Raw genomic sequence first — 121,896 nt, 5'->3', positions numbered from 1 at the left:
CTGGACTTACAGTATTACTTTCCAAAACAGATTCCCTCACAGTTACATGTTTCCAACAAAATTGGTTTGTGCATTGCTGGAAAAAGATTTTGTGATCATGTTTTGCTTGTATTGTTCTGCTTTGTCAGTGTGGTTTAGAACACAAAGGCTATTGTTTAAAAAAACCATGAATGTTAATTTGCATTGCATTGCTGGGTTATTTTACAGAGTGTGGAAAGAAAAAACAAGCTCTGATTAAAAAAAAAAAAAAGACATTGTTTCCTTTTCCCTTTCTTCTTCCTTGTGACTGGTTCTTCTTTATTTTAATGTTTCTAGCCCATACTATGCTCTTAGAGACAGTGAGTGTCTTCTGGCCCTTGTAGGCAAATATAAGTAGATCCACAGCTGTGTCTATGGAATAGAATATTTTAACCATCAAGTCCAGCTGCATACAGATCACCTAGTAGAGCTATATAAATTTAAAAATTAATTCTGTAATGATGTTTGTGAGAAGTGACACTTGCAATACACCTGCTCTTTATTAGGAGGTAATTGCAGTCTGAAAATGCATATTGATACTATTTCAGAAGACTCTGAGTGTAGTTTTACAAGTGGAACTGACCCCACTTAGACCACACTGCCAGATCTACCACCGCCTATTGATTCTCAACCCTGAACCACATGCTCCAGCCACTTCCATTGCACCAGTTCTAGGGTTCATATAGCAGTGTGGGGAAATAACCTTACCAAGAGAGGATTGGTTTTCTATTGGGCTGGTCTGACTCCACATGCAGCCTCATAAGCACTAAGGCTAGAATAAGGAGGGTGGGAGGAACACAAGGAAGGACACAAGGAAGAGGAAAGAGTAGGATTGTTGGGACCCTGATGATACCAGTAAGCCTTTATTGGCCTCCCCCACAGCCCAACCCATGGGCCCAGAGGCTCTCTTTAAGGTCAGATGTACCTATTTCTACCACAGCCATACCTGTGTCTGTATGCAGGTCCTGTTGATCTGGACATTGTGGACTGTTCTGACCTCAGACCTATGGACTGACTTCCCAGCCTGACCTTGGCTCTCTCCTGTCACTGTTGTCCTGCCTGAGGATCACTAGGCTGGGCCACTTCCTGGCTTGACCTCAACCCTGCTCTGGCATCACAGACCTGCCTGTCAGTCACAGGGCTCTGTCTGACCCTCACCTGCAGACAGACTTCTCAGCCTGACCTTGGACCTGCCTCATTGTCATGAACTTGCCTGATGACCTGATTTGACCCTGACTACTACCCCTAGCCTGCCCTGCTCCCTTAATTCAGCACAGGAGGATGGCATCTGGTGAGCCACCTGCTCTACTTGCTGCCATCTATCTTCCTGGCCCTAGGGAGCAGCCAGCTTTGACAAGGACCATGCACTGGGAGCACTAAGGTCTCCTGCCTGGTTAGTTTGAACTAATTACAAGGCTGTGTTAAGAGGTGGCAGGTACAATGAAGGTGGTGTCAGTTCTTTCAGGAGCTGCTTCCCAAAAGAGGCAGTCACGCCACTTCCCCAGCAACAGGTATTTGTTCCCACCCCTCTTCCTTGTGCCAGCACAAGTGTTTGCTCAGCAAGGCAGTGAACCAGGACAAACAAAAATGATGCTGTTGGTTCTTGAAGGAATGGGTTTAACCCTTTACCTGGGTCAAGAACAAGCACCTCATATTGGGAAGAGTGGCTGACACAGCTTCAGCCTCAAGTGTTCATGGATCTTCATGGATATTAATGATGAAAAGTTAAGGACTGTTAAGGACTTAATTAAAATTAAAATCAAAATTATTTGTTTGGGGACTAGCAAGATACATTTGCATAAAGATTGTGATATTCTAGAAATTTCTAAAGTTCCAAAATTTTTCAAATATCACAGACGTGCTAGGAATAATTGAAAAGGCAGTCTAAGGAGTAGTAAAATCAAGCAGGCACACGAAACAAACTACCAGTGTTAAGTAAGGAGCAAATGATGAATGGTACAAAGGGTGGAAGAAAGGCTAATGATTATTTTTGTCTGAAATAGAGTCCCTGATGCTTATTAAAGATGGAACTGGTTTGCCTCTTGCGAGCTACATTAAGACTAAGATTAATGAGTGCAAGATTAAGTGTTTTCCAGGATATTCAATAGGAAAAGGAGGTCAAAACAGCTTTTAAATGTTTGGTTTCATTTGTTTGGTTTTTTCCCAAGAGCTGAAAATATTGAAGGAGATTGGAATGGTACTTGGAGAGACACTTTATTATTTTAACACTTTATATCTAGTGTTATGTTTTAAAGAAAGTGGATACAGTCATGCTGTCCTCTTCTTTGAAGTCATAATTTATGTGAATAACACAGATGACTGATTCAGGCCTCCTGGCCATTATTTAAAATATCCTCTGACTTTTACATACGTATCTGAGTAAATCAGCATAACCAATAAAAAATTCTTGGTGCTTATGAATGATCTTGTAAAGGTCCAGTGAGAATTTCAAAGTAAAAGAAAAATTTAAATAAATTTACCTGCTGTAAGGCCACAGCAACACTATTTCCTTGCTGATGAGCACTTCCTCAGAGCAATCATGTAATGATTTTGGAAATATTTTATAATGTTTGTGTCTGACATCCCACTTGCATTTGTCTGTCAACAATTCTTGGTTGGGATAACCCCCTTGTGCACATGGTGCCGGGTTCTGTTCCTGAGTGAATCACTTAACCTCTCTGTCTTTTTTTCTTTCCATCCATAAAATTAGCATAATAATGCTAATTCATCACAGGCTATAGTTAGGCTCAATTAATGTTTGTAATGATCTCTGAGATTGTTGGATAAAACATGCTGTAAAAGTGTATTATTATTGTTAATAGAGCCTTTTGTATTTCGGCACTCTAACAAAGCACTACCATTGCTCACCAGCTCCTAAAATTTCATTGAAACTCCTAAGGACTTAATGGGATAAAACTTTCTATGAGTGTGTCCATTTATCTTCCTGACTCATTCAAACCATCAGAACAGTTCTCCAAATGGAAGAGCTGTGGAGTTTGTGCGGAGAGAAATTATGTAATTTTGTAAGCGATCTAGGACTGAAAGCTTTTTAAACAGGCCCTCATTTACACTGACCTCAGTTTTGGCTGAACTAGTTCAGGCTGCAGAGAGCTGTGATTTGTAGAACAACATTCTTAAAATGAGGTACCTGTCTGATCAGGACAATAAATAGTCATAGCTGGGGACATGATGGCAGCGGAAGAGAGTGGAGTAGACAAATCTCAATCTATACCACTGAAGAAAAAGATCAGTAGTCTGGGGTCCATGGTTAATGCTCTTGGGTCTTGGTTACACATACCAGGTTAATGGTTGGAAGACAAAGGCTTAAAACTCCCCTCCCATTTGTTAGGAGCAGAGAAGAAATGAAGGAACAAGGTTCTCAACTGGACTAGTTGGGAGAAATGGTTTGAGATCTACTGGCCTCAAAGAGCAGCCCACGTTTAGCAGCATAATGGACAGCTGAGCTTGAGCATGTGAGCCTGAAATGGATTTGTTGGTTGCATTGGTTCCACATTTGTAAGATTATTTGAAGCTGAGAGACAGTCATTTATACACATGGGTTTTAAGAAGGGAGAGAACTCTGTCCTGTCATGTGACATTTTATTTTACCAAATGCTAAACAGCTTTTGTGGGACTTTAAATATTTTCTCTTCTGCTGACATACTTCAGCTTCCTACCCCTGCTTGTTCCAGTACTTGTATTATTCACATTTGATTACCTACTATTTTTAATAATGAGAAATGTGTGTTATTCTCATCTTGTCTGCTCTTCAAAATAGCTGGACAGTCCCCACTAAAGCTTTATGGAAAAAAAAAAAAACCACAATAATTGAGAGAGATCGTATTCCCAGACTGATACCTCTAAAAGGCATACGTTTCAGAAGTGTCTTTAATCATGTGTTTGTAAAAGAAATTTTTTTTCTGATTTGAAAATATAAAATGGCTGAATAGATTTTATGTTGACTACTTCGAGAAACTTCCTTTTTTTCCGCCTAATTTTTACTGCCCTTCTTGTCTACTGTTTGGTGTTACTAAGGATGATTCAGATAAAATGACTGTAATCTCTCTGCAGGATTTTATGTGACTCAGTGAAGCCTCTTTCCACTTTGAGTCTGTTACTCTCTAAAATAAATGTTTGCCCCTTAAAACTGGAAGAGAAGAGGTAGGTGATATGAACATGGATAAGTGTATCAACACAAGCAAGTTGAGCTATTTTGTACAGAGAAAAGTAAAATTGGTAAGAAATAGTAAATTTGATAAAAATACAATACCTACATTCACTAATCATGTGAATTAGCCAGGAGTGATGACAGAAGTCTGAAACCTTTGTCATAGCGTCTGGCAGCAGTTTAGAAAGCAAGTAGGGCCTTAAGAGGTAGAATCAGATGGAGGGACCATGCTTATCAGTAATTAAAGCACTATGCACAGAAAAAGCAAAACAAAGCCACTTGTTATTGCTAATTACTGTGTGTGTCACGTTACACAGAAATACAGAAATATAACCTATAAAGAAATAAAGCCTTTAAATGACTGCAAATATCTGTAAAGGTATCACTTTCTTCAGATTACATGGATGTTTTTAATTTTTTAAGACATTGTTTCTGCCATTTGTTGACAGTGAATCTCAGGTGTTTCAATTGTTAAAGCTTTTATAGTTTATAGAGTACTAGACTATAAGTGGCTGTTGGAAGTATTTCACAAAAAAAACATACAGCACCTCATATTATCTTAATTCATGACTTGTCTGCGATCCTTCAGTGTAGGCAAGCCTATGCTTTTTCTTAATGCATATTCATAACACATTGATACAATGGAGTATCTCTGAATACATTTCATAATATTCAGATAATCACTATTTTTCTGGAGTCTCAGTGCTTGCCTTTTTAAAAAAGAATTGCCTTTAAATGTTGCTCTGCTTTAAATTCAGTAGTGGTGGAAAATCCTCGTCTAACAGGAACAGCAGGAGTCTAAACTTGCATCTTAGACCACTTAGATATTATTTTGATGGCCTGTTTATGTGAGTGTGACAGTTGAAAATGAAGGTGTGTAAATCATTCATAGGAATAACAAAGAACAACTGTTTTCTGTCCCAGCAAATAATGGAAGACTTTGGAACCATACAGAGACACAGGGATTGTGGGAAAGTCTGGGAAAACTGTCAGCACTCAACTACATTAGTCTGTATCCTTGGGGCAATTTAAGCTAGCTGTGTACACAAAAGGAGGTCCAGGGCTGGATCAGGCATAAATGTACTTTACTTTGGCTCTGGAAGGGCAAACTGTGGAGATTCTACCATCAGTCCTTTTTTCCTCCCCCCCACCTTGTTTTCCAGAGCCCAGCAACTAGTGAAGGTTTCAGTACTGGAAAAGGCAGCTTCTTCATGTAGGATGTAGCGGTAGGAGTTTGGATGGAAGGCATTTGAGCAGCAAGTTAATTACTAGGCTCAGTGTCTGGGTATATGAATGCTTTCTTGAGTGTGTTTGGTCAGAGGACTTCAGTTCATTATAAAGGGTGTGGGTTTTTTCTTTTCCAAAATAATTCTTAATTTCAAACTGAGCACTCATCAACAATGTGTTTTATGCAATGGCACTAATGGAATGAAGAGACAAACTTAATAGATGCAGCTAAATTCAGAAGCTGAAGGAGTCATTCCAAGAGCAGGTTTGCTGAAAGGCTGTAGCCAGTTCTGGAATGCCCTTTTAGAAACACCCACCCTGGATTCCCAGCTGTGCTTCATGTCCCCTTGTCTTTGCTTTGCAGGGATGGTGTCACCAAACAGTTCACTCCAGTTTCTTGAGGGTTGGGATTGATTCTATCCTTTGATTTCTGTATGCTGCTCATTTATTTGACAAACAATTTTAAAAACAAAAGAAACAAAAAAGTAACTACTAAGGTATGAATGAACTGTTTGTTTGTTCATTTATTAAGCATGCTCATTACTATTAAGCAGAAGTCCTACATCCAGCATTTCTTCTGTATATCTGGAGGCACAGTTTAGTCCCTTGGTCCAGCTTGGGCCTGTGTCAAACAAAAACACAAGTGAGCTGATCCATATAAAATTAAAAGTGTTTGTTACTTTTTTCTCAAAGTCTCCCAGTCTTCCTCCAGATATTTACTGCTACAAGGTTGGTGCTTGGCAGAGTTCCCAGACTATCAGAGCGTCAGTAGAATTTCCTTCTTAGGAAGACAAGGTGTGGCGATACTTTGAGACAAAAGTCAGTACAGTTTTAGGGACTTTATGGGAGTCTTTCTTTCCACCCTCTACCTCCTTTTGCCAAATGATCAACGCGGAGGACTAGGACTTTTCCTCTAAGAAACTATATACCACAAGGAGGCTGCTCAATATAAAGTGATGTTGGAACTCTTCATTCCTCACCAATTTTGATAAGCTATGGTATGTGAGATGTTGTTGCACCCGAGTGGTGATAAATAAAGGAAGAGAAAGCATGTTTACTAGTAGGATGCTTGAAAGTGGCAAAAGGCTGCAACACAAATGGCCTGTGAGATCCAGTGTGGATACTTGAAATAGGCTCATTTTAAGCTGATTGAATAAAGAACCAACACAAGCTTATAGCATGGACAGAGATAGTCCTGACCCAGAAGAGGCAGGGAATTTTGAAGTAAGGAATCAAGTGAGACAGTGCCTTGGGATTGTGACAGTTTTGGTACAAATCATGTTAAACTTAAATCCAAGTTTCTGACCGAGAAATAACATACAATATGGACGTATGTCTACCTTGAAAAATTGAACCTACTTTGTGCAACATACAAGCGCAATTTTGAAAATGTATTTATTTACTATGGCATGTATTGTGCAGCTGTAGAAGGACCTAGAAACTGATTTCTGAGCTGAGATGTTGAGTCTGAAGCAAAATAATTGCAAATATAAGCCTGAAAAATTATTACTAAGCACTGAAAATGGCCCATTAAAGCAAGAGGTACGCATAAAGATTTGGACAAGCTCACTTCCCTGTTCACTGTGAGATGTTTACTCCTCTGCTCTGTTCAATTCCAGCAGATTTTTAATGTTTCCTTTATCACACAACCCAAATCGCCTTCCTGTGTCTATCCCAGAGCAGTACTTCTCTGGGTGAATGCAAACCTGACTTCAGGAATGCAGGAACAGATACATTTATTGTGGCACTCTGCTGAAATTGGTCTTTTTCTGGAAATCATTTCTTTATAACCATAACTACCACTTGCTTCTGAAATAATAATATCATACTTTAACAAACTGTTCCATACAGCCTAAATATTCCCTTCTAGAAATCTGTAGGAGCTTTGCCGTGGTTTTAAACAGGGCATGACTAATGTGACAATATACATTTGACTATGAGATGAACATAAATAAACTTCAAAACTAATCCATATTTAACATTCTTAAATTTGATATATGGTAGCATGTATATAATCAGATAGCTCATACTTTAAAAAGCTCAAAACAAACAAAAATCTAAATAAAGGCTTGCTAAAATCCTAACTTATTTCGTAATCATGCATTGGAATAGCAGTTGTTTTTGCTGGTCTGATCTGCCTTTCTGTTGGCTGGGTTCCCTTTCTGTGACAGATGTGCTATTTATGGAAGGGGATTCTGAATATTTTAAAGCACTGACTGTTAGGAACATCTCATTCCTAGCCTTTAAAATGAAAGAGAACAAAATGCCAAAAAACTTCCCAAAGAAAAATCTCCAAATTAAACAGACACCTGTTTAATCATTGAAAAAGAAAAAAGGGAAAAAAAGGCAAAATCAGATTGTCTGTTTCTTTACAGGAAGTGAATACACACGTATGGCAGCCTAGTTTTTGCTGTGCAACATTTTCTAATTTAACAGAATACTTGGTATTAGTCTTCACTTTTAAAAAGGGGTGCTCTTTTGGAGAAAAAAAATCATCAGGTACACAGGTTCCTAGGGAAAGAATATGTGTTTGAAATTTTGGCTGCTTTCTTCCTCAGCCATATTGGCAGGTCAAAATAGTCAGGTCAATTTGACCTGACTATTGGCAGGTCAAATGCTTCTCTGGACAAATCCAGCCTCACAAGGAACTGTTTATTTCTGCAGTTGGCCAGAAACCATTTATATTCATGCATACAATATATAATTGTATAATTCACTTATACAATATATTGCTAAACAATAGCTACCTAAAGAAATCTTTCAGTGAAATATTTTGAGAGCTAACACGTTAATCTTCTCAGTTCTGTTCTTGTGCTGGGTGTCAGCTTGTGGTATTTGCAGGTAGAGAGATAAGGAACTGAGAGAAGTCACTGACATAATGGGGTGGGGGGGATTCTGGTCTCTAAACAGGTAGATCTCACCGTTTGTTTTACCTTATCTGGCGGTTTAGCCTTCTGGGGAGGTAATTCAGGTTGTAAACTGCAGCATGGTTCTCTCATTCTCCCTTTGGAGACAGAGTGACAATGAAAATAGAACCAGTTTTGCTTATTAGGCATTTTTTTTTAAAAATCAGACAAGCAGTTTTTAATGCTTTTTGGTTTGCATATTTTTCATTATACATGCAAAATATTTTATTGTATTTTTAAGTTTTTCCAGATGATAAGCCTTTTTTGACATTTATAAAAATCTAATTTCTACAATTACTCTTGCAGTCTCTGCAGAGGGTGATACCAATTTAACGTATGCGGCTGAACAACGTGCATGCTATTAATCTCAGAAGGTAACAGAAAGATGTTAAGTAGGTGATGTGAAATTTTTAATTATCATTATTATTATTATTACCACTATTTTTACAGCTCTGGTTTTATATTTCAAAATTATTTTTTTCTTAAAGACGACAGCACTTTAGTATCTGCATTGACCTCCATGATGTCAGAATGTCATTGTGCACCCGTAGCTAAGAAAAGCTGCCGAGAAAAAAAAAAAAACAAAGGAGCTTTGCGTCTTCCAATAACATGAGATGTGCATATACAGTACGTAGCATTTTGGAATTTATACTGTGGTAGTGAGTTGTTGCTTTCAGTTTGATTAGACAATCATTGTTTCGTTTTCCTTGCTTTGACAGTGAGTATGCTTGCACGCTGCTTAAGTCTTCTTAGTGTTATCTAGGTCAGTGTACTTAGGATAGCTTTTATGTTCTGTAAGTCTGACAGATACCATGCTTGGCAGAGATCAGCAGTAAATTTTGTTTTATTTGTTGTATCTGAGGATAGAAAAATATCTTAAAACTAATCAGAATTGTATGCCACATAGCACCTACTGTTTCTGCATTGCAGATATATTTAGCTCTAACACTGCTTGTGGTTAACAGGGTGTAGCGTAGACACAGACAGCTGATCATGCAGTCAGACCCGGTGCTCGTGTGGTTTGTCAATACTGCTCAGGATTTTGATGTACTGTAAAAGAGAGAAAACAGAAAGGAAAGAAAAAGAAATGTTTTATTTGTCTAAACATTAGACCTTTAACTATGTTATTTTTGCTATCACTGGATTTTTATTTTATTTTTTAATTCTGAAACTTAAAAATTAAGAATGCACAGCAAATGCATCCAGGATTTAATATGTGCGACGTGAAATCTTTCTGCATCAAGAGGATGTTGCTGTAGTGGATGCAGTGTTTCTCCAATAAGCAAGAAGACTGTTTTGTTTTCCTCGGCAGGCGACTCAGCCATTGCACAAGCAGATTTTGATAAGAGTTTGAAATGCCTACTACTGTATCATTGTAGAATTTGGAGTTTGCTAACAATGTTAGTGACTGGAGCTCATCCTGCATCACCAGTTGATGACAATTTTCTTTGTTCCCTCCCACCCAGTTGAACCAAGACTCTGTAGCTGATACGCAATGTCACTTACAACATTAATCAGATACTGCATTTAAGGTGAGCTGTCCCTTGCCTCCTCCCTTACTAGAGCTGTGCTGCAGTATGTATCTTACTCCTGCAAGCCTAAAATGGCAGGCAGGATTAACGTTGCTTGTGCTGTGTGCATGCTGTGTATTGAATTCATTATACTGTGCCTAGTATCTCAAATGTGAGTATGTAAATGGTCTGTGTGCCATGTCATGTAGTAGTGAAGACTGGTTTGTGCTTCATTACAGGCTTAGATATTTGAGCATCACCTTAAGAATTCTTTTTTCATTTGCAATGTGGTGAGCTGTTAGCTTGTCATCACATTCAAACTACATTATTAGCCCTTGGAAAGGAAAAAAAAAAGCAAACTGTGCTTCCAGATGGTGTCACCCTTTTTCTTCTTGCATTTACTGTAGTTTAAATAATGTATATTGTATTGTTAATTAATGTGAATATCGAATTAAAGCACTTGAAACTTACATATTTATTATGCAGGTAGGAGGCACGTCGAATCTATTTTTAACTCTTACGCAGTCCACGTTGTGCAATGGGCTTTGGTTGTCGAGTTTATATTTTCAGCTGTGATATCAATAGGTTGATTTTCACTAAATGTGACAAGTGGCCTTTGCAGTGGTCAGCTTCAAGCTTTGAACCCTCTGAGGAGAAAAATAAAGCCAACCTTGTTTTGCAGTTTCCGAAAACCTTGGATGAGGATGGTTTTTTTTCCCCACTCCTGCTTTCCCTGTTGATAAACTCGGTTCTCCTGCTCACGGTTTATTCAAGCTGCTTCCCATCTGAATTTTGACAACTGCTTCCAAAAAATTATCAAGAAGAACAAGAACAGAACTTATCTCCATCGCTTTACATAAAAATGGCTGAGTGCATTGCCATGCTAACACTGCTCTAAGTGGTACATGCAGGTAGGTTGAGATTTGCATGTTTTACTGTTTTCTTGGTCAGTGTTGCAAGAACATGAAATGGGCTTTGAAATGCAGCTTTCATTTTAAAAATGTACTAAACTGTTTATGAAAACAACCTATATTAAATTGTTGGCTTCACATATTGGCATGACAATTACTCTAATCTGGTTTTTTTAGATCTATTGTGAAAGTGGAGCAATCATGTCTGTTAAAATAATCATATGTACTAAGGGCGTGGCAACGCTTATGCAACAAAAGAATTTTTGAAAACCCTATTGATTCCATTACATTTTAAAGCTGACTATAAGCATTACTAAGCTTGCAGCTAAAAGGCAGAAATAAAAATTGAGGGAGATTAGAAAAAAGAAAAATATTTAAATTCCGTCGTAAGCGGTTTTGTGTTTTGTGCGAAATATTAAATAAAGAATAGTATGCTTTAATGCTTATATTTCCAGTATTGACTACAAACATAAAACTGCAGTATTTCTTTTATTTAAAGGTAGGAGAACTTTAAAGAGAGAGAATTATATAGGTGGCTCTGTCAGCTTAAACAGTATCAGTTCACTGAAATATGTTTTACTTCACACAAAAAAAATTATGAAATAAAAACTTAACAGCTTTAAGTACAAAACCCTGAATTTCAGCATTAAGAAAAAAAAATTATGAGTACTGTATTACTTACACCAACTTTCATAATATATTTGTTTCAGATTAATACTGGGCCAGAACCAGTTTCCTTGGCAACCAAATCCTTTTAAAAGGTTCAATAGTAGAGATGTAGAAAGATGTTATTCTCTTTAATAGCAATATCACAATGCAAATGGAAATGTCGCAGTTGTTTCCTCTTAGTTCTAACTGAGAATGTGATCTCACTTTATGTTTCCATGCGGCTATCAGTTCTTAAACGACACCAGGTTTATAGAGCTGCACACACAAAAACCTGTTTTATTCCTGGTTTGCATTGGTTGTTCCCAGAAACATACCCTGGATTCTTTTTTTAATTTAGCCTAGTCTTGCATGTAGGTCAAGGTTTGTATTGTGTGTATATAAAGTAATAGTTTTATTATCACAAGTATAAAAATATCACTAAAACATTTAGCATCTGACAAATGTAGAGAATCAGAAGTATGTTTAAACCTTCTTTCACCTTTGCTGAATTCAGCCACACTAATGCTAATATGCATTTCTTTAAATAGTGGACCCATTCTTAAGTTCAGGTAAAGAACTGTGTTTAAGCATACTGCAAAAGAACTCCTGTCAAACCTTGAACAAGCCTTTAGAGCATAAGCTCCCTTGTGGTCTGCGGTAATTTGCAGACCTTCTAGATTTTGAAAAATTTAAGTATTATGATTCTTTATTTCTATTTTTAGCTAACATTTTTTAAAGTGCCAGTAAAGTTAAATCTTTATACCACAGGTATACATTGTGCCTATATAGAATCAGATGTCACTGAATGTCTCCACTGAGCTTATAACGTAGTGTATCTCCTTGTTGATCGCCTTTGTACGTGACTTGAGAAATTCTCACTACTGCAATGAGACTTTTGCAGCAGGGAAGCCATTTTCCTTTCATGTCCTTGACTTTAAAATGAGTGAGTATATTTTGTGTGGAAGAAGACTCAGCACTGAAAGTGAATGCAGAGGAGGTATTTAGAAGCACAGCCAATTATCAGTAATAGCCTTGACAGTATCAGTAATATTAAACTACTTCTCATTTACTTCTAAATATACCAGTTCAGTGCATTCCAAATGAAGAGAGTATAACTGTTCAGGAATATGACTTGTCATGTGTTGTAACAGGCAAATCCTTAATGATGACAATAAAACCATTTGATTCATAATGATAAGATTAATTTAATGCAGTACAGTATTCCTCTGTTCCACCTAAAGAAGCAGAACTGAAAACATAACAGACAGCATCTCTCAAGTGACGTATTAAAGTCTGCATTTTTTGTAATTTGATTTACCTCCAGTAGCTTGCTTCTGCTGATTATATTCCTGTCTAAAATGTTAATATGGAAGGCACCATTAAATGTAGTAAGAAAGTGCATTTCTTTGCTTATTTCTTGTGTGGTTATTTTTAAAGGAAATGCTGAGCAAATGCTATGTCAAATCTATTTATTGCTTCTGATACTTATCTTCAGAAAAGATGGGGCACTTAGCAATAAACTGTTTTTATCATATCTTTGTGTTTAAACATACCCACTCAAGGCATTTTTTCAAAGTAGCTCCATTACATGAGCACATTTCCCTATGGTTGTTTTAAATCCATTTGCAAATTTGCTCTTTGTTAAGGGGTGCAAGTCCTCTTGTAATGAATGTAACTGAACTCAAGTGCTTTCGTGAGTCTGGAAAAAACTCATTGGCAGCTTGCGAACAGTAATTTCTTCTAGCTAAAGAAGCTGATTTCTTTATTAAGGAGGAGTCTAGTAATTAGCAAGCTGTTTCCAGTTTGACTGTTATACGTGGGTTGCTGTATGTATTTCAGTGGCACTTACATCCAGCTAATGCTGAATGTCAGAATGTTGCAGCCAGAGGTGCCATAAGAAATCTTCTGTAAACTTCATCCATTTTATTCTTTGGCTGAGGGAGCTAACCAGGGCATGGAGGAGCAGGTGCAGTTTTTCCCACCTCCAGCACGGCTTGAAAATGTTATTGTCGGGGAGGCTTGTTGGGTTTTTTGGGTTTATTTTGTTGTGGTTAGAGGATTTTTCAGTTTTATCATAGAAGTCTAATTTTGATACTGAGCCTCCCTTTTTTTAATTCGAATTTGTTCTTTTATCCATGCAAATTTCATTTCTGCCTCACAGAAAATCTAAAGCATGAGTAAAAATGAAATCAAACCAAAAAATTATTCACTTGGACACTATCCTACCTGTATTTCTAATTAAGGTTACTTCTGCCTCTAAACTTCATTTTTATTTGAAACTGCAGGTCTCTCAGTGGGAAACTATCTGTGTTCAGATAATATTTGTCAGACTATTAAACAGATTCTGGTAGTAACAAATAGGTACCAAGTAACCCCTTTGTGGTATCTAGTGTTTGTTGTACCTTATCACATTAATTGCTTTCCTATGTATTGAAACGGCTTTATTATGTATAATATTGTATTTTAATTTCAGTATTACCAAATTTGGGAAATCTTTAGCTTTGGTAAGACCTTTTACTGTTGGATTCCTCCAAATATGATGTTTGAGCTTCCCATTTACCGTATTTTGGTCATTTATGAATATGCCTTTATTGGAATTTGAGGTAATAATAATTAATGCAATTTTTTCATCCTGGCCTTTGTTACGGGCAGATGTGAGCAACAGAATTCTTATTCAAATTAACATATACTAAAATTGTACAAGGCTAAACCAACAAAACAAATTAGGTCACTTTCCTACCTTTTAAAGCCAAAGTAATGGATCCTGTATTTCCTGTACAATGTTATTGATAAGAGTATACGGTGTATTTGCAAATGGAGGATGGAGCTATGTATTCTTAATTGCTGCTCCATACTTGCTGCTCTGTGAATGCCTATCAGCTGAGTCATAAAGCCTTATCTGCATGATTTTGCAGTTTCTCTATAGAACAATTTAATTTTGTTCAGTTCCTTTGAAACAAAACTGTGTTCCGCATGATTTTTATACTGTTACAGGAGAACCTTTTTAGGATGTTTGATACATAATAATAAAATCAGAATGTTTAACAATGATGAATAATCATTTAAGCAGAGAAATACAGGAAGTGTATTCCAGAGAACAAGAGCTGCCTAGAAATGTCATTATCACAGATACTGTGGTGATAGCTGTGACAAAAGAGATCAAAAGAAAAGTGGTGGAAGAGAATGAAGAGAAAGAAAACATCTTTCAAAATAATTACTTTATACTTGAAAACATCCTTACAGTTCTGTCTAGAACATATCATTATGTCCAGTCTGCACTACACAGGTTAAATCGTAATAAAACAATGCAGCAGAAGCTTGGTTAATGGTACTGGTTTATTGCTGGTTTGTTCTAAAACTCCCAGATGTAAATTTGGAGTCCTACAGCACCCCAGGAAAAATTCAGATGGATTACACAATGTATGAAGAAATTAGTACTTGTCTAATACTTCAGTCATTAAATTTGGATTTTTCCCTTTGCAGGCTGATACACTGTAGCCACACAGTTCACAAAATTACTGAGATGGTTTTGCTGAAAATACCTGTCAATACGACTTGTAAAAGACTCTAACAGAAGAACAACCTGATTTTAGGTGGGTAAGTTTATTGGGTAATCTCACATAGAAATAGAGCTAAATTATTTACCACCATTACCACTGCATTACATGGGTATATTTTCTGTTAATTTGTAATTTATTACAACAATTTAAGATTTGTTTTCACTATGGTATCACACTGCTCTATTCTCATGTCAATATTGTTGAATTTTTCCACTTCCTGCTGGGTTTCTATTGCCATAGAAGTTGGACAAACAAAATCAGACAGAATAGTTTTTAAAACAGGTTGTTACAGCCTCCAGTGATGTGTACAAACCAAACACACTGGTAGGCACACAAACCTCCTGAGCTTGCCAGAATGTCAGCTCTGGATCCCAGTCACGAGTGTTCATTGCAAACCTGTGCCACGCAGTAAAGGCAGAGGAATTCTCAGTGCCAGTGCCCATTTCTGAGCCACTTGTGTTGGTTAAGCTGGGTATAGCTCATAGAATCTCTACTTTTATACAAGACTGTAATCAGGGACAGTAAAAAGCCTCTTGATTCACGAGCTGGAAAGAGCAGTTTGTAGATTCAGGTATAGTATTGTGATAAATAATCACAAAGGATATTTCAAAATAACAGTTCACCTTTTGCACGGCTTTTTCAAATATTAGCAATTTCCTTTTTTCAGTGAATTTTCTGTGAATTGTGAATGTCCAACAATAATCTTGGTTAGAATAAATATGTCTGGTATCTGTGCTTTAGATTTAAGATATGTATGTATTGAATGAAAGAATCAGTGAAATCCTGATTAATTAATCAATTTTTTATGTGGTCCTTCCTTTGTACCAAAGAGTATAATTCAAGTCGTGGAAAGGGAGAAATCCCATTGATTTCAGTGGCACTATTTGCACAAATTTTGGTAGGAAATGGTTTGTCGCATCAGAGTCATCCTCGCTGTGGTATCTCTAAGTTCAAATAAATAATTAAGGTCACCAGGCAGAATGTATGGTAAGGAATCAAATTAAACAAAAACAACAACAAAACCAAAAAACCAACAAGCAAACAAAAAAACAAACCAAAACAAAAAACAAACAAACAACAAAAAAACCCAACCAAATCCAAAAACCACAAGCAAAAAAACCTGTTCAATTCCTAGAATATCTCAAAAGGTTTTCTGTAATTAAATTTACTTTTAATACACAATGTTGTGTGGCATAGAATATGGTAATGGATTTTCAGATACAATAAAATGGCATTGGTGGTTTAAACTAATCAGTGAAACATTACAATTAGATAAATTCAGGTTACCTGCACCTACAGAAGCAACGAGCTATAAAACCTAAGTTGTACCTATTTTAAGTAAATTATCATAGAACACTTGCTCAGTACATTTTAGACAGAATACTAGGCCATAACCTGTTTCCTTGACAACCACATAGGAATAAAAGGTACATTAGCAAAGCTGCAGATGTGTGTCAGTGAATGCTTATTAAGCAGCCCAATGCATTTACATACCATGTGCTCACAATAATGCATGCATCTTGAAAATCACCATATAAAAAGATTTCTGGGCATGGCCCAATGTGGATTCCTAATACTCAAAGGTTTTAACCAAAACGCCTCATGTTTTCAATGGAAATATCTCTTGTCATTTTTATTTTTGCACTTTACATTGGGCTTGCAATAACTGGACAAAATTAGCATGGGAGGCTTGGTCTGCACAAAATGGAGCATAAGAATATTTAAAAGCGTACAAAGTTCTTGTGTGTCCGATAAGTTGTCAAAATATTAGCCACGCTGAAGTAATGTCTCAGAGCAATAGCCATCATTTGTATGTTGGTTTTGGTTTTGGTTCACCAAAACAACAGCAAAGACAAAAATATTTTGCAACATTTTAAGGAATACTGGAGACCAGTGGGGGCCAGTTAACGGCTTCAAGACCAATGCTATTTGCCAAAATGGCTGTGTCCAGCCATTTAGCAGATCAACTGAATGAGGTGTTTGCAGGGGCTGGATTGAGCTCTTTTTTCCAATCTATCATGATTTGCTACATCAGCTGTAGTAAAGGGCAAGAACAGCTGCGTTGGCCTGGCCCCCAGCACACCTCACTCAGAAGAACAGCAGCCCTGAGCCTGCATTGTGGATGCTGTTTCCCATTCTCAAATGATGCTTCCTCTGAAAATTGGAAAATGGAGGCTGAGTTCAACTACTTTTATCTTTCTGATAACCGAACAGGCAACAGAATATACCATAGTAATTGTTCTGAATGAACAAAAACTAAGTGTTTCATTTGCTCCTTTTGTTTAAAGCTATTCAGATATATTAATCACTACATTTGACAACAGTCAGCAGCAGAAGAATGTCTGTTGTTGTCACTCTGTCTGTAAACATAGCTTCATGTTTGCAACTGATCTCTGCTAGCTAAGGACTGATATGTCCTACAAGTGTAGGCAGCTAGAAAATGGCTTGTCAGCAGCACATAGAAAAAGAAAGACTTAAATGGAAAATAATACTAAGATTGTTCAGAGATAGCAAGATGTAAAGTCAGCTGATTCTTAGCAGCAGTACAACATAAGCTTTTCTATTTTGTGCAAGAGAAGAATTTTGATTTATGTTAGTTATTGTTGTTGCTCCATTATCTTTTTAGCCTGGTGGAAAAGAAAAAGATGTAGTTACACCTTTAAAAATTGTTTGTATGTGTCCTGTTTAGTGTTCATGGAACTCTGATTAGGCCATTCCTAAATTTTAAAAAGACAGCATTTCTTGGAGAAAGACTTGGTTTGGCGTATGTGCATGGCTCACACAGTTTGAGAGCCAAGTGAGTTGTCACAGTGTTCTCTCCACCAGACTTGGAGGAGCAGGGGGCTGCTGCAGGTGCTGTAACTGGGCTCCTTCTCCCTCCACTTGATGCTGAATAAGAGGAGGAGGGCTATAAATGGAACTCTTTCCCTTGCTCATGGACCACAAAGGGGAGCTGAAGCCACTCTGGGCTGCTGGGTCTTCACTGTGTCCCACTCCTGAGTGAAGGGTTGGCCCGCCTGTGACTGCAGAGGAGCTGTGTTTCCTTCTCAGCAGCACCACTGGCTGCTCTCACCTCCACAGGGAGAGCAATGAAGACAACAGTCTATCCAAACATTTTTCTCATGGATAGACTGGTCTAGGCACTGAGTCAGAAATCAGTCAAATCCTGGCCAAACTCCTGTTCCTCTTGAGGAATTTGCAAGACTGAGTAATGCTCGATATGTTGTTTTCTGCCATTGCTTAAGAATTGAAACTGCTTGACTAGAGAGGAATATTGGCACATTTTTTCTGAGACAGTATGAAATACTCTTAAGGAAAGAATAACATGTGCCACGAGTTGCAAAACTGAGATTCAGACTACAGCAAAGCATCCAAACACCACCATTTCAGTAACCTTGGAACTGTTTTATACATTTTAAAGAGACTTGCTGAAAATTTTCTCTATATCTTGCAATTCTACCATATAAGAAATAATCCAGTGCTAATCTACTTGGACTTCCTTCTACAAGGAACACAGTATTTGTGTGCTGTGATGTGCAATAATTTATTTGTTTAATAGGCATTGTTACATATACTCTAGCAAGCTCACTATTTCTGAAGTGTATCATTTGTATTGGGGCTTACAGCCTGGAATCAGGACTGCAGAGCAAATGGATCTTGTCCTACTTCCCCCAGATATCACTGTAGTGCATTCACAGGGTCCAATTGCAGCACCAGCACCTCCTTTCTTTGCATGCACTTGGTTTTACGTGAAACCTTACAAGAATAATGTAAAATCTTGGGTGAGGCCAAGATAGCCTTAGTATTAAAAATATTCTTTTATTTTTAATACGCAAGGAGCTGATGGGACTGTGAATTCCCAATAGCTCAAATTATACATTCATACATATGTGTATATATATATGGAAATTAGTACCTTCAATTACACTACTAGTCACACAAAAGGTGATTCTTTTTTTAGTGGATGAGCTGAAGTTGCGTTAAGAAAACACCCTGTTTAAAAAGAGAGAAAACCTCTTCTTTTAGTTTTCCATATCTGTTATATTGTCTATAGGTATTAAGACTGCTAGAGCATCCAATGTCCAAGTACAAATAAATTATTGCCTCTAAGTTGGATATATCAGATATACAAATGATAGTTATGCATCTGATTTTCAAAACAATTTAAAATAATCAATTTTAATTAAGATTTAGGGGGAACTAATAACCTAATCTTCTTTAAATTTGTTTCAAGATGCTTGTTCAATAAGGCATTTATTTCTTTTAAGGGATTACAACAGGTTTAATTTAATCCCTTTTATTGTATTGTTACTAACAATGTATTTGTCACAAATACTTTTTATGGCACTTGTGTCAAAAATCTTCATTAATACATATGATTTTGAATATACATAGCTAAAACAGTAATAAAGGAACATTAGCAAATGAGCAATAGGCAAAGTCTATTCAAAATTAAATCAAAGATTAAAAGTAACCTACATGTGAGTAGGAAACTTTGCTTATCTGTTTTGTAGGTTGGAATAAAAATGAAAGTTGGGAAAATGTTGGGAGGCACTCTGCCTTTGCAATCAAAACCACTGTGTTCTTCAATTATTTGTTTACCCTCCCACAGCTGTTGGCAAACAGCTACTGGTCATCTCATGACTCAATCTGCCATGAGATTAAAGAAATCATTTTTTGGTGGCAAAGAGCCCTAAGCTAAAAACATACTCATCGCTTCAGTAGGTGAACTTACAGGTAAGAATCCAAATGATCCAGAATTAACAAAGAAACTTTTCTCAGAGATGTTCAGTGTTTCTAAGAAGAATTTCCAATGTGGATTGTATAAATTAGTGAAAGATGCATGTATAGATAAGTCACTGAAATTGTCACAATTGCCTGACATGAAAAGATTTCTTTCTGTAGCCTTCAACCAACCAGGAAAACATTGATAGTTCCAAGACAGAATTCTAGGGAAAAATAAAGACCTCCTCTCTTTATAATAGATTTTATATGTTATGTTGATATTAAGCAGTTTCCTGAGAGGGTACACAGCATTTATCATGAAGAGGCTCTAGCAAAGTTCCAACTTCCAGGCCCATCAAGTGTGACAATGATGACATAGTTCATGATTCTGGATTTTTTTTTTTCTAAAATGAATCAGTTCCTACTATTCAGTGCTTTTAATATGTAGATCTAAGATTTGAAAATAAAGTTACTGTCCAGTGAAGTCTTATACACAATACCTTGTAAAAATAAACATAGGTTAGCCTCGGGCAAAAGCAAGCTTTAAGACAAAAACCAAACTGTTCATTTATCTAACAGTATTTTTCACCTGTCTCTCAAAGCCCAGTTTTTCTCTAAGCTTTATGATTCCAACTCCTGAGAAAACAGACTTTGCTGACTTTGATTTGAAGTGAGAGGCTGAGAGAGCCAGTATCTGGGAGGACTGTACAAAATGTGTAGGAGTATGTGGCCAGATGGAATCAAGCTTGGTCCTTCTTTATCTGCGGGAGCGTCTGTTACTGTTTATGAAGCACTAATGGTAGCAGTGTACTTGTTTCCTGAGGCAGGGAAAAATAACAAGAAACCTGAATTATGAGTAAGAATACTGCAGAAAACAAATTTCCTCATACTATTTGAGTTTCTATATATGCTTTAGAAAAAGATACTATCATGAGATAAGGAAAAGGGTAAATGTGACTGTAATTCAGTGATCAAGTGTAACTTATTTCAGGGGGGTTTTTTCAAGGTAATGATTGATCTCTGCTTTCTGGAGGCAAGTGGCAGAAGGTAGCACAGAGCTATCTATCCCCAGAAATCCTTTCTCGTTCTTTCTGGCAAAGGCCTAGAAGGACAGTCAGGCATTGCAATCCTGTGTCAGGTCCAAGAGGATTCTCAGGGCCGTGCACAGCGCTGCACGATGGCCGTGGAGCAGGCGCCGGGTGCCGTGAGCGCCGCGTTTCCTCATCGCTCTACATTTGCAGTGGTTGCCTACGAACAGCTTGGCGGAGAGGCCCAGGCTCCCGCCGGCCGCGTTAGCTGAGCACGAGGCGCTAGCTGTGGAGCAGGGACAGAGAATACGCGCGGCGGCGGAGGGCGCGGGCCCGGCCCTGCCCGGCAGACCTCGGGCAATCCCATCGCCGGGATCGGCACAGCAAAATGGCGCCCGCGCCGTCCGGCCGCCGCCGCGCTGGGAACGCGGTCCCGGCCGCAGCCACCGCCCGCCTGCTGCCCGCGGAGAGCCCGCGGGCCCGGTGCTAAAAGCGCGGGGACGGGGCCTTGCTGCGCGCGGGCCGAGGCTGCGCCGGCGGGGACGGAGCGGCGGCAGGTCAGTGGCGGCTCCCGCGGGAGGGGCACCGCGGCTCCGCCATGAGCGGGGCGCGATGCGGGCCCGCGCGGGGGGGGCCGCTCGCAGAACGCACGAACGGCGCCAGGCCGCCGCGCCGCGCCGCACCGGGGCCGGCGTGCGCGCAGCTGGCGCGGGACGGGGAGGCGACGGGAGGCGACGGCAGCCGCCGCCTGCGGGCCCCGCGTCCCTGCGGCTGTGCAGGGCTCCATCCCGCACCGCGCTGCGCGGGACCGCACGGGACGGGACGGGACGGGACGGTAGGCGGCTGTCACTGCGCGGGGGCAGCGCCCCCCCGCGGGCGGCAGCGGCCGGGCAGGGCCGGGCTGGGCCGGGGGCGGGAGGGGAAGGGGAAGGGAAGCCCCGGGGCCGGGGAGCCCACCCGCGGCGGGAAGGGCCGTGCTGGGGGAGCGGAGTACCGCACAGCGCGGGCACAGGCTCGTCCTGCGTGCTGCTGTGCCGTGCCGTGCCGTGCCGTGCCGTGCGGTGGGAGAGCTCATGGGAAGTGGAAAGCAGGGAGTGGGAGAATTGAGGTCGCGATGCTAATAGTGAGAAAGAGTCCCAACTCTGAAAGAATGGTTCGTCGCGGGGCTTGAGAGCTCTGTTAACACTGACATACTCTTAGGCTAAATTCCATCACCCCACCCCAGCCCCCCAGCTGTCTGAATTAAAAGACGAAAGCGCGAGGCAGAACAAAACATTTGAAGTCTGTAATGCAGTTTTACAGCAACAGGGAAGGATGTGAGCAGCGAGAGTCCAAAGGAGAAAATCTCTCAATGCACTTGAAGAAGTAATGTGTAGTTGTGTAGAGTGAGCGTTAACCTACACGCTCCTGCGAGCTATTGAAAGTCATTAGACGTCATTAACATCATTAGACACCACGAACACGGCCCTGCAAGCCCGAGGGTGCAGGGAGGCTGCAGCACCCTGATCGAGGCAGCCCTGCTGCCTGCATGGGACTGGTGAAGTGATTCCATAAAAAACTGGGCAGTCACCGTAGCAGTGATGGTTGCACTGTAGGTTTCCAGGTAAGCAAGGATCAGAGCTGGGGGGATGTGTGGGGTGTGTGTGCTTGTTTGAGGGTTTTTGCTTGTCGGTGGTGCCTGCTCCATTTTGGCTCTAGAACAAAACAGCATTCTTTAGGAGAGTTAGGTACAGGTGAATGTTCCTCCTCAACTGGGGAAGCACGCTGGAAACAAAACAGTCTTCGGAGTACCTTTACAGAGTGGGGTGAAACTGATGCTAAAGAAGTTATGGAATTAACGTATTTATATAGTGTCGTGTTGGTAAGTAGCAGAAAATATTAGCACTTCAACATGCAATAGAAATCTGTGGAGTATGAAAACAAGGAGATTTCCTACTATGGTTCATCACTTATCTTGCTGGTTTTGATTTTCCTGGATACTAGCAGCTGGCCCTAGTGCTTTGGAGTTTATTTGTTATGCCACTAGCTTGTCTTTCAAATTTAGCTGACTGAAGTGAAATAAAAGAATCTCATCTCACATGTAATGGGGTACACTTGCCTGGCAGAAGATTTCAAAATATTAGCAGAAGTTAAAAAGATATTCCTAGATTGTAATAGTTCTTTTTGGTAGTGGAAAAATTTATGTTTCATATTCATTGGCCAGTAAAATGCATTGTGAACTCTTTGTTGACTTCAAAGTAATATTAATATAAAAATTAACAGTAACTTCTACTCTTAGCTGTGTCCATGTAGAGCTGGCTGCTCTATTTATAATTTGCAGTGTCATCTGTGAGGCAAAAGTAGTCAAATTTGTGTTTGGATGCATCAATCTCTGATCTTGACATTAACTTTTAATATTACTTATTTTCATTTATGACTGTTGTCCCGGAGTGGTGTTCTGTTGAAGTCAGAAAAGGTACTGTTATAATTTAATAAACCTACTGAGCATTACACTTAAGTTTCAGATGAATACCTAAATCTTACTTCTCCAAGTGATACAAGAACTTTCAATGACAGTTTAAGTCTGTTACTGTTTTTGCAGAAAATCTGCAAATAGTACTGTAATTGCCAATCAAAAATTCTTCTGTTCTGAACCTGAAGTTATTTGTAGGTGTACCAAAGACTATTAGATTATGCTACAAAGCTACTCTTCAGATTCCTAAGAAATTATTTATGTCTATATTGAGAGTAAAAAGTGAAAATAATGGACATCTTTGTGTCAAAAAAAGTGGGCTTAGTTGGCTTAGGAATTTTGTTCACTTTAATAGGGCAAATGGTATTAATATATGTTTTGGGCAACATATACAAAAAAACCTAAAATTTCTTCCATAGTTCTGTAATAAAAACCATACAGAAGAGTAGTTACACTCCAAATGGACTTCACAGAGTTTTAATGAAAAATATTTAATAATAATATATGTGAAAAATTCGATCTTTGTGTATCTTGGTTCTTGGTAGTGCTCCCTTGGAAACTGAAGAGCAGGTTTTCATTTTATAGCATGAACTGCAAATGGAATGTAAAATATTCCTAAAATGTTCAATTTATGTGTGTGCTTGGTAGGGCATTTTGATTTCACAGCATTTCAGGTGTGTTTTTACAAATGCAAGAAGCAAGACAGGTGAAATAGAAGGCAGTAGAGAATCATTAGACATGAATAAATGGACTATTTGAGGCATGCGTAGGTTAAGATGAAGAAGCAAAAAGTCTTGGCTCTGAAAACTGATTTGGTCTGGAATTTTTCTGTATAACTTTCCAATGACATCTAGCTTATGGTTTAGCACACAGCAGAAAAAAAAATAAATAAGAAAAAAAAATCATTTCTGCAATGTTGACACAAGGAACCTAGTTTGGTATTTTACTGAGCATACCAAATTATCCAGGACTGCAAAAGCTGGCAATCTATGTACATGGTGTGTAGAAATTTAAAATACTCACTTTTGTCCTTAGGAGGATAAATTTTGAAATAATTACTTGAATAATAAGACTTGTACTAAATCCACTTGGGTTTGTATGCCTCTCAGCGTGACGGTAGCAGTCTGATACACTTAGCAAACAGGCTGTCAGATGATGTGTCTTTGAACTAAAACCAGCTGTCTCCAATAAAGAAACAGAAAAAACACAGGCGAGTTCCTGTGGGGCAGTTCACTTGGAGGTAGAGTTGACATCATTTATTTCCTATACTCAGGAAATAAGCCTATCAATAGCTCCTGTTGTGAAATGTTTTTGATGTCTGACAGTTCATTTCTAATACCACATCACATGAGCAAGTCAGATGTAATCTCAGACATTGTCAATGAGAAAAAGGAATCAGTTATGGAATAGTGGCTGCTTGCTGGAAGAAAAGTGTTGTCAGTATTCTTTCTGTGGACTCAGTATGCCAGAAACTATCTACAGCTATATCTGTGTTTTTAGATACCGAACCAAAGTAGATAACTTTATCAAACCATTGTGAATTTCAAGTTGCCATTCTAAATGAGTAAATATCCCTTATTTTAAACCAAATTAGTGTCATAAACCCATCATAAACTATGATTTTAAGATTTAAAGACATAGAACAATGCATCTAGATTTACAGATGCTGTGAGTGATCAAAATATCAATGTTCATGCACATTTCTATCACCATTATACTGGTGAATTCATTTCTTGACATCCATGGCGTATCATGGGAAACATCAGAGGTATTTTTTGTGAATCACAATTTTGTTTGGAATTCTGTGCATTGAAAATTCTCCTCCATCAAAGTCTATTAGAAGTTTTGACTATTTGCACAGACAATACCTTTCGTGATAGAAGCAGTGGCTATGCTGCAAGGTACAAATTTTACTTCCAAGATTCATCCGTAATATAGCATGGTCTTGTTCATAGTATATTGGGTTTGTCTTCACAGTAAGGTTGTTGCCACTTTTCTGTGTAATTTGATTTGCAGGGAAGTAGTTTGTGGCTTTGTGATAAAAGTGTCCTAAGTGTAATTAGATTAGTTAGAGCAGGGGTGTATGATCTGTATTACTTAACTTCATGATAAAGACCCTATTTTCCAGAAAGGAGTACTTCCCAATATTTTGGGTGAGAGAGCCAGTGTGTTCTAAATGGCCATTGCTGTTTGCTTAGTGAATATGGGTCAATATGGCACTCCTAATGTAAAGTATTTGAGGGTAAGGGTCATAGTAAAATTTTTCAAGCTGAAAATTAAAGTTTGAAGCAGCAGATGGAATGGTTAGAAGGTAATTCCTAACTTGGAATTACAGTGTTGTAGTATTTTAGCCTGTCTTATAAATTATCTGTTATTGGTAATATTCTTTAAGGTGCATTTTGCTTTCACAAGTTTAAAGAAAAGGGTCTTTAAGAAGTGTGATTTTTCTATGGTAGTGATTGGTAAGTGCCAGTAGCACAACTATTTCTTTATGACTTGAAGTCAGAAATGGACAGTAGTAGTTGAAAACACTACTCAGAGTTGGGGAAAAAAGGAACAAAGTTCATTATATGATACAGATCTGAATTTGAGAAAAATCATCTGGTGAAGGCAGAGATTTTCACTAGATACAAAATTCAGTTGTCAAAAATTGTCAAAAGTCAAATTCAACTGGCAAATTATTCCATTTTTTTCAGAATATTTTTCATTCATAGTTTGCATATTTTGAATGGACCATATATTGATATAGTAACAGCCTGGCTAATCTAAATAGTTTTGGTAGCATTAAACCTCATTATTATATATTAGCAGGTATCTAACGGTACTTATTATTGCAGTTAAATGTTATTATATGAAAGAAATTAAGAACACACTCATTACAAAGTGTGAACACTAAAGCTAAATTGTAACTGAAGAAAAAAGTGATACTATTTTCTATTTGTTTTTCTATTACTTTCTACTTGTTTTACTCACAAATTTTCAGTAATTTTAAAGCCGTGTAAGCTATTTAATAAATTTAATCACTATTAAAAATATTCTGTCCACATAAATAGTGCTATTGTTTACCAAATTGTGTTCCTTGTGTATTCATTTGCTTATAAAGCCTTATGTATAGCCTCCTGTAACTGAGATTCTCTTGCTGTGATTTAAATACGAGCTTAGTAAGGAGATCATCTTCAGTTGTGTTGTGAAGTCAGTGTCTGCCAAACAGCCCCAGAAAGCAAAGTCCTTGCTCTGCACAGGACCACAGCAATCCAGCCTTGCCCTTCATGTGTGCCAGGGCCCTCCATAGCATGCTGGGGAATTCCATCCAGGCTTCGAGGAGTCCTTCGGAGTGACCCTGAGCAGGCACACCCACTGACGCAGCAAAAGCCATTGGCTGCATTCCCAGTGAAAGGCACAGGATGGGCAGCGGCTCCACGCTGGGACAGAGGGGAGGGATCCTCTACCTCGGGCTGAGGAGAGGCTGGTGCTCCTGCCTCCTTGATCTGGGCAGACATTTCCTGCAGTAGTGTCGGCACCAGTGAATATAAGATGACTTAAACCTGAAATACTATGACAAAATTTTACTCATTCTTAAACTTTAAAAGTTAATAAGCTAAAAAAATATATGTATAAAGTAATATAGAACTATAAACTTAAGCTGTAATTGGAATGGATGAAAAATGCCTTCTTAAATACAATTACTTTTTTTTCTTATAGATGACAGTCATGTCCCATTCAAAGGATCTCAAGGACGACTTCCACAGTGACACAGTACTTTCCATTTTAAACGAACAGCGCATTCGGGGTATTTTGTGCGATGTCACCATAATTGTGGAGGACACCAAATTTAAAGCCCATAGTAATGTGCTGGCAGCTTCAAGCCTTTACTTTAAAAACATCTTTTGGAGTCGTACTATCTGTATTTCAGGTCATGTACTGGAGTTAGATGATCTCAAAGCTGAAGTGTTTACAGAGATACTGAATTACATCTACAGTTCCACAGTAGTTGTTAAGAGGCAGGAGACTGTAACAGACCTTGCAGCTGCAGGGAAGAAACTGGGAATATCATTTCTGGAAGATCTTACCGATGTAAATTTTTCAAGTTCCCCCTGCCCCTATGCATACTGTGTTAATGAAAAAGGGACTGTCAAAGAGGAAAAACATGACAAGCGACATGAAGACTCGGCTGTGACAAATGGACCACGAATTACAAATGCATTCTCAATTTTTGAAACAGAAAACAATTTGTTTTCTCCCCTTGATTTGAGGGCCAGCTTTAAAAAGGTATCTGAGACAATACAAGCTCCCAACATCAGCCTTGACAGAAGTGATGTTTGCAAAGATGCTGAGCCAGCCAGTACCTTGGCTGAACACTCTTATGCAGTTTCTTCTGGGGCAGATACTTCACAAGGAACACCTTTTGTTGAACAGGACAGCAGCCCTTCATACCAGGTGGGTGAGGACCGCTATGAAAATCACCAAGCCACCCCAGTCATTCAGCAGGGAAAACAAGCAGGTAGTACTCCTAAGTCAGCCTTTAAGCCCCAGGGTACTGGTTTGGCTACAGCAAAAGTACCAACCTCTACAGTAACCACTGCAGAAGCCCAGCATGAAGCTGTTACTGATCAGACAATTACTTCCTTTCCAAAATCTCAAAACAAAGCAGGAGATTTGCATGTATCCAGAGAAGAGGAAACCACTTCTGCTAATGTCTCTGCATCTGAGGCGACTGTCGCTCCACCTGTTTACAGCTGTAACTGTTGTGCAAAATCATTCAATGACCGGGCATTACTCACTGCTCACCTTCAGCTCCATTCAGAGCATCAGGAAAATTTCATATGCAAATACTGCAGCAAACAATTTGCAAATCTAAATATACTGGAAAGTCATGAACAAGTCTGCATGAGATCAAGTAACTTGTCGCCTCACAACAGAAATGAACAAAATTTTGCAGATAACTATACTGCTACAGAGGGACGGAATGGAAGTTCATTTGCAAACACAGAGCCTCTGTTGTCTGAAAACAGCATCACTGATTGTTCTAATGCAAACTGCACTTTACCAGAAACAGATCATTTGGTTAAAGTCGTCGATGGGCAGATACTATACACTTGCGTCGTTTGCAAGCGTAGTTATGTCACATTATCCAGCCTTCGAAGACATGCAAATGTGCATTCCTGGAGAAGAACATACCCTTGTCACTACTGCAATAAAGTCTTTGCATTAGCTGAGTACCGCACCCGACATGAGATCTGGCACACTGGAGAGAGGCGCTACCAGTGCATTTTCTGTCTGGAGACCTTCATGACTTACTATATCCTGAAAAACCATCAGAAGTCTTTCCATGCAATTGACCATCGCCTCTCAGTAAACAAAAAGACAGCCAATGGGGGTTTAAAACCAAGTATGTACCCATACAAACTGTATCGACTCTTACCTATGAAATGCAGGCGACTGCCTTACAAATCCTACCGAAATTCTTCTTATGAAAATGTTCCAACAAGTACCCAGGCTAATGAAACTGCTTCTACTAACTGTTTCATTCCGAGTTCTCTTAGTTCTGAGCTACCACCACTGAATTTTCAACATAGTATAATGTCAAACAACAGAACTCTGGCCTTGGATACATCTTCATGTAATGATACAGCATCTTCCACAAATACTCATAATTCTTCCTCTTGGGGAGTAGGTATCTTAAATTCTGACGTGCAGAGGGACTTTTTCCCAGCTGAAAAAAGAGTTTCCACTGCTGTGAATGACTCTGGTTCACAGGAGTGTGATTCCTCAGTTGTGTCTTTAGCTAACGTGAATGAAAATTCAACCTCTGTCATCAGTTACAGCAGTTCTGCACCATCTGTTATAATGCACAGTAGCAGAGTTTCATCAGTAATAATGCACAGTAAAACAGTCACTTCCATAGAAAACAGTAAGACAGAATCTTCAAATAACCAACCTGGTCAGTCAGTAAGTGATGACTGTAAGTATGGGTCAGATAATTACGGGAAGTGCATTACAAAATCAAAAACTATTAAAGAGAAAAAGAAAACACTGCTGCATAACAGAGCAGAAGCAACTGAGGATACACAGCATGTCACAGGATCTGGAGGTTCATGTAGCAAAACAACAAATGCTGTCCAAGAGTCCAGTAAAACTGAAACATATATTGCAAAGCCTGCCTTACCTGGAACATCTGCTGACAGCAATGTTGCACCTCTTTGTCAGATAACGGTAAAAATCGGTAATGAAGCCATTGTAAAAAGACATATATTGGGATCAAAGCTGTTTTGTAAAAGGGGCAGAAAATCCAAACATGAGTCCAAACAGGACAATCTCATTGAGGAGCCAGAAATGGAGGTGAAAGAAAGAAGCCCATCTAGACCCTATAGCTCAGAATGCGTGGAGCTAACAGAAATGTGTGATGATGTAAGTGACCAGGACTCCAGTGATAAACCCTGGAGACCTTACTATAATTACAAACCAAAAAAGAAATCCAAACAGCTAAGAAAAATGAAAAAGACCAAGTGGAGGAAAAAACACGGAAGCAAGAGCACCAGTGTGGAAAGCCAGAACACATGCAATCGAGAGTATGCACTCCGGAATGCTGCTGAGGAAAAGGCGGTCAGCCAGGAAGACAACTCAGAAATGCCTAATCTTCATTGTGAGCTCTGTGAAAGAGACCAGTCTTCCACAGCAGAAGCTCATGAACATGTACACTGGCATGCAGCTGCTTCAAAGCCTTACACTTGTGAGTTATGCCAAAAACAATTTCAAAGTCCATCCACTTTAAAAATGCATATGAGGTGTCACACTGGGGAGAAGCCCTACACTTGCAAAACCTGTGGTAAATGTTTCTCTGTTCCTGGAAATCTACAGAAACACGAACGTATTCACCTGGGTGTCAAAGATTTTGTCTGCCAATACTGTAATAAGGCATTCACTTTAAATGAAACACTCAAAATACATGAAAGAATTCATACTGGAGAAAAACGCTACCACTGTCAGTTCTGCTTTCAGAGCTTCTTGTACCTTTCTACCAAAAGGAACCACGAGCAAAGGCACATACGTGAACATAATGGAAAAGGATTTGCTTGCTTTCAGTGCCCCAAAATTTGCAAGACTGCAGCTGCTCTGGGAATGCACCAGAAGAAACATCTATTCAAAAGTCCAGGCACACAAGATAGAAAAGAACAGTTTTGCAATGAAAGCACTAAACTTTTGGAAAACCCACATTTCCTTGGCTCAGAAGGAAGCGAAGTGAAAAATACACAAAATGTCACTTCAGAAGTTATACTCTGAGTGACAATTGTGCAAAAGAGAAGAAAAATCCAAAACTATATATTGGAGAAGATACAGATATATTGAATGGGGAAATGTATCATTTACTAAGGTCAAATTTCTTCATCTAAATGTGTGTCAATATATGCAAAAGAGAGAAAACACAGAAAAAACAGTATTTGCAATAATACAAATTTCATGTGAAACACCCAAAATACTTTTGCCACAATAGACTCTTAACACAGAGAGAAAGAAAAGTGACCAACCCTAACTCTTCTACTTAACATCACAAGAAACTAGTCACTGAACTATTTTACACTTCTGGTTTTGAGTCAGAATCATTCTAGGCAAAAGAAATCAGTAGGTTCATGGTGTATTCTGTAGAAGGAATTTTTGCTGCAGAAACCATATATTGCATTTTTTTTTTACAAAAGTAACGTGTTTATAAAGGAAATAATTGTAATCTTGTGTATTCTAAAGTGAAGGTGGGAAGTGTTTCATGGGCTTGAGTGTGCCGAAGTACATTTGAGTTCTGCCATGCTTTTCTGCAGCTCAGCCTTTACAAAACATATTCAGGAGTTTAAATTACTCTTTTCCTTTCCATATTCAGTTTTGTAGTTACCATAATAACTGTTAAGTCTGAGTGCTGGTGTGAGAAGTATTCCAGATTTATATATCTCTGAGACATTTAATAAAGGTTCAGTGGAACTCACTATAGCCAGTCTTCCAAACTGCATAAATCCCCATGTCAATGGCCTGGTGAGCTCTTCAGGTGCATTGGTCTAAAGAAAATTGTTCTACTGAAACAGAAATCCTGTATAGAAATGTCTGCAGTTCTTGCTTTTTGAAATGACATTCTTGTCAACAGAAAGAGATGTAGACAGAGTTTTCCTCCTCATGCTGGAGTAATGCCTGGACAGAAACAACAGAGCAACTCCCCATAAATACTTTAATTTTGAGAGCAGGTAAATAAGATTCCTGCCTCCATGTATATCCCTGAGGCAGTCCCTGTGTATAAACAGGTATAAGGCCAGTTTGTGGTGTTCCCTGTCATCTCCATGCCTTAAATGCAACATTAAACCTTCAGATGTCCCTTCTTAGTGATCCCACCAACCATTCCAGCAATGTCCTGTGGCCACAGCACACAGGGGCCGGGAGCGGGCTGCTGGAGGAAGGAGTGTTGACATTCCTGTGTCCCTTATCCTGCCACACCAAAGGGTTATGGAGAGCCTTATGGCTGCACAGTTCACTAAGAACTGGGAGAACGGCTTCTGAAAGACAGCACCAAAATATTCCAGTTAATATCATTTTGTGGAAATGGGATTCATTTCAACTGAGATGCATAAAAAAGTCCAAGCAGGTGTATGTCTGCAAGTTGCATTTTATATGATAGAGCTCTGTTGTACTGTTTCTGCATTTCCAATAGTCATGTTTGTTCATCCCTGTGAAGTGTTAAAAAATTAAGTCACGGTGAGGGTTAGTGCTCCTCAATTTCATTCAGCGTGATGGTTCACAGTTTGTTACTTAACTTCGTCTTCTTGAATATTTTAAAAGAAACTATAGCTTGGGTACAATAAAACTACAATTGAAATTATAATACAGTATTGATTGAAGTAATAATATAGTCCACTTAATTATTCTATCACTGGTGAATGCTATGAACCCTTTGAGAAATTCTGGTTTCATGGCAGCTTTGGTTCCATTTAAATAAGGATAATAGATTAATAAACACAGGAAAGTATAATGACGTTTCAAAGAAAGTACACAAAGATATCTTCTAAGTGGACTTGTATGATGATAAATATAGACCAAAGCAAATAAGGTAGAATATTTATAAATACAAAGATAATTTTACAGATATTTTATATAACTGTATAGTTCATAAGAAGAATATTGTTAGCTTGTGTTAGGTTGGGGGGGTTTGTATATTTTGATAAAAACACAATGACTTTGTAACTCTGTATATTCTCTACAGTTTATAGCAAAGCAGTTTTAAGATGGCAATGTCATGTTTATAGTTCAATTGTGGCACTTTTACTACAAGTAACATGTTGCAGTAATGAATCAAGTATTAATGACCAAATTAGAATTAAAGTAAGTGTAAGAGAAGGTAAATACTATACGTTGTCAAAGACTGTAATTTGCTACATAATCGCATCTGTATTTTTGTTTAGAAGAAAATATTAAATGCAGATGTTAAGGATTAAAGAGTCTAATTTTATTTTTAGAAAGAGTGATTATAACTCTGTTTTTGCTTAATTAAAATAACATATTCCTATTTTTCTATAAGTCTCTCCATTTTTTAAATTATTTTAATGCTTACATAATCTTCATGATCTACCGATACATATCTTCTAATAGTTATTTCATTGGAAGATTAAGCAACACAGTTACCAAGTATTTCCTTCATTAAGGTCAGAACAGTGAATTGAGAACATGCCAGAGCTCAAGGGAAGTGATTTCTTGGCATCATACAGGGGAATGCAATGCAGAACAGAATCTGCCTGCTCAGTATCTCAGAGGGCTGGGGACACAGGTGAACTGTGTTTAATGCTTTGCAACGTCTTAAATGTGTTCATGAGGACCTGAAACTTGAAAAATTCTTTTAGATTCTGGTAGTATCTTGCAGTATAGAATGTGTAGTTTACACACTGTACTTTTTTTGGCTGCTGTCAAGAAATATAGTTCAAAATGCAAATATCTAATTGCATATGAAAATATGAGCATACATACAAAACAGAAGCGTATGCATATTCAAAGTACTTCCTCCTTCACCATCACCTTGAGTGACGAGGTGTCACTCATCTGTAACTTGCATTAAAAATGAAACTTTAGCTAAATTATACAGATCATTTTGGGATGGTTGTCAGGAGAGATGTGTAACTAAAAAAAATTAGAAGTTTGGTAATTGTAATAAATACTTTTTTCCCCTCTATTTAAAATGCTAATTAAAAAAAGACAAATGGATCATCATGGAGTTTGTGCATCTAAACAAAATGTTAGTCAGTCCTTATTTATGACATACCCAAAGTTAGGACAAATGTAAATGATACTGCTGTCTGCTGTGAAATGAGATTGCATGACAGCTAAATGACAGGGAGAAGCATTTGAAGTAAGCCACTATGTGTCATCATCACTATTACTTGTTCTAAACTTCCTTAAAACAGCAGTTATCACTGACAGTTCAGCACCTTGGCACTGAGGTTCTCTCATAAGAAGCAAAGATCTGCCGCGATACCTCCCCATTTTTATAAGAAATTTTTCCCCTAAGTTCGCAAGTCAGCACACCAGTGTTTGTTTTAACCGTGTCCTTAGCTGCACAGACCTACCTGTCATGCAGATGCTCCTAAAATGTAACTTTAAAAGAGGCCAAAAATGAACGTTGTGAAATTGAAACAGTGTTCTGAATATGGTATGTTAGATTAAAGTAAGATTTTTTTAAAAATAAAACAGCATCAGGAATCACACAGTGGCAAAACTCAATGTCTATAGGTCAAAGAAAGTTAATGCTAAGTTAAAATAGTCAACCCCAACTGTAGTCATAACTTTTGAGAGAGTATGGAGGCAGTAGTCACGCACTCTTCTTCCAAAGTGTGGCAATGGACAGTTCAAGCACAAATCTCCTTTCTCAGGGTGCTGCCCTGCTGCTTTCCCAGATCAAAGTTTCGACTCTACCCAGGTGAGCCTCAGTTCACCAGCCACCAGCCAGACAGGGCAGCCAGCCTAGACAGCCAACTGTAGATAATCAAATCCTCAATTTGTACTGTAGAGGAACCTCTCATTTCCAACAGGTTAAAATTCAGCTTATGCAAACTCAGGTCTTTGTGCAGGTTTAAGTTTTGCATTTGTACAAATCCACCCGTTACTGGTGTGATGAAGCAGTTTATTGCCTACCACACCCCTGCTTGCTACCTTGAAACACATCTGTCCTTCCCCAGCCACGATGTGGAGTGTGGGGATGAGGAAGGAATGTCACCACTGCCGAAGGAGCAGCAGAGGAGAAGATGGATGCAGGAAAAGCCATCAAGAAATGAGGTGCAGCAGCACCTGACAGATTACATGGCTTAATGCCAGATCATAGTGATAATGGCAGGATTTGTGCAGGGGAAATAAAACATGGCCAGAGCACCACAGCAGGGGACTTCAGTTAGAGACAACGACACATGCTGGCCTGCAACTTTCCAAACTTCCCTTTAACAGCAGGACAGACTGAAGAGGGCTTTGACGCGTTTAGTGAAGAACCCTAGTCCTATACTGCTTTCTGAAACAGATTTAGCCTGCTGAATGAACTACCTGTGTTTTAGGGTATGTCAGTCATTAAAGGCTTTCACCAGTCTCTGTGTCTACAGGGTCTGTAGGAAGGTGTACCCTCAGCCTGACCCTGAGTGACACCAAAGCAGACATGTCACCTGCCGCTGATGGCTGGGTGGATTGTGCAGGCCCAAGAGAGCCACCCACCACCAGTGCAGGACTGGAGTGAACTCCGGGTGTAAGCTAGATCACAGAGTTTCACATTAGGGTCGGTGTCTTCAAGAATTTGTGGTAGAAAACGTGGTGCAAAGGCCGTTCAGTTCTTGATGGAGGTGAGCTGCTGCAGCCTGCGAACGCCTCAGGGCGCTGTGTGACTCCTGAGGGAAGCACTGCCTGTGGCACTGTGCAGGCACCGTGACACCTGCTCCTGGGGCAGCGCTGGCAGCCGAGCCGTTTCCTACTTGTGTCACGGCATTTCTCACATGGCCGAACAGGTGAACATGGACTAGTGACAGCAGAGATCCAATGGAGCTCATGGCGTGCTTTGAACAAGGACAGGCGCTTGGCACACCACAGCCCACAGCGGCCGGACCTGCCGCTCGTCCCGCTTAATGTGTCCACCTGCCATTTATTGTGACCAGTCTTGGCACACTCAACACAGCGTTCAACGCGCCGGGCTGCCGAGCCCTCTGCCCGGTGGGAGGCACGGAACCTATTAGGTTGGAAAAGTCCTCTGAGATCATCGAGTCCAGCCTATAGCCCAACACCACCTTGTCAGCCAGACCCTGGCACTGAGTGCCACGGCCAGTCCTTCCTTAAACACTTCCAGGGACGGTGACTCCACCACCTCAGCGGGCAGCCCATTCCACTGTCTGATCACGCTTTCTGTGGAGAATTTCATGCTAATGTCTGACCTAAACCTCCCCTGGCGCAGCTTGCGACTATGTCCTGTCTTCCTGACTATACAGCAGAGGAAGGGGCGATCAGCGTAAGCTGCAGAACCGGCCGAGCCCCTCGAGCGCCCAGCGCTAGGCAGCGGCGGCCCGGCGGGAGCGCGGGAGAGCAGGACCGGGCGGAGCCGCCTCACGGCGCGGCGGGACAAGCCGCCACAGCGCAGGCGCCGCGCCCCCCGCCCGCCCCGGCCGGTGGTGCCCGCGGGAGGCGGGGGCGGGGCGGGAGCCGGGGCCGGGCCTCTCCCTCCCTCCCTCCGTTCCCCCGCGGCGCTGCACTGCGCAGGCGGCCGCGGCGCTGGCGCGATGGCGGCGGGAGACGGCGCCGACGAGGTGCGGGTGCTGCAGAACCTGCGGGGGAAGATATGTAAGTGCAGCGCTGCGCTGGGGCCGAGCGCCGGGGCCGCCGTGCTCGGGTGTCGCTCCTGCCCCGGCTCCCGCCCTGGCTCCGCCGCTGCCGCTCCCTCCCTGCGGCGGGACGGGCGGGCGCTGGCGCGGCGGCCCTGGAGGCGGCGGGGCGGGGGCGGAGGGCGCGGAGGGGCCGCGGGTCGGGCGGCGCTGCGGCGGCCCGCGGAGGGGCTTTGTGGCGGAGCGGCGACACGTGCGGGGCCGGGCCGGGGTCTGCGCGCTCCCGGAGGGCGGGGGGCGGGATGGGTGGGTGACCGGATGAATGGACAGATGGATGGATGGACGCGGCGGGGCCGCTGGAGGCCCGGAACGGCTGGGAAGCATCCGTGGCTCCGAGGGTTCCCTTGAGTCACCGGGCGAGCAGAAATGCCCCCTCCCGCCCGGACCTCGGGCATCCGAGTCTGTTTGTTAGGCTGAAATTGCGAAATTAGCGATGTGCAGGAAGTTGGTGGTGGAGGGCTGTTCTGGAAGCGGTCATCACTACTCCCGTGCCTCTGTGCAGCGTGTGTGCGAGCGGGAGGAGGCGGAGAGAGGCCGGTGGCCTTGTTTTGGTGGCTGGGAAGTGCTGACTGCGAGCAGCGATGCCCTCGGTAACGTGGGAAGCCGGCGGATGGGCTGGAGGAGGGCCGGGGAGAGCAGATAGTGCGGTGCGGCTGGGGAGCACTTCAAAGCGAGCAGGAGAAACAGGATGTGGGGCAGCTTCCTGACGGTATCGGAATACATTCATAGCGCTCGGACGCGGCCCGTTTGTTTCCTTTCTCACGCAGCCCATCGACTTTTTTGAGAATGAAGCGAAACGAGTTGAATCGGGCATGGCGCTGGGGTTGAGAACCGGTTGTGAAAACATGTTGAAGGATTAGGTTTGGTGGAGGAGTGGAGTCGTGTTTACTTAAATACCGTCATGCAGCCTAGATGTATTTACCGTGTCTTCAGTAAATAGAAGACTGGGTCATGGGAACGGGAGACGGCCTGGAGTGGAGCTGGAGGTGCTCTTACTGCGGGGTGTGAGCGATAGGACGTGCTTGGGTAGGCAAGGCTAAAGACACGCTGAGATCTGCTGCTGTTAGAGTTGGCACAGGAATCATACAGCACAGCTAGCTTTTCGAAAAGAATTCTGCTCGTTTTGAGGTTAAAGTGTGAATTCATAGAATCATAGGGTTATGAAATTGTTTGGTTTGGAAAGGACCTTAAATATCTCTTTCCAGTGCTGCTGCCATGGAGCAGGGACACTTCCACACCTCAGAGCTCCATCCAGCCTGGCCTTGAACACTTCAGGGGTGGGGTATCCACAGCTTCTCTGGGCAGCCTGTGCCAGCACCTCACCACCCTCACAGCAAAGAATTTCTTCCATATATTTAACCTAAATTTCCCCTCTCTCGGTTTGTACCTATTACTCCTCATCCTGTCACTACAGTTCCTGATGAAGAGTCCCTCTTCAGCTTGCCCCCATCAAATACTGGAATGTTGCTGTGAGGTTTCCACACAACCTTCTGCAGGCTGAGCAGCCCCAACTTTCTTAGCCTGTCTTCAGTAATCTCTAGCAACCAACTTTTTATGTATTCTCTAGGAAGCAGGTCATAGTTCTCTGCTTACCACTGCTTTTGTCAGGTAACTGAATGTTTAAAGCTATGACACAACCACAGGCTCAACCCAGAACACACAAGTGGGACAATAAAACTGGTTTCAACACAAGTCGCAAGACATTTTGGTTTGTTCTTTAATGCTTAGTGGAAAAACTTTTATCAGGTTCAAGTATCACAAAATGTAGAACTCACTGAATGTTGTGTAGTCCAGTGCTGACAAAACCTTGTGACCAAAGATATGAAGCAGAATGGTATCAATAAATAAGGCAGCTTCAATAACCTTTAGCAACCAACTTTCATGCATCCCTAGGAAGCAGGTCATAGTCCTTCTTCCCAGGGAGTACTATGACCTGCTTCCTGGGGAATATATGAAAAGTTGATTGCCAAAGATGGACCTGTAAGAACCCATTTGAAAAATGAGTGGAAGTAACAGCTGCAGTGAAAGACGTGTCTTGAAACAGTGTGAAAATTACTTTATAAACTTACTTGTTTCTTCTAAGAAAAAATAAACTGTTTAAAAATTAGGTGAGTTAAATATGCTGTGGAAGCTAGGGAACCCTCTGATTCCTGGATGCTCTTTTGGCTTCTTTACACATCAAGTACTGTGTTATTTTCACTTCTTGCTTGTATTTCAATACTGTGTTTTGTAGGGGAAAACCCTCTGAATGAACAATAATAAACAAATGTAATAATGTAATCCTCCTTGATCTGGAGGGATTAGCAATAGCAGACCTCTCTTTGTAAAGCTGATCATAGTCTGAAGGAATTCCTTATAGCATGTTTCTTACAAGGAGAAAATACTTTATTGCCTGAACTTCCCTGGCAATTAAGACTTGACACTGACTCATTTTATGTGTGTTGCATGGGAGAGCATGGTAGTTTTAATGAGATGTTGTCAATTCTGTGTAATTCTGCATGGATAGAAAATGCCATCTGCAGAAAGTTGTTATTTATACTGTTGTTTTGCAATGCACAAATCGGTGGCAAAATCTGAATTTAATGATGTTATACAAATCATCACATATTAGAACTGAGACATGTTCTTAAAGGTGGCTTAAGCAGCCACTGCATACCTAGCAGTGAAGAACCTGAGAATGGACACATTTGCAGTCCCTTTTTTTGTGGGCTGTCAAGTGTTTGCAACCAGTCTCCTGCTTCCAGTTCTCAAGTAAGAGATGATATGAACTGATCTTACCTGTTTAAGACCCTGTAATGTTTTTGGAAAATGTAGTATTATGCTTAAGCAGGTTTTCACCAAAAATCCGCTGAAAGTCTGTCTTTTATTTTTGACAATGCTTTTGTATTGGTGGCTCTATTTTATGTGCCATAGCAATGACAAAAGTGCTTTACAAAGGTATGTGGTGTAGTGTTTCAAGCTGTGGCTTCTGTTTTTGTTTTATGCCGTACAGAAGTGCAGTAAGTGATTTTAGTTGCCTTGAATTTTGGAGTGTTTACTGAAACCTGTATTAGTGGCACACTTGGAAAAATGTCCCTGCTGTCTCCTAGAGCTCATATGACAAAATTCAGGAGGCATTCTGTTTCAAACTTCCTCTGTGTTTTTAATACTGTGTGGTTATCTTGGATTATGCTGCACTCCTGGAGTGGAATTTATTGTTGCTATATTATATGTTTAGTCCTGTGAAGCAAATACTTCAGAGTGTGTGCATAAATGTCTTCTGGCAGGGACCCAGAACAAAGAAATTTAGAAGATGAACACTAATTGCACACTTTCACTCGACAGAGGATATTACATATATGCACTGAAAATGTAAACATTCAAGCACATATCTGATGTTGTTAATACTTGATTTTTATCCAACCATTGTAGCCTTGGCTTTCTTAGAAAAAGGAAGACGTAGTGTAATTGAAGACTTGAGCCTTTTTTTTTTAAAGGAAATAAGCTTCTTGGAAGAGTTGGATCTCTGCATGGGTGAAAAGTCTCCCACAGTCACAGATACTGAAAGGTGTTAGAAGGATGTGAGATCTCATGCTCTGTGCTTCACCTGACAATTGCTCTGAGGTTATTTTTGACTCAGGACTGAGGATGATCCTCTTCCTACTGAAAGTTTGTGCTTTAAAGCCAGACACTCGGGCTACAAAATAAAGGCTTTTATCTCATTAGAAAATCAGATCACAGAATATTCTGAGTTGAAAGGGACCCACCCACAAGGATCATCAATTTCAGCTCTCGAGTCAGTGGCTCATGTGGGGATTGAACCCACAACCGTGGTGTTAGTAGCACCATGCTCTAACCAACTGAAATCAAAACTTGTATTTTGTGTCTTCCTCTGGGTGGAAAGTTTCTTTTAAAACTGAAAAGCTGCGCTATAGTATACATAAAAATAATGAATTATTCAGAAATATTTAATTTTTACTCCTTTTAAGAAAATATGAAACTATAATAATTGCAATTTGCTTTCAAAGTCCACTGTACTGTGCCTTTACAGTGATGATTATGTTATATTTTAAATGTTTTATGGGAAGATAGGACAGTGCCAAGTATTAACCAAAAAATAAAGATTCTTCTCAGGAGCAGCTGACACATCCAAATGGTGCTTATTAATTACAAACTTACAGTATCAGGAGCTCTCATGGGATTGCATCCAGATTGATGAATTGCTTTTTATATGTCATATGTTTTATTAAAATACCTCTTCTAAAGAGAAAAATAAGGCACTGGTAATGTGACACTTTTCTTGGTTCTGCAGTACGTCACTTAAGGGTAACTTTGAGTTTAGTCCCTTTTTGGAGTCTAAAGCCATTAAAACCAGCTTCTGTTCATGTCTCTCAAGCTGTCAACATGAAGTGTGGTGTTTAAAAATAATGTGTATACTTCCTCCTCTCCCGCACCCAAGTTGATGAAAAGCTTGTTGATGCTTTTGAGAGCACAAGTTTTAACTGTGGAAGTTCCTTAAGTGTCTGTTCATGCTTTCCATCAGTGTACATATCCCTGACCTGGAAAATGTCATGATTGAAGTTCAGTCTGTGTTCCTGTTAAACTGTCACGTTCTCCGCTCAGAGACAGCTGGGGCAGCCTTTGCAATACTGGGCATTACTTACTTAACTTTAAAGACTGTAATAAGTTAACTTGAATTAACCATCTAACACAAAAAGAGTGTGGGGGAGAGAGAGAAAACATTTTACATCTTACCAGCACAGAGAATAGAGCTTACTCCACTGTGCTTCATATCTCCATTTTTAAAAAAATAAACATATATGCAATTTCAAATATAGTTTCACACTGTGATCTCTGAAAGGTCTTGTGCTATTCAGACATAAAAGTAATTAAAACTCAATACTTTAATGTACTTTTCAGCCTATTTTTAATATCTTATATAAATACATAATGTTTAGATATGCTGATTCCACATGTCATTGGGAGTGGTATTTCCAGCAGCAGACAAGGATGAACACTGCTGTGAAAGGTCCTTGCTAAGATCTAGTGCAGAGTAATTCTGGTTGCAATGGTTGCAATGGGCAACAATTCTGGTTGCCCATGGTTTGGAGAACCAGGTGGAACAGGGACAAGAGAGCACCTGGCTCTGATTAGGAGCCTCTCACAGCAGAGAGTACCAAAAAAGCTTGAAGTTTCTTTTAACAGAATAAAAGGTGAAAAGGGTCTGTTGTCCGTCTTCAGACATTCACAGGAGGAGGAAACATCTGTGCAGAAAGTCACTGTTTAATCTAGAGGACAGTGTTGCTATAAATTAATGTAGATGTAGATGTAATTTGGATTTGGGAAGAGCTTTCCAATTTCAGCTGGTTTTAGCTGTGACTGCTTAGAGGCAACCATGTCCTAAAAGAGCTACCTTATGTCCAGCATGTTATTGCAGTGGCCTAGGTTCAATACCCAGCAAATTTTTGTATTCTTGTGCTGCCAATCTTTCTTTCTTATTAGAAACTTCCTTTTCTTCTTTTCCATATTGCATTGAATCAGGAGATGATTATTCTCTCCTGCTACTAGTAAGGAAAAAATAAACAGTACTCGTGATGGATATATTTTCAAAGGCTCAGCCAACTCAAAATCTGCTGTTCATTGTGGAAAATGAAATAAAGATTTGATGGGCAAGTTGTTATTCATCAGCTTCCTTTAGCCAAAGTATTAGCGGAGAAAATACCAAGTGAACAATGGCTCAGCCAGATCATGTCTCGGTGTTATGACCTAATGGCATATGACCTCAGGCTGTGAGCTTCTCAGATTTAGCAAGTTGTGCAGGGTCAAGCCCGAGATGAGACCTTTCAAGGGAAAGTGCAGGTGCTGCAGGAAGTGGTGTTCATGAGTCAGTGTGTGTCTCTTCCTGTCGACTCTTACTCCACGTGAAGCTGGATGTAGCAACTTCTCTGCCCTCTTAAAGCTTATGAATTGAAAATGAATTTAGAAATGCATGCCAACAGAATGGAAAAGTAATTTTTTTTGACACAATAAAACTGTAACATTCTTGTACCCAATATTTTGTACGTTTTCCCCCTTCAATATTTACTGTAATTTTTTTTTTACTTACAGATGACGCCAAACACTTAGTACCCAACAAAATGAGAGACTTTTTCTGTACCATAAACTTGGACCAAGAAGAAGTTTTTCGTACACAGGTAGTTGAAAAATCTTCAAGGTAAGCTCAGTTTTTAAATGGATATGATAAGCAAGACTGACCAATACCAGTGTATATATGGTTTTTGCTTGTACCACTTTAAAATGAGAACTGACTTGTGGCAGCTACTCAGATGTTACAGCAATGTGTAAATTGTGAGAGTGTTGCAAGAAGACAGACTTGAGTCTTGTGAGTAGAACAGTGCTTTCAAAATGAAATGTGCTAGAAGATACTTCACTATTACTCTATTCTGTTCCATTGGGCGGCATTACATTCTTTACCTTGCTACATTGTTTTCAAGGGAAAGAAATCTACTTGATACTTGCTCCCCATGTCATTTCCTACTTCTGACAAGCAGTTGAACTGTAGTGGTGGATTTCTGCTCTTACTGTGTATCTGGTAAAACCTGTTTCTAGAATGAAGGAACCGGAACTTTGCCATGTATGTGAGTCTCCTGTGCTGTGGGGTGTTCCTGAACAGGCCTTGTTGTCTGCTGTAGTTCTTGTTCTGGGAGCTGTAACAGTACCCACACAGAACTGAGCAGCCTTTGCTGTAGGTTCTGTTACTGTCTTACAGCCTTGAAAAGAATCGAACAAAAAGCCAGGATAACATCGCTGCAGTAGTGTAGGTGCTTTCATGTCAGAAAACTCTGAAGTTCACTGAGGACCCAAACAAGCATCACTGCAGCTTCCTTGTTCCGAATATCTGAGTGACAGTTTCAGTTATGTGGAGGTGACATTAAACCTTCTCCTTAAAACCCAGTCTGTTCAAATTCTTGAAAGTTTTCCTAATTCCTTTTTCCAGTGGTTTTGTTGTTAGTGTTGGTTCTTAGAGCTCTCTTCCCAGATGTTTACAGGTGAGGAACAGCTCATATGGCACACTTAAATAGGGAATTTTTTTTTTGCAAAGCATCGTTTCAGAGCCTCCTTATGCTTCTGCATTAAATGCAAGTGCCACATATGTACAATCAGGAGCAAATATTTTGCTTGTATTCCTAATCTGTAACTGCTGTTGTCAGATCCATAAAATTTTCAGAATTTTACTGGCTGCAGTTGAGATTTATTGATTACCAAAACTCAATTGAGTAATCCTGCAGAGAAGAATTTTAAAGAGACTGTATTGATAGAGCAGAAATCTAACATTTCCTCTTCAAATAGACAGTAGTTTGTTGAGCAAAAATCCCCAATCCAACATATCTCTGAAAAAGAAAGACTTTGCTGTCCAATTCTGATGTTAATAATGGAAACCATGGAAGTTACTACCATGCTTAGAAACAAGACCTGTTAGATATGTTGTTTACACAGACATTTTTATTATGTTCTATTTAAGAATTACTAAATTTATGTATTTCCAACACCTGATAATGAAAGAAGTATTAGTGGCCTAACAAAACATTTGATAAAATAAAACACTTTAGATCCCTCAAAAAATTTTAATAGGACTGAAGTTTTAACTGAAATTTTATTACAATATCATTAACACTTTACAGAGGAACTGAAGTAAAGAATCTCATTATAACAAAACAATAGTTAGGGAGAGAGGAGTCTTGAATTATACACCTCAAATAGTGAATTTTTCAGGTGATATGAAATTAATATTTCTAGGATGACAACATTGTATTAGAAGTTAGAACCCAGTGTTTTGAATCACTCTTTGCCCATTGGCACCTTTCTGTCTCCACTGACTTCATAGGTGACTCCTTCATCCTCTGAATTAGGGGAAGATTCCATACAAACTGGTGAAATGTAATAAAATAACTTATCCTCTATTAGCAGCAACCAGAGTTGGGTGCTTACACTTGATTGCTGCTCTATATGCAATTACGAAGGCTGACTCTCATTCCAGAAACTTAATTACACCATCTTGTTGCTTATTGCTGTGTTAAACTAGAAACCGTACTAACTTAGAGGTATTGGGACAGGAGATGAAAGCTCCAATCTCTTATTAATTTTGAAACTTCATAAATTGCTTTTCAGTAAGGTGTAGTACAGTATAATTTTAGTCATAGATACAACTTTGAATTTCATTGTTTTGTTTTATATTATTTGCTTGCTTTTTCTTACACACATAATTCACAGTCTGTTTTTGTCACTGTATTATGGGCTGCAAATTTATACAAGCTGTAATCTAAATTTTAGTCTGTGAATATCCGCTAGTTAAATGTCTGTGGAAGTAATTATCACTAGAATTAAAATTAGTTTTGACTACAGTGATTGAAAACTGTTAAGAAGTATATTTTTTAAATGTGCAAATGGGTTTGGCCTTCCACCAGCACTGGGAGAGTTGTTGGAGTGCGGATGTAAAACAAATGACTTTCCAAAGTTAAAAAACCATGAATTAATACTGGAAGTGAAAGAAGGATATTTTGGCTAATGACTCAAGAAATATTTCCTGACATGGTGTGGGATTTCTGTGGGTTTGAATAAAGAATTTTTTATTCCCTTGGAAAGTTCAAAGAATATCCGTGAGCCTCCTCAAATGTCTGTGGTCAAGTAGGACAAATGGGCAGGGGGGGATTGTGGTATGTTTGTGTCTTTTTTTAAATTTAAAGTAAATTCAGTTTCTCTTTTTTTTTTAACTGAACTTCGTGGTAGTGCAAGGTAATTAATTCCCTTGTTGATGTAACCATTGCTTTTATTAACTGACAAACTGGGGCATTGGTCAGTGTCCACACAGAACTGCCAGGTTCCTGCACCAAGGAAGGGAAGAGCAGAGGAGTGTGTTACACAGTGAAATTTAATCTCCTGTATTACTGTAATCCAGTTCTTCCTGTATGACAGTCTGGTCGCCCTTTGAATTAGTGCTATCTTCTAATTTTGTATCTGTCACAGTCTTTAAAGTTCTTGCATCAAAGTAATAAATGAAAATACTAAACTGACTGAATTCTTGAGGAACAGGATGAGTGAGTTCTCCATTTTAATTATTCCTCATTGGTATAAACTATTGTACCACATCAGCCAGGTCTGTATCCACCTAAGAATTTGTTTACTAATACATTTATTCCTTACCTTAAATTTTCTCTCTCTGCCTCATATTTTGCTGAAAATTAAGCAACAACTGATAACCATTATTAATTTAGATAAAGAAATATGTATCAACATGGATAAAACAGTGCATTACCTTCATTTGTGCTCATATTACTGACTTGTTCTTTCTTGCCAAATGTGAGACTTGATGTAGTGTTGAAGTCAAAATAATAATAAAGATTGTAATTGGCTGTTCATCCTTTGGAGGCTGGGGGTGGGGGATATATGTAGCTGCAAAGTTTGCTCTCTCTAACTGTAAGATATAAGTGCTAAATAGATATTTGAAAGTCTCTGCTAATAGTCTTCATCCCACCCTAAGTATAATTGGAAGTATAGAATCCCATAGATCCATCAAGAATAGGAGCTTAACCCTAGGCAGTTGTTGGGCACTTGTTGGTGTGCATTGCAGTCTGGTGTTTCCTTAGGATGTCTGTCTGAAGCTGAACTATAGCAGAATTTCCCTTGACACCAGTGCCAGGTCATTCTCTCACTGTTTACTCTTTCTCCTGTAGTATCTCTTTGCTTGTACTCCTGCAACTTTATTTGTATAGCTGTTAGGGAAACCAGGTCATGGAATTGATCTAAGGTAAAAATAAGCCTTTGTTTCATCCTTGTTTTTGGTCTGAGTTGTTGTGTCAATACAATTAAAAGGAGCAGTGATGGTGATAAGGAAGTTGAGGCTGTTCAGGGCTGCACTGCTGCTGAAGGTAATGCTTGTTAGTTTATACCTCCAGTCATGGTGCTGACAAGAAGAACCCAGCCCTTGTAATCAAAGCAGAGTTTGTTGGCTTTGAAATTATTAAAAAAAAGAGGAGGGGGAAAAAGTGGGGAGCTGAAAAACCACAATTGAATTTTTCAACTGAGAACTCTTAGATTACTTCTCAGTGTAGTGCGAAGGCTAATACTGATTTGTCTGCTTTGAAGCCTGTGGTAAAATGACTGTGTTTTAAAAAAGAACATTTTCACTTGTGGAATTCTTTATAATTAATTCCTGCCCTTAAAGCTCTTGTTTCAAATGTCAAGAATAGATTTTTAGAAATACTAGATTTTTCAGCTGTTTCCTACTTTTCAATTTAGTTATCAGCTCTTTTTAATTTATTTAATGAGCCATTGTCCTTAAGCATTGGGTGGTGTTTGCTTCTTCCGTGATTATTTTGGAGGGAAGAGAGTAGGGATGGTGACCTATTCTTTCTGGTATCCTTTGGGTAGGCAGTAACATGAACTGCTTGTTCCAAACATAAGCATATTTGTCAAATTTGTTTTAGTTGAAGAAAGTATTATAACAGTAGTATCAGAATGATAATTCGCTGGGAAACAAAAAAACCCCAACATTTCTTTCAGGGTTCAGTATAACTGTCATCACAGTACTTTTCTGCATAAAATTGGTTTTATGAACCTCAAAACCTTTCCCTGGTGAAATTACTACATTGTAATTGAAACTATTTAAAGTCTTTCAAGAATCCAGTTGTTCCAAAATAGCACAGTTTTTCTGTGGATGCACTTGACTTTCAGAATTCACCACTTGCAGTAACACAAGCAACATTGTGGTTTTGTTCAGTGTTGAAATGCAATTTTCTGACTGCTGGCTCTGGTAATGTCAATAAGTACTCCTTTAGTTTAATGAGAGAATAAATTCTGAGAGTGAAGATACCAACACATTGCATGAAATATGTAGGAACCCAGAGTCTTTTTCTGTAGAGGGCCTGTGCAAATGGCAGTTAAATAGGGTGAACTGTAAACGTGATACTGGATTTCTTTAGATGGAGAAATGTGGTGACCATTTTGGCATGAGGGAGAACATGTGTATTTGAGATTAATATTTTTTCACTGTTCTATTTTATAGTTTCGAATGATACTGGATTTTCACAGGTCTGAATCTTAGAGCAGTAATTTTGACATGGAAGTTAGAGCTAAACAAGTGTCAGTTAAGTAAATAATAAATTGTGTTTAAATGTAGTTTAATCATGTACTGAATAAGAAAATGAAACAAAATATATGCTTGTCTCAGGAACTCTAGAGAACCAGCTAGAATAATTTCAAGAGAGAAAAATAGAATTGAAATTGCAGAGGAGACACTGCTTTCTGTGTGAGATCTGATTCTTACCTTTTGTTAAACAAACAGAAAGCATTGCTGTGTTATTGTCTGTTCCTGTATAGAAATGGTTGGGGGTGGCTTTGATGACAAGTCAGTGTAGTGCTAAGGGCCATGGGCTGGGACAGCAGTAAAAATGCAGCTTTTTAATGTTCATAAATTGCTTAAAGTGTTTCTTTGTATTAACTTTCAGTATTTCTTTTCAGCCCTTATTTTGGAGAGGAGTTTTACTTTGAGATTCCAAGAACATTCCAGTGGTTGTCCTTCTACATTTATGATAAAAGTGTTTTACAAAAAGACCTGCGTATAGGTAAGTGTCTGTGGTATGTTGTCTGCATCTTGCATAACACTTGCTTGTTGTCAGTAGCAATATCTGTAGGATTAGGGATACAATTATTGGTGCATTTTTTCAAAACACTGGGTATAGTGCATTTAAATGCTTCTTTAAAGTTTGAAAAGTATTTAATTTCTTTGTTTTATTCTATTATGCTAAAATATGTTTATTTTTTAGGCTAGTAGGACATTTTGTAGTCTTATTATGGCCTGAATACATTTTTAAAATTCTATTTGCTTCTTCACTTCATTGGAATATTTGAATAATTGTCGCTACTTGTAGATCTTTACAGAAGGAATTGTGGAATAATTCCACAATAATTACAATTGTGGAATAATTCTTAAACCTGTTTATAGATAACTTTTTCCCTGTCAGTGCAACCTGTAACTTAGTGACTTACAAAGCATTTGGCAGCAACTTGTGTAGCTTAAGTGAAAAATCACAGGAGGTGGATTTCTATTTCTCTCCCCTCTGCATAATGGCTTTATTGCAGCTGCTTTTTGGATACAGTTGCTACAAAGCTCTAACAGTCTGCTGTGGAAGAAGCCTTCACTTTACTTGAATTGAGGAAGGAAATAATTTGCACCAGCATGTCAGATAATTTGATATAATAACAGCTTTCCAAATAGCAATCAGAAGAGTAAAAGGCATCTACTTCAGTTTCCTGTTTAAACATTCTTCAACACCGTTTCTGTTCTCTCAAATCTATTATGTTATTTCCAGCCTCAAGTGTGCTCTTTATTTTACCTTCTTATTAGTGATATCCAGGATAACAAATCATAATTAACGTCATCAGGCTTTATAAAAACTATTTTCTGCTTTACTTACCCATAACATTCCTTATTTTATGTTCTTTATATGGCATCATAAACTTAAAAAAAAGCAAACTAAAAGAGAGTTTAGAAAAAATCAAATTTCAAACATATTTAAATATTTGTTCTATTCAGATGAAGGTGATATTTATGCTTCTCTCCCCCTGCCACCCTCCCTCAGGAAAGGTGTCAATCAAAAAAGAAGATTTATGCAACTACACAGGAAAAGAGAACTGGTTTATGCTTCAACCTGTTGATTCTAATTCAGAGGTTCAGGTAACTATTAAATTGCACATTTACATTTTGAAAGTGAAATACAGATACAGGAACGTGATGGTAGAAGGTAACATTGAGCTGTAGGAGATAGGGCTAAGCACCTGTATTTCTTGTGAGGCAATTGTGTCTTCAGTTTGGTTAGAGAATAATGCAAACTCTACACTTCTAAGCTGGCTGTGTTATTTGTCTAGCAGTATTTTGATGTCTAAAATGCTTGTAAGAAGAGCCATACACTTGAGGCACATGAATGGATCCTGTAACTCTTGAATTGTTATTTTTCAGTCATTTTTGATGTTAACTGAAATAATGGCTGATTCTGTGACATTGAAATGGTTAGTCTCCAAAACTTGGAGGTACATGTGCTGTGTTCATTAGTCTTATATTGAAATATTTTCTATGTTCAGTGTCTAATAACTTGCACTTCGCAGTTGTATTTCAGCCCATGGTTCCGGTTCTTCAAACAGGATTGTTCTAGTAATAGGTAAAAATTAGATAGCTCTAGAAGTTGTAGCAATTCTCATTTTGGTTTCAAGAACAAAATAGAATTCTTGAGAATCTCTTAGCCTTGTTGCTGTAATTAATATTAGATTTTAATAGGGTTTTTTCCAGATTTGCCTGAGGACAAAAGTCTTAGACTTGACAGTGTTTATTTTTTTAGTAACCTGAAAGTCCCTTTGGGTAGGGAGAATCCTGTCTATTTTTGGAAGAAGGGAATGCACAGAATTCTCATATTATTTTCACAGATTAATCATCTATGAGCCAAGTTCAGAGTAAAATACAATTTGTGGGTTTTGGTTTTAAAAACAAAAGGAAGATGTTTAGGCCATTCACAGTGTCTGTTTTCTAAAACAAGTTAAGTTATTATAATAAATACTAATAATGTTGTCTTTTCATTTGTCATTCAAAAACTTTGCCTTGTAAAGCTGTTGGCATGCTTCTCAGTATCCTGCTTTTATCCTGTAAATCTGTTTTTGTAATGGAGTTTCTCTGCTTGACAAATACTTTCTTAATGTACCTGTGTTCCAGTCCCTGTAGGAACAGTTTGCAAAACACTTGGCAGGCATCCCAAAACAGTTACGTTTGGAACTGTCTTGTAAAAGAAGCTCCATTTCTCCTCCCATATGACGTACAGAGAGGGAAACGCAGCCTTTGCCCCAGGGGATTTACAATAAAAACATTGCAGTGTAATGTCAAAACATAACTGCTATAGAAATGTCTGCAAGGTCAGCTAAGGGTTTTACTTCCATTTTAGTGGAAAGGCAAAGCTGTAGTTCAGATTATGGCTTGCTTCCTTTGCCACTCTTGAAAATCACCTTCCTGGACCCTTCACTGAGTATTTTGATTGTGGACAGAGCATTATCATCTGATGTTCCATTCAGCAAATAGACAAGTTCTAAGAATGCCAAAGAGAGCACTGTTAGAGGAAGACTCCATCAGTGTCTGATTATCTCAGATATGAAAGCAGCAAAACCAGCCAGGCACTTAAAGGAGTAACAGGAATTGCTCAGGTGGTTGCTGTTTGGAGCAAGGCTAAAGTACTAAATTTTGGTCATCCCAAGCAAGTTGCATATCATGGTTTGAAGTTTTTGAAGCCTTTTATTCAGAGGGTACAGTAGGTTGGCCTTTGTTGAGTTCTGAAGTTAATCCATGCTGTGGCATAATTTATGGATTCTTTTTCTTAAATATATCCTGCCATATCAGAAAAAGAAAAGGAGGAAGCTGGGTTTAGCAATTGTTGCCGCCTGTTCTTCTCTTTTGTATTTACTGTTCCTTGAGTACATCAGCAGTCTTCATGAGATAATTGAAAACTGCCCTGGGATGGAGAGTACATTTCTAAATGATCTTCAGTCTGGTGTGATGGACAGGATTTGACAGTGGATATTAAATGCTGCTGGTAATGGCTACTGCATACTGTTCTACTTTTGTGGATTTACCTGCCTGCCTTCAGAGCCAAGGTCATTTTAGAGCTTTCTCCTGAAGTGTTCATAAATTCATGTATGTGCAAGTGTTCATCCCATGCTTAGGACAAAATAGTTCAGACTCTTTTCTTGATAATTGGTCATGCTGGAAGAAATACCTGTGTGTGTTAAATCTGCAGAGGCTTGACTGGTTCTTGTGCTGTCTGCAGATGGTGATAATGCTTCTCTATAGAAATACATCTATCATTCTCTACTTGCAGGATATGTGCTTTGGATGAGGTATTTTCTTTAAGTGGTTATATTGGAATTACATTAAGTAACTTCTAACTGTAAACTATATTACTGTTCTAATTGCTACTTTTAAAAGAAATGCTTTTTAAACTATTTTTGTTTCTCTCCTGGTTTCTTTCAGGGAAAAGTTCACCTTGAATTAAAACTGAATGAACTGATAACAGACAATGGATCTGTGTGCCAGCAACTAGTAGTACAGTAAGGAAATACATTAATCCTTTAATATTTGGTTGTTTGTTAGAACATTATGTGATTTGTCTCTCTTGATTCTGGATGTCTGCACATCTTGATAGCAATAGCATTTTTCTCTTTGTGTGACTTTCCTTGGAATCTACCTTATGAGGAAATGAGTAAATGCCTCGGGGGAACTCCTGCAGAAGTTTTTCATAGCTGCTCATCTCTACTGCCAAAGCACTCACTTTTATTGAGACTATTAGGATTAGTGTCTTGTAATTCCAGTTGAATTGGGTCTGGTGAGAAAGCTAGGAATGTGCAGTGCCAGTGACAGCCAGAACTTGCTGTATTGCTGTTACTGACAGAATTACTGCTGCTGGTGGTATTTGGAACGGTGTGAAACTTTCAGTAGGAATATTTTGGGTTGTTACATGAAAATTCAGTGCTAGTTTTGCTTCAGAATTATTTTCTTGTGGTTAACCATGATAAGAAATGCTCACAGAAAAAAAAAAAGTATAGGAATTGTGGTTCTGGAGCAGCATGTTTGCCACATTTCAGTAGAACTTCTTAGCAACAACTTACGGTGCTTTCATTACCAAACTTAATTTTGGCTCTGAAGTGTAAAAATGCAACAGCATGTCAAAGAGCATTATAGAAACAGTAAATTTTTTGTATATTTGCTAATATAATTTTCATTATGAAATTTAGGTGATGTTCCTTCTGTCTTGGTCAACTGTCTAAACCCAGATGAGTAGTTGGGTTGGAGTAGGACCCAGCAAAGTGACTGGTCTGTTTGCTCTTCTCAAATTTGGTATGAAGGGGGAATCTATTCTGTGATGGAGCTAAGCTAGTAAAACTGGTAATGCTTTAGTGGCTGTTGTAGGCTGATAATTCAGGTAAGATGGAAACTTACTGGACACCAAGCTATCTTTATTACTTAAAAATAATTCAGAATGTGTCTGCTTGTATGGTGGGTAGCAGCATGGTTCATCGGGAGTCCTGCTACTCTTATTTTTGTATCCCACTTGCGGCACAAAGCAGAATTAGAATAGCTTTTTTCCCCATGGACTATTCACCACCAAAAGCTGGCTAGAGCTTTATGATGTGGTGTTTTATTCCTAACTTACTTAATTTTCTGAAAGTTTTAATTTTCTTTTTATATGTTCATGCACTTGAAGTTAGTGTTGTGGTGTTTTATTTTTAGAAAAACCTTGCCTGGATTTTTCATCTGGTGAAGAAAAGTTACTTTGGAAAGTTACTGTTGCAAATTGCAGTTTTGAGTAGGAAGTGGTTTACTCACCATGCCCTCTCTTAGGATCTCTTTATGACGGAGATAATTGATCAAAAGGAAGCCAGGGTTCTCTTTTGGCTGCTGCACTCACCCACTCACTGACATGTGGGAGAGGATTGTGCGTTAAACACTGCAGTATTACATCAGTGCTTTTGTCTGAGGTTATGAAATGCACTAGAGTTCCTTAAACTAAAAATGTTTAGTAGAGTTTTACCACACGTGCTGATACCCTTGAAATAGTTTACTGCGTTAGTAATACATTGTACATATACATAAATATATTTTGGATGTACATGTGAGAGTATGAGAAATAAATCTCTCACTAAATGTGGTATTATAGAAATGGATGTGAGGGCATTTTTGAGATTCATTTGTTCTTAAAGCATGAGGAACTTGCAGAAAATACATGAGGTAGTATTAAAGAGAAAATTTAAACTCTTTAAAATTCTGCCTGTTTTGTAAATTTCCCATGACAATTAGTAAGTGATGCACTTGCTGCTATATTTTACTAGTCACCAGGAACTGAGAAGACATTGAATTAGTAAGTCCTTTAACAAAGCTGAAAGATAGAAAGGAGAAGAACTGTAATAGAGTAAAAGGAGTGGGCACAAATGCATATATGTTTTTGTCCCTGACTCCTCTTCATCCGTTCTAAACTGGAAAGTACTGGCAAAAGGAAAAAAATCACTGAAAAAAATAATTCTTGAAATACAGGCTATGATATTTGCCTTTCAGGAGTGATGTTTTACTTCATGTTCAAATTAATGGTGTTTCAATGTAATGAGAATGAGATGCTTTTGAACCTTCACCAGTTAATTTTTTGTAGGATAAGAGAATTCTAGATAGTTGTGTTGGCTCCTCTGCATGGGCAAATTGCTAATGGATTTCCAGTGTGTATTTCCTGGGAGTCCACAAGTTCTACAAAGATGAAAAATAGTAGCTTCAACTTTCATGGCACAAGATTAAACATGGTGTTAAGTGCACACACAATAGCAAGTAATTCAAGGGCTGTGGTTCTGAGCATTACCTGGAGTCCCCTGTCACCTTGTGGCTGAACCAAAATGATGATTGGCTAGGGAATGGATTCCTGTTGTTTTGAGTCTGTAAACATGGTTGTAGAAGTTTTTTTTGCTGCTGTTCTAGATGGGTTTTATGATGAGGATTGATTTAAAAACTCAATTCCAGTCACTTCTTTTGACATAAAGCATAGTTAATCTTCCTTTGGTGAAGGACTGTTTTAGAGTTCATGTAGAGCAGGCTGAGTCCTGATTTTACACATAACTTTTGTATTAATTGCAAACATGCTGTTAAGTTTCATGCAGATATGCTCACAGACTGTTTGTGAATTAAAGCTTTGTTTTGTCTCTGATACTAATTGTTTCCTTTTCTAACGTGTGAATGAGGAGGGGAAAAAGATAATGCAAGAGATTACCTGCTGACTCAGTGTGAGCTGTGTTTTTTGAAACCACAATGCTGTGTATAGTAGCACATTTCACAAATACGTGCTTGCAGCCCTTCCTGGGAGTCCCTAAGAGCAAGTTTGCATGACCATTGTTTGCATATTTGCTGCTGCTGAAATAGGTGATGCTTGAACACTTTTGTGCCAAATTAGGCAGTTGGGTGGTAGCACCTGCTTTCTCTGTGATCAACAGCCCTTCTGCTCTGAAAGAAGATTTTGTGTATTTATAGTGTGAATACTTCAAAGCCCAGAAGTGGTTTATTACAGCCACATTTTGGTTTCATTGCATACACTTTTCTAAATAAATTATACACCATGCTCTCTTAAATGGATCTGTCAGTTTGTTACTGTCCTGTTTATACTTCATCTGCTTGCATGAGGTTGTTCTAGGAAGCATAGCAGTTTTTCTGAAGTGTCCATACAAATGTTAATAGCTGCAGTTAGGGACTGTCTATCCTTGGAGAATTTCAGTTGATTTGGATGGTGGAGGTAGTCACACAGTCATTAAGGGGGTTTATTGTGGGCTTTGTCTTTTTAAGGACTTATTTTCATCTTACAAGCTGAATATATGCTGGTTTTATCTGAAAGTTTGTCATTTCCTATGTGAAACTCGTCTTGCACAACAAAGTACTGAGATGTAGAGCAAGAATTAATGTAAACTGAAACATATCTTATGCTACTGAGCAGTAGTTGGAGAAAAGAACAAAAGTCTGTTACCTGTTGCTTAGATTTAACATAAAGATACAGTAGTCTAAAATATAGAATAAAAGGCTTCTAATTTCCTCTCTACTTCTTCAAACTCTATGCATTTATGCCCTTTGAATGACAACTGCCTAGCTAGGTAGATGAAATGATTTGTCAAAGCTGAAATATTAACTGTATGTTCGAAGTGTATTTATTATGGTTGTTAGAATAGGAGTGTATATTTAGTGGTATTTTCCTGTTTTGTTTGGTCAAAATGTTTGGCATTTTGTTGTTGGTGGTTTTCATGGGATTTCTTGGTGATTTTCCAGTTTAAGAAGATTACAGTTCTAGCACTTTCCCTAATTCCTTGAGGAAAGGCAGTATTCCTGTGAAATTTTCTGACTGGCAAACTTAGTGAGGTTTCTTCCATTCCATTAATTTCCATTCCAACTTTTCATTTCTCTTAAGTCTATTCTAGTTTAGCCATTTCAAACATCTTCATAATTTTTAAGCATGTTGAGTGGAGGCTGTTTAGTAGCATGAAAGTATCAGTAATGATTCAGTGTCGTGTGCTCAGTCCCTGGGGAGGAAATATCTGGCTCGGTAGTGCCAAGTTGATCTAATGGCTTCCTATTCCTAATGGCTGCTTGCCTTTGGAGCTTGGGAGGGCTCCTGCATGGCCAGGGGGATTCAGTTCACCAAACTGACAACTGGCTTGAAACCTAAAATCTTCCCAGGAGGGTGGTAAACAGAAGAAGCAGTTCAGCTGACTTGGCTGTGCTGTCACACACAGTGTCTAGAGCAGACTCCAGGCAGTACCTGCAGACTGCAGGGGTGGATATGACAGGCTAGCTTGGAGTGAAGGATGGAAGGGGAAGAGGTGAGGTAAATTTGGAACAAATTTTTGTGCCTGATAGGTGTGGAAGAGAAAGATTTGGGGGTTTTAGGATTTGATGGTCAGGGGAGGGGTTGGACCAGGGTGGGCTGTCTAAACCAGGCAGACCATACTTGCTGGTAGCAGAACTGGGACTTAGGCAGGAGGTGAAAAGGGAAAGCTCAAGCTGCCTCCACAGGGAGACTTGAGTGGAGCATGAAATCAGCTTGAAGTGACAGATCCAATGAATCCAGAGATTCTAGTTCTGCTGCAAGGCTGTGGAGTTGTCAGTAAAATGTTTTTCAACTCATAGGAAGTCACAAACAAGCCTTTCTTTAGTTTGTGCATGTTGTGGTCAAGAGAACAGAGCAAGCTGTTTGTGTAACCAAAAGTCCCACAGACTGGTATGTTTGCTAGAGAAATCCAGGAGCCTGGTGAACGTGTCAAAGACTGTAAGAAGAGAAATGGTGATAATCTTGTTAAAACAGTTGAATTCTCTTCAGATATGGTTGACTGATGTATCTGCTGTGAATTTCCTATGAGGTTCAAGGTTAGGCCGATTTATAGGTGCACTCAACCTTCACACCTGAAACTGCAAAGCCTGAGGAGCTGCAGAGAGTGTTCTGTGCCACAAGAACGCCCATCAGTCTGAAAGCATCAAGTCCTAGCTGCCTCAGATCAGATACCCCAAATGACTGAAAAGTCTAGACAGTTTAATTTTGTTGCCACTCTTCTGTGCCACGTGTGTGTTGGAGGAGGAATCAATTAATGCTTATGAAACAACTGGATGTTTCAAGAGCCCATTTAAATGGTGGGTTTGAAATCACTGTAGGGTTCATTGTGATTCAAAAATTATTGAAATGCTGAAGGCCATGTGCTTGATAACTGGAAGAAAAATAACAAATGATTGTGCAGTGGTTCAGCACTAAATGTTCCCTGAACTGGCTAAGACAAAGAGACTTTTTTGGGGGAAAATACCATCTGGTTTATAATTGTGCATACTCCAAAGAGGGTGGAGTTTTGAGGCAGCACAGGAGTGTTAGTGTCTGTTGTTTCCACACTTGTGTTTGAATTTGCCACTCCTGTTATTCTTTTAACACCATTTTTTTCTACAGTACATCAAACATTTATTTAAAAATGTGTTCAGCTACATAATTTTAACTTGTTCTGCACCACTTACTATTCCACATTATGATATTAGAACATTTACTTAATTGTTCATTTGAATTTAGAGAAGTGTATTTCCTCCTTAAGTTGCCTAGGTTTTGGATTTTATTCAAACTAGAAAATTATGACAGTTGAAACTTTCTAGCATTAATTTAGTTCAATTCCTGCAATACAGCTAAAAACCAAATTATTTTAAAGAGAACAGGAATATGACAGGATATTCAGATCTCATTTCTGTTTTGTTTATGAAGTTTTGTAATCTGAATGTTTCCAGACTTAAACTACAGTGTGCATGGTTACATTAGAGCATCATTTTGCTATAAAGTCTGGTTTATGCTATACATTTACAAACTCTTCTGCTTTACTTTTGTTGTTCCAGCTGTTTTTAGTTAATGCTCACATGTGGGCAGCATCTGAAGGTTAGGCAGCTTGCTGATGCAGCTCTGTGTTGCTGCTGTGGTGATTCAAAGATGGCAAGACTTCAGAAAAGGTCCAGAAAAGCTTTCTCTGTCTCATCGAACATTAGGTGCAAACCATGCTGTCCCTTTTGCATCAGGGCTGGTGAACAGTGTGCCTGTGTACCTGCTGAACACCAGCTTACCACTTACTATATGAATTGTGGAAGAAAACAGTATTTTTAAAAGGGCAATTTAACCCTGAACATGGGCTGTTGTGAAAAGAGTTTGAAAATAAACCTTAAGCACTGTTTCAAAGGTAGAGCTAGAACTATATACTAATTGTTTTGGATGTTTAAATATAATTTCAGGATTTCACTTTGCATTTCTTAGCACAACTCAGAAGGTCGTTTATCCAAAATAAAATATATCAATCCATTTAAATGCCTTCCAGATGTAGTTGCTGCCATTGGATGAGGCTGGATAGCTTTTTGTGGGCCTTGAGAAATCAAATTTAAAAGTTAATGAAATCTGCAATTTCTTCTAACATACGGCAATTCATTTTACTTAGGATTTTGTCATTCATGTGAGGTAGTAGAATGTCTTTTATCAAAGCAGTTTCAAGAATTTTGTTCTCACAGAGCCCCTTAAGTCTGACTGTATACTTGAGTATTATTTTGTATTACCATCTAGAGATCTACTTCAGGCACATACATTATGTTGGATCAGTGTATAGCTATATCTGTGTGTAACAAAGCAGGGCTTAAAAAAGTTTTCAAAAAGACAGCATTGTTTGGGGTTTATTTTTTTAAGCCAAATAATTGCTTCACTGATCTATTGTTTACCTTTTCCTTGTAGCATAAAGGAGTGCCATGGGCTGCCTCTTATAAACGGACAGAATTGTGATCCTTATGCAACAGTCTCTCTTGTGGGGCCTTCCAGGTAACATTTTAGGATGAAATGAATAACTCAAAAAATGCTGTGATGTTGAATTGGAAAAGAAAGTCATAGGTTTTGAGCAAAATCTTTAAAACACAGGAAAACCTTGCAGTGCTTTCATGTGTACATCACATCTCCATGGATGCTGTTCTCTCCCCTTCCCTGCTGTACTCTCAAGACTGGGATGGTGTTTGGTCTGTCTGAATTGTCTGCCCTAGTCAAGAACCACTTGTGACTCAGTTCTTTCTTACGTTTTGTTGATTTCTGCCCTGTACTTCCTGTTAATTTATATGGAATTCCTGTATGTGATGATACAGCCAGTTGCTCACTCACCTTCCTCTCTTTGTTTTTCCTAATGTGTGAGTTTCTTTCCAGCAAATGTGTAGCAATTGGGAAGAGATGAGAGAGTAGAGGTTTTAGAACACCTTCAGGATGCTACATTCAAAGTCCCCACAGTTCAAATGTCTCCCTGTTTTGGATCAGTAATCCACAATAACTGTTGGAGTTTTTCTTCTAAGAAAAATCCCACATCCCACACATTTGCTATCTGCAAGTCCCTGCCCAATAAGCAACCTGAGTTTCAGTTGCTTCTTTTTTGCAACATCAAACCCTCTTTTTGAGGTGCTGAGGAATTGCCTTTGTGGGCATAGTACCAGGATGTCTTGTACCAAACTTGCTTGGCTTCTACACTTCAGAAGGATTGTCCCTGAGTAAGCTCTACATGAGGTATTTTTTTCCCTCCTTGGTAGTAAATAATAATTTGGGTTTTTTATGTTTGGCTTAGAATTTTTTGTTTTGTTTGTTTGGGTTTTTCCTAAGAGGACTAGGGAGTCTCAACCATTATACCTAGAAATCACAGGGCTGATTGCCAAAGAAGGTAAATTGATGTACATTTTCTCCTTGAGTCCTGCGATATGGATGGAAGTGGGAGGATGTTAGTGTGGGAATATATGTGCAAATGTGACAGAAATTCCTGGTTAAGATTTTCCAATCATATGCATGTGTGACTCATGAATCATAACTGGAATATTTATATGGCCAGTGCCTGAAAATAGGTAGTTGACACTTAGGACAATTTACCTTCTTCCTTGTCTGTTTTTCCCACGCATTTTATGTTTCTTTCTTTTAGCAAGTCTTTTTATACTATGACAGCCCTTTGCTAAATAAATAAGTAAAACTGTATTCCTTTCTAAAACTTGTAAAATTAAAAAAAATAAAACCAAAACCAACCCACATGGAAGGGAGGGCAGTTGTTTTGTTTGACCTTTTGTTGCTTAATATCTAACAGTAGCAGCAGTTGCCTTCAGAGAAAACTTCAGTGTCTTGAGTGTCAGCCTCTGTAAAGAAGTAGTATGTATTTCCTCAACAAAAGAGGGTTGGAAAAACAGAAATTGCAGGTGAACAAGATGAGGAAAAGTGTGTTCGTTACCTGCAGGCAGTAGTAAAGAAATTTAAATGCATCAGAAATTGTTGATAATATTTTAATTGATATGTCTAAGTTTTACCTGCTTGTGAAATTAAATACAAACTTTGAGCTGGATAGATGCACGGTTAACTAGATACAGCATTTAAAAATTTAGCTCTTCAAACTATGTTGTGAAGATGAATTACTTTTATTTTAAGATTTTCTGCATTGATCAAAATGATTTCTAAAATAACAAAATGTTCTAACTTAAATGCATGGGTCCTTCTTGACAATAGAATGTCTTTATAATTGTGTGTTTAAGTTATCTATGGTAAAAATTTTACCACATTGGAACAGGAATGACCAAAAGAAGACCAAAGTAAAGAAGAAAACAAGCAATCCGCAGTTTAATGAAACATTTTATTTTGAGGTAACTTTTTGTGTGCTATTCTGCCTGTTTATCTATTTTATGCAACCCTTCAGATATTTTTAAGCAAGCTGCATAGCAGTACCTAATGCATAAAGCTCTCTTCAAGCAAATTGAAAAGCTTTTACTGGCCTCTCAAATGTAAGTGAATGACATACTTAAATTTCTGTCTGCCAGACAATATCATTCCCCTCCAATTGCTGTATGAAAAATTACTTCCTCACAAGCACAAATATGAAGGTAATTCCCTATCTTGAATCACTTTATGTATCATCTCTTGCCATCAAGAGTTCTGAGATAACTTTAACCTGTCCTGTGGAATTCTATTCAAATATTTTCAAGAAGATTGAATTAAAAAACCCAAACAACTTATTTATTTAATAAAGTAATGTGGTGATTATACCAAAAAAAGAGTTTATTTTAAAAAGGAATTAACTTTGTTGTTATTTAGGAGTTGATTTCAATGCTACATTGGTTATCTGACAATAAATTATGAGTTTAAATTTTCATCTGATTTGTGTCAGTAATAAAAACTACATTTGCATTTAAGCATGCTATACTGAGAGCTGGAAGGAGTACAACTATTGTATGTGCCTCAAATGTATTATAATTTACTATTTTTATAAATCCTGGTCCTGCTGTGGGACTTCAATGAGAAATTACTTCATACTTCGGCACAGTTTAAATGGATGGTGTGTGTCTCAGTTGACCTGCTCAAGATACTCAGTGTGATTTCTTAGGAAGTCAGATATTAGGACAAAATTGTGATCCAAACCACTGGTAGTTTTATGACTTATGATTTATAGAAGTTAAATTGAGAATGCAGTCAGTCAAGAAATTAGGAAAGTGTGGATGAGAGGCTACAGTTGTATTGTAACTAGGGCAAGAAGAGAGGGCTTCTTATTGGTTGTTTCTTTAAACATTTCAGAGCTAACTTTAATGCTTTCATGGGGCTCATGCTACAACAAAAGGAATTTTTGTCAGTGTCATGTCATATACTTGTTTTTCCTAATAGATCTGTACTATAATTCCCTTAGATAGCAGCTAGCCCTCAGTGAGTTCCACCATGAACCTTTCTTGACCCATTTTTCATCTGCTTTCTGGCAAAAGGTGGTTGTTTGGTCAACTGACCTTTTTCCTCAGTAGAAGGAGCAGTAGCTATTTACCTGTGTTAGAGGCAGGGAGGGTTTTCTTTGATTTTTGATATCCATAACACAAAAAGTGTGTTAATAGGAGGAATTTACTTGCAGGTCACCAGGTCCAGCAGTTACACCAAGAAGTCGCAGTTTCAGGTGGAAGAAGAGGATATTGAGAAACTAGAAGTCAGGTAAATTATGTGGATTAGAAAGTGATTTCATAGAGTCATTAATAAATCATAATATTTTATCCTCAAGACAACAAATACCAGTTTTATCTTAGTGCAGCTCCAGAGAATTAATGATCAGACGTGTAGGAAAGATGATTCTGACATAGAAAAGTCTCTTTATTTTTTCACTTGTATTTCTTACTGAAGATGAGGGGTTATTTTGTTTTGAAGTAAATAGTGGTTGAAGGTATCCAGCAGCCTAAACTGTTTCTTGTGCCTGTGAGTAAAGAGGTATGAGTACCTTCTATCAAATTATATTAATTTGGGCAGAGTATTAATAGTAGAACTTGTACTGAAAGATACCAGCATGCCTGATCCGAGTCTGTAGGTTCAAATACAGTTGGCTGGTTTAATACAAAAGGGTGAAAAGCCTCTTTTGTTAGGTTCTTACAGTTTCACTTTGCTTTTTAAAGGAACATTTGTGTTTCATCTTTTCCTTGCAAATACTCAAAGTATGTTTCCCTTTTCTGCTCCTTTACCCTCAGAGCAGGTCTGTCTGTGTTTATGGAATGTAGTTAGAACAATAGAGAGCCCTGCACTCAGTTTCTTTTCTTTACTGTGCTCCTGCACATACATGCACCAAATCTGCTAAATGACAGAAAGTCTGCAAGGCTAGAATATGTTTCTAGTCTTCTAGCATCAGAAGAAGAATTTAACAGTTAATTTTAATAGCTGCTACAGAACTAACTTGGTATGTGCATTTTTAACTATTAGCTTCATTAATTAGAATTGTATATTTCATTATAGATGCAAATATATTTAGAAAAATAGTCATGCCCCAACAAAACTAGTTGTCTTTTGTTTTTGTTTTTGTTTTTTTCGTTCTTAACAACTGCTGCCTATCAGAAATGTCAGAGAGGTAAGAAGTAATAGAACAAATCCAGGGTGCATGTCTGGAACCTGATTCCGTTTGAGGTTGTAAGCGTACGAGCTGCTGCTTGGAAAAACAAGCGCATGTGTTGGTGTGGCATTGCAGTGTGCCAGATTCTAGCAGTTAGACAGATATTTAAATATATTGGTTAAAAAGTTCACTTCAGTTACCTGAGAAGAGATGTGCACAGTTTTGGGGGTGGAGACTGCGCAGAACCTGTACATTGTGCCAGTATCACTTTTATTTACTGATGCAAGGTCTGCAAGTCTTAACTTTCACTGTTTGTTTCTTTATCTGTTCTATTGGTTAATAAGCCACTTGTTTGATTCTTCCTGATTTATGTAGAATGGAGTGAGATTTCTAACATTTGCTGCCTGCATGCATGTGGATTAGTGCTGTAAGGCAGTTATTGTAAATTTGCTTATTTCTCTCTGGGAGAAAAGAAAATTAAGCAATGTTCTTATTTTCAGGGTTGACCTATGGAATAATGGCAATCTGGTACAAGACGTCTTTCTAGGAGAAATTAAAGTTCCTGTGAAGGTGTTAAAAAATGATTCCTTTCAAGCATGGTGAGAAATGGTGGTTCAGAAGTGAATTTGCTTGTGTCTTGCATATTTTCCCTTGCAAAGGATATGTTTTATTGTGCCTATCCATTAAACCATGTCTTCCTATCCTAATCTAGGTAAAACGTGTCTATAGAGTTCCCCTTCTCAGTAATTAACCTTGGCAGTGGGTACATTCAGCTCTTCTTTTTGCCGTTTCCCCACAGTCACAGAATAGTTGTTGTGTTAGAGGGGGAAGTGCAGAGAGTGAAGGAAGGGAAGATGCACTGTAACTCTGTTGGTTGGATTGCTGCATTTCAGTGATCTGTGTGTGCTCTTCAGCCTATCCAGCAAACCTGGGGCTTCTCAGAATTCCATCACTTGTCATTAAATTCTTAAGTCAGACCTCCAGGATGACTGATGAACAGTTTATTTGCTCATTAACTATGCCTTTTTTTTTTTTTCTTCTTTGGGGAGGCTCCTGTAGTATCTTCTGAAACCAACCCAACGTCATTTCAGGGGAGCAGGCACAGGAGCTGGAAGGGTGAGGTATGAAGGGAGTTCAGGAAAGAAACACTTCTGCATGGGACATCTCAGCACCCTCCCTCCCAGTGTTCTTGGGAGCAGGAGCCACCTCTAGCTCCTTTACTGTCCCAAATGCTTAGCAGCAGAAAGGCATGAGTTCAAGGGATTTGAGTGCCTTGAAGTGTGTAAAATATTCCACTTTCAGTGAACCTTTCAGTACAGAAGAAAGCATGGAGGAAGCCCTTTCATATCCACCCAGAAAACAGATAGGAAGGAAGAGGGTAAATAGGAACTAAATGTGACACAGGTCTTAGCCAGGAACCATTATGGCTCTGCTCCACCCAGCTCAGACTCTGAGTGTCTTGGATGTATCAAAGTTGAACTCAAAGTGTTTGAATGTGATGCTGTAGGTGTTTGTGTTGTAGTTTCTGATTTTTATACAGTGTATTGCAGACACAGACTTGTTCTGCCAGTGCTCTGATCAACAGCTGTGACCATATTCATGTAAAAACAGGCCTCTATTAACAACCTGCTGAAAGATCATATCAGCATGGGCTCATTGCCCATGTGTTGTGTTTGTGTAGCTTTTTGAATTGACCTAACTCATACCTAGTTCTCTTGAGTGTGTCTGCTAATATGCTTTGTAGGCGTACCTTGCATTGAACATCCTCATATCCAATTATGATCTGCTTATCAAAAACAGTTCTGTGATTAAAAATAACAAATTTTTTATACTATTGCTAATTTGCATTATGTGTTTTTGGATGCAGCTGAAGCACAGCAGATAAATTATCACTACTATTAAATATTTGGAAAATAAGTCTAAGTTGTGCTGTTAAGGAGAGGTTCTCCTGGTAAATCAGTTCTACTTTGTTAGCATGCCTTCATGGGCAGTGCCTCTGATTATGGAAAAAGGAACTCTCATCTCCTGATTGTAGAAGTCCAGATATACATGACTGTAAAAGAATACTTGGAGATGGGGTTTCAGTTTGTTGGGGTGAGTGTTGAAACTACTGTGACACCGCTTAAGAGGTGTTAACATTTTTGTAGGGCTGCACCTCCTGTTGGAATGCAGTGAAACTATAGCCAATGAAATGTTCAATGTATTTTGTACTAAGAGTAGAGACAGACCCACTTTTTCTCTATATCTTGTTTCTCAAGAGTGGAGCCTATTAGTATTATGTGGTGTGTCTGGTCTCAGTCAAGACCATTTTAAATTCTTTACACTAGCTGTTTCACCTGTGGTGTCCAACACTCTAAATATGAAATAGATGTGAAATGAGATGGTCCAGTGTAATTTCAAATGATTCCCTGTTAACCTACAAAAAGTATATACTGTTAGGAAATAGATCAGAAAATAAATTTTGCTTTTGTTATGTGTTAAAGGTGTGTTAAATGCTGCTCATTTCTTTTCTTTCATGCTTCCTGGGGTTTTTTTGTCATCTTTTTTGCCAGCTCTCAGATTTAATGTATGTATACTGAAGTAGTTAAATGTGATACTTTGCTTTAATATGGAATTAATGAAATGAATGAAATAGGATTCTAATATTTTATAATTGTCATGTTGCTTACAGGTACTTACTTCAACCAAAAGAAAATGGAAACAAGTCTTCTAAAACTGATGATTTGGGATCACTTAGATTAAATATCTGTTACACTGAGGACTGTGTACTTCCATCTGAATACTACGCATCTCTAAGGAACTTGCTGCTAAAATCTTCAGATGTTCAGGTACTTTTGTTGAGAATTTTTTCAGTGAAAGCTAAAAATGAATTATGTAGTCCTGTATGAGACAATATTAATTACTCATATCTAGATAATTGGTTTTGTTTCTTTGTGGTAATTACTTCTGTCACAGCCAGATGAACAGCTTCTAGGGCTTTTACTTTTACGCCAAAGTACCAGGATTTCCTTATTTTAGACGATCCAGTAGAGACAGTGAATTAACCTGTGCTGTGTGCCTGGAGGCGATAAAATGCTTTATTCTCATTGGTTGCTCTTTTCAACATTGTATTTTTCCATTGGCTGCTACTGGCTTCCTGGATTTAGAGGTTTTCCAGGGACACTGATCCATTGTTGGCAGTGAAAGGCAGGTAATTAACAAACAGAATTGATTTCTAATTCTACTTCTGAATTGCCTCTGCCTTCCCCAGGATGTTAATCAGCATGACTGGATTTCTCATGTGGGCATGGTGACAAAGAGGGAAGTGTGGTAGATGGTTTGCATAACATTAGGACAAGAATCAAATTATAGTAACCAGACTTTATATTGTTAGGTATTTTACAGCTTTTCATCATTTCAGTGTTAGTGAAGTACTGACAGAGGAGAAGTAAGATAAGGAAGCAGCTGTGGCTGAAGTTTTTGCTGGCCCATATTCAAATACAGCTTTGCAGGAATTTAGGAATAGCTGAGTATATAGGTAGCAGCAGTCAACAGCTGTCTTTTCTACTTAAATTAAATAACTTCGTTTTTGTATTGAAATTCCCAACTTTACAGTGGTGACAAACACTTTAGAATGGCGATAACTGTACTTTAGTGTCCTCTGATTGTAGTTTTTAAAGTCCTGTAAAGATACATGACATTTTAGTAAAACAATTGCTTCCTGCCTCTAACTTGGGTTTGTGACAAAGCCATAGTTTAACCCTTAAGGGAGAATGAGAAGGACGAGCAGCTACTGAATTCCATTCTTAAATGTAATTATAGAGTAGATAATATTAATTTTCTATTAAATATCTCTAGAATGGAAACTTTTAATTGGCATGTTACACAGCAAATATTGAGACTTTCTGTTAACAAACTATGTCTATAGTCTCATTAGATTTGATCTGTACTTTTTCAAATACATGAAGAACATTTAACTACTTCACTCAGGTTTCATATTCTTCTTTCTCACAGCCTATTTCTGCATCTGCTGCCTACATTCTGAGTGAAGTGTGTCGAGACAAGTATGATGCTGTCCTGCCACTGGTACGACTGCTGCTGCACCACCATAAGCTGGTTCCCTTTGTTGCTGCAGTGGCAGAACTGGATCTGAAGGACACCCAGTATGTGTTTCATGTTTATTGATGTAATTCTTTCTAAAATTAATCTTGGAGTTTCAGAGGGTTTCATGATACAACATTGATAAGTAAACCCTTTGGTTTCTTTCTTTCATTTTGTAAAACTGACTAGAATATATTCATCTTTTAATGCTAGTTAATAAAAACATTCATTAAAATCACTTTGAAGCTGGGAGTCAGAGTTAATGGTTCTGGGCAATTTGGTAAAGCTTTGTCTAACAGTACATAGTTTTTCTTTTAAATGTCATAATTTGGCCACTCTTCAAATTTTGCTGGGCATTGGATCGGAACGTATAAACTTAGATGGAACTTATTACAGGGAGCAATCTTAAATTTGCCGAGAATCTTATCCCGTTTCCTTTAAAATGTGGCTTAAATGAGGGCTACTCTTTTCCTACAAAGATGCCTTGTAATTAAGAATGTGTCCTGCATGCCTTGAAAGTAGGAAGCACAGGAGTTTTTCCAAGTAGCAGCATATGGTCTGTGAATTTGCACCTCTGTGGTTAGGAGAGAAATAAAGCAGATGTGAGTAGTGGCCACTGAGGTGCCAGGTCATGTCCAGTGGAGGTGTGGGAGGGATTTTGTCACCACAGGACAGTTCACTTCAAAGCAGTTAGTCTTGATTTAAATAATGTGAGACAGCGTAACTGTGTAGAAAGAGGTGACTCATAGAAAAGGATTTTCTAAACTGTGTTTTACTATTCACATTCCATTGTAATTGAACTGTAACAAAGAACGCTTAAACTAAATCTCTCAGATTAGAAAGATACATTTTGCACAGTTGGCTTTCAGTTTTCTTCAACAGCTATAATGAATAAAAAGTGTAACCTTGGATTAAGTATGTTTTGGTTAAGTGTCTGGGTTTCTTGGTGTAGTGTAGCAGTGTGCTGTAGCGCCAAGATTTTTTTCGGCATGACTACTGGAGGAATTGTATATTGGTGAGGTAAAATTTTCATTATTTTGGCATTTTCTCCAGTTGTTCTTTCTCACATTTCATACTGCACTATAACTTCCATTGTCTAGAATTTCTTAGGCTTTTTCTTACGATTTTATTTATGTTCCAGGGTTTGGTAATAGCTGTAATAATATTCTTGTTTATTCTCTTTCTGTTCCTGAGTGCCATTGCCAGCTCAGTATCTAGGTTCTGGAATTCCTAACTGAAATATATGAAAAATATTTTTAAAATAATTATTTATTAGCAAGATAGAGTATAAATTGAATATTGTAACTGAACTTACTATCTTTTCCCTGTTCAAATAAAATATTTTCTTACAGAGAAGCAAACACAATCTTCAGAGGCAACTCATTAGCAACTAGGTGTGTAGATGAAATGATGAAAATAGTGGGGAAGCACTACCTAAAGGTTACTCTGAAACCTGTTATTGATGAGGTAGGTTATCCTACTGAAACTTCTTTGGGGACATTCAGCCCCCTGGGGTATCCTGGGTATCCTTGTCTCTTTCAAAGGTACTCTTATTACAGCTCTGTGTATGGTGGGAATCACTCCGGTGGGGGAATTCTAGAGGAAAAGTAAATTGAGCAATAATTGGTTTAGTGGGAGGAGCTACTTTTTGTTATTCATGTTCCAGAGGCTTCAAAGTAAACAGTCAATGACAGTCATTCCAGCTTCCAACCCATTGCAGAATGTGCCCATGTGATGCTTTATGTAATCAGTCCATTTAAAAAGGCACAAACAAAAGTGAGGATGATCACTGCATGTTATTATGGATGGTTAGAACCTATTTAGAGTTTTATTCCTAAATCTAGGACAGAATCTGGTTTTAAATGGGTGCAGTTCCATACTTTGTGTCTGAAAAATTGAACTCCTATAGTTTTGTTTGTTTGTTTCAGATATGTGAGTCTCCTAAACCCTGTGAAATAGATCCCATCAAATTAAGAGAAGGGGATAATGTGGAAATTAATATGGTGAGTTTCCCAATTGGTTTTTACTTTTTCAAAACATTAACCTTTCTCAAAATCTGAAGTAAAAGTATTTTTAAAAGCGGCTCTTTGTCAGGGAAAATGGGTAAGTCATAGTAGCAGTATAACTCTCTGATTTCACAGTAAACAAAGAAAAAGCTGTGTTTTCTTGTCCCTGTTTATGAACACAGCAGTGGAAAAGCCCCCAGTGGAAAATGGGATGGAGAGGAGAAGCTAAAATGACAGTTCTTCATACCAGTGTTTTGGGTGTTTTGATTGCTGATGTTCGTTACTCAGCATCTAGATTATGATGTACCTAATTAGAACTCCTCTAGCATTTTTCATTGAAGTTTTGGTGGTTGCTTCCCTCTTACCAGAGTATGATGATGTTTAAGACAGTAGGTGCTGCAACAGAGTTAACATCCACTTGATAGACATGGGAAGTACTCCCTCTTTGTCAAATTACAAAAACAGGTATTGATAGGAAGTTTTTATTGCAAGACAGTGCTTATACACTCTTAAGTAAATATAATTAAACTATCTTTTAAAAGTAGTAATGCCATGTAATTATTATGAGGCTTTTTCTAATATACACTGTACTAAAATTCAGAATTGAATAGTCAGACAGTGTTACGTTTGGGCTCAGGTAAAAAGAAAGGAGAAATGTGAATGTTCATGGTCTGAAAAAGGTACCTTTTTTCGTAATTGCAGGAAAATCTTCGCTATTACGTGGACAAAGTGTTCCGTGAGATAGTGCGGTCGAGTATAAGTTGTCCTACCCTAATGTGTGATGTTTTTTATTCTTTGAGGCATCTGGCTGCCAAAAGATTTCCAAGTAAGTATTCTCTAAAAATTTCTGAAAGTGGTGTTCAGACTGAAAACGTCTGCAGTTACCTTATGGGGATTGTCAAAATTCTTGTCTTGTCCAAAGCTGTGCCCTGAACTTACTTGGACAGTCAGGCATTTGTTTTTCTGTCAGTCTGTAAGTTATAGTGAAACTTTGTGGTCAATCAAAAGGAATTTTTTATTTTCTGATAAAAAATACAGCAGGTCAGGAACTGCAAGATAGTAGCAAATGAGAAGTCACCAAAAAAAGTATGAGATAATAGAAGAAAAGCACAAGTAATACAGGAAGTGATTTATTTGAAAGATACATAAAATTTTAAGAGCTGTTCTGTTGATTGCTTACAAAGAAGCAAGATGTGAACCTGGAAATAAATTTGGCATTTGCATCTTTGCATGAACTTCCACTCTGTTAACTATGCCTAGCACATTCATAACTTCTGTGAAGTTAGCTTTAGTACTACTATGGCTGTACTAGTTATGGGTAGTTTTGAAGAAGGTGGATAATAAAAAATACTTGGTGCCTTGTAAATATGACCAGTGTTAGAACAGCTTAACTTTTTCAGAATGGTTTGAATATGGGAGTAACATAGTGGGTCTGAAATACTTCAGTCAATTAAAATCTGAAATGTCCTATAATAAGCTACAGGTGAAGAATATGCTCTCATAATGTGGAACATTTCTCATGTTTATCACTGAAACTGAGCCATAAATTCCTCTAGTTTAGACAGTCCCTTTAGAATAGCTGACTTACCAGATCAGATTGAAATGGTCATTAGAGTAAGAATGTGATCTCACTGTATTTCCCAGTATAAAAATGTAAATATACCCAAAATACTAAATGAGAAAATCCTTGTTAACCTCATCAGTTATATAACACCATGGGTTTATGATGCAACTCAGAATTGGAATGAAATTTATTAATATGTGTTGACTGTATTTGTCATACAGCATTAATGTATTTGAGTTACCAATGAGTAGCTTTCCAGGTTAATAAATCCAATAGTCCCAGTGTTTTGAGGCAGCTGCCTGCAGTATTTTATCTCTGGCTGCAGCATACAGGCCAAACCTAATCAACTGTGTATGTAGATGCTTGCAATCATCTCATCATTCCTACCAGTGGAGCTGATGAGCCAGTTGTATGGGAATAGAACTTCTTCTCAGAGAAATAAGCAATAAACACTCCACTATAAGTAGAACATTTCTTACCATGACCACCTTTCCCATTTCATGCACTTCATTGATTTTTCTATTCTATTTTAAAATATAAATGTCTCCTCTGATGTTATCTTCTTAAGGATTTTCATGTTAACTGTCTTCATGAGTTCCTGTTAAGTTCAGTGCATGTTACATTTCATGGTTTTTCTCTGCAGATGACCCTCATGTACAGTATTCTGCAGTGAGCAGCTTTGTGTTTCTTCGTTTCTTTGCTGTAGCCGTAGTCTCACCTCATACTTTTCATTTACGACCTCACCATCCAGTAAGTCTTGTGAAGCTTTGTTCTGTTTTATTCATACCGTCAGATCTGTTGGTGTGGGAAGGAATAAGTTACTTTCAGTAACTGGGAAATAAGATGACTTAATATCTCTAGGCTCAATTTCCAAAGGAATTAAGATGTTTGCAATTCTTTAAACATCAGATATTTCAGTCTTTAATGGGGTTCTCAAATGATGTGGAAGAGCTTTCAGTATTAAAGATGTTGTACCTTTTTGGGAATGTGCTTCTTGGGTAAAATAGCAACATGACTGAGGGTCCTTTAAGCTATTGGCCTAAACTGCCTTGGTTCTTTCCAACAAGCAAATCAAACATCTAGAAATTTATTGCTATTTGTGTCTTAAGCAGAGGTTGTAGAGTTGTCCAGTAATTTATTGGTATATTTATTCTGGACTCCACTAGTTGCAATGTGTTGACAAATTTTCCATTTTCAGTTGTCAAGTAGATACACATTACAAAAAAAATTTAAAGATGGGAATATAGAGATTAAAAAACTTGTATTATTTTTCACATTAAATACAGAATATGTACAAAATCTGCTGCTCCAGATGTTATAATTATTAGCTTATTTTATCTACTCAGGTGTGTGTGCCTCCAAAAGAAAAAAATACATTTACATTTATTTTAGGTTTTGGAGTAAAAAAAAATCACAGGATTTTAACACTTTAGGGTTAAACATTTTAAAGGGAACAGCGAGGCCACTTTCAGAGGCTGTATTTATAATCCTCTACTAAAATGCAAGCAGTGAGGTAGCAAACAAATCAAGTAAAACCCTTAAAGTTTTAAAGGTCACTTTGTAGTGTGAAAATTTATACTGTTTGTCCAGAGATAGTTCATTATGTTTGTTATTCAGAAGTTTGTTAGATGTGTAGTAATGATTACAGGATTCGAGAATTTCAGATGTTTCATAGGTAAAAATATTTTTCCAGTACTAATACTAAATTCTAGTGATAGTGACTAAAATATTAAGCACTGTGCAGTGGCTAATAAACTATGTAATAGTTCATATGCATTTTTTCTCTTGGGGCCAAGAAAAAGAGTGAAGATGTACCAGATTTACTACCTTGTGTAATAACTTTTCTGACATTATAATTTTTAAATCAGTTTTTTCTGGAGCTGTGAAAAAATGTGACTTCTGAATTTTGTTTCTTTATTTTAGGATGCACAGACTTCTAGAACATTAACTCTTATATCAAAAGCCATCCAGACTTTGGGGAGCTGGGGAAGTTTGACCAAAAGCAAACTTGTAAGGCTATTAAAATTCTTCCACATTTCACAGACATGATGAATATTTATTGAAGGTTTATTCACGTCAATATACTTTTCCTTTCAGTCAAGTTTCAAGGAGACGTTTATGTGTGAGTTTTTCAAAACATTTCAAGAAGAAAAATTTACTGAATCTGTTAAAAAGGTACCTTTCAACTATATATTTTTAATGGCTGGTGTATTTGATTAGTCTACGTTATTAGAAAGCTACGTTATTGTTCATTTTTCTACTAGAGAGAAAACGAAAAGCTGTGGCCTGTTTAAGACATAAAAATAAACTCCAAACCAAAAAACAACATAGCAAAATCAATACGGTCTAATACACAAGAGTTAGACATAGTGAACTAAGCTAATTTAGTTTAAAAAATAAAGTATACATTTTTTGAAAGAGACTGTATTGGAGCTGCTGTTTAGGAACTAATTAAAGAAAGTGTGTGTGACTTCTGGGCATCCCTTGTTATATTGTTCCAAGTCCCTGCAATATGTTTTCATCTGTTGCATGAAATAATTGTTCAAGGAGAAACTGTACATGTATTATTTTCAAAATAGCTTTTGGGTTTTTCGTGTTTCTAAATAATGTATATTTATATTCCCTGTGGTTTTTTTTTCCCTTAAGTTCCTTGATGATGTTTCCTCTACTGAGAGTAAAGAGCCCAGTGGTGTGAGCGAGCCAGTGCACCTGAAAGAAGGGTGAATACATCTTGAATTTATATTGTGCATAACACAATTGACTTCAGTGTTTTTTCATTAATGCCACATTCAGATTAATGTTCATTAAAATGTCTGATATACTGTAGAAATTATGGTATTTGTAATTGAGAATTATTTCTTAGTTTGCAGGAAGTAGTTTAAAAGAATAGCTACAGACTTTCATAACTCATCTTTTAAATACTTTTGGGAAAAAATAATTAAGAGCAGCTTTTTTTAAATGTACAGTGAAGTAGATTTTTATGTGGCTGCACAACGAACAATAATGTCTTAATAAATGATTTTGAATGCTCTTCAAAAGACTAATGGTAGCATTTCATTTGATTTTGTCTTTACAGGGAAATGTACAAAAGAGCTCAGGGAAGGACTCGGATTGGTAAAAAGAATTTCAAGAAGCGATGGTTCTGTCTAACAAGTCGAGAATTCACATACCACAAACAGCAAGGTAAATAATGTTTATTTTGCAATTATTTTTATTCCTGAGTATTTTAAAAGTGTTTGCTTTATTGGTATTTTTAAAAGTGCATAATTCTTTTCTTTTCCTAAAATACCTATGATGTATTTTGGTTGCTTTTGCCTTGATTAATAGAGGCTTCTGTCTGATTCATGCCTGTTTTTTCAATAATAAAAATGCATCTTTTGAGAGCACTAACTGCAGTGTCAGTGCTCTGAGACTATAAAACAGTTCTTAAAGATTGCTTCACTCCTCTGTTTACAATTTTTTACAGATAAAGAGCCAATTTTCACTATTCCAATCAAAAACATCCTTGCTGTGGAGAAACTTGATGAGAGCTCCTTCAACAAGAAAAATGTGGGTCAAAAGATAGTTTATATGTAATTCTTGATGTGTTCTTTAACGACTGTAATTAGCTTACAGAGTTAATGAAACCCCATTACTAAACACTTCAGCAAAAAGTCTTTTATGGATCAGGAATAAAAAGCTGCATGCAGTATCTCCAGTTACCCTGAACATGGAAATTTACCCTGGAAATTTGGATATCTGTACCAACTTTTCTGACTGATTTTGACTTCTGCCCACCTTGCCAAATTTCTGGAATGAAGTTTAAAACTACGTGACTGTATTACAAAGCACTTGTAATTATATTATGTACTGCTAGAAATGTATTACTACCAAAATTGTACTTAGTCCTTTTGATGAGAACTCCCTACAATGCCTTCATCAGCTGAGACAATTGTCTGTGCTCATGGCCCCATTCTGGCCCTGGAACACATTGGTTATTTCTGTTGTTAGGTCAATCCAAGCATGAGGCAGTGATAAAAGTACAGCTGTCCTTAAGGCCAAGGATGGCTAAAGGAGAGACTTCTGGCAATCTTCTGTTGCTCTCAGGATGTGGAGTATGAAGGTCATGTTTCATGAAAGCCGGTGTCACACTTAGTGGGAATGAAGAGACAGAAAATGTATCCTGCTCTAATTTATAAGGATTCTTACTTAGATGAGGACGTGGTGTAGGCAGAACACAGGGAGCTGTTCTGGTGGGCTTTTCTCCTCTGTGTAATTGAAAGAGTTGAAAAGTCTGCCATTCTCCCTTGTCTTACTTTATGTCTTAATTTGATTTTGTTGAATTGTCTGAGCACCGAAATCTATTTCGACATATCCAAAGTTGCTGAGTAACTGGATTGTTTAACTGAGCAGAATAATGTGTTTCTTCGACAGATGTTTCAAGTACTTCATGGAGAAAAGCCACTCTACATCCAAGCAAATAACTGTGTAGAAGCCAGTGAGTGGATAGAGGCTCTTTGCCGGGTAACAAGGTGCAACCAGAAGAGGCTGAGCTTTTACCACCCCTCTGCCTTCCTGAACGGGAGCTGGCTGTGCTGCAAGGCCACCATCGAGAGCTCGGTGGGCTGTGCGCGCTGCACCGCGTAAGTCCCTCCTCAGCTGGCAGTGGGCAGCTGCCCAGCAAATGGCTGACTTGCTCTGCAGCTTGAAAACATGCAAGCAAGGCTTTCCCTATCTAATGTAGCAAGTTATGCCACTAAAAACAGTGCTGCAGTGATAAGGCTCAAAGTACTGGATTTCATTAAGTCTGTTACTTTGTCTGCCACCCTGTGAAGTGGAGGGAACCAATTCAGCATGGAAATCACAAATATCCAATGGCTGAGTTCCTTTCATACAAAGTAATAGATGTAATTCAGATGGCAGGCTGAATGCAGAAATATGACACACCTAGACCATCTGAATGAAATAATTAAGTACTTTGCTGCAGAAGGTTCAGCCTGGAAGTCTTCTCTCCTTAATGACTTTTTTTTGTTTTACACAATCACTTTTTTGTTTGAACTTCATGTATTTTAAAACAGTGCACTAAGAAAGTCAGCTAAATGATCTTGGATGTAGATTCTGACAAATCATTTGAGTTTTGTAGGTACGTCAGAAAAATTAAAAACCTCTTACAATGCTTTAATGTCTTTCTATAAGCTGCTGATTTCTGAAAACCAACAAATGCTGTGATCTTTTTTAAAAATAAATTCATCCTTAACTGGGTAGGCTATATAAACTACAGATTAAGTTTTGTGAAGCTGTCTATGAGCGATAAACATACTACAAGGCTATGTATATTGAAAAAGAATCAGTTTTTACTTGCTTTCAAGAACTACTTATATTGACTACCTGTCTCTTTGTTCACCTTTTAGAGATGTTCCTGCTGATACTCAAATTGAGATTGATGGAGACAGAGAGACAGAAAGAATTTACTCACTTTTCACTATCAACAGGTCTAAACTACAGAAGTTGGAAGGTACTCAAATGATAATTGAGAAGAATTACACTGATATTATTCACTTCTAATTCTCTAGGCCTATAACATAATTTTTAACAATTAATTAAATTTAACAATTCACTGGAAAATAATAGAAAGTAGAGAAAGAAATTGAATTTTTACCTCCTCAGTGCTCTGGTGTCTGGTATTCTTCAGTCATTTCTTTACAGTAGGTACCAGGCATTGTTCTAATTTAATCTTCATATATGTAATATCTTTAATAGTTTAAACAGAGACACAGCAACTATAGCTGATTGCTTTTCTGCCTTTGCTGTCCCTTTCCTGACTATGGGATGAATTCTATTTGACATGGTTTTGCTGGGAGAAAGCACTGAACTTCTATTAATGTGAAGAGCAGAGAGCTGGATGCTCAAGATGCTGAACACAACTAGCAGAGAATAAGCCACAGAATTGTAAATACATTTTGTTGATACAGTCTCCTGCTTTTATCTTAATCCATTTTATGTATAAACGAGAGTAACTTTACATTTCAGAATTTTCAAATTACCATCTGCATAAGAGTTTAGATTTGGTTTTTATTTGTTGAAATTCTAAATGGGATGATTGTGGTTGTTTTTGTAGAGGCTTGTGGAAGTATAGCAGTCTATCAGGGTCCTCGGAAAGAACCAGATGATTATTCAAACTTCACAATTGAAGATTCTGTAGCAACCTTTCATACACTTCAGCAGATAATAGATATAGTAGAAAAGCTGGATGAATCACATGAAAAATACCAGAAGAAGAGGTCATCTAGTGCTAAATATGGTAGTGAGTAAGTATCTTGTGTAATTTTGACATAGATAAATGTGTCTTTTGAAAAAAATATATCATAGGACAAGGCCAGGCATGTTGGGGTAGAGACAATGAAGGTAAAGATAGAGTTAGACAACACAGACATGGAGAAAATAAGCTATATCATTTGTAGTAGTGCAGCTTTTTACTAGTTGTTGAAGGTCCAAGATCTTCTGCTGTGGGATTCATCTGTGCTCCTGCTGCGATTCCTGTTAGTGAGTGCAGTGACTCTTCTGGTTCCTTGCAACCTAATATTTGAAGTTCACTCCAAAGTTATCCCTAACTGTATGCTTACCTTCTAATTTTTTCTTTTTTTTTTCAAAATTTTGGTTAAATAATTTAAATATCAATTTGAAATATCAATATATGAAACTGTAAAAATTTTACTGCAGAAACGTATCTTTCAGGCAGTATATTTACTGTTGATAAATACTGTTTCTTGTGAAGGTAAAACATACCCTGTTCTTTGGAGTACACTGTTGTTCCAGAGCACATTCTTGAATTCTCTTCAATCCTGGCTTATGCCTATGGAACACCACTAGCAAGTTTTCAGATTTCTTCTTTGCATCAATAAGGATTGATTCACCAGGAAAAAAAAAACCAACAAAAAAAAAAACCTCTCAAACCTTGATTTGGTTTGCCTAGGTTAGTGTTTGACCCAAGTTTTTTAGAAAAATTGACTGTGATTTAGAGGTCCCATGTGAAAGTAAATAAGGTTTTTGCAAATCATGAAATTCCACAATTGATGGTGAAAATAGAGGGTTCCTGCATGATAAATTAAAAATGTATGATGAGAACCTGAAAGCAGATGTTAACCTTTAAAATATTTACATATAGTATTTTATTTTTTGCAGAGAAAATCCGATTGTTGGAAAAGTTTCCTAACCAAAACAAACTGGCCCACTTGGATTAAAAAAGAAACTGGAAATATTCTAGAGTGTTTTGGGTTTTTGTTTGTTTTCTTTTTTTAGTTCATGATACGCATTTTTGCAAAGTATTTAAGAGTGAACATAAATTCTAGTTGTGTTGACAATCTATTTAATATTTAATAGAAAAACATCTTTTTGGAAATCTGGTCTTTAAGGTTTATTCTCATTTTGCTGAAGAACTTGAAGTTCCAGGTTCATGAAGTAACAGATGTGAATAAATCCAAATGTTGTTTTGCCATTGTCTTATTGGAAAGAACTTTCTAAACAAATAAGCTTTTTAATGGAAGAAAATCCACACTGCATTTGTTGGTTGGATTACATCTCAGTACATACACTGCAAACTTGCATGAGTTTACCATGAGTGCCTGCCCTGCTGATACAGATCTCAAAATAGAAATCCCAAGATACTATGATGTGGAAAAGATTTGAAGCTTCACACTCAATACATTTGTCTTATTTTTTCCTTATACTAGGTGTTGTCAGGACTTGATTTATCTACAGCTGAGGTTCTATAGAACCATGCAGTATGCTGCAAATAATCTGGACAGCAGATACCAGTGTTAGTTGTGTTATTAAGTACTAAAAGAGAAATCAGGGAACTTACATTGTACCTCTTGTTTACATTTTGGGTGAGTAATATATGGAGTGACATTAGACCACTATCTATTTTCTTTAGCATTTTTTTAAGGTACGTATTTTTTCTTAATCTAAAAAGAAATGCAGGGTAGTAACATTCTTTTTCAATAGGTTTGCCTACAGATAGAAAACTTTAAATGTGAACAGATTGTGGTTAAGTACTGATCAATTAACATCATCCCATGTATGATTTAATTTCTTGTTTTTATAAAAAGTAATAACTACGTCCAGCTCAACTTTTGACTACAAATCTAATAAATAATCTCTATTATAATCACTCAAAGCACTTTAGATATCTGGACTATCCCAGATTATTTTTAGATACTTTGTAGTATCTGCTTGTTATGATCAGTTGAATGATCAACATTGTTTTGTCTTTAAGCAATGCTTCAGTGAATATTTTTTGTATCTTTAGTTATGTGGATTCGTATTTGCCACTTAACACAATTTTAAAATGGCATTCCTGACTTCAGTAAGATTAATTTTTGCTCACTTCATCTGAGAAGTTAGGTTTATGCTGAGAAAAAGTATATGTATATAACCATGAAGAAGCAAAGGTATTACTGTGGCAACTTTGCTTCATCAGTATTAAATAGAATGGTACTCCTTGGAATATTATTTTTAATAAAAGTTATATGTGGTACTTTTATTTTTAAAGCATTTTCTGTGGGGTCTTTTGTTGTTTTGCTGGGTGTTTTTTTAGTTTTTCTTTTGTTTTTCCAGTCACAATTTGGCCAAATTAATTGGGAATGTAACTTAAAATAGAAATCCACAATGCTTGAAGCAGTAAGCTGTTGACATTACCATTCATTTATTATACTGTTGTATGGAGGCTTTCTGTAATGGAAGCAAAGTGGCAAAACAGGTTTGAAATTTCTTTGGAATGAATGTAAATTGTTAGAATTACTATTTGGTTTTGTACCAAGCTATTCTAGACTATCTGGGATTCAGTACTAGGATCTGCAACATCACAATCATTTAATCACCTTAGCTGGTTTTGCCTTTTCCTTTTTTACACATTTGATGTGTTCAACAGAACATTTATTTGCCAACAGTTCAAATTGAGGGAGAATACAGCAATGCCAATAAATATGTTTTGCCAAGATAAAGATTAATTGCCATTAATCAAAAGCTGCCATTAAACAAAGTTGAATGTGGATGAGTGTCAAAGTTAGGTTTTGTTGTGTATGAATTAACTCTGTGGCAAACCATGTTCCTTGGAGCCATTTTCTGTTGTTTTCAAAGTCAAATTTATGAAAAATTGAGTTGTATGCTCCTGCAATGTTGGGGGTTTTTTAATATGCACTTTTTTTTTTTTTTGCTTTGGTACTGGAATATTGAGGAAAAAAACCCCGAAAGGTCATTGAATATTTGTGACCATTAAGATTTGGTTTCTCATTTTATAATGTTTTAAAGTGCAGTAGGTGTTCTAGAATTTAATTAGGTACAAGTAGATGATTAATAATAAAAGTTGCCTTCATTTTGATTAGTCTAGAAAAGTGATGTTATTCAGTAATTAGTTCTGTTAGGATTGTAAAAGTTTTAATGTTATTATGATGATGTATTGTTGAATGTATTTTTATTTAAATTTTATTTTCTTACCAAGACATTAAAATGTTTTGTAACATTGCTTGAGAATAACTCAGAAATAAATTACAACAAACCTGAGATAAGCTGTGTGTTTACTGTGAGCTCTGGCTGTTTAAAATGTTAATATTTACATGAATGAATGGGAGTTTCCTGCAGGACTTGGGTATAAAGAGAGAAACCTAATTGATGGTGGGGGCAGAACCCACCAAAGTGAACCTGGGGGATCTGCCTTGGTTACCTGCAGCATTGCTGCATCCTAAATTGGTGGCTGGGGAGAGAAGTGCTGGTTCATCATTTAGTGTAACAGCATGCAGAGAAACCTTAGGAATTTGACAGTCTTTAAAGTTTGCAGTGGTTAGTCTGATGTGTTGAAAGATAGCTGGTACTATGTTGTCAGTGTTAGGTAACTCATCTTTTTCCTGTTACTGAATTGTGTTCCATTACCTGTGCTGTGTACCAGTATAGAGTGTAGAATTTGTCAGAACTATTTAAAATATATATCTCATGGAAAAAATAGTGTTTACTTTTCTCCATCTGCCTTTTTTTTTTTTTTTTAATGTAATCTGGGCACTTTTTTGCCACCCACTCTCCCCTCCTGTGCTAATGAGCATTTTTTATAAGGCAGTTTAGTACAAGCACGTTTTAATGGCCAGAGGTGTTTTGTTTCCTTGTGCAGAGGAGTGACCTGTTGTCCTTTGTTGCTGGCATGGAAGTTTCTGTCAGGAGTTACAGTGCAAACCTCCCAGCCATTTTGGAGTTAATTTTGATTAATCTGAGGTAAGATGTATTAAGGCCCAGTGGGAGTGGTCACTACATTCATTTGCAGAGATTAGAAAGCAGAGGAATATAAGTACAAGATTTGGCGTACAGGAGGAATCTTTTTTTTTTCTGTGAACATTAAAAAAAATAATTGTACATGTTCTGTAATGATTCTAGCAGAGTGATCTTTTCTCTGCTGATATGCTGCCTTCTCTAACCATTCCACTAACCTGAGTTTTCTCTGAACCATGGCACAAAAAGGGCATTCCCTTTTCAGATCTGTCGATGTTCCACTCAGGGACATGGGTTAGTGCTCAGCTTGGCAATGTGGGGTTAGCAGTTGGGCTTGACAGCCTTAATTAAAGGTCTTTCCTTATCTAAATGATTCTGTGAATGATATATGATAAATGCTTTACAAGATATTATCTTTAATTTCTGGTCATCTGTATGTATTTTAAATTACAGGGTTTGCAGTATTTACTCACATGTGATTAGGACAGATTCAGTATGGGGTTTAAAAGAGCATGTGTTTGAAAGCAAAATTAGGCCAATGAGATCCCAGTAACAAGCAACTTCCAGTAGAATGGACAAATGTATGCAATTTACTTAAAATTCTTACACATACTTACAGAATCATATTTAACTGAGGTTTATATGATTTAAGCATATTAAATAAACTAGAAATTCTTTAATAGCAGTAAGGAGAGAATATCAGTGTTACTGTGTCCAGCTGTGACAAGACTGCTGCTGAAATACTTTGTGTCTTCCTGAGATTCATCATAATAAGTAACTGTTTAAAAAAAATAATAATTTCAGAGTTTAAGAGTAGAGCTGTAAGAACTGGGAATATAGACTGTAATTTAGCTAAATTACTTAGTTTAATATCATAAGTTTCAAAAGGCACTTTCTGTACCTGTCAACGACAGAAGAGTTGATAATTGGTTGCTTTACAATCAGAATAAGATTTAAAAAGATCCAGTGGCTACAGTGTTCAGGAAATACATATGCTTTGTAAGAGTTTAGTTAGGTACAGAAATTAAGAATTTTAATTAGGTATTCTTGGTAAGAATATTTTGGGTAATTCTTTCTTTTAATAAAAGCAAATAGATAGACCTTCCTGAAGTGTTTTAAAATATTCTTTATGTTAATAAATGTTTATGGAAAATAACAAAAGTTCATCCCTGTGTAAATCTTGCTTAATACAATTTTCTATGGAATTGGATGATTAAGATTTCTAAGTGTTTGAGTTTATCACTATTTTAGCATAATTACAATTTCAAATACTATGGCAGTTGTATGAAGTCTAGTTAACAATTTAACCAAAAAGAGGATGTAAATCATTACACTGAATTTAGAAACTTTAATTATATGGCTTTTTAAATCCAATCAAACAATTCAGTTGCTTTAAGGGGTTGTGGTTTTGTTCCCCACTTTCATCTTTTATTTTTGGTCATTCTTCGTACACAGGGAAAAAATGCTGAGAGAATCATAGAACAGCCAAAGTAAACCTACTGTGTGCCTTGAATTCAAGACTTACAGGTAAAAATCTCTTACCTGGTCCCTCTGATTTCTCAAAAGATCCAGGATTTCCTGTGCTATACTCCAGTTTCAGTGGCAAACTCCAGTGTGTCAGGGAGCAGGGAGAGAGGCTGATGTGTGTATCTTGAAAGGCAGAAGGCTGCCAAGGCAGGCAGACCCCTCTTGCAGCAGCACTTCCCTCCTGGAGCAGTGCACAGGCACCACTCCAGAGGTTACTGCAGCAGCTGCCTGAGAGATCAGGCTGGAGCTCCTGGGGTTTAGCTCAGCCTTTGCTCCTCTGCTCTCTGGGACACTGTTGCTGTGGCATGCAGAAACAAGCCTTCATCCCATGGCAAAAGTGGGAGCAGAGATAAAATTAGTAAGAAGGAAACCCCTTTAAGCATCAAGTGATCTACAGTAATGCTCAGACCTGACAGTTAGTTGCATCTTGCATTCATAGACCTTTAAAGTACTTAATGGAAGAAGAGAAAGTATCTACAATGTGGTCTCTTCTTTCCATGCTGGGGGATGGCAAGCCACTATGCTTTGCATAGCAATGTGGGTTAAGAAGTCCAAAAGGAGGGAGTATTTCCCTGTAGCCTCTATAATTAAAATGTCTTTAAAAAGTGCCAGGCGCTTTGTCTGATATTTGGTCACTTTAAGTATCTCAAACCATGAACTGACACACCCTAGGAGTATAAGACACTGTATAAGCTAAGATGTTGGTACAAGTATTTCTGCATTGAGACTTTCCGTAGTCTCAAGCTGCAGTTAAAATAGGCAAAATTTTATCTTCACAGGTTTTCTAAACTAAAAAATGGAATATGAGATAGGCATCTAACCTGAAAATCAGCGTTGTTCAGAGGTAATAGTAATAGCTGAGTTTTACTCCAGAGTAAAACTATTAGCAAACAAAAACACAGTATAAAATTTCATAAAGCAGTCGGGGTCTTTGTGTCTTTGGCTTTTAATCTCTGCTGCAGAAGGAGAGATGGATGAGCCAGGCTGTTGTGTGAACAATGGAGAAGTTCCAAGGGTTTAGACTTGATTAAAGCAGCTCAGCAAAGTCAGGATCTCGTTAGTCTCTTGTGATGTAGGGTTTTACCATTAAAGCAAAGAGGCTCCTATGCAGAAGTCATTAAAAGGTTTTTTTTTAATAACTTCTGTAAGGATTTCCCTTCTATGTATTATGTGTCACGAATGTTCATTTGTTTCACTTGAAGAGTAAAGCATAATGCATTTAAGAATCTGAATTACTGGTACTTCTCTGTCTTTGAGCTCATTCCTGGACTTTTGTGAAGTTCGTGTCAAATCACTTATATAGGAATATCGGGAAGATGGTGGGGATGTACTTTAACTCCCTTTGGTACTCTGTACAGCAATAAATTTCTCTGATTTCTTCGCTCCAGTCTCCCTTCCAGTGAGATCCTCCCAGTGTAAAAGCATGCAGCTATTCCACAAATACAGTGTTTTCCTAATTCCCGTTCTGATTTCCTTTATATTTCTGCATGCCCATTACATGATTCTGTTTCACAGAAACATATCAGCATTGGAATCTGTTTTCCATTTTGGCAATTGCATCTGGCAGCCTCAGTAAACCCTTAAGAGCTACTACAGGTGGGTTTGTCACAGGTGTTGGTGTGCTGATACAGTTCTGTTCCCTGTGCTGTCTTCCTCCCTTGTAGCCCCACTGTCTGCCCTCATCAAACCTCAGCTCTAATCTGGCCCTTAATTGTCCTGTGTAGCATATTCCTACTGGGAAAGAAGCATGGAGAGACATAGATCACCTAGAGTTAAAGGAATAGTTTTGGCAGAGAACTGTGCTTAAATTATTTTCTTTGGCAGATAAATTGTCACAGTCCTCAAGTGTTTTGATATATGTTAATCTATTGACAGAACAAACAGTAAATGGAATAATACAGTCCAGCACATGCATCAGTTGGCCAAGATAAACATGAACTGACATAACTGTTCTTTGCATTATCATAAAACTGACATTTTGGTAAGAGCTCTGTTTTTAATAAAAATAATTTTCAATTCTATGTTTTGGAGTAAACAAAATGGAAAAAGAAAAACAACAAAAATATCAAAAATGTTGTAAGGGAAAGGAAGAAAGCCTAACTTTGTTTGGGGTTTTTTTTTTCATATTTCCAGACATCTCCATTCTCAAATAATTAATGAGATTCCATGAAAGGCATTGTATATCCTTTCAAACACTGTGCAATATTCAGGATTTAGAAAGGTGTATCAAAAATTAAAATGCTCTTACAAGACAAAGATTCATCTATATTCATTTGAAATGGGAGTAAGAGTATGACAAGATCACTTAGGGCAGTTACATAAGTTGGGGGTCAAACACTTGGAGCTTTGAATGAATATTTTTTACACAGAGACAATCAGAACTGATGAATTACACTGCATCCTTACTGTGAAATCATTGCAGAAATTTAATTGATTATAGATTGTGTAATATAAAGCAATATTTCAAATTTTGACACTTACTATTATGAACATCCCCATTCACAGCTGTCAAGTTGGTTTTTTCCCATTCTGTAGCACACAATTGGCTTTAATTCTAGCTGAACAATCACTTGATGGGCTGAAAGGAACTTGTTTAGAGTTCTCATATTTAGATATTAAATTTGGAACATTTTCAGTGAAAAAGATGAACAAATGCCCAATTTTTTTTATTTATAGTTAAAAACAGTGATAGTACATGGGGAACACTCCCTCAAAGAGCTGTCTTGGTTTGTACGACTCTCCCATGTGTGACCTTAATGTCATGCATGGCTGCTGGGGACAGATGAATTCCAGACTGCCAGAACTGTTTCTCAAAAATGGCTTGAAATTTTTCTTATACAGCTCCTTATGTGACAAAATATCAAGAAAATAATTATTAGTTGGGAAGCTATTATTTTATTTGTATAAAGCATTATGGACAGAGTCAAAGGTGTCTGTTATATTTGCTCTACTTTCTAAGTGGGGTTTATATTTGAATTTGCATTGTGTACAGCACGTGTGACAGTTCGACAGCAACCAAACATAACCTGTGTCATATTCTGCTCTTAGAACTGGAGATGAGTATTGCGTTAGAGATACAAGGCAAATAGTCTAAATTTAAAAAAAAAAAACCAAACAAAAAAACCCCAACAAAATTTCAACAGGCTTTTCCTAAAGAAAAAACCTATTCGGCGGCAGTTGACATTTTACAAAGTACAGTTTAAATGTGCTTACATCTCAGATTTATTTTTTTACTTTAGGAAGAGATACGTTCAAGTTTTAAATATCCATGCAAAAGGCATAAAATGAAATGTATTATCAAAAGAAAATTATGTCAACATTTTATTTTCAAATTTTTACAAAAAAAGCAGTTTTGAATTTAAAATTTTCTGGATTACACCTAGTACCTGCAATTCGAATTCAGAAGTGCCATGATGGTTTAAGAAAATGAGCAGAAAAGAATGATGAATTAAACGGGCAGAGTTGGCAAAGGGAGTTTAGCAGTGTGGATTGAGAGATGTGTGAATCAGCCACGGTAAGACCTTATTCACATTGTTTAATAGTGTTCAAGGAAATTACAGATATTTCTGAATTGATTAAGTTATGAAGAAACATACAACCTTTAAGATCAGTATCGTTTTTTATTTTTTTCTTTATTACCGAAGGCCTGGTTTTTGTGGCCAAGGTGCATGCCAGTGCCGAAGTATGTGGCTTATTCCATCAGCAGTTTTAGGAAACGTGTTGAGAGTTGGGAGATTTGATTGTCTCCAAGTACTCAAGGCAGCCCAGCCCCTGGGTGAGGTTGTGATTTACTTGCACTACACCTGCTCCTACTGCTCTGTGCATGTAGAGACTATCCTCCAGGAGCAGTGTCAGCTTGGCGGCTGCTCGGTGCCCTGCAGAAACACAAAAAGTGCTCTAAAGCTCTCTCCATGCACACTCCTCTCAGCAAGGCCTCCTTTCCTTTCCCTTCCCGGCCGCTCCCCTCACGCCGGGCCTGCCCCGGGCCGCCGCCGGGCGGCGCTGCGCTGCGCGCTGCCGCCGGAGGGTGGCGCTGCCGCCCCGCGCCCGCCGCGTCCCGCCGCGTCCCCGCCCCTCCGCCATGGCCGATGTGGAGGAAGGGGACGAGCCCGGCGCCCCCCACTCGCTGCCGGGCTCCGCGGGCTCCAGGGCGGGCGCCCCCGACAAGATGTTCTCGCTGAAGAAGTGGAACGCGGTGGCCATGTGGAGCTGGGACGTGGAGTGCGACACCTGCGCCATTTGCCGGGTGCAGGTCATGGGTAAGCGCCGGCCGGGCCGCCATGGCCGCGGGGCGGGGGGCCCTGGGCCGGGCCTGGGGCTGTGCCCGCCACCCCGGGCACGGCGGGCGCAGGGCAGAGACGCGCTTTCCGGCAGAACGGGGGGGCCGATCCCTCCCGCCTCCGCTTCCTCCTCCGCGCCTTGCCCGGAGGAGGAGGAGAAGGAGGAGGGCCCCGCGGGGGCCGGGCCGCCGCGCCCCAGGGGCACCCGCAGCCCCGGAGGCCGCGCGGCGCTGTGGGGGCAGCGAGTGGGCAGCGAGGGCCCGTGTCCGGCCGGGCCGGCTCTCTGTGCCGCGCTCTGTGCCAGCCCCGCCGCACGCAGGGCCCCCCGGGCTGCTCCGGGACCGGGACCGTCCCATGCAGTGCCACCCTCGTCGTGAGGGCTGCTGCTTGTCTGCGGGCAAAGCCTGCAGGCGCTGACTTACAGCCACGCTGAACTGAGTGCTGCGTGTGGGGGGCTGCTCTCTGTAGGGTGGGTTTTGCTGAGGGTTTTTTGTTTGGAGGTTTTTAAAGAAGCAGTTACAGATGTACATGGAAATTCATTTTTCAAATCTGTTAATCCAGGGTGTCTGACACCACAAGCCTCCTGATTACTGATGCGGTTTAATACGCATGAATGTACTTGAATGAGAGGTTAATTTACCTGGTTTTGAAATCCAGAGACTGTTTGAAAGCACCTTCGTCATTGACAGATACTATTATTTTCTGACATCTTTAAAAAATATTATATTTATCTTGATTCTTCAAAAACTGTTTAAATTCTTTCTCTGCTGTGTATGCATATCCAACTTTTACTATTAGGCTGAGTCATCCTAGATAGAACTGTCCTCTCAGTTGGGCTTGGAACACTTTGGCAGGACAAATGAGCCAAGATTCCCTCCAGAGCACCTTGCTTTTCTAGGTCCAGGAGCTACGATACTGAAAATGAAGTCAGGATTTGGTTTAACAGAAATGAGACAAAATATGCAATGCTGTCATTTCTCATACATGTTTTTACTGAGAACCTTGTGTGGAACCGAAGAGGCAAAAGGGTGGACTAGAGGAAAAAAGATGCAGTGCAGACTGAAGTGGTGGTGGAAGATTGATCTTTTACATAAGCATGTTTTGAAGATTATTTGCTTTAATATGGTAGATAGAGACCACTCTGGAAATACGAAATTAGCTTCATTTGCCATGTAAGGCATAGTTTTTAAAATGTATTTATCCCCACTGTAGCTAGCCTGTTACTGGACACTAGAAAAAAAGTCTTAAATTAACAAAATCTTACCAGAGCTATTGTAAAAGTTAAACAAAAAAGTCCTATGTTTTCATAACTAGACCAAGGGAGTACTTTAAATCTGAAACTATCAGAGAAATCTGGTAACCATATTTTTGCGAACAAACCACATTGTTAGAATGTGAAACTTGATCATTACTGACTTCAGTTTAGCAATTTCACGTTGACCCTGCCAGAGCAGGTCTGGCTCCTGTAGAGCCACTGCGTCTGCAGTAACCTTAGGTGGGAGGCAGTGCCAGACTTAGACTGGCACTGGTTGAAAGTTAGTTTGCTTGACTTTTGCTAGGGAAGGAGGTGTCAGCTGGCTCCATTTTCTACTGGCTTAACTCCTTGGACCAGTGTGGTCTTAGATGCACATGGGAAAGATGCAGGTGTTAGCTGGGAAGGTCAGGATTGCAGCTGTGCTGACTTAGCTGTCCTTAGCCTTTCAGACTGACCCCTTGGGGTTATGGTGTAGGAATGGGGACAGCCTGCTTTGGTATGGTGGCAGTGATTTCTGTTCTTAGCTCTCTGTCCTGCTTCTCTGTCTGAAACTGCAACTCTAGGGCTTGATAGGACAGTTGATTTATTGTGACTCCTTCTGCCCTGAGCCCAGATCAGTGGGCTCCCACAGACCATTATATGAGTTGAAGCACTTTGGCTGAATCTTCTCAGCACCTTGGCCCTTAACTGCTGTTGATATATAAATTATAGGAATAGACAACAGGAAACTTTTGCTTTTATCTCAGTGAGGAAAGGACATCTGTTTTAGAGTTCTCTCCTCTTCGTTCTCTATTACCTGAGAAAAGGAGGAGTGTTTGGGCAGATCAATCTAAAGTAGAAGTGCTGGCCCTGTCTGGCACAGACAGCAAGAGTACTCAAATCTAAATTCCTGTAGCACATTCTGATTTTGTCTTGTGGGAGAATATGTTCCAACTAGTGACATGTAGGCCAGATCCAACCTGCAGGATAGTTGTTTAAACTATTTCTTTTTCTTTGGAGGAGATGAAGATGTGTTTGCTCACATAACCGTTGAACACTTTCCATTGAACATGATTTGTGCACGTGTGTCTGTGGCAGCCCATGTTGGGGCAAAGGAGATGCAAAGGCATTTTTCCACTGTATTGTGTGGCACAGTGGGAAGCCTGGAAGTTTTCACTCTTATATCTTATTGAGTCCTGGACCTGCCATCCAATCCTAAAGCCACGGACTGCAGAGCATAAAGATGATAAATATTTTTAATTAGATGTTGTTCCATATTTATTTATTATCAAATGTACCACTATATTTGTATGTGTATATGACTCATGTGAAAATTAGATGCAGGTGCTTGTTAAGGGAAGCTACTATAAAAAGTAATAGGTGGTGGGAGTTGTGGCAAGAGATGCACAGCCTAAAAAATCAAAATTGTGAATGACTTCCTTAAAAGGAGATGCTGACATCTGAAAAACAAAGTCCTGTAATTAGGGTTTGGCTTTGTGCTTGCTCTGGTCTTAATATGCCTGAGTGCCTTGGCACAAATCTGCAGGCTTTTATATCTACAAAATGGAGAAGGCTTTTTTTCAGCAAAAGTTATGAAAATACCGAAGCAATGGAAAATAAACAAAACATGCTGGAGGGTTCAAAGTCCTTCTGATCTCTTTTGGGTATATATTTCATTGTCATTTGCATAGTTTTAGAGTTTAAGGGGGCTATTTAATGTTAAAGGGCTGAACTAGACATCAAAACTTGGGATTTTTACCTCTGTAAATTTGTTTTAAAATTTATATTTTCCTCTGACAAACCTATTCTTAAGATGGAATCCTGAGAATCAAATTGAGTCTTGTTCTTGTTTACTTTTAGATGCCTGTCTTAGATGTCAAGCTGAAAACAAACAAGAAGATTGTGTTGGTATGTAGTGACTTCATTCGCTTGTTTTTCAATTGAAGCTTCTCTCAGTATGGTGCATTTTAAAGTTTGAAGGGAATACTGATTTTATTAATGCTCAGAAGTAAAGTGGTGTTTCGTTCTACATTGTATCATCTTTTTACATTAGTAATACTTTATGCTTTATTTTTGAGCACTAATAAAATTAGTTTTCCCATCAGTTGTACTGTAAAACAAAACAGCTTCCAGTTTTGTGTCAATACGTACACAACGAAGAGGTTTAAGTTTCTTTCACTGTGAGCATATTTGAGGAGATCATAATGTACATTTTTGAAGTGGGTAGGAAAAAGCTACATTTTTCTTCTGAGGTGCGTGCCAGAAAACACAATGGTAGTACAAATAAAAATCCTCTGTTCTGAAATAAATGTGTCTGAGTTAGAAAGTGGTATTTTTCCCACTCTTAATTCAGAGATAATGGAGGCAATGGCTTGTTTGTTCACTTTTCATTTTCAGAAGTGGAATCACTCCAGTTTAAGCATAATCATACTTTCAGTACCAATGTATCCAAAAGCAAGTCTTAATTCTGACTATTGCAATTGAAAATAGTGAAAACTGTCTGAAAGAATTTCCTTTGAGCCTTTAAGACAATTTTTAAACCAGTGATAAACCTTTCCATGCTGTTGTGCTTTGTGTTTTTAAGTATATTGTCTCAAACTTAATCCACTGGGGTTTTTTGATGATTGTTTTAATGGGAATAGCATTTTCCTGTTCTAGATATCTTAATTTGCTTGCTAAGTGCCCCATTGAAGATAGAGAGAAAAAAGTATCATTCCCAGCACTCCTTTGATTGGTATACTTGTATTCCTGTGAAAGTGTGAGCTAATAAGGAAAAAAAGCAAAGTAACTACATTTTAAAATATTATTTAGGAGCAAATGGAGAGCAGATAACACTTTTTGTAGTGTTGAAACAGCTGTAGCCTGTGAATAACTTCTGGTCCAAAGTCCCATTTTAAGACTATATACTGTGTTGCATGTGTTTCCTTGGTACCATACATTTCAAACACTGCATTTGGGAATTTGGGCATATGCTCTTGTGTCATAGTGAGTCAGTAGTGCATTGGCTTTATTTTGGTACTGGGGGAGATAAAGGGAAGAATTTAAATAGTTGCACTCATTTCCTGGGCAGAACTGCTAAATGTTTTTATACAGTCACAAATTCTTTCACTTCATACAAGAAGGTGAGAACATGTGCATTTCTTCTTTTAATAATTAGAAATAAGTAAAAGGCTTCATGATGGAACTATCATCAGGATGATCATAATAATCTAATCTCAGTGGATAAATGAGTAGATCACCTGTTTTGTCTCTGAGGTTTCCAGTGGTTATAAGTATTTGAGAGTGATAGTTTGAACCTTGCTGTAGGTGTTGATTGAGCAGCTAAGTGTGACTGGAACATGTTCTTTCTTCTCTTTCAGTGGTTTGGGGAGAATGCAATCATTCCTTCCACAACTGCTGCATGTCCTTGTGGGTGAAACAGAATAATCGCTGTCCCCTCTGCCAGCAGGACTGGGTAGTCCAGAGAATAGGCAAATAAAACCTGGAAGGGTTTGTTTCTGTTGAACTTGTTGGAATGGTGTGTGTGTGTTATGCCAAATGCTCATGAGAACAGAATGTGTCAATCAGGACATGACTCACTTGGTCTATCTGCTGCAAGACCAGGGTGGGTTTGGTGCAGGCTCCTTGCTGTACAAGGTGCAGTCCACGGTCAGGCTCACTGCTGGGGTTCCACAACTGAAACAAGAGATGCTACATCAACAAATGTATCTGCTATGATTAAAGTGTTACCTGTATCAGAGCATAGAAACCTGGTGGTGCAAATTATACCCTGAACACAGAACATTTAATCTTTTTCCATTGATAAATGAATAAAATTGAAAGGGTGACCTTACCTGGTCTGATACACTGCATAGTTAACTGTCAGGATAAAAAGAATGTTTTCTAAGTTATATTGTATGCAAAAACACAGTCAGTGTGTTTTTTAGAAACTATTCTGGTTTTTAATCTAAAATGAGCAGTGTGTAAAACATTTGCTATGTGCTTTTTCCATCATGCTGTATTAAACATTTCTAATTTAGGTTTTCTTTATGACTTCTCTTTTGTTGTGTCTCTGTCTGTTGCTCTGTTATATTCTGTACATGATTTCTACAACCATAAAATTAAAATTAAACCACATTAATAATTTTTTAATTTGTATTTCTGTTAGTGAACATGGAGACATGTATTTTTAATCCAAAGATTTTTGGTACAACATCTACTTGATATCAGTGAACTAGAGGTGTAGGCAATCTTGCTGGTTAACTGATTAATATAAGAAGCAAACAAAAGTGATAATTTAAATAACCCAAGGAAAGCATGCACTGGTTAAATCTAGGGGAAAATAGTAAATTGTGATTTCATTGTAATTCAGTTAATAGGAATTTCTTTATTATCTTTTTATTGGTCATAATGTTTTGGAAGCATTGTTTCTTTTTTGTGGAAATCCTCAATATATCATCTTTGATTTTTTTTCTTACAAATATTTAAGTGCTTGCCTCTGACTTTGTCTTTTCCCTAAATAGCTGAAGTAGTTACTGTGAATCTGAACATATGCTGTGGGGTTTTTTAAATATATGTAATGGAGAGGTAGAACTATTACTTTAAATCTGTAACAAAGTCAGGCTTAATAAAATGGCTAATCAACATGGGTGAACTTGAAGCAATATATTATGCATTGTTTACTTCAAAGTTATCATCTTTAATGTTTAATGTGTTTCTCAGCAGATGCATTTCTATCTAATTCTAAGTACATTTAAAGAAGTTTATCTTCACTGTATAAAGTAGTTCCAATCTTTGTGTCAACAAGCATATTGCAGAGTTTACTGTGGTTTTGTTTGATATTGTAATCTTGTTTTTAAGATGTTTTGAATTTTTTAAATGTAGCTTTTGTTTCATTACACACTGAGATTAAAAAATCCTGAGTCACTGTTACACTGTATCACATCAGTTGTTATTATGCCAGATGATGTCTGTCTTAAAACTGAAAACAAACGTAAAATATTTTAACAGTAGTAATGAAGTGCCTATAGCATTTACATCGTTGTGGAGTATTTCTGACTGTGTAAAAGCATTCCCAAAAGTTTTGCAAGATAAAAATTTGAGTGGATGTGGAAATAAATTTTAGCTGTCACAGTCAAACTGTATCTTACCACCTATTTTCTCTGCCCAAATTTGGTCCCAGGCTCCATCCTGTGACCTCTGTTAATGCCATCTAGTCCTATCAGAGGACTTTCTTAATTTTTCTTTGGTTTGTAGGTGAATATGGAAAGTACCAAACCCTGCTTTTAGCTCATGTCACATGCATGGCAAGAGTAGCTGAGAATTTGAAAAGTTTTTCCAAAGTGTTGACTCAAAATGGTGTTGGTTGACACAAATGAAGTATTAGGAAAGTTAATGTTGTAATTGAAGCAACTGATATTTGTGTGTATCTGTTTGCATATTATAGGTATCTTGTTGACCAGTAATTGAGGTTCACCTAGAACAAAAGGAATGAATTTTAAGTCCTGCGTATTTTCTCTGTGATTTAGAGATTAGCCTTAGTGCCAGTCTTTCTGTGAGCTTTGCACCAGAGAACTTTTCTTTTCCAAATCATACCCTGATATGTCATTAGCATGGTTGTTAGTACATCCCCATTTTCAGTTCTGTAATTGTTCATCTCTTGTACATGCTAAATAAATCAGTTTTGCTTCTCACCCAAATGTACTGTTTTATGAGCAGGTAACGCTATCTTAAATAGCCATTATTAAATAATAGATTAATGCTGATCTACTTTTCTCCAGTGTTTAATAAATGCTGGGCAGATTCGGATAAGTCAGCAAGCAAATCTCAAGAGTGACTGGAGTAATGAATATGTGTTGAATGATCATATTGTTTGATTTTGCTTTTCATGAAGCTGTGTTCTTTTAGAGAAAGTTTTTGTTCCATAGAGACTGGGAAAGATTCTAATTAATGGAGTAGAATGGTCTTTGGAGCTGTGCCTGTCTTATGCAGGTGCCGTAAACATTAGGTATTTTCTTGATTTGCTTAGACATGAATACACCAATAGTTGGTGTAATCTTGAGTTCAGCCTTAGGATCCCAACTACTAACCATCTGTCCTGCTGCTTTTTGAGGTAGCATTCTGGCTAAACATAAGAAAGACCCTATTGAATTTTAGGAAATGGAAAATTTTATTTAAAAAACTGAAATTAAAGCTTTATTACCTCCTTTCATGCCTTTATCTAGAGTATGACAGGAATGTGTTGCTGTAGGCCTTGTTTTCAGGACAGCCACCAGCAGAATTCCCCATTTCTCCTGTTAGCTATTTTCAGTGGTGTTCATGCTGTTGGCTGCTCTGTTAAGCTCTTTATGTAACCTTCTCCCGCCCTGTGCTTGCTCTCACCTGGCACAACTGGCCAGGCTTTCAAGTCCCTGCCTTAGAGTTCCCCCCATTCCCATGCACTTACAGCAGTTTGCAATGGATGGCCCTCTCCATCACACCTAGAAAAATACACTTCCAAGGGAATTTTGTGGAGTACAAACATGAGTTTTATGTCAAATGGATTCAATGTGGATGGGATTAAGCCTGTAGAAACAAAATACTGCATGGTTGTAGAGCAGCAAAAAGCAGCCAAGAAGGGCTTAATACTTTTACTGCAGGGAGTCTTAAAGGTGCCTGTTACTACTCTTGATGTTTAGGTTTTGTGATTCAGCTCATCAGCTTGCTCTAAGATGGTGAAAAAAAAAGAAAGTTGACCTTGACCTCAAGAGTACAGCTTGACCCCAGTGCTACTTCTTTTCTTGTTCTCCTAATACCTTCCTTATATTTAAGGAAAGTTTTAACAGCCAAATCACCTGACACCACAGCAGAAGGAGGCTTAGCCTAGTGAGTACCACACATAATTTTTATTCTTTTGAAGGGAAAAAAATACCTCTTGGTGCGCAGCCAGCAAGTGAAGTCGGGTGGAATTTGCCTTCACTTGGTTATAATCAGCTTTGTCCCTTTGTTGATGTGACCTCAGCTATATGCTGTTGCCACCTTCTCATCCCACCACTTTCTGTCATAAAGCTCAGCAGGGAAAATAAACTGAGGCCAAAACAACATATGGAAGTGTCTTGGCAAGATTTGGCTGGTCATTTGAAGTGTTTTTTCTCTGGGTAGGAGATGAAATCAGAGCTGTGTTGTTTCGTATCTAGAGATCATTATTTTTAGATCAGCGGCAGTTCTTAGCCTCTGCATGTAATCTGCTCAGACAGAGCCGCGCAAGGCAGCAGGGTTTGCATGAACAGTCTGTGGGGCTCAGTCACTGATGTTGATTACAACTTGAGTCTTGGAAGTGTGAATGCTCAAAGCACTGAACTGTGTGGTAAAGCTCAGCAACTCATGGTCATCTATGTCAAGTTATTTTAGGCATGGCAGATTTGTGATACTACGTTTTCATAAAACCAGATCCCAAGGTACACAGTTGTTAGTCTCCTGGTGTTCTGTGTCGACTGGGGGAGATCAGGAATGTCCTACTGACTGTAGCCAAAGTGCCCCTGAGTTGGAGAGTGCATGTATTGCAGACAGGAATCTCTGCATGATCCCAGCAGCTAGAGATGATGTGCATAGAGGGAATCTTGGTACATTTAAAGATTATCAGGGCCCATTCTGAAAAACACCGGCTGAACCACGTGCGTTTGGTGCTGCAACTGGGAAGGTTTGCCTAGGATGTCATACCTCAGCTATACATAGCAAACTCAAAGCTCCTTACAGAGAAACCTCTTACCAGTCACTTTCCACAAATGGTGCCTATACCTAAAGGTACTTAGTGAAAATCCTTGAGAGGTATTTAATGCAAAAGCAGTTGGTATCTCTGGTGTTTTTCAGAAGCCCTCACACTGCTAGCTCGGAGAAGTGCAGAGCAGCTACAGCACAGAACTTAGGCCAGTTACTCATTTTGTCTGAACTAGGCTCTGCCACCCCAGGGGTTTGCCAAGATGTGTGACATGGGGGGGCTCGACAACCTGATTGCCAACACTGCCTACCTCCAGGCAAGGAAGAGTGGAGATGCAGACACCAAGGAAATGCAAAAGAGGCGTAAGAGCCTCTCGCTGCCCAAGCTTGAGGATTGCAAAGAGCATCGAGAGTCCATTGCTGCTGATTATGACAGCATCTGTGAACAGCAGCCCATTGGCAAGAAATTCTTCAGAGACTTCTTAGAGACAGTGCCAGAATATGTGGTAGGCAGGGACTTCCTAGATGAGGTGTCTAACTGGGAGTTGGCAGAGGACAATCTCAAGAGCAGTACCATGGAGAATATTTTCACCAATTTTCTTAAGGAAGGTGGCAAAAGCTATCTGTCTTTCATGAGCTCTGACTTGGTCAGCAAATGCAAGGCAGCTACTGCAAAGGACTATGAGAACATCGTGCAGCTGGCCAAGGAGGAAACCAAACTCTTCTTTAAAGAGAAGCCCTTCCAGGATTTCCAGACCAGCCCCTTCTATGACAAATTCATCCAATGGAAAGTGTTTGAGAAGCAACCAGTAACTGATAAATACTTCTCTGAGTTCCGAGTGCTGGGCAAAGGTGGCTTTGGAGAGGTAAGAGTTGTACTTTTAAGGACGTGAGTCATCCCTCCCCTTTCAAGACCAGCAGGTGGGTTTGCAAAGAGAAATGGTTTAAGACATTCTATGAAGAATTATTAAATGTGCCCCTTCAATTGCCCATTTTCCAGAAATTAGACTGGGTTATTTATACTGTGGTAGAAGGTGTTGTTAGTAAAGAACTACTCTAATGTTTTTATATTCTGTTTCTATGCTAGTAGAAAAGCAGGCTTCTTTACAAAAGCGTGCATGAGTGTTCATGTAGTTAACTGTTATTCTGCTCCTTGACATCATTTTAGCCTGTACTAGCTCACACACTCCAGATAATTCCTAGCTGCAGTTTAGGGAAAAGCACACATGTGGATCTGTTCCCAAACTACAGTATGGAGGTTTTTTGGGAGTCAAGAGAGTTTAACTGTACAGATCCAATCTGTATATGCTGCTTATTCACATGGTTACAGACTTTTGTTCCTTTTATTTGCTACTACCATGTCTATTAATGGTATCCTCAAGAACTTTGCATCAGGGCCAACATATGCTACTGGTCCAGAACAGAACTTGTTTTTTCCATGTTTTCTCTGCTAATATCCTCTTCATAGATGTTAGCTACTAAGAAGCAGCTACTAGTAGGCATCAATGATTCCCCAGTTCCTGCCTATTACTACCCTTGATATTCCAGTCTCTGTGTAAAATTCCTTCATTACCTTTCCATGTGCATCTTCTCTAGGTTTGTGCCACCCAGGTGAAAAATACTGGCAAGATGTATGCCTGCAAGAAACTGGATAAGAAAAGGTTGAAAAAGAAAAGTGGAGAGAAGATGGCACTGCTGGAGAAAGAGATCCTGGAGAAGGTCAACAGCCCTTTCATAGTCACGCTAGCTTACGCCTATGAGACCAAAACCCATCTGTGTCTTGTTATGAGCCTCATGAATGGAGGGGATCTGAAGTATCACATCTACAATGTGGGAGAAAGGGGTTTGGAAATGAAAAGGATCATCTATTACTCAGCTCAGATCACCTGTGGGATTCTGCATCTCCATTCCATCAAAATTTTGTACAGGGATATGAAACCAGAGAATGTTCTCCTGGATGATAATGGGAATTGCAGACTGTCTGATCTTGGATTGGCAGTACAAGTCAAAGAGGGAAAAAGCATCACTCAGAGGGTGAGTACAAATTCATTGAACATGGGCAGAGGGAAGTGAAGCTATTCTGTTTCTAATGCCTTATGAGTCCAAGACTTAATTCCCCGGAATTGATTCTTTTCTAAAGACCTAAGGTAGTCATTTCAGTATAAGAGACAGGCTGTAAGAAGATTTGGTTTGTTAACTCTTTAGTTGCTGCATGTAGTAAAATCACTTCTTTTGCACAGAAACAGTAGAATCAACTTGACCTGTTTCTCTTAGGTTAAGCTCTTGAACCAATGATTTTATAAAGGCAGATGACTTGTGCCTTATGGAATACTGTGCAGTCAGGGATTTAACCGATTGTTTATTGAGCAGCAGTCAAAGATATGACTCCTGTATTCCACTTTTGCTCCGAGGAGAGTACAATTTCCTCTACATTACTCTTAGGTGATGCTACTGATTGTATTGCAGATGTGCATGCTGCTGCATAATAAATAATTTCCAGCGTTCCTCCCCACCACAAATTAGCTCCTGAAAAAGTTATCAGAATTGACAGTTTGTAAATGCCCATGCCTGTCTACATGTTTAGGAAGAAAATGATGGATGACCAGCTGGATTTTTTGTGAATTAGATTGTGCAGCACTTCAGCTGTGCCTCTGGTCATCCCAAACGAACCTGGATTTGTAATCATGGCAGGAGATTTACACAAGAAATATGTACTCAGGTAGCTTAACTATGAAAAAGATGAATCTCTTTCAAGGTATCTGGAGCTTAAAGATGTGTGTAATGAGAGAATGTGTCCAAAATACACTAAGAATATGGAGAAATGGAAGCAACATTTTTAACTGGTCTAACTTCCCTGTGTTAAACTCCTCAAGTTCACATTAGAAATTCAGTAGAAGAGAGGACCTGCTAAAGGCCTTTTACATCATGCTTGAAGTGCAGATCTTTTAATGTTGTTAAATACAGTAATTTTGAAGGATATTTTCCTGGCAATTAAGGAAGTTTGTATTACGAGTGGTTTTAGTTATCGCTGAAAGAAAATATGGAAATTGCTGTATGTATAGATAGCATAAATTTAAAAGGAGGCTGCATGGTATTTTGGATACAAAAATACAGCTTCTTTGAAAAGTAAGGTAGGTTTTTCAGTAGAACTTATGTAAAATGGGAATGTTGTTTTGTTTGTGAAGATGGCATTTTGATCAGTGAACCCAAAGCTATAAACCTTATTGTGCTCTGCAATTTACAGAGGTATGCAGTTATTATGATCAGAACAAATAGTTTTGTCAAAGGGCAGTTTTCTTACTTGTAAATATGTGGGGTTTGGCAGAAAGGAAAAAAACCTAAAGAGTGTATTTAGCAATATGTAATCACTTCTGTTGGTATTAGGTTAGAATCTCAAAGCAACACTGGACAAGGTGGTGGTTCTTCCTCACCTTCTGTGACAGTCATCAAGTTGTTAGGGACTTTTCTTTTGTTGTTTTTAGAAGCTCTATTCACCATCATATGGGTGCTTTTATTAGAGCAAAAACTGCAATGAATAATGTACTACATGGTTGTTATGTGTTGTAAATTTCTGCTAAAGGCAGTTTTATTCATAAATTACATTGAAATAAGAGAAGGATGGAAAGGATTTTTTTATTTTCTTTATCAGAACTATGAATTAAATTAATAATAATTCCCTGTATTATTTTGCATTCCTGTAAAATAGTCATATTTGAAAACTTCTGAAAAATCTTATATGAGAGCTGCATATTATTATTTTTTATACTAATGTCATACACAGGAAGACCAAAGAACACATTTACAAAGTTTACATTAAGCTTCACCATGTACTCCTGTAATAAAAGAAAAATGGTGCCATTAATTTTTGTTTACTAATCACACTTACATTATGACTTAAGATTATCAGAAAATTTACATCATAGCATGATTTTTGAGTATGACTGCCAAATTGTTATCACTTAATCAAACCTATACAAATGACTTTTTCTTTTTTCACACAAAGGAATGTATGGCTCCAAAACAGGTTTATCAAATGAAATTTAATCAGTTGCACTGTTTTGCAGACATAGTTTTCTAAGGGCATTTTTATAAGCTAAAGCAGGAAATGTATTCCTTCCAGGCCAAATCTGTATTGTACTGATATCTAAGTGCTGCATATCATAAAACTATTTCTAGATTTGGATAATGGTCTGAACTGACAATTTAAGGCTTACAATTTTCAGGCTCTAATTAAGGCATATTGCTACTAACCTATCATATATAATACATGGTTTTATCTGTGTATTTATGTTATTAGAGATTGCAAAAAATACACTATTTTGATGAATTCTCAAAGTTTTGTACACTCTCATAGCTGTACAAGCCATTAAAGATTAAATTTGCTCTTCTTTCAAAGCATTAAAAAATTCCTGTCATCTCATGTATGAATAAATACACATCACCCATACATCAACTGGAGGATCCATTAATCCCTTTTGTAAATCTTATTAGGTGATTAAGTTATCACATGGCACAAGTAATAAGCTTGTTAATGAGTTCCTGTTTTAGACATTTTCCAAGTTTTCATTGAAGGTTTCTGCAAAATTATAATATTTATGTACTGTTCATCAGCCAAAGAAATGTTCTTCTTGGGTAGAAAGGTTTTTGAATTTTAGATGGATGACTTCAGCATGGTCTTAATAAAAATAGTGTATGTTTATGCTGCAGGAACAGCATTGAGCAACTGATCATTCAACAGTTATGTAATTGAAGAAGTAGCCTTGGTATCCTTTAAGTACTGCCATAACATATACTCCTTGCAAATGCACATGTGTGCTCCATAGCAATTGCCCATAACTGTTAGAAATAAAAATACCCTGTTTTTAGAAACAGTGCTCCTTACAAAGATCTTGAAAGAGTTGGATAACTAGCCTTAGTTTTCTCCCTTTCTTTTCAATTGCTAAAGCAGCAAGTAGAAACATCCAGCTTTCTGTGTGAATTTTACTTTGAACTTATATGGGCAGTTGCAGATAGTTGGTACAGTAATAATAACAGAATTTAGAAAACTTTAATTTCACTAAGTGTGTGGATTTGTCTTTGTGAAGTGCTAGTGTCCCTAGAATGGGGAAATCACAAAAAAAAAAAAAAAAAAGTAAAATATACAAGCTTGAAAAATAGTCTTGGAAATAAAAGAAAGTAGAAGAAGCCACTTGAAAGCTACTTCTAAAGTCATTTTGCTTTATTAAACATACATGGATTATATGTGATCTTCCCATGATACATGCATGTACCTGAGCAGTCTACCAAGAAATGTGCCTATGCACACTTAGGCAGAGAGCTTTTATTGACATCACTGGAATTACCCAGTGGTAATAAAACTGTTCAGGACTTCAAATGTCATTATGACTTCCTACAAGTGTGCCTGTAGCATCTGATCTGATCTGATATGTTGATCACAGCATGCAGGAATTAGTTTGTATCTTAAAATTATGACCCTTTAAATGTTATTTTCTCTGTTTTCCATAATTGAAATAGACAACAAAGGAAACGGAGAGTCTGCAAAGATGGCTTTTACCCAGGCGAAGTGTTTTGTCTGGTTATGTACATTCTAGATTAATTCTAAAACTAGGGGGTTTTATACTACAGAAATGAGGACCTTCCATCACAAGCTTCCCCACTTGGACAGTTGGACCTGTCATCTTTTTCTTGAAGTCTCTGCAACTTTTTCTTATACAACTCAAAATCCACGTCTATGCGAGTCAAGTGCTCCTGCCTTATCCAAAAGAGTAATACTGATTTCCTGAGAATGGTTGTGAGAAAAGTCAGTATGCTCTTCTCTTTAATATCTTCATATCCTCTGCATATTTAAATATAGAGAATAAATATAATACCATTTTTCCAGAAGTTAGTGTGTACTTGCTGTTTATTTAGGGAAGAATTTTCTACCCTTACTGGGTCTGGCTTTTTGTGAAAAGCAACTGTTGCATGTAAATTGTGAAGAACTTTTGTGCAGATGCATGTGAGCCAGAGAGCTTAAATATTGACATAATAACTGTGAAAAATAACATAAACATATTTTTGTAGTATTTATAAAAGTGCATTCATATCTTCAGAGGTTTCAGGCTTCTTCACAGTTTTCCTGTGCTATGTTTTATATATTTGAAGGACATCATAATATTTTTATAGGAAAAACATGTTTTGGTTAAAATCTTACTCAGAATGTCCTTTTGCCCTCCTGTATGTTTGTTTATTATAAGATTCTATTTCTTAGGAAAACACAAGGAAATCTATTTAGATGTTCCTGAAACTTGCAGTTTAATTTCAAGGCAGTTGAAAAGCAGGAGGAGGGTTTAGACTCGTGAAATAAAAAATAACTCAGCAAGCTATTGTACAGCTGACCTTTGTTCATTATCATATGGCATTCTTATTGGATAAGATTCTGTAAAAATGTCTTCTTCCTTTGCATTTTGAAAAATGACAGCTTTTCATTTGCTCAGAATTAGAGGAACTTGCTGCTGTTTTGCTTATACATTTTGAAGTATGACATGTAAAATTGATGATGTTTTTTCTAGCAGAACTTTGTTCCTAAAAATTTTGATAATCGGAGTTATTATGAAGTGTGTCATCATGGCAGATGTTTCAGATTTTTAAATCTCTGAAACATCTACTTTACAGAATGCAATCTTACCCACAAAACTCCATGGGGCCAGTTGGGATCCACACGAGTACCAAGGGAGCAGGCAGCAGTTCTCACCATGTCACTTCCCATCATCACTTTCCCAGCAGTCCTGGAGAACCCAGGAGGTCCCAGCTGGCTGCACGTTAGCAAATGTGATTCCTATCCACAGGAAGGGCTGGAAGGAGGATCCAGGAAACTACCAGCCTGTCAGCCTGACCTTGGCACCAGAGAAGCTCATGGGGCAGCTCATCTAGAGTGTGATCATACAGCACACACAGGACAACCAGGGCATCAGGCCCAGCTGGCGTGGGTTTAGGAAAGGCAGGTCCTGCTTGACCAGCATGATCTCCTTCTATGACAGGGTGACCAGCTTTGTGGATGAGGAGAAAGCTGTGGATGTGTCTGGACTGTTTCCCAGAGCATCTCCTGGAGAACCCAGCTGCTCATGGCTTGCACAGGTGCTCTGTTTGCTGTGTAAAAACAGGCTGGATGGCTGGGCCCAGGGAGTGGTGGGGAATGGAATTACATCCATCTGGCACCTGGTCACTAGTGGGGCTCCCCAAAACTCAGTAGTGGGGTCAGCCCTGTTTCATGTCTCCATTGATGTTCTGGACAAGAGGGTCAAGTGCCCTCTCAGCGAGTTTGCAGGCACCACCAAATGGAGTGGGAATGTGGATCTGCTGGAGGCTGGAAGGCTCTGCGGAGGGATCTGGACAGGCTGGACTGATGGGCTGCTGCTGGCAGTTCTACAAGGTTCAGTAAGGCAAAGCAGCAGGTCCTGCATGTGGGTCACAACAACCCCCTGCAGACTAAAGGCTTGGGGAAGAGTGGCTGGAAAGCTGCCCAGGGGGGAAAGGGTGTTGTTGGTCAGCAGCTGGGTGAACATGAGCCAGTGTGTGCCCAGGTGGGCAAGAAGGCCAGTGGCATCCTGGGCTGTGCCAGCAACAGTGTGCCAGCAGGACCTGTACTGGGCACTGGTGAGGCTGCACCTTGAATCCTGTATTCAGTTTTGGGTATTCAGTTTCTCTCACTACAAGAAAGACATTGAGGTGCTGGACTGTGTCCAGAGAAGGGAAGCAGAGCTGGGGAAGAGTCTGGAGCACAAGTCTTGTGAGGAGCAGCTGAGGGAACTGGAGAAAAGGAGGCTCGGGGAGACCTTACATTACCACTTTGTGCAACTCCCTGACAGGAGGTTGTGACAAGGTGGGCACTGGACTCTCCTCCCAAGTAACAAGTGATAGGACAAGAGGAAATGGCCTCAAGTTCTGCCACGGGAGGTTTAGATTGGATATTAGGGAAAGTTTCTTCCCTAGAAGGGTTGTCAAGCACTGGAACAGGCTGCCCAGGTGGAGTCTCCATCCCTGGAGGTATTTAAAAGGCATGGAGATGTGGGGCTTAAGGACATGGTTTAGTGGTGGACTTGGCAGTGCTGGATTAATGGTTGGCCTCAATGATATTAGAATCTTTTCCAAACTAAATAATTCTATGAATGCCATGGTTGGAGAGTGAAGGAATAAACATTATTTTGTGGGACTATTCTGCCTAATGCAGTTCTGGATATGGCAGAAAGGATACTGTAGTCATCTCAGATTAAGAGAATGCAATGTGTCCCATGAAATAATTTTCCTACACGTGGCGTGCTATCCATTCATTCTGTCAGGGAATGACATTGGAGCCCTTTATGATGTAGCATCAGGTCTCTGCATTACTTTTACCATTGTTCCTCATTCAGCTTAATCTGACAGTTAATAAATGCTATAGCATTTACTATAAAAACACTGTACATTCTGGAATGATGCCTTGGGTAAATCATCTAGTCAGCCATGTGCTGACTCATTGTAGTCAAAGATGCTTTTATTTCGTTGAATAAGAAATGCAGTATTTGGCTGACACTATAATTCTTTGAACTTTTGATTTGACAGCTTTGACCACAAGCAGTATTGCAGGAACAGTAAGCTGTGAGATGGTGAGGAATGTAGTACTTCTGTTCTTACTGAACCACATGTGACTTTGTACTTACTGTCATTAGTACTTTCAGTTAACAGACATACCATACTTTTTTAGAAAGACAAAATAAAATCCTGGAATTACAGACACATGCAGGTGAAAACCAGGGCTTGGTTTGCCCATTATTCGAGTTTAAAATCCACTAGTGAAAGGTGGCAGGTGTGTGGTTCTTAAAACAGATCATAAACCAAAGTGTAGTTAAGCTGCAGGACTCTCTTGCAAGAGGTCTTGTAAGATCTACAAATTTATCTGGGTTCAGGGGGAGAGTGAACAATAGATGGAAAAAAATTTTGTTGAGAGAAACCATTTCTGTCTCTGGAAGCCCTTGACCAGCAAATAGTTGAAGTCTAGGAAAGTGTTAGAGAAGTCTCAGTGTACATACCAGGCTCTTACAGACTTCCCTATAGATTCATTTTTTAAAATATAATTTTAAAATTAAAATTAAAACTGGCCATATGGGCCAGTAAACTGGCCATATGGGCCATTGGTCTGATGCAGCCAGTACCCATCTCCCTGGATTTACATTTTCAAGAATGGTACCTCCACATTAGTCATAGTCCTGAAAGATAAGGTGGATGAAATCCCATGGATTTCAGTGATCAACAGTAACTCTTCAGGCCTCATTGACATTTGCACTGCTTAACCTACAGCAGCTGTACCAACACTGGAGGGCCCATACCCTTCCCAGGGCACCCTGCAGTCCCGTCCCCTCAGTCATAATGGCACAGAACACAAAATTTGTCTTTGATGTCCCCTTTCTGAGAAAGCCACCTGTGTGTGGTGCCATGATATGGTGGTATTTACATTCATTATGAAGAGCTTCATAAAATACAGATGGAGCTAAGTAGATGGAGAGTTTTCTCCTTTATTAACACTGTTCATGGAATATTCTGTGGTTATTAAATAATGAAACCATAAACATCTCTGAAGTATTACTATTTCCACATTAGAGAAGAGAAATGGTCAGGAGAAATTTAAAAGGAAATGAAAGGGAAAATCATATTACAGGAAGACTAGAGAACCCTTATAATTCTGAATTCTAATTGTGTGCTTATGAGTCTCCACCAAGTGTTCTGCTTGTCCTAAATGCTCCATCCTGGAATGTCTGATTGCTTCCCTGTCTGTGAATGCATGTTTCTTCTGATGACACTTCACCAAGGTGGGAGTGTTACCAGATTCTGTCCCCAGGAGGCATCTGAGGCAAAGATTGACATGCAATCACACAGGAAGAAAGCAGGGAGCTGCTCTAGAGTCCAAAGTTAAAATTGGTGCCCAGTTGCCTGACTGTCCTTCCTCAAGCCCTTTATCCCTTTGACTTCCATACAGTGTGAATCTAAACTGAAACCATGCTGTAACTGTGTCTCTCTTCCCAAGGAGGAGCACACAGGCAGCAGTCCCTACTGCACAGAGTGGCTTTCTCTTTTGATTGTGCAACTTCTTTCATTTTACTGATTGCTGATGGCCAGGCTTAAAAGGGTAAAAACCAATGGTGGATGTTTTTACTATTCCAGTTAGTGACTTTGAACCCAGGAGCAATTTTTTCTGGTTTTTTTTCCTAATATAGCAAAAATCTGTTTTGTCCCTTATGTGCTTTTGCCTGTGTGGGCTTTTTTTTTAAGCACACAACTCCCTCTATGAAAATTATGTTCTTATGTGAAAATAAAAAAAAGTCTGGTATTGAATCTTATGTAAGCATGTGGGATTCAGTAGCTCCTAAGCTCCTATACAATCTTTTTCATTATCTTCTCCTGCTACTCTGAGCAGTCCTCCTTGTGTTCTTCTGAATCAGTAGCCCATCAATTCATGATGGTCTATCCCATTGGAAGGTCCCACCCTCTGCTAAGTATTAACAGTATGCCAGAATCTTTGTTCTGTGAGACTTTCCAGAGTGCCTTTTGCCCTATTTAGATTTGGGTTTATCTCTTTTAAAAGATGGCTGCCTATTAATTAGATCAGGTGGTTTCTTGTTACTGTGTGAACATGGGGTGAGAAACTGTGTTGGAGCTCCAATTCTGTGTGACTCATTTAAACTACACTCTGTGCCTCCTCACAGTGACTCTTGGGAGAAGAATTAAGATGGTGAAGTGAGTGACAGAGGCAGATCAGTTGTTGTTCACCACATCCAGGGCCTGTTAGCTCATGTGCAGAGAAGAGATTTCTGTGGTCTGTTCCTGCATTCCTGCAGGGTCTATTAAGGCCATTGCTGAAGGAGTGGAGGAACAGCTGGACAAGAGAACAAAGCAGGCAGTGGCACCCCTTGGAGGAAGGAAGGACCGAGCCCCAGGAAACAGCTGATAGAGCTAAACTCAGCTTGTTTTTTTTCCTCTGTTCAACAGTTCTTGTGCCATGGCAAACAAAGATAGACATTCTGATTTGCTTTGCTGTTTGGTTTGTGATATCAATTGAGTTTGTTTTGCAGAGATCTGTGGGAAAAGGTAGTGAGATCTAAATCCTGTTTCTCCCCATTTGCCTGTTCCTGTGCTGCTGAAAGCTCCAGAGAGTTCTCTCTCTTTCTTGCCTGCACCTGCTAGAAGCTGGGACCAGGGTGGTGTTGAAGAGCTTTCCCTTGTCAGGACAGCAGGCAGAGGGATGTGTGAGCTGCTTGCACTGCAGACCTCATTCTGCTCCGAGCTCTGCTCTGCCAAGTACCCCTTGACTGCACTGGGATCTGAGTGCACTTAGTGTTTCTCAGGATCACATCTTGAATTACTAAAAGATTGTAATTATGTGACCTTTGAAAAATTTATGGAGGATCGCATTTCACAAAAGAAATATTTGTATGCTTTCGGATGAGTCATTCCTACTATACCCTGTCAAACTACACTCAAAGCAATAATTCCACTCAACAGAACTTCTTTGCTAATGTAGCCAAGGGCAGCATTTGGTCATTACAGTTTAGGGCATTATTGAAAAATTGTCTTTTGGGTTGTTCTCAAGATAGTGAAATAAAGGGAGAAGTAGATCTGAGAACCCTTTTCAAAAGCAAGTCAATTAAAATTTAATTTACTGAAATTTAATTACTATTTTTATATTTCAAGCAGCATGTGCAAGTAAAGCATCCTGCTTATCATCACAGAAGACAATATTAGATGGAGAGAAGCAAAAAATAGCTAGTGTTGTACTGACTACACTTCAGAAAGTTCTGTGTCTCTGCAGTGGCATAAGATTTCTGTCTTCTGTAGAAAGTTGTGATAGTATAAAATTCTTTGTCTTCTTTGTGATAATTTTATTTATTGTATCCTGTTAGATGCTTCCAGGTCAGTGAAGGTGTAAAACCATGTGTTTGTGTCTCTGTAAGACCACTTGATCAGTTAACACCTGTGTTCAAATGGTTCCTTGTCTTACCAGGAATTCTACAGGAAACAAGAAAATAATGTGTTTGATCTTAGTCAAAGTCCAAGGGACATTGTCTTAGTGTTGAGATGAGAACAAAGGAATTAACTTTGAGTGTGTTTTTTTTCTTTTCCCTGTTTTTATTAAAAGAGTGAAATTTGTCCATGTAAAGATTTAGTATAAAAAAGTGGGTTTTCATTAATATTCAGCTTCTGAGTTTGCTTATAAACTGCATTGAATGAAAACATCTTCAAAATCACACAAACCTAGTGGTTTTTTGTGTGATAAACATACCAGTATCTCATACTCGAATATATCCATTCTGAGGCATGGTCAGATTATTCTGAACTAAATATTCAATATCAGCCCATGGGAAATAGACCCCTTCTCAAAAATAATGCATTTTCTTTTGTGGTAGTTTTTAATTTCTTTGCTTTCTGTCCTTTTTTATCATTCTTGCTACAGAGTATAATTTACAGTATACTAATTTACCCCATGCCCTGCCAAGAGTAACTTATGTTAATTCACTTTTGTTTTGGGAATCAGTGGATAAGTGTTCCACCCAATATATTATTTTTTGCTGCTCAAATCTCACTGATAGTGAGAGTTGTACAGTTTAAAAACTACTTTCACAAAGCTTCTGTTTTACCTCCTTAGATGAACTTCTCCTGAGGTCATTGAGGCTGCCTTTCCTGTTGCCATAGGATCTCTTTTCCTGGAAAGATGATCTTATTTTTGCATCTTGTCTCCATAATGATTAGTGTAGGGATGTTAGGTATTACCTTCCCTCTAATGCTGCCTGCTCTCCAAAGATAGAATTAAATCTTCATTTGAAGGATCTATGTTCTTCTACTTCCAGGTGCTGAATAATTCCTTTTATGTGTTTTCTAATACAGCAAATGCTAAAGGCTTTAGCATCCTTCTTCCCAACTGATTTTGCCAAAACTACACATATATATAAATAGATGGAAAAGACTAAAATTTAAGCTTTCTTCCTTTCTTCAGATTGCTGTTTTGATAGTGATTTATGTATTTCTTCTCCCTTAGAAATCGCTGTTGACTACTTGTGAAATGTGTTTGCTTGTGCTATAAAATAGTAATGTTTTAATGGGTTTTGAGTCTCAGGGGTTATGAGATTGGGTTTAGATTCCTGCTTCTTAGCCTGTTCCTTCATTGTGAATAGAAGGAAAGCTTCAGGATTGGGAGAGATTTGTTTTTAGATTCAAGTTTGGGTGAAAATCCATGAGAAAACCATCTCTCATGAAATTCTGAATTGAAATGGTTTGGCATATCAGAAGAATGATATGTTCCTAGACTTCCTCAGATGGAGTTGGATCAACTCAGTGACAGCTCAAGATTTCAGTGCTACTAATTTAGAGTGTTGAAGTTTAGTGCTTGTTTACATTTAAGCTCATCCACAGCCTGTCACTTCAGTCTGAAGGGAGGATGTTGGTGGTGCATTCTGTTTATTAAGTTGTGGTCGTGCCATCTTTTTGGTCTGTGGTGGTGGCCTTGCTTCCTCTGTTCTTGAGAAACACAAGCACCATTGTCGCTGTTGAGCAGCTAGCAGAGTAAAGAAGGCACCAGTTCTCAGTGGCAAGAAGGAATGACCTTTATTGTTTTGATTTCATCATATATATAGGGTTTTCAAAAGTCACCCAGATTGGTCAGTCAGAAGCCTTCCCCCAGGCCTGATTGGCCAGGCTTGCACTGTCCAAGTTCTGGGACACTGTTCCAACAACATCCAAACTTTATCTTTATTTATAAAACACAAGAAGAATTCTCATGGGAAAAGCCTGTGCTAGCCACACACCATGTCAAAGCACAGTGTTCTGGATGGTGTGTGCTACTGGAGGGTATGTGGAAAACGCACATGGAAGAGACTGAAGTTACTTGGCAACTATTTCTTTTGAAAAAACAACTGTGAAAGAGGAAACACAAGCAGAAGGAAGTACTCTAAAAGGAGCTGCCTTGAGACACATTTGTGACAGTAGATTTCTGACTTTTCCATGTCAGATATGTCCAGGTTCTGTATGATGATGCTGAGTTGCAGCAAAGTAATGTCTTACCAGAAAGACCATATTGTGCTGTCAGGGCACATTTTGATTGTAATGTGACTCAATAGTTCTTCAAGGCATTAGTGCCCCAGCTTCATCTCAGTGAAAATAAGAATGTTTATTGCTTCCCAGAAGGACAAAAAAAAAAAAAGAAAAGAAAGAAAATATTCCAGAAACCTATTTAGTGCTGTGTTTACTAATCCACAATGTGATCTCTGTGTGCATGCTTTTGTACCAAAATTTCTCCTCTACTTTCAACCTCTCCTCTCCTTTCCAGGTTTTTTTGGAGCCAGATGGATCTGGGGTCTGTGGTCTGTGACCCTGTGGTCCATTTGTCCCCTTCCCTGAATAGAGCAGTAATCATACCTAAAAATGCAATACTGTCAGGGTATCTCTCAATATTAACTTTCATTTAGAGAAATCTAGTGTGAGCAGTACAAATTGCCTGTGGGATGATGTCAGCAGCTGCAGTGCCCATGCTGCTCCTCTGTACTTCTGTGGCTTTAGTGAGGGAGGCTTTTAATCTTTCCTTTTGCTTTCAACTTGACTGATATTTTTGTTCTCCTCATCTCCTTTCTGTTTTTCAACCATATGGAGGATATTGCTCTATATCCTTAAAACAAACTACAAAAAGATAAAATGAAGTGGATTTAATTTTCCATCTATTAGACTTATATTTTAATTGTTGCTAAGATATTCCCCCTTGCACACATTGTTTACAGTAGAGTATATGTCATAATGTGCAGTGACAAAGCTAAAATATATGGGGACACCTCACTTGGAAGTATGGTGTCCAAATTTGCAAAACTTCAAGTTACCCAACCCCATAAAATCAAATTCATTTGTTGAGCTGTGCTTTTTATAAATAAAATTTGTCCAAATGAGCTTAGCTTTAGTTGTGTTTTTATAACTGTTTTGCTTTGAAGTGAATCTCTGTCATTAGTTGTATTCTGGTAGCAATAATAATGACCATCCTGAATAACCTTTAGTGGGATTTTGCACAAACATAGTTTTTAATTTTAAATTGTTTTACTGGTAGTATATCAGTCCCAGTATTTTAAAAAGATACAAGATAAAAGGTACAAGCAACTTCTGATATAGTTATCACTGTTAGTTGAATTAAGATAGAGCATGAGATGCAGCAGTAAACATGGGTTCAGCTGAGGGAATGCTGTTCTGATTGAAATCTCATGTCCTCAGTCATGGAACAGTGCAGCGGAAAGCAGTGAGGCTGATCTCCTGGCTTCCCTGCCAGGTGAATCAGCTCCCTGGGGACAGAGGCAGCAGGAGCTATTTCAAACACTGCAGCCTGTCCCCCAAGGGGAAAGTGGCAGGCATGGGCTGGCAAGCAAGCAGGCAGATTCCCCTCTCAAAGAGAGGCTGTTTCTTCTCTCAGAGAAGGGGCCATTTGTGCTGTAGTCTTTATTCAGGCATCTCTTTTATTCAGGAAATACGAACTTTATGAATAATAATAATTTTCATAGATTGACTTTCTTACTATGGTTTTAAGAGTTTTTCTTGGCCCTTGGTGGTAGAACATTTATCCAGAAGCTAAGGGGGAGGTGGCTGAGAACTTCCTCATGCATCTCAGCTACTGGCTTGGTGAGAATTTTCTCACTGACAGCAGACTCCTGTGTTGGACACGTTATAACCATTGGACAGGGTGGGAATCAGTGATTGTTTTTCCTGATTTTTGTGGTGTTAAACAACTTTTCAAATTGATTGCTACTTGTGTTGACACAACAAAACTAACAATATCTTCAACAGAAAAAAAAAATGGAAGAAGAAAGCAAGTTAGCAATGAATTTAAGAATAAACCACTTTCAGGCGGAAATTGCACAGGCATTTCACCTTTGAAAAGCATATTTAAGATAATTTTCCCATGAGCCAAGATGTTTAAAGAGAGATACAGTTCACGAGCTAAAAAAGCTATACCTCACTGTTTCAAGATTAAAAAAAAGAGTAAGTTCCTAGATACAAAATATATCAGTAGCATTATTAATATTTTGGAAGAATTATAGACTAGTCTGTTTAATTGTATGCATTTCATTACTGACATTGTATAGTAAATCTGTCTGTGTGTTTGTAATAGGCTGGGACAAATGGTTACATGGCTCCGGAAATCCTGAAGGAAGAGGACTACAGCTATCCTGTGGACTGGTTTGCTATGGGGTGTACTATTTATGAGATGGTTGCTGGGCGAACACCATTCAAGGATTACAAAGAAAAGGTCAGTAAGGATGAGGTTAGAAGAAGAACTCTGGAAGATGAGGTGAAATTTGAACATGCCAGCTTTACAGAGGATGTGAAAGATATTTGCAAGCTGTTTTTGGCTAAGAAAAAAGAGGACCGTTTAGGAAGCAGGTATGCCTTCTCAATCTCAATACAATAGAGATTAGAGCTGCAAAAAATGTCGTTCTTTATTGCACACAATGGGTTAGATATTCCCTTTCTACAGACTTCTGAATTTTCCCTTTCACTTCTAGGTAGAAAAAGGTGGAAAGTTCTGAATATAATGTTAAAATAAAGGAATGTTGTTGCAATAGTGTGATCATCTATCCTCATTCCAGTGACTCATAGGAGTTGCCTTCTTGTTATTTTCTCTGTTAGACTCTATACAGTTTCAGAAGAAAAGGGCAACCCCTTTTTCTTACACATTCTTTCCTAAAGATAAAGAATATTCAAGTAGATATTTGCATCCTTGGTAGTGCAGATTGAATGCAGAATATTGGGCTGTATTGCTTACTGGAATGATGTGGGCAGAAAGCCAGATCTGCAATGTGGATTCTCTTCCCCGCAGATATCTAATTTGCAAGGCTGCATCATTGGCTTCTTACTGAAGAGGCCTTAACCCCTCTGCTTTGCTGAAGTGCTTTTAAAAATGTAGAAGTTCTGGTCATCCTGACTCATCGCAGGGAGAAAAAAGAGAAAAATTGGCACAAATTCCTATAAAGCAAAACATTTCTGGGCACTTCAGAGGTGGCTTTGGGTTGATGACAACTGGTGGATGTGTCCATGACTTAGCAATTTCAAGGAACTCCTCAATAAGAGAATTGCAAAGCTAAACCTTGTAATGTTTAACTTGTAATAGGTCTGGTCCCTCTGATGTGTGTGTGTATGTAAATAATTTAGTGGATTTCTAATGAGACAAATTGCAGATCTACATTTGCAATATAGACAAATAAAAGAAATATAATAAAAATGTAAAAAATTAATAGGAAACTGATAGTACCTATCTTTTGAATACACCATGTGAATAATCTGTGGATACAAATATATGTATTGGGTGCCTTTCCAGTCTAAAGGTGGAATAGATGAAGGATCTCATTGAAAATGCATAGATAGTCTTCTAAATTTATATTTCATAACAACGTGGAACAGTTTTTCAAAATGTTGGGCCAACAATTGAAAGAATTAACTCTAATGAAAGATGATAGATCATTAATACACATACTCTTAATATCCTGTTGCTAAATGGAGACGGCTCCTCTTCGTGCTTGATGAATTTTCTCAGCAACTATGCAAGGCAGCAGAAAAAGGTTGTTTTCAGCAGCACATGGAGGATCTTTAATACAAAACCTATATTATTTTAATATGTTTTAAAAGCTTGTTTTAAAAGTAAATGTAACACAAAAACATTCAGAGGATTCTAACTTAAAGTCATCATACTTTGCAGACACTTGGACTTACAGCACTTTGTGAAGTAAGCAAATTTCAGAGTAGGCGAGAATGAAATTTAGAAATTATGAGTGACTTGGTCGAGTTCATGCAGCAAGTCTGAAACAAAACCAGCAACAGACTATTCACTTACTGTAATCACATCTCCTTTGCCAACAGAATAATTTACAATCTTTCTGTCTGCTTATTGTTCCATTACTTCTCAGCAATAGGAGAAATGTACACAGAAAGGTTACTGCACATATTATTTTTCATTTTCTGCTGTTTAAGATATCTTACTCTGATGTGCCATGCTTCGAGAAGGAAAACAATAGAGTGTATACCCTAAGCACAATCCAGAATAAAAGCTTTCATGTACCTACTAAACAGGGCGGTACTATTCAGGACAGCTCATCCTTATGTAAGGATTAGCACTGTAATTCTACTAAGGACAACAAGAGCTTGGGTTATCCACAGAAGTGCCTGTTGCATAAGTTAAAGCTGCTCAAAGACAGCTTTATTTTGTACACCTGACCTTTTAAAACACTCACTCTCTTATTGAAGATGTGATTTCACTAGCTAACTCAGGAAAGACGTAACTCCTTTTCTCCACTCAGGCTTTTTGGGCTTGGTATCTCAAATCCCAAAAGTGTAAATAGATTTTTAATTTTTTTTTTTAATGGAAGAATACAAAATTGACAAACTTCATGTGAGTTCATTTGCTCTTCCTATTTAAGTTACATAAAAATGCAGTTCACAGAGGATGAGCTTAAGGTCATCTCTAGCTAGTTGGAAGATGCCTCAGTTCCAGTAGATGGCATTCATGTAGCTTTACATTTTTTAACTTTTCATGGTTTCAGGATGAGAAACTCAGCAGCAATCCATTTTGGAGCCTCCACCAGCTTCTAGTGCTTTTTGTTTTTTGTTACAGAAAGGAAAAGCAAAATTAAGGGAGATTTCTGTGAGTGCATCTGCCCAATAGAATTGTAAGCACTACTGGCTCACCAGTGTCCCAGGACACCAGTTAATTTGAACAGCAGCTCTAATGCACTTCAGGCTGACAGTGAATGTAATCAAATCATGTCAGGCTGCTCAAGTACTTGATTATTACTGGCTAGGTAAGTTAGGAGACGATTTTGCAAGCCGATGTATATGCAGAAGTCATGACCCTTGTTGGCTTTATCTAAACAGTTGTAGTTTTGTTCATATGGTCCTTTGGGGTTGAAAGCATAGGTTTTTTTATTGCCCAGCATGCCTGGATGGCAGTATCCATCATTCTTCAGGCTGTGATGTGGCATCTTGGTCGTGGTGGTGTACAGTGGATAGTGGCTGGTGGTGGCTTGCTCGGAAGAACTGGGCAGCAGAGGTGCCAAGTGACAATTTTCTAACAAGGGGCTGAAAAGGGCAGCTGCTAGTTTCATCTCTGCTGTGCCCAGGGAGCACCTAGGCAGGCTAGAAGCACAGCAGAGCAGCATGAGGAGCAGGCAGTAGTGCCAAGCTGGAGGAGCTGTTCTGCATGCATGGAATTGAGGCCTTAAAAAACAAAGATTTTTTTATAATCACACCTACTACTTCTGTACAGTGCTTCTACACACTTGCAAAGATAAAAAGACTTGCCAGAGGTTTGCATTGCATTTTGTTCATAGAACATTGTCTAGAAATACATGAGGGCTTACTCTTTGCTAAGTTTGATTTTGTAAGGAAGTGGGAAAAGAAAAAAGCAGTGTGTTAGGAACTACCGTTTTCTGAGGCCAAAGCCCAGACAAATTTGGTTTTCCTATATTACTGCTTTCAAGAGCAGTGCATCCATAAATACACTAAAAAAAAGAATGCATAGGTGTGGAAAAGACAGTGCTTCTCTCTGCTCCTCTTTTCTCTAGAATTCCAAATTCAGGCTTTGCATGCCTTGACTCTAGAGGCACAGTTCAAAACCTGTGGTCTTTGGTCATGCTTCAACAAGCACACATCTGAGCTCAGATGATTTCTATCATCAGAAAATATCCTGCATGTCTCTCTATGGGTCTACAGTGAAACAATTCACTAATTCTTTTACAGTTGAAGTTCTCCCTGAGGTCTTCAGTTGTTTTTCATAAAATATATTTAACTTATACATTTACAATTATTTAATCCTTTCTGGGTTTTATTATTGGGTTTTAACATTGTTAATACAGAGTTCTGTTTGTAACAGTGGCACACATAAATTTTTTAATGTAATCTGTGGATCTCTTGCCTAAAAAAAATCTTAGTTTGTAAGAGTATTTTGAATGAACAGTCACTAGAAGTGGGAGCGTTTATTTGAGTGACATAACTGAGTTTTATGATGTAAATGCGTAGATGCTTTGAATTAAGATAAAATCAGAATTGTCATTTGTCACCAGCTTCCTATTCAGACTATTGCTGCTCAGAGTCAGTCTATAGATGTAGTAACCCAATATACCCCATTCCAGAGTTTAATACATATTCTTACCCTATAGTATGGATATTCTTACCCTAGTTCACATAGAGCCAATCACTGAACTTCCCTTGTTCTACAGTGAATCCCATACTCCCCTCCCCATCCTGCTGTAGGTTCAGTTCTGGTGGAAGTGTAGCTTTGGATGGGGTATCCCAGCTGCAGCACTGCAGCTCCTCTGTGGCATCCTGCCCAGGCTGTTTTACCCCGAGAGGTGGAGTCATGAGTAATGAGATCAGAATGTTTTCTGCTTCTCAGCTTCACTTACGTTGTGCAATGCAGTGTTCTTTGGTTAGAAAAAAAGGTATTGTGTTGCTATATATATATATATATATATCTCCCCTGAAAGTACTGTTATGTCCAAAACACAGACACCCCTGTATCTCTCTGAGAGCAGAACATCACAGTGATGAACAAACTTTTGCTTTATTGCAGGAATGAAGATGATGACCCAAGAAAACATAAGTTCTTCAAAACGATAAATTTCCACAGGCTAGAGGCAAACCTTATTGACCCTCCATTTGTGCCAGATCCATCAGTTGTGTATGCCAAAGATGTTGCAGACATTGCTGACTTCTCTGAAGTACGAGGAGTTGAGTTTGATGACAAAGATAAGAAGTTCTTCAAAAGGTTTGCCACGGGTGCTGTCCCTATACCCTGGCAGGAAGAAATCATTGAAACTGGACTGTTTGAAGAACTGAATGATCCCAACAGAGTAGCCTCTGGAGGTTATGCAAATGGAGGGGAAGCTAAGTCGGGAGTTTGTTTGTTGTTGTAATTATATCATTACCAAAAAGAGTAGAAACCACCTCAGAACTTTTCATATTCTGACTCTGTTTCAGAAACTCAGTACACCTGTTTGAGAAGAACCAGCCAGTGTAATGTGACATTGACAGCTGAATAGACTCTATTATTTTCCTTTGCTCTAACAAAGGAGATAATATTTATGTGTTACTGGAGATGTATCAAGTGAAGAGCCATATTTCTCCAAGAAACTGAGCATAGAAATTGTGAAATACGAAAAGCAATGATAGAGTGAAGAGGCAACAGCTTTTGAAAATGACTGATTACTGTTTTGAATGCAATGATTTGTTGATTTTCTTTATTTTTTCTTGTTGTTTCTACTAACATTTCCTCTTTGTTCTACAGTTTTCAGGAAGGATTTTTTAAATTTCAAGTAATCTGAAACAGTGGAGCTCATATACCATGTCAAACTTGGAATCATATTGGTTAGCCAGTCTGTCTGTTAAGTCCTGTTAGTTTTTGGGTGGTTTATTGTAATATGTTCGAACTGTCCTATGATATAAAGAAAGCTCCACATATCACTAGGAAATAAGAACAACAGGATCAAACTCTTTCCAAAGCTGATTTTAATGAAAATAAGATTGCACCAGTTTAATGGAATAAAGCATTTATTTATTATTATTAAGTGTATTCTTTTAAGTGATAATACCATTTACAAAGAAAATGTATTTTTAAGTAAATACACATTCTTTTTGGCAATTTTAAAGTCATATCAGATTTCCTGGTAATTTTTCTGTATTTTGGTGATAAATTAAGCTACAGATAGACCAAAGCAGTTTGTAGTTGATTTTTTACAAGACGTTTATTTCAGTGTAATATAGATTTTAATTCAAGTTGCAAAATGCATTATACTGTTAAGTTCTGTAATGGTGAAAATGTTGTGTATGCAAGTTGAAACTATCTTCAAATGTTTATTGATTCTCATGCAAATTTTGATGTGTTTTTATTTTTCAATTTTATGACAACGTAAATTGAATTCCTTGGGACTATTTCTGTGAACACTTGCTACTGGAGAAGTGTATTACTCATGAGATGCCTCCTGCTGATTTTCTGTGGTAAGAAAATAGGCAGTTGTTTGCACAACTTTTAAAACTGATCCTGCACATGCTGGTCACTGTCATCTATCCATCAATTTCCATTGACTAAAGTGGAAATTGAAACGACTTCATTCCTTGGAGTCCTGGAGGCTGCAAGTGCCCCATTTTCTGTTTTTCATGCAGCAAACCTCTGACTGAACTCAAGGACTTCTTTTAACTAGACACTGGGATTAACTCACACATCTGCTTTAGAAGATGAAAACCTATAGACACAATGTCTTCTATTGTCGGGTTTGTCATGTGCAGCACAGAGCTTTAGTATTTATAACCTAATAGCAAATTCCAAACATTGCAGGAAACAAAAATTCTTCCATTTTAAACACTTTATGTGCTTCAGTCACAGCTAATTAATACATTGGTAATATTTCGTGTTGTTCTGAGTAGAAAAAGAATTGCTCTTTTTTTCCTTTTAAATTTGCTTTTCCAGTTCTTTATATACTTAATTTTCAAGTGAAAAGTCAAGAAGAACAGTGTTACTTAGGATTAGTGGATAATTCTGTTCATGAATTATGAGCATAAAATTGTCTGCCTTTTGAATAGAGACTTTCTGTCAAATAGTTTATAACTATATGAGCTGAATTCTGACTTGGTCTTTTAACCAAGAAGGAGGATCTGAATGATTGTGAAAAGCAGAGGAAGTTGAGAGGAGAGTGATGTGGTCCTGGCACGGATTTACAAGAGTGCTTCCACTACTGACATCCATTGATTTTATTTCTCATTGCTCCCATCTGCAGAAAGCTTTCACAGTGGTACTAGGCTAGTATATTTAAGAAACCACAACAGAAAACTTTATTATTATATGCATTTTCAAAAAGCACAAAACACAAAACCACACAAAAAACGCAACCACCACCTTATTACAGCTACCTGTTAGTGCTAGTGGCATCAACCTTTTGTCCTGAATTGATAAACCTCAAATCCACAGAAATGCTGTTTCAAAAATCCTCCAGAACCATAAAGCAGTATTCTGAAATGGCTGTAGGTTTTCCAGTGCATAACTCAATTTTCAGTTCACATTTGAAAAGAGGTTATGTATAGACAGAACCACAATTTAATGTCTTGTTAGAATCACACATCCCATGTGATATCAGGTGTTGCAAGTCTGTATTTTTCAAAATGTATTGCAATACTGAGATCTGTGAATTTGGGACACCATGTGTGCATAACATTAGATTATTTTATTTTGGAAATGTTGTAGTGTCACTAATCCCAGCACGATGTGCATCAGTGAGATCCATAATGTTAAGTGTTTCATGAATCATTCAGAGTAGTACATCAGAAGTCTGATAATGCACAATTTGGCACAGTGTGTGACAGAGAATAATGTGTTAGTTTGAAATAATCAATTTTCTAAAATTCTCTTTTCACAACATGAACAACTTCTATTTGCACTATGGTGAGGGAGTGGGACAAAGATTATTTCTGTATTCCTGTTAGCATTTTCAGTGAGTCTTTTAAAAATTAATTTCAACTTCTTTTAACGAATATGTGAAGTGCATGGTGCTTTTCTTCTTCTTCCTGCCACTGTAAAGTTCCCTGTTAAACTTTCAGGAGCGAAGTTATTTTAACAACTTGCTTCACCTTAACATAAAGCCAGCAATCCCAAAAGATTTGCATGTTCCATGAATTGTCTTACTGCAATCAAAGATGCTATTCATGTGAGTAAACTTAAATGTATATGCAAGGATTGCAAAAGCAAGGCCCATGTTAAAAGTATTGACCAGGTCATTGGATGTTTATAGTAGAAAATGAGGAATGGTTTTGGGGGAGGAAAATAACCTTGTGGTTGTGGATTACTTGAGTTCTTGTGGCAAAAGGAAATTATGTAATTTGAAACTGCAATTTTTTTCTTCTAGCTCTCTCGCTTTTTCCTGCTTCGCTGGCGTTGCGGTGTCTCACTTACCTGCCTCTTTTCCAGCAGATAAGATGCATTCAAGTGCTAATATAATCTAAAAAACTAAATTGTGAACTCCATTGCATTAAATGCCATCTGTGAAAGGTTACAGAGTGCCCCGGCCACTCTGCAGGCATTGTACTAACAAAGTTCTCTTTCCTGCCCTGTTTTACTCAGTCCAGCTGTTGGAACTGTTTGGTAATTCTAACTGTAAGAGGCTGAAATGTGAGATTTGTAGCGGCTTGAAATGTGTTCTTATAAGAACATCATTTAAACTTTGACAACATTGAAGAAAGAGTGCTGGCTCTGAGAGGGTATAAAAGAAAGAACTTTCCTTTCTATCTCAAGTCCAAATTTTCTTTGATACTATCTCTGTTACCCTTACCATTACTTCCCTAATTTCACTGAGCACAAAGGCAAAATGCTGTTTGGTATTAATATTAACCTAATGAAATCATTGTTCAAGTGATTATTTCTCAGCGGCACTGAGTACCTTCAGTTGTTTCATGGCAAAGGCTCATTGAGTCAATAAATACCTTGTGTTGCAGCAAGGAGGTCACTTTTATATTACAATATGAAATAGATTTAGTAATAGGAACCTGTGTGCATTGGTTGCATCTTTATTAGGGAAGGCAACTTTCCATTAAGCTAAGAGCATAATAACAATTACAATATTTGAGATAGTTATTTCTTCAACCATAAACAAATGCCAGTACAGAAAGCAAAACAGAAGTAAGGTGAGATCTCTACTTAGAGCAGATGCCTGAAATTGTACAGTTGTAGTTATAAAGTCATGCCTGGTTTTATATACTTTCAATATAATTTCTTTAGAAATTAAATGCTTATAATACTGTATTAAAATACTGTTGATTCTGCAGCTTTTAATGATATACATGTAACATTTTTCTAATCTGAATATCTGCATCTATGATGAGGATATGTAAGTATGCTCATGTTATTTACCTTAAAAAGTATAAATTGCTTCTTTGATGTTATGACAATAATTTTTATCTTTTTATCATTAGTTTTTTAGTACCAAAACATTTAATCTCTTTATGCTGTAATGAATTGTAAAAAAAGTATTTTTATTGCATGCAGTGTTTTTTCTCCATAATAGGATTTAAATTAAGAACTAAGAGCTTAGCAGCTATGGCTCATAGCATCATAGAAGCACTGAAAATCCTACCAGACCTGAGACTAATGCTAAAAGCAAAGCATGCATTTTTCCTAAGTGACAAACACATCAATTTTGAAATATACAGGTGGAAGAAGTTCCTGGTACTTTACAGTATGAGACCTAACACATGTAATGCTGTGGGTAAAGGTCACCTGCCATCAGTGCAGCTCAGGAGTGCATTTGGAACTTTGTGTCACAACAGCCTTGGGGAGCTACATGGGCACAGTGAGGAGTGCTTGAGCAGAAACTGAAAACCAACTCGATTAAGCACACGACTTTTTATGATTAGGCACTGCCTCATTATAGCAAGTAACACTCAATCTAGTATTTCATTTAAAAAACATTGACCAAAAGATTAATGTTTCTTAGGAAATCATTGATGGCATGTCTCTTGAGTTTCATTTATATAACTGTCTGAACCTGAGCAGAGCTAACATAAAATTCTTACCACTTAGCCCTCTTTTTTAGGGAGTGAAATCTTTTCGGCATCTGTTGCCTGGAAGAGGAAGAACACAGGGGATGTCACTGTGTCTCTTGGAATACAAGTACCTTGATCCATGGAAAAACATGCCTGGGTGATGTCTGTAGGTAGCACCATTCTCCTGAGTTCCTCTCTTATACAGCATAGCATATGGTCTTTATATTTACCCCAGTTGTGTACCCTCTGCTGTCACCTCCAGAACGCTGGCACAATTCTGAATGAAGCCATTTCAGTTTTCATGGAAACTTACTGTTAGTTCTGTATCTTGGACAGGCAAAAGGTGCCATAAACAATAGCTGTCAACACCATTTCCATCAAGCATTACTCCCGAGTGGTAAAAGGCTTTTGTGGGGAAAAACATGGGAAAAAAACCCTGTGAGTCTCTTTGAAAGGGCTTCTGGATATGTTAGGTCTTTTCCTTTCCCTCTGACAACTTTGGAGCAGCTGCAGTGGTTAATTCCTCCCTTTCCTGTTGACCAAGTGCAAGCACAATCTGGTTTAGTAATTATTTTATCCTGTTTATGCTCTTTATCCATGCTTTTCAATGTCTGAGCTTTGTTAGTTGGCCAGTTCACCCAAGTGTTTTGTTTTCTCATTAATGTACAGCGATATGGTGCTATTGCAGTATTTGGTAGAATGACTTACAAAGAAAGAAAATTTTCTTTTTTCTTCTGTACACAAGCATTACTTGAAGTTCAACATAACTAATGAATTCTGACATGTTTTATCAGTTGCGCTTTACCAACCTTACATGTTGGCCTGTACAATCCATTGAGGTTGTTCTGACAGTTACATTTTACAGAGTGGAAAGATACAGCGAGGCTGAATGACACACTGTGTACATGTCCTTATGATGGGAGTTCCTCAGGATGAATGTTTCCGTGATTCATGTTTTTATAAAGAATGCCAAAGGGATGACTATGGATATATCACTTGTCATAACTTGTAGTTCAGTTAACAATAGTGAAGTTACTGTTTAAAAAAACAGCTATTGTACAGGAATGTTCAGTTATGTTTGCTTTTCAAGACTTCAAGCAAGCATGACATGGGATGTGCTAGACATGTCTCGTGACTTTTGAATTGCTGGGGTAAAACAGCTACTGCAAGTAAGAGCAGATTTGTTAATCACTGCTATCTGCAAACATTCCTACAGCAATACATGCTGTTGCCACTGCACACCTTTGGGACAGTGGTGAAAGCTTTCTTTGAACTACACTGATGGTCTGCAGTGCTTAGTGCTTAGTCTGTGCAAATACATCAATGGAACTGCAAAGAGGGAAATTGCTCTCATATCTTGGACTTCTCAGAGGACATAGAGCAGAGCATAGCACCATAGTGATACAAGGGCTTGAGCCTGCTGCTGGCATCAGCAGCATGGAAGGCAGAAGTAGCTTTGGGAGTATGAAAGTGAACAGAAGGAAGTCAGGTTGCATAATACATGGAGTCAGTTCAGTTCCCACTGTTAGGAATGGCTTCTTTAGATCAAGTGACAGTAGAGCTATTTCTTGATAGAAATGGATGATCAGAGTGGAAGCAGTGAGATAATGACTGCAACAGTACCAAACAGGAAGGCTCTAAAGCTTAGTAAAAAGTATGGATATTTTTTACCATTATCAGTAATAATACCACCCGGATCATAAAGAAGAACTGCTAGTACCCATAACCAATTTAGCCTGTTACTCTGCAATAACTGGAGAGAGGCCTGATTTACAAA

The 121,896-nt window shown here is 38.4% G+C and overlaps 4 protein-coding genes and 1 long non-coding RNA gene across 10 annotated transcripts; 4 read left to right on the top strand and 1 right to left on the bottom strand.

Annotated features, from left to right (window-relative positions):
* Positions 1 to 8,468: 8,468 nt before the first annotated feature.
* Positions 8,469 to 10,392, bottom strand: LOC146433336 (uncharacterized). Its single transcript, XR_014854058.1, has 2 exons — positions 10,302 to 10,392; positions 8,469 to 9,369 (listed from the first exon to the last, which is right to left on the bottom strand). It is a non-coding gene; the product is annotated as an uncharacterized LOC146433336 (long non-coding RNA).
* On the top strand, positions 8,812 to 32,703 carry ZBTB38 (zinc finger and BTB domain containing 38). 6 transcript variants are annotated; one of them, XM_085069545.1, is made up of 4 exons: positions 8,812 to 8,946; positions 9,786 to 9,851; positions 14,873 to 14,982; positions 26,857 to 32,703. In XM_085069545.1, the coding sequence occupies exon 4, from the start codon at positions 26,857 to 26,859 to the stop codon at positions 30,433 to 30,435; it is 3,579 nt and encodes a 1,192-aa protein (XP_084925671.1). In that variant the 5' UTR covers positions 8,812 to 8,946; positions 9,786 to 9,851; positions 14,873 to 14,982; the 3' UTR covers positions 30,436 to 32,703. The 6 variants fall into 6 exon arrangements, with proteins under 6 accessions (XP_084925671.1, XP_084925670.1, XP_084925672.1 ...); XM_085069544.1 differs by lacking the exons at positions 8,812 to 8,946; positions 9,786 to 9,851 and adding an exon at positions 10,495 to 10,741; XM_085069546.1 differs by lacking the exons at positions 8,812 to 8,946; positions 9,786 to 9,851 and adding an exon at positions 10,601 to 10,741 and having other exon boundaries at positions 14,873 to 14,986.
* Positions 32,704 to 35,825: 3,122 nt separating this feature from the next.
* RASA2 (RAS p21 protein activator 2) lies at positions 35,826 to 79,162 on the top strand. Its single transcript, XM_085069542.1, has 24 exons — positions 35,826 to 35,982; positions 42,111 to 42,216; positions 47,520 to 47,623; positions 48,641 to 48,735; positions 51,067 to 51,143; positions 57,848 to 57,931; positions 59,691 to 59,763; positions 61,011 to 61,087; positions 62,468 to 62,566; positions 64,639 to 64,795; positions 65,961 to 66,109; positions 67,400 to 67,514; positions 67,976 to 68,050; positions 68,756 to 68,879; positions 70,261 to 70,367; positions 71,541 to 71,627; positions 71,715 to 71,792; positions 72,264 to 72,337; positions 72,694 to 72,800; positions 73,084 to 73,166; positions 74,031 to 74,239; positions 75,008 to 75,111; positions 75,715 to 75,904; positions 76,779 to 79,162. Exons 1-24 carry the CDS (start codon positions 35,922 to 35,924, stop codon positions 76,807 to 76,809), a joined length of 2,466 nt encoding a protein of 821 aa, XP_084925668.1. The 5' UTR covers positions 35,826 to 35,921; the 3' UTR covers positions 76,810 to 79,162.
* Positions 79,163 to 85,425: 6,263 nt separating this feature from the next.
* Positions 85,426 to 92,563, top strand: RNF7 (ring finger protein 7). Its single transcript, XM_085069541.1, has 3 exons — positions 85,426 to 85,636; positions 88,752 to 88,799; positions 90,251 to 92,563. Exons 1-3 carry the CDS (start codon positions 85,459 to 85,461, stop codon positions 90,367 to 90,369), a joined length of 345 nt encoding a protein of 114 aa, XP_084925667.1. The 5' UTR covers positions 85,426 to 85,458; the 3' UTR covers positions 90,370 to 92,563.
* Positions 92,564 to 94,796: 2,233 nt separating this feature from the next.
* On the top strand, positions 94,797 to 116,443 carry GRK7 (G protein-coupled receptor kinase 7). The gene is made up of 4 exons (XM_085069540.1): positions 94,797 to 95,431; positions 96,162 to 96,599; positions 110,713 to 110,984; positions 115,165 to 116,443. The coding sequence occupies exons 1-4, from the start codon at positions 94,829 to 94,831 to the stop codon at positions 115,505 to 115,507; spliced, it is 1,656 nt and encodes a 551-aa protein (XP_084925666.1). The 5' UTR covers positions 94,797 to 94,828; the 3' UTR covers positions 115,508 to 116,443.
* The last annotated feature ends 5,453 nt before the right edge of the window (positions 116,444 to 121,896 follow it).

This window comes from Lichenostomus cassidix, chromosome 9 (assembly GCF_008360975.1).
Source record: "Lichenostomus cassidix isolate B80296 chromosome 9, HeHo_3.0, whole genome shotgun sequence".
Taxonomy (NCBI): domain Eukaryota; kingdom Metazoa; phylum Chordata; class Aves; order Passeriformes; family Meliphagidae; genus Lichenostomus; species Lichenostomus cassidix.
This window is presented reverse-complemented; position numbering and strand designations above follow the sequence as displayed.

Coding starts and splice junctions, on each gene's coding strand:
- ZBTB38 (XM_085069545.1), top strand. CDS start 26,857: ATGACAGTCATGTCCCATTCAAAGGATCTCAAGGACGACTTCCACAGT.
- RASA2 (XM_085069542.1), top strand. CDS start 35,922: ATGGCGGCGGGAGACGGCGCCGACGAGGTGCGGGTGCTGCAGAACCTG. Junction 51,144..57,847: donor TGCCAGCAACTAGTAGTACA/GTAAGGAAATAC, acceptor TTTTCCTTGTAG/CATAAAGGAGTGCCATGGGC. Junction 62,567..64,638: donor AATGATTCCTTTCAAGCATG/GTGAGAAATGGT, acceptor TGTTGCTTACAG/GTACTTACTTCAACCAAAAG.
- RNF7 (XM_085069541.1), top strand. CDS start 85,459: ATGGCCGATGTGGAGGAAGGGGACGAGCCCGGCGCCCCCCACTCGCTG. Junction 85,637..88,751: donor TTGCCGGGTGCAGGTCATGG/GTAAGCGCCGGC, acceptor GTTTACTTTTAG/ATGCCTGTCTTAGATGTCAA. Junction 88,800..90,250: donor CAAACAAGAAGATTGTGTTG/GTATGTAGTGAC, acceptor CTTCTCTTTCAG/TGGTTTGGGGAGAATGCAAT.
- GRK7 (XM_085069540.1), top strand. CDS start 94,829: ATGTGTGACATGGGGGGGCTCGACAACCTGATTGCCAACACTGCCTAC. Junction 95,432..96,161: donor GCAAAGGTGGCTTTGGAGAG/GTAAGAGTTGTA, acceptor CATCTTCTCTAG/GTTTGTGCCACCCAGGTGAA. Junction 110,985..115,164: donor GAGGACCGTTTAGGAAGCAG/GTATGCCTTCTC, acceptor GCTTTATTGCAG/GAATGAAGATGATGACCCAA.